At 37.8% G+C, this 144,179-nt stretch overlaps 6 protein-coding genes, 2 long non-coding RNA genes and 1 pseudogene across 12 annotated transcripts in view; 7 read left to right on the top strand and 2 right to left on the bottom strand.

The window, feature by feature from the left end:
- Positions 1–2,325: 2,325 nt before the first annotated feature.
- LOC127946908 (NACHT, LRR and PYD domains-containing protein 3-like) lies at positions 2,326–7,246 on the top strand. The gene is made up of 6 exons (XM_052543723.1): positions 2,326–2,375; positions 2,576–4,396; positions 4,568–4,741; positions 5,645–5,827; positions 6,530–6,621; positions 6,708–7,246. Exons 1-6 carry the CDS (start codon positions 2,326–2,328, stop codon positions 7,244–7,246), a joined length of 2,859 nt encoding a protein of 952 aa, XP_052399683.1.
- Positions 7,247–24,324: 17,078 nt separating this feature from the next.
- On the top strand, positions 24,325–33,473 carry LOC127946815 (mixed lineage kinase domain-like protein). 2 transcript variants are annotated; one of them, XM_052543589.1, is made up of 12 exons: positions 24,389–24,492; positions 27,513–27,691; positions 28,177–28,629; positions 28,891–29,007; positions 29,724–29,901; positions 30,036–30,136; positions 30,250–30,385; positions 30,613–30,697; positions 31,230–31,369; positions 31,450–31,499; positions 31,629–31,772; positions 32,786–33,473. In XM_052543589.1, exons 3-12 carry the CDS (start codon positions 28,182–28,184, stop codon positions 32,824–32,826), a joined length of 1,440 nt encoding a protein of 479 aa, XP_052399549.1. In that variant the 5' UTR covers positions 24,389–24,492; positions 27,513–27,691; positions 28,177–28,181; the 3' UTR covers positions 32,827–33,473. The 2 variants fall into 2 exon arrangements, with proteins under 2 accessions (XP_052399548.1, XP_052399549.1); XM_052543588.1 differs by lacking the exon at positions 27,513–27,691 and having other exon boundaries at positions 24,325–24,492; positions 32,786–33,471.
- Positions 33,474–34,022: 549 nt separating this feature from the next.
- LOC127946813 (leucine-rich repeat-containing protein 56) lies at positions 34,023–39,888 on the top strand. 2 transcript variants are annotated; one of them, XM_052543587.1, is made up of 13 exons: positions 34,023–34,193; positions 34,374–34,499; positions 34,570–34,657; positions 34,847–34,907; positions 35,273–35,369; positions 35,513–35,710; positions 35,820–36,171; positions 37,025–37,089; positions 37,180–37,322; positions 38,381–38,550; positions 38,643–38,892; positions 38,980–39,113; positions 39,211–39,888. In XM_052543587.1, exons 2-12 carry the CDS (start codon positions 34,374–34,376, stop codon positions 39,101–39,103), a joined length of 1,674 nt encoding a protein of 557 aa, XP_052399547.1. In that variant the 5' UTR covers positions 34,023–34,193; the 3' UTR covers positions 39,104–39,113; positions 39,211–39,888. The 2 variants fall into 2 exon arrangements, with proteins under 2 accessions (XP_052399547.1, XP_052399546.1); XM_052543586.1 differs by having other exon boundaries at positions 38,980–39,887.
- Positions 39,889–40,048: 160 nt separating this feature from the next.
- LOC127946812 (fibrous sheath CABYR-binding protein-like) lies at positions 40,049–43,792 on the top strand. Its single transcript, XM_052543585.1, has 3 exons — positions 40,049–43,030; positions 43,231–43,359; positions 43,585–43,792. The coding sequence occupies exons 1-3, from the start codon at positions 41,348–41,350 to the stop codon at positions 43,720–43,722; spliced, it is 1,950 nt and encodes a 649-aa protein (XP_052399545.1). The 5' UTR covers positions 40,049–41,347; the 3' UTR covers positions 43,723–43,792.
- A 38,009-nt stretch (positions 43,793–81,801) lies between these two features.
- On the top strand, positions 81,802–118,975 carry rassf7a (Ras association domain family member 7a). Of its 3 annotated transcripts, none has more exons than XM_052543592.1 (6): positions 81,802–81,952; positions 113,144–113,302; positions 113,577–114,439; positions 115,519–115,693; positions 116,531–116,617; positions 118,706–118,975. In XM_052543592.1, the coding sequence occupies exons 2-6, from the start codon at positions 113,200–113,202 to the stop codon at positions 118,735–118,737; spliced, it is 1,260 nt and encodes a 419-aa protein (XP_052399552.1). In that variant the 5' UTR covers positions 81,802–81,952; positions 113,144–113,199; the 3' UTR covers positions 118,738–118,975. The 3 variants fall into 3 exon arrangements, with proteins under 3 accessions (XP_052399552.1, XP_052399553.1, XP_052399551.1); XM_052543593.1 differs by lacking the exon at positions 81,802–81,952 and adding an exon at positions 86,042–86,148; XM_052543591.1 differs by lacking the exon at positions 81,802–81,952 and adding an exon at positions 95,576–95,761.
- Positions 118,976–120,123: 1,148 nt separating this feature from the next.
- Positions 120,124–121,372, bottom strand: LOC127946820 (uncharacterized). The gene is made up of 3 exons (XR_008151176.1): positions 121,151–121,372; positions 120,655–120,703; positions 120,124–120,560 (listed from the first exon to the last, which is right to left on the bottom strand). It is a non-coding gene; the product is annotated as an uncharacterized LOC127946820 (long non-coding RNA).
- Positions 121,373–125,381: 4,009 nt separating this feature from the next.
- On the top strand, positions 125,382–128,677 carry LOC127946822 (uncharacterized). The gene is made up of 3 exons (XR_008151178.1): positions 125,382–125,695; positions 127,386–127,491; positions 127,922–128,677. It is a non-coding gene; the product is annotated as an uncharacterized LOC127946822 (long non-coding RNA).
- Positions 128,678–129,992: 1,315 nt separating this feature from the next.
- On the top strand, positions 129,993–138,048 carry LOC127946906 (PHD and RING finger domain-containing protein 1-like; annotated as a pseudogene).
- A 148-nt stretch (positions 138,049–138,196) lies between these two features.
- The window catches only part of irf7 (interferon regulatory factor 7), a 6,026-nt gene continuing 43 nt past the window's right edge, over positions 138,197–144,179 (bottom strand). Inside the window, exons 1-9 of the mRNA XM_052543590.1 lie at positions 144,063–144,179; positions 143,424–143,583; positions 143,017–143,185; positions 142,846–142,937; positions 142,638–142,689; positions 141,652–141,786; positions 140,328–140,717; positions 138,950–139,065; positions 138,197–138,867 (exon numbers count right to left, since the gene is read on the bottom strand). The exon at positions 144,063–144,179 is cut by the window's right edge and continues 43 nt beyond it. Coding sequence (XP_052399550.1) covers positions 138,721–138,867; positions 138,950–139,065; positions 140,328–140,717; positions 141,652–141,786; positions 142,638–142,689; positions 142,846–142,937; positions 143,017–143,185; positions 143,424–143,583; positions 144,063–144,079 — 1,278 coding nt within the window. The 5' untranslated portion in view covers positions 144,080–144,179 and the 3' untranslated portion in view covers positions 138,197–138,720. The remainder of the gene's footprint in view (positions 138,868–138,949; positions 139,066–140,327; positions 140,718–141,651; positions 141,787–142,637; positions 142,690–142,845; positions 142,938–143,016; positions 143,186–143,423; positions 143,584–144,062) is intronic.

The following is a 144,179-nucleotide window of genomic DNA, read 5'->3' as shown; positions in this document are numbered from 1 at the left end:
GTTATTATTATTATTAAGATGTTATTTTTAATAAATTATCAATTAATACTTCCTCGTGACTCTAGATACAGATGGAGGAGTTTGAGTTTGAGTTCCTGGAAGAGGAGCGGACATGAGTCTAAACACTATCCACAGTGCTGACAACAAAAAAGCTCTTATCTGTCTTATGAAACAAACACCATGAGCATATCATGATAGCTAGTTCCTTTCCTGAACTTCCACTTCATTCACAGTGATATCATTGATTTAAAATGATTTCACAGATACTATTTAAACTGAACTCATCTGAATGATGACATCACTGAATTCATTAATGAACTGCCTTTAATTTAACTGCCTGTCATTTTGCATTATTGACACACTTGTTTCCTAAAAAATGTTGTTCAGTTGCTTTGACACAGTCAGTTTTGTAAAAAAAGCTATATACAGTAAATAAAGGAGACTTGACTGTAATGAGTCTAATTTTCATTTTATGATTTCACTTAAAAACAGCAACTGCTTTGAGACCGTGCTGAGGTTGTGATGATGCTCTGCACCACTAGAGGCAGAAGAAGACAAGACAAAATCAAGAGTCACCTTGACCAGCTGAGTAAATGAAAGTAAAAGAAGGGAGAATATTCCGAGGGTTTCAATCTATGCCTGGACTCTTAAGTGGCAGCATATTGTGGTAAGTACTGAACATTTTCTTATATATATATATATATATTACATGTAGATAATCATACAAAAAATACTTAGTAAAGTTGAATGTAACTGTAAGTTGTTGCGAGTCTAAAGTAATTTCACTGTCAGAACAATTGTACTAATATACTAAATATACCATCCAGTAAAAAGACTGGAAACAATATCAGTGAAGAATGTTTCACTTTATCAATATTAATAATATCTGAATCAACATTGAGAAATGATTATGAACCTTAGTATAATAAAACATTGAAAACAACTTCATATGTTTGAAATGTATGGAAAAATATTTCTTACAAATTATACAATGACAATATGCCACATATATCTACTAAATTATTAAAAATCTATTTGTACTAATATGAATAGATATTCTCTGTGGATTCACACTGTAAATTCTGTATGGTAAAGTTCCTCACACATGCTGATCTTAAGTTAGTTTTGAGTTTTAGTTCACCAGTAGTTAGGGGTTTTTAGTAAGCTTTGTCTGTGTGCAGTCTCAGAACACACTGAATGGAGTGAGTTGATTTGAGTAAAAGCTCAAAACATTTGTCATTGTGCAGAACAAAATCAATATACACAAGACTTCACTTCAAGTATGAACATGCAAAGCTGCTAATGTGTATTTAATTATTTGTATATGTCTATTTTACTTGTTTTAAACTATCTTTTCTATATTTGTGTTTCCACAAAGGTCTGAGGTCATACTTTTTGAGACACGAGAGCAGGAAGGCATTGCTTCAAACATGAGCTTTCATGAGGAAAAAGAGAATGAAGACACTATGTCTGAAATGAGATCTCCTTCTCCCAGATCAAGCTGTGCATCTTTGTCTGATAATTCAATACACAATCTGCCCCCTAACATCAGTGATGCAACAGAGACCTCCAGTGACTCCAGGTATGACATTAGCAGTTTTGTAACATTTTATCAGAGTGACTTATATCTCTGTAGTTCAAACAGTAGAGCACAACTCTCACTCACTAAACTATGTGGGTTTGATTTTTATTGGCTTTTTCACACTACATTAACAGATGTTGACCAGCACTGACGCTATTTGTTGGATTTTGTCAGATCAGTGTGTAACCAATGCCAGCGTCTGTCGTGTTCAGTCTGTATTTATTGGGTTATGGGATTTCTGAGAAGTGATAAACTGTAATCTGTTTACTGATAGTTATTTGTATTTCATCTGTATTGAGACAAAACCAAATGTGGGCAGGGCTTAAACCAGAAGTTTGTCTATACTAAATAAAAAGCCCATTTTAATTTTTTTTTTTTTTTTTTTGCCAATGTAGTTTGCACATAACAAATGTACCATGTATAATTCACAAAATTGCTTATTCTTGTTTTCTGCTAAATGTATGTAAATATCTTTAATAACTAATTACAAAAATAATTCAGCTTTTAATAACTGCCTGAATGTTTAATAAAATGGAAAAGTTATTTATTAAGAAAATATTTGTCTTTTTGACATATCATATAGTAGAAATGTGTATTATACAGTATCTTAATATACAATAATACTGTGCATGTATATGTGTGTGTATAATATACAAACTTGTTTATCTTTTGTCAGAAACAACGGGAAGAAAAGACCAAAATCTCCAGAACCCAGCGGTGTCTCTGTGAATAGTACAAGATCCATGCATTTTCCCTTTTCATTCAGTGATGGAACAGTGACTTCTGCCCCACTGTTAGTATAAATATTTAGTTGCTGATTTACTGTAATTTGCCTTGATTAAATAATGTTATAAGAAACCTAACAAACACTAAATGTTCTCCAAAATATACAACATACAGTATACAATACATAATGTTATGTTTCTTAAAATGTTAAACAAACATTGTAATTACTGTTATTGCCATTTTTGCTATTCGGTATTTTAATTCCAGCATTGAGGAGATAGATGATAAAATTGCATCCTACGATCAGACCCACATCAAGCAGAAAAGAACTGAAGCAGTCCTGCAGAGAGTCAAAGATCAGCACAAAACCAGCATGAAGAACAAGTTTGGCTTCTTATTTGAGGGAAACAAACTACAAGAGAATGAAACCCTCTTGAACAGGATCTACACACAGCTCTACATCATAGAAGGAGAGAGAGAAGGAGTGAATGAAGAACATGAGGTTTTACAGATGGAGAAAACATCCAGAACACAACACTCACAACAAAATCCAATAAACTGTAATGACATCTTCAAAGCCTTATCTAAACCAGGATATGATGAGAAAGACAAAATCAAGACTGTTCTTACTAAAGGCATCGCTGGAATTGGAAAAACTGTCTCTGTGCAGAAGTTCATTCTAGACTGGGCAGAGGGAGAAGCCAATCAGGATGTAGATTTCATGTTTGTGCTTTCATTTCGAGAGCTGAACTTGATTCAAGATCATCAGTACAGTCTTCACAGACTTTTGCTTGACTTCCATCCTGAGCTTCAAGATCTGGACTCAAAGATTTATGAGGAGTGTAAAGTTGTGTTGATTCTAGATGGTCTGGATGAAAGCAGAATGTCACTGTTTTCAGATGATGAGAAAGTTTGTGATGTGAATGAGTCTTCATCAGTGGGTGTGTTGATGTCAAACCTTATCAGAGGAGATCTGCTTCCCTCTGCTCTCATCTGGATCACCTCCAGACCAGCAGCATCCAATCAGATCCCCTCCAAATACATCAACCGTGTGACAGAAATTCAAGGTTTCAATGACCCTCAGAAAGAGGAATATTTCAGGAAAAGAATCAGTGATGAGCATCAAGCCAGCAGAATCATCTCACACATCAGAAGAGCAAGAAGCCTCCACATCATGTGCCACATCCCCGTCTTCTGCTGGATCTCATCCACTGTGATTGAGAAGCTCCTGAAAGATGATCTGAGTGCAGAAATCCCTCAAACTTTTACTGAAATGTACATCCACTTTCTGATGATTCAGATGAGCAAGTATGAAGAGAGAGATCCACAGAAACTCCTAAAGACCAAAAATGAAGAGATTGTGAAACTTGCTGAAGTGGCTTTCAAGCAGCTGATGAAGGGCAATGTGATGTTCTATGAGGAGGACCTGAGAGAGAGCGACTTAGACATCACTGATGCGTATTGTGGTATTTGTACTGAGATCTTTAAGGAAGAATCAGTGATTCATCAGAGAAAAGTCTACTGCTTCATTCATCTGAGTGTTCAGGAGTTTCTCGCTGCTTTCTATGTGTTTTACTGCTATTTAAGCAGCACCATGGAAGCCCTTAAGACCTTTGATTCAATGCACAATTTGCATAAAGGTGCAATAGATAAAGCCTTAGAAAGTAAAAATGGGCATCTGGATCTGTTCCTGCGGTTCCTGCTTGGCATCTCACTGGAGTCCAATCAGAGACTCTTACAGGATCTACTGACAAACACAGAGGACAGCTCAGAGAGCATCAGGAGAACCACACAGTATATTAAAGAGAAGATTGAAGATGAAAATGGACTCTTCACTGAAAGATCTATCAATCTGTTCCTCTGTCTGCTGGAAGTCAAAGATCAGACTCTGTCCAGAGAGATTCAGGAGTTTGTGAAATCAGAGAAACTCAAAAAAAAAAAACTCTCTCCATCTCACTGCTCAGCAATCGCCTACATGTTTCAGATATCAGAGGAGGTGCTAGATGAGCTGGATCTCAAGAAATACAACACATCAGATGAGGGCAGAAGAAGACTGGTACCAGCTGTGATCAACTGCAGAAAAGCTCTGTGAGTGTTTAATATTGATACAATGAAGAGTCTCTTCTGAATGGAATTGCACTTTCTGTTTTGCTTATCTTTACAAAGTTCTGATCTGTTTTACAAGAATGAAACAGATGTAATTGGAATGATAATTGTAAAATAAGAGTAATTAATTAATTAGTTTGTGTTTTGTTTCAGTCTTGCTGGCTGTAATCTCACTGGTCAATCCTCTGAAATTGTGTCATCAGCTTTACAATCCTCAAACTCTGTCCTGAGAGAGCTGGACCTGAGTAACAATGACCTGCAGGATTCAGGAGTGAAGCTACTCTCTGATGGGCTGAAGAGTCCAAAATGTCAGCTTAAGATATTAAGGTATTTTAAAATATTATGCATTTCTAATTTCTCAAGATGTTGTCAAGGCTGCAGATCCGTACTAATTATCAGTTGTCGCCAACTACTCTATGTCTTTCTTTCTTTTTATTAGGAGTGCAAAAGTAAAAAAATATATATTAATACTAACAATAGTGATACCAAAGACGGAGCTGAAAATAAGTTGTGTAGATGTCATTAATGATATCAATAATAATAATAGATAACATTGATAATAATATCAATAAAATTATTGATACTAATATTAAAGATGGTGATGATAATATTTTGGATGGAAATAGTAATAATAATAATAATAATAATAATAACATTTATATCAATAATAACAGTAACAGTGATAATAATAATAATTATAACAATAGTAATACTTAATATGGTAATGATGATAATATTTTGTATTGACAGCAATAGTAATATCAATAATAATATAATAACATTAATTACAACAACAATAATAATAATAACAACAATATGAATGCTAAATATGGTGATGATTTTAATATTTTGTGATGACGGCAACAGTAATATCAATAATAATAACCGTACGTATAATAATAATAATAATCATAATAATGATAAAATGAAAATAGTAATAGTAGTAATGACAGATATCTAACACTTACCACTGCTCTCCTTGCTTCTGTGTCAGTTTTGTTTCCTCCTTCTCATTCACAGTACAGTTACTATTGTATGCATGCCTAAGCTGAGGTGGTGCATTAAATGAAGGGTGTGATGCATCTTTCCCTCTTTCCGGCCAGTATGCATATTATGATTTTAAGGATATGCATAGTTGATTTTAAACTGAGATCAGCCATGATTACTCAAGTGTTTGAGAGTTGAGGGCTTCACAGATGATGTAATCTTCACTGTTGTGTGTGTCTGTAGGTTGTCTGGCTGTATGGTGACAGAGGAAGGCTGTCATTATCTGTCTTCAGCTCTGAGTTCAAACCCCTCACACCTGAGAGAGCTGGATCTGAGCTACAATCACGTAGGACAAGCAGGAGTCCAGCTGCTTTCTGACAAACTGAAGGATCAAAACTGCTCACTAAAAATACTCAAGTATGTTGGGTACAATTTAAGAAATATTAATGTCTGTAACACTAAACAAAACACTGCTTACAAATCAAAATCATAATTAATTAATAGATCCCTATGATAATAGATTAATAGATCCCTATGCTATCTCAGAAATGTAGTTCTGTCATGACAGCTCTCAGAGGGATGGTAATGTACTTGATAATGTCAATGTATTTGGTCTTGGTGGAATAGTTCTGCTACGCTGTTGCTGCTAGTGCTGTGGCAGAGAAAGTATAGAGACTTGCTACTGCCATTCCAATACATCCACAACATGCTGCTGTGAGCATGTAAGAAATACAGCTGCTGCAAATATAACATACCTGAAACAACCCCACAGTATACATGTATCACCTCGTAGCAGACATATACATGTGGAGCTGTGGAAGGTGGAGGGTTTCTGAAGCAAGCTGCACTTCTTACAGCAAACTCTAGTCATATATTTAAATGCTGAGCAGCGAGCTCATTGGCTACCAATACAGGAAAGCACCAATCAGCTGTGCCGTGTGATGATGTCATTACGTCAGATTGAATTAGACCTATTAGACTCCACAATCAGAGTTTCATGCCAAATCTCTGTACTTGTACCATATTCTTTAATGTTGTGTTCATATTTAAAAAGTGTTTACTGAGATTAAAACTGTAAAAGGCAATTAATGAATAAAGAAAAAACAATGAAGATAGAGATAATGTGTGTGTGTGCGTGTGTGTGTGTGTGTGTGTGTGTGTGTGTCATTGTAGTTTGGACCATGGCGAGCATTTCAGGATCCGACCAGGTCTACAGAAATGTAGGTTCTTTATATGACACACTGTTTCACATTTATTGACAACAAACAAAAGTATACAACTGTTTTTCCTCTCTTTTTTTGTTCAGATTTCTGTGATCTCACACTGGATCCAAACACAGCAAACACTCAACTCATTCTGTCTGAGAACGGAGAGGTGAAATATGTGGAACAGCCGCAGTCGTATCCTGATCATCCAGAGAGATTTAAAGATATTCCTCAGGTTCTGTGTCGAGAGAGTCTGACTGGACGTCATTACTGGGAGGTTGAGTGGACTGGCTGGGCTCGTATAGCAGTGGCCTACAAAACAATCAGCAGAGAAGGGACTGTAGGTAAGTTTGGATACAATAACAAGTCCTGGTGTCTCTTCTGCCTTAATGATGGATTTGTTGTCTGGCACAACAATGTGAACAAAAACATTCCTGCTCCTTCACCCTTCTCTGAAAGAGTAGGAGTGTATCTGGACTGGCCGGCCGGCATTCTGTCCTTCTACAGCATCTCTGACACACACACACTCACACACTTACACACATTCAACACCACATTCACTGAACCCCTCTATGCTGGATTTAAGGTTTTTGACTCCTCACTCTCACTTTGTAAGATTACACAACAGACAAACTACTGACTTTTACTTATTTTACTTATTACTTATTTTTACTTTTATTAATCATTGTCACATGTCCGTTTATGAAAATATTTGTTTTTGAGGGATAGCATTTATGAATTTAACTGAAATAGTAAATGCATGTTGTACTTTCAAATGTAGTTAAACACAAATGTGTAACATTACAATGTATAATTAGTGCCACTTTATATTAGATGACTTTAACTACTACTTAACTACTTAACTAAAAAAAAAAAAAGATGCAACTAAGATGACTAAAATATCTACTATAAGTAACTACTATCACTTCATCTCCTGCATTCTGAACGCACCAGCCACTTCCTGCTTTTGGGCTGACAGAATAAAAAATAATAAAAAATTGCAGAGTCACTGAGATCCTTCTGTCTTCTCAGACTCGAATATGAGACAAATGTGAATGAACCGGTTTCTCCAGATGAATGATCTATTCCTGCAGTGTGTTCACTGTAAATCTGCAGTGTTTAATGTAAATCTGCAGGGTGTTTCTGTTTACTGTATATTTTATAATGAACAACTTGTCCCTTTTCTACCCACAGAGTCCAGTCTAACACAATACAGATCATGTACTTTCAGTGTGCTCATTAATTAATGAACTTTCATTTGGGTTTATTTAAACTTTGAAATTGCAAGTCAAAACAGAATGAAAAGTTTAAAATTAGGCAAAATTGTAAATCAGTAAACTGCATTAAACTGCAATTAATTAAATTATTATTCTCAGTACAATTAATCTTAGAATCACACGGGGAGAGATTGTAATAGAAATACAATGCAATACTATCACATTTTAATATTCTGTATTGGGTCTGGGCTATTTAAGACTCAGGTGTGGCTCAGTTTTGGGGCTTCTGGTTTACTCTGCTGAAAATCGATACCAATGCTAATTGCTTTGCGGTATGTGGGCCAAGGGAAAACGGTTAGTGTAGACCAGAGCTGGGACAGAAAAAAAAAATAATAATAATAATAATGCTATGTGGGCTGCACCAGAATGGAAGTTTTATGGTGATTTGGATTAGAGCCTGATCACTCTTCTATCTTTGATACACATGTAGCGCCCCCTTCTGGAAACAGAAAGCGCAATCTCTTTATTTATTTATTTAATGTCCACCATTTAGAAGTGTGAAAAGGAAACATTACAGGATTCAGAATTCAGAATAAAATATTATTTGTTTTTTTATATAATTATAATAAAATAAGTGCAGATATTGTGCATGCTAAGCATATTTTAAATATATTATTTATACAAAGTCTTACAAAACATTAGATGTTTACTTTCTACTTTAAAAGTGTAAAAAATCTGTAGATCTTTCTTTGTGAATATTAATGTATTCATGCAGTCTCTCACCCTTCTCATTTTTTATTCTCTATAACCATTTAATTCAAATTCCTAATTTATTTCATGATTCTGCAAAAAATGTACTATTATATTGAGTCTGAAGGGTGTTGTACTTGTGGTTTTCTCACTAATATCTCATGAAGCATGTCATGTTTTCTTTTCTGCTGTATGTTGATTGCCAGAAGCTGCTCTGTACCTTACCCATGATACTCTACAAAAAATATCTTTATGATTATCCACAGAAATGTATAAAAATTTATATATTTATCATGATTATGAAGATGAAATTATCAAAACAAATACCAATTAAAAAGTTTAGAATTAAATCAAATCTAGAACCAGTGGTTCTGACAGCAGACAGTAGAAGTGACTGAATGCAGTCTGTTCTGTTTGATTATCACTGATCATATATTACACCTAAAACATGATGATCATATTAAAACACTGAATCATTCTCTTCAGAAATACAAGATATTATGAACTTACATGAACATCAGATGTAGACTTTTGCTTGAGTCTGCTGCTTCTCACATGTTCCTGCTGAGACAAAAACTCTAATACTCTCACATTTATCTACTCTAAAGTTTAGAAGAAATCTCAAAAGCTTTACAAAAGTGTTCACCAATTCAAATGTCTCAATAGGAAATCAAACATGTCTTACTTCTTGTATAGGATATGTATTAATAATCTAATTAATACTCTATTCTCATAATTTAGGTAAGAATTTGTGTCTACTTGTATTTCTTCTAATGGCTTCTAGGAAAACATCTGAAATGCTGTTGATATGAGCAGCATTTCAGAGAGACATGTGAAAATCAAAACTAAGCCTTCTGAACTTAAAGGGATACTCCATCCCAAAATAATTTTTTTGTCATTATTCACTTACCCCCATGTTGTTCCAACCCGTAAAAGCTTCTATGTCAACCACGCCACAAGGATATGTTTTTTACGTGTATTTACGCTTTGGTTTCAAAGACAACAGTGCAACAGCACAGAGCGGCTGACACAGAAGAGGAATGATTTGGAGAGACACAGAGGAGAGGAATTGTTGAATAAAGTAGTTATTTTTGCTTTCTTCACAAAAAGTAATACTTTGTCACTTCATAATGTTACGGTTGAATCACTGATGGCAGATGGACCATTCCTACCTGTTTACATCCAAAAAACCTTTAATTGTATTCTGAAGATGAACAAAGCTTTTATGGGTTTGGAACGACATGGGGGTAAGTGATTAATGACCCAATTTGCATTTTGGTATGGAGAATCCCTTTAAGAGAAGCAACCACTCAGCAGTTCATTTACAGTTATTTACTATCTGTATTTTTTCAATACCTGTAACAAGTTTCCTAAACTCTTAACACAGTTAGCACAACATCTGTCTTTTAAGGCTATACAATTAACACATTTCTTTTTGCTTTGATACAAAATGCATAGAGTTAACCCAAATGTAAAAGTCTTGAACTTATTTTACACACAAGCTCAACCGAGACCAAAACAATGTAATTTTACAGTCAAATTTACAAATGCTTTCACACTGTATGTCAGAACAGATAAAATCATGTTCTAAGACTAACTTACAACTAACTTGCAAACGTAGAAGTTTGGGCAGATTAGATCACATTTATTTATTTACTTTTTATTCTACTGTGTCTTTTTCTGTTCTGTAAATTTAGTATTTTAACATTATGACATAAATTATAAATAAATCAGAGCTATATTGCATTTTTTACTTGTATTTTTGTTTTCTTTCCTTTTCTAATGTCCTGTTGCAAATAAAGTATTTACTGCAGCAATTCTGTGCCTGTATTTTTTTTTTTTTTACATAAACTGTGCATTGTATAAAGCTACTCTGAGATGGTCATTAATTTTTTGTATTGAATTTCTGCAGCAAAAGAAACAAAATGCACACATTTACTAAACCCAACAAAACAAAAATGTTGAGAGGCTTCAAAAGACAACTACAGTGCAAAACAATACAATTACAATACAATATACTGTCTACTGTATAAGGGCAGACCTGACACATAAAATAATGCAGTTTCTGTAATTTCAGCTGATGATAGTGTTTTTTTGTCATTGTGTTATGATTGACTAAATATTCCTGTTGGAAGAAAACGTGTGTTAGTGTTTTGAATAATTATTTGATTTTGAAACATGTTTGAAATGTTTTGTTAGACATAGTGTTTTGTTTTAGTTTATTATTGTATTTTGAAAATTAGTTTTGGGGTTTAGTTTACAATGTGTGATTTTGAGCATGAAATTAACCGTTTTGCCAGTTGTGTGTTTTAGGTGTGTTGGTGCAGTTTAGAGTTTAGAAAACTTGTTAAATGTATTGAGAAAACTGTCATAGCGATTGTAAAAAACTGTAGTGAGGGGGGCACTTTTCCACACAAGATTTTCCACACAAGATCAGGCCAAATAGGTCCTCTTTTACTGTATACCGTATGATTATGCGAGAATCTTAACACCTGAGTATTTTTCCTAGATGGGAATCAGCTTATATATTTTCAAAACTTTAATCAGCTGTTTATCATTACAGTTTTTTACAATCACTATAACAGTTTTTTCAGCATTTGTCTAAAATCTTATAATGTCTTGTTTTGTCTTTAACATACTGTTCATATCCAGAGAGAGCAGACTCCATTTTACAATGATTGAAATCGCCGGGAATAAAAACAGGTGTATGTTGAAGATGGATATCTCTTATGATGCTCACTGCGTTTCCTGCTTTGCCCGACGGAAGGACATACACAACACAGATCAAAATATTCCCAAACTCTCTAGGTAGATAGAAAGGTCTCAAACTTAAACATAAAAGTTAAATGTCCGAACTACATACTGTGGATTCGTATGGCTACAGTGGTCATTTACGAACAAACAGAGGCATCCGCCGCCTCTGCTCTTCCCCGAGGTGACAGATCTATCTGCCCGAATAAGAGAAAAACTTTTGTACCTCTATCAACGAGCTGAGCATCTCAGGGCGAGGCCAGGTTTCAGTTAGCACCAGAAGATCTGCATCCAGGTGTTGTACCCAATTTCGTCCCCCCTGCCGAAATATTACATAATTGGGCACAACATCAAAACTCAAAATAAGCTTTAGATTTATTGTTAAGTTCTTCTATCTTCTGTTGTAAAGATCTAAAGTTGCTCAAGATTATTGCTGGTAATGGCGGTTTGCTCCTCCTGGACGCCATCATGTGCGAATAATTGACTGATATCTGGTGAGCAATAATCAACCCAGTAAAGAGCCATATAAGTATCGCCATTTCGACAACTTACTTAAAAAAATTAACCAAACTTAAAAAAAGAAAAAACATAAACATAAAACTGAACATAAAAAGTTCAGACTTTATCAGATTTGTGAGATAAATTCACAATTGCAAGAAATAAATGTCAGAACTGTGAGATAAAAAAAAAAGTCATAATTTCCAATTACCTTTTATATTCGAGGACAGAAATAAGCTTTTATAGGATCCACATGTGTAAGAGGGAAAATAAACAAAAAAAAACATAAAAATGCACAGTACAAGCACACATTTTTAACCCTCGCTTACATCTCCCTTTTTGTGATCCAACTACTCCTCTCCCTCTCCCAGGCTTTATTTTTCTCTCTCTGATTCTTGGTGTTGTTTTGCATCCACTAAACCATTTTACATTTTACTCTATGTTGATGTTATGGAAAGAGCATCAACACCTGACTATTCCTCGAATAAATAGGCTGGAATCAGCTGTTTCTAAATATTTTAGAGATCTTTTTCTTAAAAATGCTTATTAGTTGTTAAAATATTTTATATAGAGCAATTTTTTTCAATAATTTTGAGTTGCTGTTGTTGCAGAAGTAGAGGCTTTACACTATATTTAAAGTTTGGAACATTAGGTCATTTCTGTCATGCTGTGTTTAAAAGGTTACTTCACCGCAAAATGAAAATTCACTTACCCCCATGTCTCTCCAAGCCTGTAAAAGCTTGTTTGTCTTCGAAACACAATTTAAGATATTTTGGTTGAAAACTGGTAGGCTTGAGACTGTCCCATTGACTGCCAAATAAATAACACTGTAAAGGTCAGTGTTGGTCATCTTACTTAAGTAATTAGTTGCAGTTACAAATTACTTCTCCCAAAATGTAATTGAGTTAGTAACTCAGTTACCACATTGTAAAAGTAATTAGTTACTCAGCAAAGTAACTGTGACGTTATTTTTTATGTTCTATAACGCTATTATGTCCTTTAACATCTTAAATATATAAGATGTTTATATTAACTTGAAGAATAAAAACACTAAGTATTTTAGAAAATGCTGTATTTATTTGAACTCAATAGATTGCAGCCTACCATATGATATGCATAGAAATAAAAACATATAAAAAATATATTGAAAATAAAATTCAAATGCAAAATTAAGACAAACCAATTTAAACGTGGGTAAAAAGAAACAAAGGGAAACCTGGCCATAAGTGCAAATCTCTGTAACTGTATATTAGGCCCAAGTTACTGCTAGTGATGGGAAGTTCGGATCATTTTACCGACTCTGACTTTTGAGTCACGTTCAGCAAAATGAACAAATCTTTTTTCGATTCATTTGGTTCATTTCGTTCATTTTAGCAAAATGAAATTAAAATGTTATGTGTTACTTCCCCAACAGATCTCTAGTACTTATGCAAATGTTGATCACACTACAAACAATACAAAATTAAAATGCTATAAGATACAGAAAATGTTAATTCATTGTTTACCTGGGTCTTCAGTCTGTGATTAGCTCACCTCACCTCTAATCTGACAAGTCTTCGGGTTCAAGTCATTCCTTAATAACGTGACAGACCCATACGCTACCAACGCAGTCTTGAGTCAGAAAGAGAATTGATTAGTTCATCTCATGAATCTTTGGGTCGAGTCAATCCTTAATCAAGTGACAAACCCATACGCTATTTCTGACATTTCTATCACTGTGTTTTGTTACCATTTCTTCAGGATCTGTGGTGTGTTATTATTTAATAAATAAATAAAACCCTGTTATAAATAAAATATTGATTACTTTGTCTTTTTGACTGTCTATCAGTAAATAAACAGTAGGTTAAATAATAATATATTAATACAAGCCTACAATACAAAGTATTTATAGCCTAGTTTGTTCATTTTTAATCAAATTTTGAGTTTGCTGGTATAATAATTGCTTTTCCTAGGCAAACTTGACATTTTGGTCTAATATATGTACAAGAAGATTGCTCAAAAAGGACATAATGACATAAATAAAAAGCAAATATCAACAAAAATATCATACAACAAGGTAATTTTTGAAGATTAGAATCCACTGTAAAAAAGGGATTTCGCCATCATATGGACAACATTTAAAGCATAATTATTATAAAAAGAATAATAAGTACTATGCTCCCATTTGTAAGGAAGGTTGTAAATTAACTAATTACTCTAGCCAATGATGTCACGTCACGTGACAAAAGAACGAACAACCTGAAGACCCGAAAGATTAACTAATCAATTCTCTTTCAGGCTCAATACTGCATTCTTTTGCTGTCTATGGTTTTAGCGTATGGGTCTGTCACGTGATTGAGGTATGATTCGACCCGAAGACTCATGAGATTAACTAATCAATTCTGTTTCCGGCTCAGATTGCATTGGGTTTAGCCTATGGGTCTGTCATGTGATTAAGGAACGAGTCAAAAACCTGATAGACCCGAACTATGAACTAATCCATTCTCTTTCCGGCTCAAGACTGCATTGACTGACACAGGTGAATTACTCATAGACAGTAAAAGAAATGGACACAGCGACCCCATTGGATTCAACGGAGATAAGTGAAGTCAATTAGAAGCACGGACTTCCTGGGGATCGAGCGTACTGCGCAGACACAAACTGAGGTTGATGACGTAGATGTCACGTGAGCAACCTGTAATTCTTCTAATCGCTGTGCCAAGAGAAATCTGAATCACCCACCGAATCTTGCAGAGAAGGCGAGCGTGAACAGCAGCAAATTTTGGTAAGTATTTTAATGAATTATCTCCATTGACTTTATGCCTCCACGTCCCACCGAAAGCCTCATAGACAGTAAAAGATTGCCTGCGAGCTTCTCCTCCTGTCCATACAGTAATTTCTCTACTGTGCGACAGAGAGTTGCTGGTTATGACGCAATCGTTAACCTATTTTTTACAAAAACTGATTCTACGGGACCATAACGTAAAATACAAGGTAATGGAGCCATTTACATTTTTGTGTTTCTTTAGAAATAATTAATGGAAAAATGTAGTCTTTAAACACCTCAGATGTAAAGTTTTTCGCTGTCAAAGTGACGCAATAATGAATGGGAGTCAATGGAATGCTAACAGCAGGTGGGGGTCCGCAAGCCAAATGCTTCAAAAAAATATGAAACCCTGCCCTCCTGGAAATACTACTAGCAGAACAGAACCGATAGAATATTGCACATGCGCGACTGAATGAATCATCCCCTGAGACGACTGGTTCTTCCCGAGTCACATTAAAGATTCGCTCAAAATGAACGAATCGTTCAAGAATGACACATCACTAGTTACTTTACATTATGAACTGAACACTATCCAACTCTTATGGTGCACGAATAGAGCATCTGGCACGAGTGATTTCAATGTTAAGTCAATGCAATGACGCGAATAGACAACCTCCAAAAATCACCGAAAAACATTTTTAAATAGATGCTGTCTTTATAAATAAATAAAGGTCAGTTAATTCTCAGCACATAGAGACTCTTTCACCTAGATACCACACTATAGAGACTGTGTCTGTTCCCCGAACTAGAAAATACAAAAAACGTCCAAACCAAGTTAAGGCTAACAATTTAATTGAGGTTCAACAAATAAAAAACAAATGCAATATGGATAAACAAATGATAAAGATTGGCTTATTGAATATCAGATCCATTTCTACGAAAACACTTTTTGTAAATAATATGATAACTGATCATAATATAGATGTGCTCTGTTTGACAGAAACCTGGCTAAAACCTGATGATTACATTATTTTAAATGAGTCCACCCCCCAAGATTATTGTTATAAACATGAGCCGCGTCTAAAAGGCAAAGGGGGAGGAGTTGCTTCAATTTATAATAACGTTTTCAGGATTTCTCAGAGGGCAGGCTTCAAGTATAACTCGTTTGAAGTAATGGTGCTTCATATAACATTATCCAGAGAAACAAATGTTAATGATAAATCCCCTGTTATGTTTGTACTGACCAGGGCACCATACAGACTTTATTAAAGAGTTTGGTGATTTTACATCTGAGTTAGTTCTGGCTGCAGATAAAGTCTTAATAGTTGGTGATTTTAATATCCATGTCGATAATGAAAAAGATGCATTGGGATCAGCATTTATAGACATTCTGAACTCTATTGGTGTTAGACAACACGTTTCAGGACCTACTCATTGTCGAAATCATACTCTAGATTTAATACTGTCCCATGGAATTGATGTTGATAGTGTTGAAATCATTCAGCCAAGTGATGATATCTCAGATCATTATTTAGTTCTGTGTAAACTTCATATAGCCAAAATTGTAAATTCTACTTCTTGTTACAAGTATCGAAGAACCATCACTTCTACCACAAAAGACTGCTTTTTAAGTTATCTTCCTGATGTATCCAAATTCCTTAGCATATACAAAACCTCAGAACAACTTGATGATGTAACAGAAACTATGGACTCTCTCTTTTCTAGCACTTTAAATACAGTTGCTCCTTTACACTTAAGAAAGGTTAAGGAAAACTGTTTGACACCATGGTATAATGAGCATACTCGCACCCTAAAGAGAGCAGCCCGAAAAATGGAGCGCAGCTGGAGGAAAACAAAACTAGAGGTATTTCGTATTGCTTGGCGGGAAAGTAGCATATCCTACAGAAAAGCATTAAAAACTGCTAGATCTGATTACTTTTCTTCTCTTTTAGAAGAAAACAAACATAACCCCAGGTATTTATTCAATACAGTGGCTAAATTAACGAAAAATAAAGCCTCAACAAGTGTTGACATTTCCCAACACCACAGCAGTAATGACTTTATGAACTACTTTACTTCTAAAATCGATACTATTAGAGATAAAATTGCAACCATTCAGCCGTCAGCTACAGTATCAAAGTCAGTGCACTATAGACCCCCTGAGGAACAGTTCCACTCATTCTCTACTATAGGAGAGGAAGAATTTTATAAACTTGTTAAATCATCTAAATTTTACAACATGTATGTTAGACCCTATACCATCTAAGCTCTTAAAAAAGGTGCTTCCAGAAGTCATAGGTCCTCTTCTGACTATTATTAATTCCTCATTGTCATTAGGATATGTCCCCAAAACCTTCAAACTGGCTGTTATTAAGCCTCTCATAAAAAAGCCACAACTTGACCCCAGAAAACTAGTTAATTGTAGACCAATCTCGAATCTCCCTTTTCTGTCCAAGATACTAGAAAAGGTGGTATCCTCACAATTATATTCCTTATTAGAGAATAATGGTATATGTGAGGATTTCCAGTCAGGATTTAGACCGTATCATAGTACTGAGACTGCTCTCCTTCGAGTTACAAATGATCTGCTCTTATCATCTGATCGTGGGTGTATCTCTCTATTAGTTTTATTGGATCTTAGTGCTGCATTTGACACAATTTACCACAACATTCTTTTGCATAGACTTGAACACTTTGTTGGCATCAGTGGAAGTGCATTAGCATGGTTTAAATCGTACTTATATGACCGCCATCAGTTCGTAGCAGTGAATGAAGATGTATCATATCGATCACAAGTGCAGTATGGAGTACCTCAAGGCTCAGTTCTAGGGCCGCTACTCTTCACGCTTTATATGTTACCCTTGGGAGATATCATCAGGAAACATGGTGTTAGCTTTCACTGTTATGCTGATGATACGCAGCTCTATATTTCCTCGCAGCCCGGTGAAACACACCAATTTGAAAAACTAATGGAATGCATAGTCGATATAAAAAATTGGATGACGAGTAATTTCTTACTACTAAATTCAGAAAAAACAGAGGTGTTAATCATAGGGCCTAAAAATTCTACTTGTAATAACCTAGAACACTGTCTAAGACTAGATGGTTGCTCTTTCAATTCTTCGTCATCAGTTAGGAACCTAGGTGTGCTACTTGATCGCAATCTTTCCTTAGAAAGCCACGTTTCTAGCATTTGTAAAACTGCATTTTTCCATCTAAAAAATATATCTAAATTACGGCCTATGCTCTCAATGTCAAATGCAGAAATGTTAATCCATGCATTTATGACTTCAAGGTTAGACTATTGTAATGCTTTATTGGGTGGTTGTTCTGCACGCTTGGTAAACAAACTACAGCTTGTCCAAAATGCAGCAGCAAGAGTTCTTACTAGAACCAGGAAGTATGACCATATTAGCCCGGTCCTGTCCACACTGCACTGGCTCCCTATCAAACATCGTATAGATTTTAAAATATTGCTTATTACTTATAAAGCCCTGAATGGTTTAGCACCTCAGTATTTGAATGAGCTCCTTTTACATTATACTCCTCTACGTCCGCTACGTTCTCAAAACTCAGGCAATTTGATAATACCTAGAATATCAAAATCAACTACGGGCGGCAGATCCTTTTCCTATTTGGCGCCTAAACTCTGGAATGACCTACCTAACATTGTTCGGGAGGCAGACACACTCTTGCAGTTTAAATCTAGATTAAAGACCCATCTCTTTAACCTGGCATACACATAACATACTAATATGCTTTTAATATCCAAATCCTTTAAAGGATTTTTAGGCTGCATTAATTAGGTAAACTGGAACCGGAACACTTCACATAACACCGTACTTTCTACATCATTAGAAGAATGGCATCTACGCTAATATTTGTCTGTTTCTCTCTTGTTCCGAGGTCACCGTGGCCACCAGATCCAGTCTGTGTCCAGATCAGAGGGTCACTGCAGTCACCCGGATCCAGTACGTATCCAGACCAGATGGTGGATCAGCACCTAGAAAGGACCTCTACTGCCCTGAAAGACAGCGGAGACCAGGACAACTATAGCCCAGATACAGATCCCCTGTAAAGACCTTGTCTCAGAGGAGCACCAGGACAAGACCACAGGAAACAGATGATTCTTCTGCACAATCTGACTTTGCTGCATTCTGGAATTGAACTACTGGTTTCGTCTGGTCAGAGGAGAACTGACCCCCCAACTGAGCCTGGTTTCTCCCAAGGTTTTTTCTCCAATCTGTCACCGATGGAGTTTCGGTTCCTTGCTATTTCAACTGAACAGAGATGACATAACTGAATTCAATGATGAACTGCCTTTAACTATCATTTTACATTATTGAGACACTGTTTTCCAAATGAATGTTGTTCAGTGCTTTGGCGCAATGTATTTTGTTTAAAGCACTATATAAATAAAGGTGATTGAAACCGCATATTTGAGTTTAAGACAACTTTATTCTAGTATGAAATACTTTTAAAACTACATTTCATGACACGATAACAGTAATATTTAGCCCCCCCATGACGCATTTGTTGTGAAGTTAATTTCACGCGCGAATGAAGCGAATGATCTCAAAATATTCAAGCGTCCAACTACGCATGAATATCGCAATTTATTCATGAAAGTCGCATCTGATGTGAACACAGCATTAAATATTCAGTACAGTAACCTTTTAGCATTTGTTGATGTGAGGTTGTTCATAAGATTTGAGTTGCTTGAGGCAGATGTGGATAAGGCATTCTCAGTAAAGATAACGACGTTGCAACAATGGGAAAAGTAATTAATTAGATTACTCCGTTACTGAAAATTAAACTCCGTTAGTAACACCATTATACTCCCAACACTGGTGAAGGTCACTGTCAAAATATGAAAAGCATCTTCAGAATAGTCCATCTGCCATCAGTGGTTCAACCGTAACATTATGAAGCTTTTTTTACATGAAGAAAACGCCTCTAGCTTACTGTGTAACCCTAGTTCCTCAAAGGAACGAGACGCTTCAGCTTCGAGTAGGGAAGCAAGCGCCAGCAGAGGTGCCGAGAGTATGGCGATGCGACGCAGTGTCTTGTTCCTTGGAGGAACTAGGGTTACATTCATAACCTAGAGCTGTTCCTCTTCAGGAACTCGAGCTGCATCAAACGCATTGGGGAACGATGTGCGTGGACCATCCCGCAGCATTGCAGATGTCCAAGAGGGACACACCTGCTAAGAAGGCCTTAGAGGCCGCCATACCCTGTGTAAAGCGAGCCTTGGCTCCCAACGGCAGGGGAAGACCAGAGGATCCATAGGTAATGTTGATAGTTTCAACTACGCAACGACACCAGACACCAGAAGGGACGTGGTAAGCTACAATGGCCGCCACGTAAACCTTTAGGTGAAGTGGGTTAACCATGCAGAGAGCCTGGCTTGTAGAAACTACAGAACTATACCAACTGGGCAGTTAACAGGGTCAAGCTAGCGATCTCTGCACCATGAGGTGAAGAGTTTCTACCTCAGGGCGTACAGTTTCCTCGTTGACGGGAGCTCTGGATTGGAGAAAGGTCTCAACAACCTCGGTTGAGAGACCAGATGCTGTGAGTTGTGCCCCCTCAAGGGCCACACCCACAGTTTACACAACTCCGGGGCAAGGGTGAATTAATTTGCCCTGCGCCTGAGAGAGTAGATCTGTCCTGATCGGAATCTCCCACGGAGAGCCGTCAAGAATAGAAATCAGATCTGCGAGCCATACTGGGCCCGGTCAGTGACTTGCCTTTTCTGACTCTCTTGACTGAGGTAAGGATTGACTCGATCCGAGCTTGAGACAGATTTGCATGCATCGTGATCGAATCCCACACTACGCCTAGATAGTTGGTTCTTTGAACTGGAGAAAGTACACTCTTCTTGGCATTCAGTCTCAATCCCAGCTCCCCCATATGTGCGAGAACAACATCTCGATGTCGAACCACCATCTGCTCTGATTGAGCTAAAAATCAACCAATCATCGATATAGTTCAGAATGCGGATGCCCTGCATACGGAGGGCACAGCCGCATCTACACATTTTGTGAACGTGCGGGGTGAGAGTGCAAGGCCGAAGGGAAGTACTCGATATTGGTAGGCTTTGCCCCCGAAAGCGAACCCCAGAAACTTCCTGTGTTGTGGAAGGATGGATATATAGAAGTATGCATCTTCGAGATCTATTGTGACAAACCAGTCCTCGGATCTGATTTGAGCTACAACCTGTTTGACGGAGAGCATTTTGAACTTCAGTGACATTACTGAGAGGTTTAGATGACGTAAGTCTAAGATCGGATGCAACCCCCCATCCTACTCCCTGTCTTGAGGAGGGACCACCTCGATGGCCTCCTTCCTTAATAGGGTATTCACTTCTTGTTCCATCACCAGAGCCTGCTCGGTGCCGACTAATGTCGGTGTAACCCCATTGAATGTCGGTGGTGGATGGCCGAACTGAATGCAATAGCCTCTTTCTATTGTGTGCAGGACCTATTGAGATACATTTGGCAGTAGTTTCCACGCTGCTAAATAATGTACTAAGGGAATCAGTCTCTCGAGACTGACCTCTGGTGTAAGAGGTCCTCGAAGGGGCGGCGAGGGTCCCAGCTCCGCTACGCTCGCGGGCGGAAATAACTGGGAGTAGCGCTCGCTGGAGACAGCTGTGCCCTGAAACTCTGGCAGGGTTTGGCAGACCGGCCTCCAGAGGGCACTGAAGTTTGTGCATTTTTGACCTTTGGGTTTCCATAGACCAACCATGATTGAGGGTGTACTCACACTAGGCACGGTTGCCATGAACCGGGCCCGAGTACGATTGTCCCCCCTCCCCACTCCCCCTCTGGCCTGCACTCACATATAGCGTTTCAGCATTCGTGCCGGAGCACGCTTACGTCATTATGGTGCGACGGTTTCGGGATAAACAGGAAGAGCGGCGCTCTCTGAACGCAATGGAGTACATCGCTCTGTTTTCTTTGTGGATAATTTTGTGTCGTTTGGTCCACAGCCCTCTCACAGCCTGTTGTTAAACAGATGTGTCGCCCTAGTTGCGCGAAAATTTTCACATAATCGCGCTGCTTGTATGAGGATGTTTGCAATGTACCAGCTGAAGTGCAGCAAGGACTTTGCAGACTTTGCAGGACAACGCGTCCTTTTCGGTGCTCCGGCACGGTTAGCGCTCACACTGCATGCGAACCGCGCCCGAGTCCAACTGAACCGTGCCCTGGCCCACCTCTTCCAAGCGGGCCAGGACCGGCCAATCGAGCCGCGCCCGGGCACGATTCGGATTACTCACACTAGTCAAACGAACCGCGCTTTGGTGGTCAAACGCACCCGGGCACGGTTCAAACTGGCTAGTGTGAGTACACCCTGAGACACTAGGCTGGTTTGAAATCTGCGCAGAACCGATCACCATTGATCCAAAATGCATGCTGGTTAGAAATTTCAGAGGGCTGTCTGCCTTACTCTGATATCATGCTGACATGAGCCAAATATCTCTCACAACAGCGAGTCAGCCGTGTAGTCAAGCGCAGTTGGCAGATGTTGTAAACTGAATTCAGTGACTTCTCTGGCAAATTTTCCATTTTACTTTTTCCAATACATTTGTGCAACGTTTGGTGCAAAATAAAAAATAAAATAAAATTACATAATTTTAATTTGCCATTTCATACACTAGTTTTAATATGTAAAATAAATACTAATTTTAACACTTTATAAGTTGCAAAATTAAAATTAAAATGTATTACAGAAATGATTAGATATGTGTAACATGATCAAGTAAAAACTTATAATTCAAATGGTATTTTTCTTAATTGCATTAACACTTACGACTGCATTTTCATTCAATGTCCCACAATGAATGTAGCAAAATTCAATGTGCACATTGAAAATGCATTCCGAGCCGATCACGTCTCCGCCTCCTCGCGCCACGTCAATCACTGCGTGAACAAGGCGGGGCTTGCAGAAGCTCAAGAGACTGAAGACTTAAGAAGATTCAAGTGAGAGAACATGGACAAGACAGTTGGTCCGTCTACGTTTTAATCATTTTGGTTTATGGCTTCAATATTTCATTCCGCTTGTGGGCGGAGATGAAACGTTGCTTTCATCTGATTGGTTGAATCACTCCGCCTTCAGCTCGGTCTTTTCATTCTTTCAGGCAGAATAAGAGTCAGTGCGAGTGAAGCACTGTAATGTCTGAAACCACCGCTCACTGTTAATTAGCATAATATTTGAATCAGATGTGGCTGGACACATAATTTGTGCTGCTGAGACCTGCAAATTATTTCTATGTTGTAGTATTGTATGAATATTGTCCCACTGATAAAAACAGTGCAACTTTTCAATGTGCACATTGAATTTTGCTACATTCATTGTGGGACATTGAATGAAAATGCAATCGTCTTGACAGTGAGTGTTAATGCAATTAAGAAAAAAAGCATTTGAAAGATAATTTTGCCACAGTTTTTGCTTGAACATGTTATACATATATAGTCATTTCTGTAATACATTTTCAAATTATGTATTTAATTTTAATTTTAATTTTGCACCAAACGTTGCACAAATGTATTTGAAAATGTAAATGTAAATGCAGAAATGCATTGCCATTTTACATATTGCATTGTCATTTTGCATATTTAATTCCAAATTGAATATTGCTACCCATAAGCTTCCATAAAAACGTGTGTAAACTCAAAAAATAGTTCAAACCAAAAGTATTGTATAGTGTAAAACGTGTTGAAGATTATCCGATAGGCTGTCAATTCATTCAATTATAATCTTTTTCCTCTAAAAAGCTGTTTATTCAGTATAGTGAAACTCCTCCTCCATTAAAATCCATTTAAAAAAATATATCAGTCATTGTCTTTTTGTGGTTATTAAGGCACACGTGATCCAAGATCCGTTATGCTTTCTCCAATAGTAAGTAATACCAACATCCCCTTAAGGCAAATCACGTAACTTGGTGGTCATCTTGGGAATGCAAGTGCAGCTCTTATCTCTTTGAATGGGGAAACTTCTCCAAAATGGTTAAGCTTAAGATTAAATTTCATGTTTAAAATCACCAATGGAATCTAAAAAACAAATGTAATAAATGTTGTTTCATATTGATTATTGCATTTTGCCCATTCAAGACTATAAGAGTGACTTGTCTTGGGTATTCTATAGTATTTGGTTATACAGAACCTCATATCTCCCAATAGCAGGAGACCTTTTCATATTACATCAAAGTACCATGAGAGTGAATCAAAAGGGGTCATTGCATGCTACAGTACTTGAACTTTTACAAGTTATTGAGGTGTTCTGTTGCTGGATGTTATAATGAACACAGCAGTTGTCATTTACTCCCAACATCTGAGCCACTGAAAACGCAGTGGATTAGGTTTTTTTTTTTTTCTTGAAGGGAATGTGCCACAAGTCTACCTAAATGCATATATGTTCGTGTGAACAATTTGTGTTCCAGCTTTACCCACAGGAGAAGTGAGTATAAGCTTTTTTAATGAATCTTTTCGAATCGCCTTTCATAATAATGTGCTACTTAGCAAGTTTCATGATGAATGCTGCTGATGTAAACAGTCCCTCGGAGAGCAGCTAGGAAAAAGGAGTGGGGTCAGCAGAGCCAACTGTTTTTTTGAAGGTAAAAAAGTGTTTTTTACAGTACCATTGAGAAATTTCAATCAAACTATGTTACAGACTTTTCATTAAGACCCTAAGGAATCATAACAACTTGTGGAAAATGGGCATCCGATGACCCTTTTAAAGATTCTGCTCTCATCTCGCTCTTAGAAGGGAGCTGACTCATTCGAGTTTCAAAAAGGAAGCTGCACATAAAGCTAGTGAAGAAGTAGAAGGAGGAGCCATCAGTCACTCAGACCTGCTGTTTTCACATTTCCATGTCAGACTTCGCCAATTCAGAAAGGATAAAGTAATAAATTAACAGAAGTAAGTACTATCAGTTATGTCGTTACATATAGTGCATCTTGATTCAGAATTATGTCATATGCCATAACCATAATTAATTTACTTCTATATTCATTTACTTCTGTAATAATTATGTTTGCTATAATTATATGTCAATAATTATGTAATCTTTAAAATATCTGTGATGTCTGATTTGACTGGACGTTTCAAACTGACAATATTTTGCAGTATTTGTGAGAAAAGTTGGGTTTTACTATAGTATTGCAAGTAGTAGCAGTTCTATGAGCTTGCGAAAGATTACCAGGTCAAAGTAAACCTTTTTAAGACAATTACTTCATTAAAATGTTTAATTACAAAGGAGACATGATTTTTAGCTTATAATGTGTTGTAAACACAGCAGCAAGCTCAAGATGGAAGGAGATTTCACAATGAATTTCCTGTTTATAGTTTCCGATTAAGCTGATTGTGAAAGTAACTTTGGGTGACTTGGAATTCTTCCAGAGAGGAAGTCTAAAATTAACATGTCATAATAATATTTAATTTTCTGCAATTATTTGTGGTATCCTTTTCGTCAGAATATTTTATTATTATTATTAACATTATAATTTTGTTATTATTATTTAGCATTTTAAATCATGTTCCAACCAGAACATTGGTTTTAGCAGGAATGAGGAAATGCTTGCTTTGGTTTGATGGCATAACTTTCAGTTCCACTTTTTATTTTTATTTTGCACTACTGACACATTGTTCTCCTAATTAATATTGTTCAATCTTATAAATAATATAATATATATAAATATACATATAAAGGTGACTTGACTTTTATTATAATGCAGGCTATGTGTGAGGAATACATGCCATAAAACTTTTTACAATTTCAACATGACTTATTGCCAGTATTTCAGCTGATCTGTTTTTCCATTATTGCATTCAGAAGTTTCTACACACACACACCACACACACACACCACACACACCACACACACACACACACACACACATACAGTTATGAAATTTAAGTCATTGTATTACCTTGCATTGACATATTTCTGCTAATCTCTACATTTTTTATGACATCCATAATTTTGAGAGATAAAATGCAATACAGGAAACCATTTCAATTATGTTTTTTTAATAGATTTAAATAATCAAATAATGTTAACCAACGTACACCTTGAACCCTGAGAGGAGGGAATGAGACATTTTATATAATACTTTTACAGATGCTGAAGCCTGATTGAATCAGAATCACTCTATTGTACCGCAGTAGTAATGGCGTTCAAGCATTCACCTGATTGGCGATGTCAGGCACAAATTCATCTTTTTCACGTGATGTCACACTCTTACAGGAGCGCCCACGTTTTTCCCTTCACTGACCGCCATTTATTTTTACAAGGTTTGCATTAAGTAGTAATGTATTAAGACAATCAATTAGGCAATCAGATGAACCCAGAATATATAGACAATGTGCAAAGTTTCACATTAAATGTTTTCCCATAGCAAACTGTTATAAAGAAAACGTTTAACCATTTAGTGCATTGCATTCATTTCCCAAGCTGCGTTCCTGCAGGAAGGTCCAAATAGTGGGGATATAACAACTCACCAGGTCCTCTTGTCTGCTAACACACCAGTTCGCAAACACTTTCCATCTCAAACCGTATAGATGCCTCCCTCAAAGGGGCTTCAGGTTAGATTACCATGTACAGTACTCGCTGTGCATCAATAAGCTGGTTTACCTTACACTGACTTGCCGCACATGCAGGTCCCACAGCTCCGGCTTGAGAAGCCAGATGGTGTGACACTATTTTGACCATAGGAAATGCTTATTCCCACCCCTTGGGCCAGTGGCTCAACAACATGTGCACTTCCAAGGGCACCTTTGTTGGCGAGAAAAATAATGGGCAGTGGGCTTTCTCCTCTGAAGTGAAGAGGTCGATCTTCTTTGCCAAAGAGGCTCCAGATCATCTTTACTGTCTGAGGATTTAGTCTCCACTCTCCGTATAGAAATACCTTGAGTGCTAAGTGAACAGCTTCCATTGCCAGCCAGTTTATATGCCGCTGAGTCTCAGGGGGCAAAAGCGCTGGATTCATGTACATCTTGACCAGAGCCAGCCTTATCGGTAACACTTTGAATTGATATGATATTGGTATGCACTAAGGAATTAGTGGCTTTATAGCCTGTATAGCACGACCTCTGCTCCTCAGGTACTCTACTGCCTGTCTGGCTAAGAGAGAGGAGATTTCTGCTCATAACAGTGGAGCACTCTGTTCTGACACTTCTGACCTAATCTGTGAGTGAAACGAAGTGTATAGCTGTACTTTACAGTGTTCTCCCAATCTGACACTACAGGGAGTGCTGCCTATATGCACTGCCTAAGTGAAAGACAGGTGATGGGTCTGCGGTTAGCTGTATGGGGACACATGAGCGCCTCACTGAGACAGGAGGCTGCTTGTGCCACATGAGTTAAAGAGTAGCCAAAGTGCATCTGTAGACTGTGCACAGCTGACCACTGCTCCAAGGCAGGGGCTACTTATAAGACGTGAACAATCGAGTGACTGGAACTTCTCTGTTTTCTATACGAGGTTGGCCACTGTTCAGAGGAAAGGGGCTACTGATATCCTGTGAATTAGTGAGCAATTGGAACTCCTCTATGCTCTGCACACAGATGGCCACTGCTTTGAGGCAAGGGGTTGCTAATATTGAAATTGTCTCTGAATGAGCAACCGAGCAACTGGAACATCTCCGTGCTCAGCACATGGCGGGCCACTGCCATTTTCCCACAAATGAGTGAGTGCCTGGAACTTTTCTGTGCTCTGCACACATCTGGAAGCTGTTTTGAGGCAAGGGGCTGCTGGTATTGTGCGAATGAGTGATCAAGTGACTTGAACTTCTCTGTGCTCTGTACATGTCAGGCCACGTCAGGCCACTGCTCTGAGGTAGGGGGGTGCTTGAATCATGCAAATGAGGGTCTTTGATCCCTTGTAAACCTTCTCTCATAGACAGCATTGTCAGTGACATGGCTATTTTTCTGGCAACTTCAGGTCCTGACTTAGGGAGGAAGGATGAAAACGTGGGGACTGGGCCCATGTGGCTCTTTACAAAAGTCCTTAGGGCCTCCTTTACTGGAGCATAGACAAACTCAGGGTGCACTGCATCAAAAATAGGGGCCGCCCTGCTATGTATGGCAATCAGGGCACCTTCCACTGAAAAGCATATAATGGTGAGTGATAAGAGACTTCTTGGAAACAGCATTGTTAAGTGAAAGAGAAAGATTCTGAGGTAAATTGGATCCCAGCATCATATAGCAGCTGAGCCTCCCAATCAGGTAATTGCTTGAATATTAATAGCTATTGCAGATCAGATTAAATCAGGCTTCAGCATCTCGGAGGGAAAGGGTATCTCCATACATGTCAAGACACCAACTTGAGTTTTATCACTGAGGTGCCATATACATTTATTTTTACAGATATCCACATGAGAAACAATTACAGTCTAAATAAGGATGAGATTAATATTGATATTTTTTCATTTTGCCTTTTCCATTTGTTTCACAAATTGGTTTGTATTTATGTTTTAAAAACAGTGCATTTTATGTTTCAGAATCAGATCATTTTTTGAAAATCATCAAAAGATCATAATGCTTCAGTCATTCAGGATAATGAATCTGAGAAATATTTTTTTTTTTTTTATTGTTTTCATTCTCAGCTGCAATGGATATCATAGAACCAATCCTAGCCATTGCAGAAAAGCTGTACAGCCTATGTGAGGAAGTGAAGGCCAACAAGAAGCGCTGCAGACGTTTGGCTCACCGCGTGTCTACTCTGGCTGAGCTGGTGAAAACCGTGAAGGTTCATGGCTTTGGGACTGAGCCTCAACAGGTTATAAATGGACTTGAAAATCTTAAACTCACTCTGGAGTCAGCAGAGAAGATAGTGAAGAAATACACTTGCTTCAGCTATTTGAGACGCGTCGCCAAAGCGTATGACCTCGGCGAGGAGTTCAGCTGCCTAAATGAGAGGCTAAACGATGCAGCTCAGCTGCTTTCTCTAGCACTTCATTTCGAGCACAGAGTGTGTATCGATAAAGTGTTTCAAGAAGCAACGAGGCGGCGGGAAGATGAAGAGGACAGGCAGAGTGACTCTTTGGAACTTCGAGAATGTAAGATGTATGGATTAGAATTGGAATAAACTGGCTACTTCCAGGAAACCACTGAAGGCTTTAGACCAGGGCTGTCCAAACCTGTTCCTGAAGGGCTCCAACCCTTATTAAACACACCTGAACCAAAAAAATCATTACATCAGACTCTCTAGAAACTTTCAAGGAAAGTGAATGTCAGCTGGTTGGAGCTAAACTCCAGGAGCAGGATTGGACACCCTTGCTTTAGACGAAGTATTCACACAGTATAAATTTATCTCCTAGTGCTCCAGTCTTTAGCTCAGGAGAGCAAAGGAACGAACACGATGGTTGACGCCGTGCAAAAGACAGTTGACCAAACTCAAAAAGATGTGCAGGACATTAAAGAGATCCTGGAATCAAGTAAGTACAAATAAATGAAGAAAAAAAAGTATAATAATACAATATAATAATAATAATAATAATAATAATATTAATAATAATATAAAAATATTTATATATATAAAGTTACCAATGCATTATAACACAGGCTCAATAAAAATCATAATCAGATCAGATCAGTTAATAATTGCAAACAAGAGAAACTGAGAGTCAAGATCTGAGCGATTGCGAAAGGGTATAAATATGAAGAAGATCAGTAAGGTATGGAGGAATGAGATTATTAATAGCCTTGAATGAAAGAAGGAGATTATTAAAACCAATAAACGATACTTCACCAGAAGCCAGTGCAGTCGCAGAAGAACTGGGGAAATTTGCTCGATAATTAAGATTCTGAACCAACTTAATTTTTTTAAAGAAGTTTAAAGGTGAGACCAGAGAGGAGAGCATTACAGTAATCAATGTGTGTAGTAACCAGTGCATGTATAAGGACTGCAATATTCACTGAGACAACTGATATTACATTGATGGAAGTATAAAGTACTCATGATATTATTAGCATGACCTTCAAAAGATAGAGTGCTTTTAGTAAATAAGTGTATATTTAAATAGATACTGTAATAATAAAGGGTCCCCGTTTGTCACGAATTTCATTATTATAGTGAGGCTTTTATGAAGTAACGTTTAGTTTAGCATTGTTGAAGTAATGTTTTAAATGTTGTCTCAACTTTGGTTGGCAGTGAAAAAGCCCCGTCTTCATCTTCAAGACATTAGAGAGATTAAACCAGAGGAACTGACCTACAGTTTCCCTGGCAAAGCCTTCATGAAGTGCAGCCATTCTGAGATTTACAAAGGAACGTACAACAAGTTCACTGTGGCTATCAAGAGATACTTATGCCCGCTCAGCACCAGCCCCAGGTAGATGATAAAAATAATTGTGGTCAAATGTTAGCTTTTAGTCTGAGTGAAATCAGTCCGTCCCAAAGCAATGATTTTCTTGACTGATTTAAAAAACTAAACTTTTCCTTGTTGCATTTATTCATTCTCTCCAGTCAGCTGAGGAGTGTTTTTAACAAGGAGGTTGAGACCATGAAGCGCTTTGAGTCACCCAGTATCTTAAGAATGTTTGGGATCTGTGTCGAGGATGAGAATGGTGTGCTAATCTTTAATCAATCTCTAACCAAAGAATAATCTCAGTTTGAGAAAATCAGCATATCTGATCTTGTTTAACATGCATCTGGTTGTCATTGTGTCCTTCTCATACAGGACCAAATCCAAGACACCTTATAGTCATGGAGTACTGTGAGAAGGGGAGTCTTCGACAAGTCCTGGACAGTAACTGCAATCTGCCCTGGGAGAGAAAGACTCAGATGTGTCTGGATGCGGCGCAGGGACTCTACAGGTCCAACCAACAACATACTGTTATTCTATTTATTAATGACTTATTCTTCCTCTGTGACAAAAGATTCGGACTTTAACTCCACCTAGACTCCTCCTAGAGCAAGCATAAAGCATGTCTCGTCAAACTTTTTTATCTAGTTCATTTATTCACATACAGGCAATGTTTGCATATAAACTATACTGAAGGTATATTTGTCATCTTGATCTCATTGTTTTTGCACAGTACAGGCTGCATCAGTCGGAGGAGAAGTTTAAAGTGCATGGCTCCATCAGAAGCTGCATTTTTCTAGTGGCTGCTGGCTACAGAGTAAAGGTAATAGATATTCACTTTCACAATATCAGCATCGTTTCAGCACCAAAACAGCCACAACATGTTTTTGTAGTTCCAAAATCTCAAACATCCCAATTTAACAGATGGAGGTACCTTTTTTTTCACAAAATGCCTTTTCTTTCTAAAGACTGTTTAGTGATCTGTTTTGAATAGCTAGATATTACAATAATAATATTAATATTTTAAAGATTTATAATTATAGAAAAAAGATTTGCCAACATTACAGAAAATAAAGTTTGCAGACAATACTTTTTTTAATTTGCTAACAGTTTGGAATTATTGAATTTAATAAAGTATAAAAACAAAATGTTAAACATTAAATATATTTTCTTTTCTGTATACATAAGAAATTGCTTGCTTTATATTTTATAAGTATATATTACTGTTACTAAACCAATTTTGTCTAAGAAAGAAGGAAATGTGCTGGACACTAATTAAACCCAGGAAATGTTACTTGTTGGGGTTTGATCTTAATTTTTATGTTGTGTATTTGTTCATTTGTATGTTCTGAAAGTTGGGAGGCTTTGAGTTGGCAAAAACCGAAACTTCTCTTCAGAAGAATAAATCCAAAATGAACAGTGTTTTACATTACAACTCTCCACAACAGCTTCAGAATGTCAACTATACTTATGACAAGGCATGTGAGATCTACAGGTACGGCAGTCAAAATCTATATCATACACACATATCTTAATCAAATAAAGGATGGTCACTGACTGTACATGCTCTTTTAGTTTTGGCATTGTCTTGTGGGAAATTGCCACACGAGATGTTCCTTTTAAAGGTGTGTATCACCACCACAATCAGTTTTCACAGACTGTTGTTAATCTCTTACATATATTTGTGTTTGCGCTGAATATTACTTACATTTGAACTAAATACACGCCACACTCTTTCTGTGCCATGCTTTTAGACTGTACGACCCCCCGTCAGATCTACCAAAAAGTGTGTGTAGAGAAGATCATGGAGGCACTTCCAGAAGACTGTCCTAAACAACTAAAACAGCTCATCAATGCCTGTCGATCATTTGAGCCCTTCCTACGACCAACAGCAGGAGGTAAGACTCTGACACTCAGGTGAAGTTACAGTACACAAGCGGGTAGTCAAGTTTTCTTCTGTGATTAGTAATGCGTTTCAGGTTACATTATAAACAGATTGCTTTTTGGAAGTAGTGACAAAGCAACCTCTCTTTATACGTTTGTCACATAATCACATGGTCCAACACAAGCATAGCTGAGGTGTGCACAAAAGTAACACAAATGTATTCATTACATACCATAAAAAAAGTTAAAATGTAATTTTTATCAAGTGAAATATCATGAACTTTAAAAATATGGGATATTTTCATTTCATTGAGACTTCCGATGCTATTCTGTGGTCCTCGTTTTCTGTGCAGCTACACAAATAATCTTTTACTTTACTTTTCTCTGTACCATTGCAATAAGTTAAATCAACAGTGATGTCAAGGTTCTTGCCTTTATGTCGGAGTAAGATGGTTGTGATTGTTGCAAATAGAGAATAAAAGTGGGCCGAATACAGAGCCTTGTGGAACACAAGTGGTATCACCTCTGCCTCCTTTACTTATATATGATATATAAATATATATTAATCATGTGTTTATTTATTTATTTGAGTTACAAAACTTTTAACAAAAAAAAAATATTGCTTAACCAAAGATAGGGCAAACATACTGGCTATGAATAATTGCTAACTGATAAATAATGAAACTGAAAAAAAAAAAAAAAAAAAACTGGTAGGGTAAATGATGATGAGAGACTTTCCAAAATAAAATGCATGATTAACCTGAACTGATAAAAATTAAATGAACAAATGTTTTATACTTGCACAAATTTTGGTCAGATAATTCAAGAAATGACAGGCTTGGATGGACCCAAATAAGGCACAATGTTACAGCTAATCTTTGCTCTTATTAACAAAACACCAAACTGACTTTAATTATAAATGAGATTTCACAAACAGATTATGTGACACATGAACTTGTCATGAATTGATATATTTTTAAGTATCAGTTATTGTCTTTTTTTTTTTTTTTTTTTTTTTTTTTTTTAGTATTGGTCGACAGGCTCTTCAACATGGTGGAAGACGACTGATTCCTGCATCTCTAACCAATGCTGCTGGCAATCCATGTCCATATCTGATTCTGATGATGTAGGATACAGGAAAGAAAGCAGGACAAACTTGCATCACATAAACCCTGGACTCTCAGTTTATTAACCCAAACCTTGATAAATTTAGGTACATGTTGCATATACATAGTGCATAATATTATTTATCTTATTGGGAATGATGATCCATCCATTCACATTGTTTAGACATTTTGCATTCACATTTCTGATAAGATGCAACACGTATGTATATGAGTTTCAAAGTTTTTTTTATTATTATTATTATTTTTTCTAAGTTGTATAGCAAACATCCTGTTTCATAAAAGACTTCGGATTGTAGATCAGTGATGTGTGAGATGAGAAAATGTTGCTTTTAATATTTGTAAGGTAAAATAAACATTTATTTGATATAATGCTTTATAATTATATAACTTTATAATACAATATTGTGTAATCTGTGTCATCAAAAATAAAAACTCACAGCTGCATAGTAAATGTCTGTCTGTCTTTTTGCTAAACATTACATTAAAAGTTATTGTTGGTACTGTTTTTGTTGTTGTTGTTATGTAACTAACTAAATTTACTGACAGTTAAAAAGACAGAAAAAAGGAGTAAAGATAAATTTAAGTGATGTGATGTCAGAGTTTAAATAAAGTGATATAAGATATTTCGTCAGGTGATGATCATGTGAAAGTGGTACGCTATCCAATAGGATAAATATGGTTACATTTATTATTGCTTCATAATTTTACATATTTATAGGTATGGTTATACATTTATTTACATATACAGTCAAAAGATTAAAAAAAAAAAAACATTTCCTTGTTGGTGGTTGTTTTTATTATAGGTTTTTCTCTCTTTTTTTTTTTTTTTTTTTTTTTTTGTAATTGCTAATTAATAATGTTTGTACAGACAAATAATATATAAAATGTTGTATTACATAAAAGTAGTTTCATTGCTTTCCTACCGAGTCCATTCAGAACAACAAGCTCTTATGGGACTAATGTAGGACTTAAAAAACATTCAGAGATGGGGATTTTCCCCCAGTATTCTCATTACATCGTTTAATGTTTTCCTGTCAATTATTATGATTAGGACAAAATTCATAATTAATACTCAGACAAAAAGTTTAAGCTTAGTCCATTTCGAATTACATTACATTAATAAAACTGGCAAATTAATCAATAATTATTGTTTGGGTAGGGACATTCACCAGTCGTGTATCTTGATGGACTACAAATCCCACTTAGCCCCGTATCCAGGAAGTAGTCGCGTTGCTAAGCAAACTCACCCGCTGTGAGGCAGAAGAGAAACGCTGGATCCTGAGTGATATTGTTTATAAAACTCAGAAGGTAAGACGAGTAATTATACCGGTCAGAGAATAAAACTTGAATAAGATACAAAACATATAATAAAGTTTAACAAATTAGAAAATAAATAAACTTTTTTTCCCACTAAGGTGTCGTAAGCATTGCTGTAAAACATAATACATACATATTAATTTGAGGGCAGAGTGAACAATTATTTTGCAGATGTCGGGTGAGTCCTCGCTGAAGAAGAGAGCGGGCTCAGCTGAGTTCAGTGGATCTGCTTTATTAAACCCCAAACCTGCTGCTGAAGAGCTGCTGCTCGATCAGAGTCTGTCTCCGGAGAAACTGGTACGAGACCCGGACACATCCACATCTTCACACACATCTCAGATAAACAGTGTTTCTCTTTCTTCTGCAGAAAATCATCTCAGGAGCAGAGGATCTTCACGAGGTGACGTCACTAGAGATGTGTGTGGACACCCGAGAGGAGACTCTGGACAACTTCGGTCAGATTTAATACAGTTACTCTTTATTCACTTCATATTAGTTTGAGAGAACCAAATGTTTGCGTGTCATTAAACCTCGACTTTCAGATTGTGAGGAACAGTGATGTGATTTAAAGTGGTTTGGATTATGACTGAGATATCTCCATCAGAAAGATGATGAATCTGAGTGTTTTCTGTCTCGTCTCACAGGAATCTACTTGCCCAAACTCACACAGCTGAAGATGAACAACAGTCTGCTCTCATCTGTGCGGTACGAGCTCCTTTACCTTTATTACATCCATAAAGAGATAATAGTTCACCCGAAAATGAACAGGTGTGATCATTCACTCGCTCCAAACCCTCTTCTGTGGACCACGACAGAAGATATTTAGTGTTATATTAATGCTGCTCTTTTCTGTTCAATGATAGTGGATGGGGACTTTTATCTCATGATTAAAAAAAACAAACATAATTATTGTCAATCCAAAGTCATAAAATTCAAGTCAATCAAATTACGAAGGTGCCAGCATGAACAGCTTGTGTTGCAGACCTCAGGAACAAACAGAATCGATTACTGAACACATTTGACAGAAGATGCTTTGAATCTAATAACAGATGATCTCCGTGTGTCCTCAGGGATCTGGGAACCAGTCTCTCTCTCCTGCAGGTCTTATGTGTGGCTCGATGTGGTCTGACCGACCTGGAGGGCATCTCTGCTCTTTCCTCCTTAAAGGTGTCCAACAACATTTCGACTGAACCGATCAAACTCTGGTGTTTTCCTGATGTCAAAGTGTTTTCAGATCAAACTGATTTCTCTATCACTCCTCATGAACTACAGTGTGTCTAAATAAAGCGAATGAGTGTTTTCTTCCTCAGGAGCTGTATGCGGCGTTCAACAGCGTCTCGGACCTGAGTCCAGTCAGTTTGCTGGAGGATCTGGAGCTGCTGGATCTGGAGGAGAACGAGGTTGAAGATCCGGCTCAGTTGTGGTATTTGGGCCGCTGTGTGAAGCTCAGGACACTTTCACTGGAAGGAAACCCTGTGTGCACCCGCCGCGCTCCAGGAGCCTCTGAGGTACATGAAGATCACCATCTTTCTTCTGTTTTTCTTCTTTAATGATGAGTTTGGTTTGTTACACACAGTCATACTCAGATGGATTCCTCACGTGTGGTTTGTGCTGCAGGACTCGGGCTCCAGCTTCAGGGCCGCGGTGCGAGAGCTGATCCCGCAGCTGATCTTCCTCGATGATGTTCCTGTTGAAGAGGACACAGCTCCACGCTGCAGAGCCTCACTGCAGGACTGGACTCTTCTCAGAGAATCCATCAGAGACGCTTCGCTCACAGATGCAGACAGACAGCAGCGTCTGGAGACGGACTCAGCAGCACTCGAGGTGTTTCAGAAGCAGAGACCTGGAGATCTGAGGGTCTCCTCCACGAGTCTCTCCAGACCTCTCACTTCCTGCAGCGGATCAAGACCAGCATCGACCCGCTCCGACATCGCCGTCCTGAACCACGAGGCCAGTGATCTGACGAACGGTAAACTCCTGCCCTCCACTGATCGAGACGCACTTCTGTTCTGACACTTCCACACTATATATATATATATATATATATATATATATATATATATATAATTACTACTAATAATAATACTTTTATAATATTATAATCGTAATACTAATTGTTTTTTCCATATTTTTATTTAGTAACAATAAAATAATATGTATTGTTATTATCAATGAATTGATCATATTATCATAGTAATAGTTCTCTTTTTTATGTTTTAATAATAAAAAAATATATATTTTAATGTTTTATTCAATAATAATAATACAATTAATACAATAATTATTATTAAATGAATAGTATTACACTTCTTTTTTGTTCAGTGTTTTTAGTAGTAATAATACTAATATTACTTTTAATAAAATATCTATATTTATTTTTGTCTTTTAATACAATTATTGTTATTATATTATTATAGTCATACTGATATAGAATAAACAATTATTAGTAATATTTCTTATTTGTTTTTTCTTAATAATATATCATCATCATCATCATTATCATTGATATTGTTATTATTATATTTTAAATGAGTAATCATGACAGTTATCATTATAAGTAATAATACATAAATATATATATTACTACTACTACTACTAGTTTATTATAATTTATTAGAATTAATTTTTAAATAGCAGTAATTTAGTTTTTCAGTTAGTGTAATTTTCATCAGAAAAATCTAATTAGATTGTGAAGCTCTATTGGCTGACGTAAACTGTTATAGATGTGATGTTTATGCTACAGTAACTACAGTATTAAGAGTAATATCAGATCTTTAGTGGTTTGTGTGTGTGTCGGGGAGTAATGTGTGACGTCTGCTCAGGTGTCGGTCGAGTTCTCTGTGGGAATCCACTACAAGCTGCTCGAGCTCGAAGACAGAAGATAAAGGTGAATCTCATCAAACTGATCCGAATCACCAATATCACTATATTATATTATATATCACCCCATGAAAACAAAATCTTTCCATCTGTCCAGCTCCAAAACTCTGTGTCTCAAACTCGTCCCAGCACACGGAGCAGCTTCACTCCTGAACACACGCTTGAGCTTGAAGAGAGCAGCAGCCGCGAGCACAGAGATGTTTTTACTCAACTCAGAAGCTGGAGGATTGAGCACAACAAGTACTGAACCCCCTCTCATATATCACACACACACACACACTCTCAAACACACACACACTCACACAAACAAACACAGACGCTCACACACACACACACACACACACACAAACACACACACACACACACACACACGCACATGTTTGTTTTTGTGAAAAGTGGGTTCATCCCATAGGCGTAATGTTTTTTATACTGTACAAACTCTGTATTCTATCGCCATTCACCAACCCTACACCTAACCCTAACCCTAACCCTCACAGGAAACTTTGTGCATTTTTACTTTCTCAAAAAAACTCATTCTGTATGATTTCTAAGTGTTTTGAAAAATGGGGACATGGGTTATGTCCTCATAAGTCACCCTCTCCTTGTAATACCTGTGTCATACCCATGTCATTATACACAGTTGTGTCCTGATATGTCACAAAAACATGAGCACACTCTCTCTCACACACACACAAACACACACACTCGAACACACACACACACACAAACTCACACTCACACACACACACAGTCTCTCAAACACAAACACACACACACACACAAACAAACACAGACGCTCACACACACACACACTCAAACATTCACACACACACACTCACACACACACACACACACACACACACACACTCTCAAACACACATACACTCACACAAACAAACACAGACACACTCAAACAAACACACACACACACACAGACACACACACACACACTCTCAAACACACAGACACTCACACAAACAAACACAGACACAGACACACTCAAACAAACACACACACACACACACAATCTCTCAAACACAAACACACACACACACACACACACACACGCACTCAACACACACACACAGTCTCTCAAACACAAACACACACACACACACACACACACACAAACAAACACATACACTCACATACACACACACTCACATAAAACACTCACACACACACACACAGACACTCTCAATCACACAAACACTCACATATTCTCTATCTCAAACACACACACACACACGCACACACACACACACACTTCCGGTTAACACATGCTTTTCTTCTGACAGACGTCTGCTGGTTATTGAGGAGCAGCAGCCGCAGGTGATGAAGATCCACCACAGTGATGATGATGATGATGAAGATGATGATGAAGGCAGTCACAGCCAAAGTTTCAGCAGCGATGACATCACTAGAGACACGAGCTCTCCTGATTGGTCCGTTCAGTGTCCCTCCACAGGTGCGTCAGGTTCTTTCTCTCGTCTATAAATGATGCTCGTGAGTGTCTTCATGATTGAATCTTGTGCTTCTCTCTGTCTGAATCTCTATCAGAGACGCTGAGACTCAGCTCTTCATCAGGCTGTTCGATGTCTCCCTCTCCTCCACCCAGAGCCGCAGCAGCGCCCCCTGCTGGCCGGAGGATCACACAGATCCGCTCTCGGAGACTCAGAGCTCATAATGCCAGAGCATCAGAGGAGACTCATGGGACTGAGAGCATCATGACTGTAAGATCTCAGACTGCGTGTCCTCAAATCATCCACAAACCTCACAGACCCTCCAGCAGTCCTCTTAGAGCACAATGGTGCGTCCTGTCCTTCCTGTCAAAGCTGATTTGGGGTCAATTATTACTTAAACACATTTCTAACTACAGAATATTCTCCTAATTCAGGTCAGAAGCCTCTGAGGATCCTCAGCACTCAGACACCCAACATAAACCAGTAATAGTCTCTGAAAAACTGACGCCCAGATGTCCACAAACAGCCAGAGCTGCACTCCAGAGACTTCTGAAGTGATGCATTGTGGGTCAGAATAGATCATACATCTTCACTGCAGGTCCACACACTTTCAGAAACACTTTAAAGTTGTCACTGAATCACTGTTTGTCTCGGCTTTATTTCAGAAGTAGTTCAGGTTTGATTGACAGGAGAGTCTCAGCACAGATGTGATCATGTGATCACTGACACAGACTGATGATAATGTCAGGTGACTGTGAACTCTGTTCTCCTGCGGTGGATCTCCAGCAGCACAGCTTCATCTGTGACGGATCATGTCTGCTCTCACAGGTTCAGTGTTTGCAGACGCAGGTGCAGGACTGTTATTCCACACGTCTCTGAAAGATCTTCCACAGATGAGAGTCAGATAACAGTGTTGTTCTGACAAACACCACATCATTGAGTCTTTTAACCTTTCTGTGCATATCCAGATTTATGTTGTTAATATTTGGAAAATGGAGGATGGAAAATTATTAATAAAGTCAAGTGGAGAATGAAAAACATTTTATTATTTTTTATTTTTTTTTTACAATATTTAATCTTAAACTTCATCAACAAGTAATATTTACAAATTATGTAATCTGGAATATTTTTTGTATCATAATAAAGAACACATTTACACTATATTTAAAAGTTTGAAGCCATTAATATTAAAACAAAATAATAATAATAATAATAATAATTCTTTTATCATGCAAGGATGCATTAAATTGCAGCCTTAACATAAAAGAGTTAGTTAAAAAAAATGCAATTCAGACCCCAACTTTTGAACATTACATTAGTTTTGATTTATAAAGTATTTTATATATAATTAAATTACAGATATTTGATTGGACATATTATAAGTTCCTCAGTCTTAAAATCACTCTGTGTGTGTGTGTGTGTGTGTGTGTGTGTGTGTGTGTGTGTGTGTGTGTGTGTGTGTGTGTGTGTGTGTGTGTGTGTGTTAACTTTTGCAAAAAAAACACCCTTTGATAATTCTGAATATACTGTGTATAAAAATGCAAAACCTAATAAAAGTCAGTAGTCACACAGTCCTGTATATGTTCAAACAGGCATCAGTCTGTACAGGCAGCTAGTGGCTACATTACATATGATTTTATAATCTGCTCCATATCAGTGGATTTTAAGTACTTTTGCTCAATTAACTGCTGCAATAATTCAAAAAAAGTATAAAACACGTTTGTGTTTGTATAATTGTTTGCTTTTTTATATACAAAAAATATATGAATATTTTTAGTAACATGAAATGTTTTTTGAAGTACCAAATATTAAAGAAATAACATTTAGATAAAATATGGTACGTGCCCCAAATTAAAAAAATATGGTGAATGTGTTAATGACAGCGAGTTATTTTATTTAAAAAAATCTAAATCTGAACACAATCTATGGTTCTGCTTGTAAAATGCACACAAATGAGTGAGAACTGAAATCTGATAATGTTTTGTACAAATAAACATTATTTAGTACATATTTCTTTCAGAGGGATTTAGCGGGCCATCTAAATGGTTGCTATGACAACTTAACGCTCTGGCTGCTGCTCTCGGTCTTTGCTGTCATAAGTATGAATATTATATTTATATTTAAATTCATTTGATAATTCTAGCTACTATTTTAAATTGTATCTTTTGTGTGTGTGTGTTTGTGGTAATTGTAATATTTAAAGCAGATGTGTTGTTTTAAGACAATTTTCCACCAATGAGATCAGTGGATGGTCCATTGTTTACGTCATAATGATCGCTGCATTCCATTAGAACGTTCGGTGAGTCCTCTATAAATATGAGTGCAGACGAATCAGGCATTCTGTAGCGAGTTGTGGCGAGTGATGTGAGTATCCTCTTTATAATTTGGACATCAAAAGTTATCAATATTTTCAAAACTTGGAGAAAAGTCACTGAGATAAATAAACGGGAATGTTACACAGAGGAGGACCGTGTGGAAAGTTTCAGATATGTAAATTAGTAATGATCAAAGTAATAACTTTTTATACATTTACTATTAAATACAGCCTCCTTCCACCACTCTTTGATTTAAGATTCATTCTGAAAAGCTGATACTGAAAGCTTTGATAGTTTAATATTGCCTTTTACATTGATTAGATATTAATGTAAAAAGAGTAGGCTATATACTTTTCCATTATAAGCATATGAGTTATGCACATTAGTTGGAAAACTGATAAAAACTGAGCTGATAGATCTCCTCTAGGCATTCATAAAAATAAAAAAAACACTTAAGACACCAGCTTGCAGGCTCTTATATGTTTATATGTTTACTCAACTCAAAGAACTGTTTCATTTCTGTTTTCTGTCACATATTTTACAGATAGAAAGACAAAGTCAGTGTATTGTTCACATATTTGGATCTTCTTTTACCTTCACATCGAACATCAACATGAGTTTGTCAACCATCCTCCCCAGTTTTTCCGAGAGCGCAGTGCAGTCCTCATCTCCTGAACTCTCAGATGAGCTCACCGCTGCCCTCGCCGCAGGCCGCTGGTGGGCAATAATGGAGGTTTCTTCTCCTATATCTGAAGAGCCTGAGTATGGAGACCTCACCTCAGTGCAGTGGCGGGGAACAATGGAGGCAGGAGAAACTTTGTGCCCCAAGTCTGTGGTCTTCAGTGATGAATGTGAGAAGACTGAGTCCCTGAACTCAAGCTTCCCAGCTGCAACACTGAAGACCAAAGAGCTGTGGAGGAAGAAGAAGACACAGGGTGCACCGGTGCCTCCCAGGTCCCAACACGGTTCATCTGTGCCTACAAATACCAAGAAGAGGGACCACAACTCATCCCTGGTCTTCAACTATGAATCTAAGAAGGCTGAGTCTCCGCGCTCAGGCTTTACAGATGCAACACTGAAGACCAAGGAGCTGTGGAGGCAGAAGAAGCCTCAGGGAGCACCTGTGTTTGCTGGATCTGAGTTCACTAATGAAATACTGAAGACCACTAAGCAGGGGAAGCAACAGCAAAGAAAGTGGACCGAGATGAAGCCTCAGGTAGCACCTGAACCTGCTGGGTCCCCGCAAAGACCACCTGTGACCACTGGCTCTCAGCGAAGAGGAAAGCTCATGATCCCCGAGAATCTGAGGCAACATCTGCTAAAGGCTGCTTCTGAACTGGAATCACTTGTGTCTGCTAGATCCCCACAGAGAGCACCAGTGACCACAGTGTCTCCTCAAAACACAGCCATGCACACCAAGTCTCTACAGAGAGAAGCTATGCCTGCCCCAGAGGTGCCAAAACCAAAGATACCTGAGCAGCTGAGACAGGAGCTGCTGCAGCAGAAGCCCAACAAGATCCAAGAGAAGCAAAGGCTGAAGATACCTGAGCCGCTGAGACAGGAGCTGCTGCAGCTGTCGGCTCGAGCCTCTTCTGTTAAAGGAGCACCTGCACCCAACAAGATGCTGCAGGTTTCATCTTGGGCCTCTTCTGAGAAGGGAGCACCTGGACCCAGCAAGACCCCAGAGAGACAAAAGCTCAAGATACCTGAGCGTCTGAGGAAGGAGTTTCTGCAGCAGAAGCCTCAAGCCTGTCCTGTACAGGGTGATCCCATGCCTTTCAAGTCCCCTCAGGAAGCACCTTTACCTGACAGGAGTCCTGTGTATGTTGGGACCCCACAGGGAGCAGGAGTGTTTGCCAGGTCTCCACCGGCAGAGGCAGTGCCCGCTGAGCCTCCGAAAGTAGAGACAGTTCCCTCCAGAACCACGAAGACAAGAAAACGGAGACTTGCTGAGCATCAGAGCATTCCTGTCTCTGCCACCCAGGCATTACCCATGTCCTCCAGGACCTCAAGCGTGGTGCCTGTGCATTCTGGGACCCTACAGGGAGCACTTGTGACCAAAAGTTCCCCACAACAGGGATCAAATCCCAGAATGACTGAGCAGCAGAAGAAGAAGCGCAGGGAGCAGTGGAGACAGCAGCAGAGACAGCGGAGGCAGCAGAAAGCAGCAGTAAGTCCCTTCCATCTCTCGTTTTTACTTATTCTCAGATTTATTCTAAAATATAAACTCTTCCTTCACCTAAAATACTATGTTGTCAATGTCTTCTATCTGAACTTGTATTACATTATATTTCAAAATGATAAAAAGATTTAAGAAAGTACTCCTCAAACCTGTCCAGCTTTACATTATTATGTCTGTTCCTTCAACAGAACAACGGCGAAGTGTGTGAGCCGCCTCCACAAAAAAAGCTGGGTGTGGAAATGGAAAAGGTGCAGCTGAAGCTCAAACTGGGGAACCATCAAGCCCCAAAGCCCAGGTCCCAGCTCACCCTGATGATGGTTAGTCCCTTCTCTCTCTCTTTTACTTAGACATATTTAAAAACTGAACGTAACATATATAAACTAAACATATATTTCAATATGTAAGTTAATCTGGGATGAGTATTATATATTTTCCATTCATAAACCCCGCTCATGACAGAAACAATATATCTTTAGACTTTCTCTAAGAATGGCTCATTAAATCTGCTCAGGGTTTCATCATCATGTCTGTTTCTTCAACAGGATCATGCAGCTGTGGGTCGGCAGTCACCTCCAGAAAAAAAGCAGCGCATGGCAAACGAAATCAAAGGCCAGCAGTTGGGACTAAGCCGCTTAAAGCATTTATGTAGCATATTCATATGTTTAATGGAATATTTGTAAATATGTATTATTTGAATATATTATGTTTGTGCATACTGTATTTAATATGATTGTATGCATAATAAAAAGTAAAATATAAACTATCCATCTATCTATCAAAGACAGCACACATCTAACACCATAAGCTAATATAAATCACATGTTTGGGTGTAGGTCATACATCACTGCTGATTTAGAGTGTTTCAGACAGTTAAAGAGGAGTGTTTCTTAAACCGTACATATGAGAACAGGGGTTGAACATTTTTATATTTTTGGATGGTGCAAAGAGAGACCATCCATATATATATATATATACATGTGTGTATATATATATATATATATATATATATATATATATATATATATATATATATATATATATATACACACACACACTCACCTAAAAGATTATAAGGAACAGCTGTTCAATTTCTCATTAATGCAATTATCTAATCAACCAATCAGAAAACAGTTGCTTCAATGCATTTAGGAGTGTGGTCTTGGTCAAGACAATCTCCTGAACTAGAAAATACAAAAAAACTCCAAACCAAGTTAAGATTAACAATTTAATTGAGGTTCAACAGATAAAAAAAAACAGATGCAATATGGATAAACAAATGATAAAGCTTGGCTTATTGAATATCAGATCCCTTTCTACGAAAACACTTTTTGTAAATAATATGTATAATATGTAATAATATCACTGATCATAATATAGATGTGCTCTGTTTGACAGAAACCTGGCTAAAACCTGATGATTACATTATTTTAAATGAGTCCACCCCCCAAGATTACTGTTATAAACATGAGCCACGTCTAAAAGACAAAGGGGGAGGTGTTGCTTCAATTTATAACAACGTTTTCAGGATTTCTCAGAGGGCAGGCTTCAAGTATAACTAGTTTGAAGTAATGGTGCTTCATATAACATTATCCAGAGAAACAAATGTTAATGATAAACCCCCTGTTATGTTTGTACTGGCTACTGTATACAGGCCACCAGGCCACCATACAGACTTTATTAAAGAGTTTGGTGATTTTTAAAGTTTTAATAGTTGGTGATTTTAATATCCATGTTGATAATGAAAAAGATGCATTGTAATCAGCATTTATAGACATTCTGAACTCTATTGGGGTTAGACAACACGTTTCAGGACCTACTCATTGTCGAAATAATACTCTAGATTTAATACTGTCTCATGGAAATGATGTTGATAGTGTTGAAATTATTCAGCCAAGTGATGATATCTCAGATCATTTAGTTTTGTGCAAACTTTTATCATTCATCTAAACCAACAACATGTATGTTAGAACCTATACCATCTAAGCTCCTAAAAGAGGTGCTTCAAGAAGTCATAGATCCTCTTCTGACTATTATTAATTCCTCATTGTCATTAGGATATGGCCCCAAAACCTTCAAACTTGCTGTTATTAAGCCTCTCGTCAAAAAAACACAACTTGACCACAAAGAACTAGTTAATTATAGACCAATCTCTAGTCTCCCTTTTCTGTCCAAGATACTAGAAAAGGAGGTATCCTCACAATTACATTACTTCTTAGAGAAAAATGGTACATGTGAGGATTTCCAGTCAGGACCGTATAGACCGTATCATAGTACTGAGACTGCTCTCCTCAGAGTTACAAATGTAACAGATATGCAGGTCATCGATTGATGGGTTGAATTCAGGCATATAAAATGAAAATTTTTACACTAAATGCCTGGCGCCAGCCTGGCTGGATTTAAATTAATTACGACAAGAAATTCCAGAGTCACGTGAGCAACCTCGAAGGAGACACAACACCCCCACATTCCTAAACACACACACACAAACTTTTATTTAAGCTCTTTATGTAAGTCCTTAATAATATGTATTTTGAATATGTTTGTGCGTTGCACAAAATGGTTAATCCTTGTTATGTGAGGAGTATAAGTTGCTAACTTATTAATTGGAAGTGTTTATCCTAATATTAATGTTCTCAAATAAGAGTCATGATTCTGTAACCCTACCCCTGACCAGCTCATAAAGCTTTATGATCCCACTGTGAAAAAGGACAGGAAAAAGCCAGTACACCAGTACCTTTTTCTCAATGTATACTAAACTATTACTTTTTCAATGTATTCTTAAGGTATTAAGTATTGCTTTTTGGTGCATTAGATGTTCCCCATATAAATTGGAGTATCTGCAGTTTTATCATGTGTTAATCAAACTTTAAATATGTTTAATTCTGCATTGGAATGTAACTTCATGTTTTGATCATTTATATATGTTATTTTTGGTATCGGTTTAATCGTCATGCTTTGACGGACTCACTTATATAAAGGAAATTAATGAAAAATTATTAATCTGGAATTACGAACTGGCTGGAATATCACTACTGAAATGCTATGAGCCAGAGTGGGTGTTTCCCCAGAGACAAAGGAACTTTTTCCCGCTTCAGATCGGGACGTTCATTGGTTGTTCACGCGAACAGAGGCGTTAACCATTTCAAGCCATAAGATCTGACCCAGGAAGTTCCTCCCCTCTCTTGCTCTTGACCCTCTTGCTCTTGCCCCTTCTTCTCTTCTGCTCGTCCCTCTGCGCGGCCTTGGTCCGCTCTCCTATCGCTGTCCCTCTCAGCATGGTGGCTGAGAGGACAGCCGTTCTCAGGGCTCCTTCGGGAGCTTCCATTTCCGTTGTTTTTGTTTCTTTACTAAGTTTATTCGCCTCTCCACACGAGGAAGACGAATTGTGAAACATTGCTTTGTTGTACCTTTCAAATACCGCGCGATTCTGCAGCAGCCCCAGAAGCCACGAGAGAACCTGCCTAGCCACAGAGACCACGCTCACGCTGCTCAAGCACACAAAGCATCACAAGAGACACGTGCAAGTATCATTCTCTATGGAGATTTAAATGCTGCTTAAATTTTGTCTATGATTTGATTTGTTGTTGTCTTTCAGGGGTTACTGTCTGTGAGATTGCATAACTCAAGGCTCAGTACTAGGGCCGCTACTCTTCATGCTTTATATGTTACCCTTGGGAGATATCAGGAAACATGGTGTTAGCTTTCACTGTTATGCTGATGATACTCAGCTCTATATTTCTTCATGGCCCGGTGAAACACACCAATTTGAAAAACTAATGGAATGCATAGTCGATATAAAAAACTGGATGACAAGTAATTTCTTACTGCTAAATTCTGAAAAAACAGAGGTGTTAATTATAGGACCTAAAAACTCTGCTTGTAATAACCTAGAACACTGTATAAGACTTGCGGATGGTTTGGGATATAATGATGCGCCCCTAAAGGATATGTTCAACACCGGGCTGGATGACCTGGTTCCTAGACTTGAAATGGAGCTGTTGGAAGCCCATCATTTCGGTCTCCGTGGAATACCCCAGCCACATCTGTCTCTCCCGGGTGGGATGGCCAATTCTAGACCGGGGTCTACAGACAGGAGGACTGCCAGCCCAGCGCCATGATGCAAGATGGCCATCAGCCCAGCGCCACAGCACAAGATGGTCGCCAGCCCAGTGCCACAACACAAGATGGTCGCCAGCCCAGTGCCACAACACAAGATGACCTTCCAGGGTCGAGTCAGGTTCCCGTTGACCCTCCAGAGTCGAGTCAGGTTCCCGTTGACCCTCCAGAGTCGAGTCAGGTTCCCGTGGACCCGCCAGAGTTGAGTCAGGTTCCCGTGGACCCGCCAGAGTCGAGTCAGGTGCTCAGTGACCCTCCAGAGTCAGGGCTAGTCACAGTTGACCTTCCAGAGTCAGGGCTAGTGACCATTGACCTTCCAGAGTCAGGGCTAGTCACCGTTGACCTTCCAAAGTCAAGTCAAGTCACCGGTGATATTCATGGACAAAGGCAAGTCACCTATGATCTTCATGGGCAAAGTCCAGTCACCAGTGTTCTTCATGGGCAAAGGCAAGTCACCATTGATCTTCATGAGAAGCATCAGGCCAACAATGATCTTCATGAGCAGTGTCAAGTCAGCATTGATCTTCTTGAATCCAGTCTAAACACAATGGAATTACCAGAGTCTCCCCACGTCTCTGCTTAACTACCAGAGCCTCTCCACATCTCTGCTGAACTACCAGAGCCTCTCCACATCTCTGCTGAACTACTAGAGCCTCTTCTCGTCTTGGCTGAACTACCAGAGTCTCTCCTCACCTCTGCGGAACTTCCAGAGCCTCGTCACATCTCAGCCGAACTCTCTGAGCCCTCGACTGATCCTGTTGTGGCCACGGAGGCCACCCTTAACTTGTTCATGTTCTCTGTTTCAGACTTGCCTAACCAGACTTGCTCTTCTGTGTCATCGATCCCACTGTTGTGGTCTTCTGCGCCGCCTTGGTGGGCTTCTGTCTCGACCGCATGGATGTGGTGGTCTTCTGCACCACCCGGGTGGGCTTTTGTCTCGACCGCATGGATGTGGTGGTCTTCTGCGTGCCCTAGTGGGCTTTTGTCTTTTTTTGTGCTTCATGACTTGCTTGAGGGAATTGTTCCATTTGAATTGGCGCTTTGCTTGGATGTATTGATCAGGAAAAAATATTTCACTCTTGTTGAGCTAAACCATCAAATCAAAACATTCCCATATAAATGGAGTGACAGAACAAACTCACCTCAAGTTGTTGCACCAAACTTTGCTTCTAAATCCAGCATCGGTGGCAACGCCCATGAAAACTGGTGTTTATTGAGGTTGCTGTCACTAATGGTTGGACATAAAATACCAGAGGATGAGAAAGCATGGCAGTTAATAATGTGTCTTAAAGATGTTGTCGATCTTGCTCTGTCTCCTGTCTTTTCTGATGCAAGCATCGGTTTTCTTGACAGCAAGATATCCGAACATCGACACCGGTTCCTTGAACTTTTTCCATAACGGAGGCTGCTCCCTAAACATCACTTTGTGGAGCACTATCCGCAGCATATTAACCCCTTTACGTGCAAACATCGCAGACGGCCCCAGTTTATTATTGTTTCACTTTCACAGCACATTAAACATCACTCTCTTACTTAATCTGGACAAACTGTGCATCAATTGAAAGTTTAAAGACTCTAGCTTCGATATTTGACCAATATTTTGATACAACATAGTTGCAGTGACAGATATTTAGTGATTTATGTCAGGAGTGCAAAATAATAAATCCGTATTATGTGTGTGAAGTTAATGTGTGAAAGAGTAACTGTTTAGAATTAAACCGGTAAACATACCCTTTCTTTAATTTTGTTTCTTTTAGATTGTGACACATCAACAATGTCCTCACCTTGCCCAGCTGTACTACGAATAATTTTACAAGACCATGACATAAGAAAATTGTTCCTTCCATCTGGGATTCCGAACACAGTCGATGATCTTCTGACAACTGTAAAAGACACTTTTCAGTTAGATGGTGATTTCAGTCTCATGTACATGGACACAGATTTTGCTCCGTTTTTTACTCTGACCTCTACTGACGACATTAAGAACAAGGACTCAATCAAAATTGTTAAAAAGGTGGAAGATCCATCAGTCATTCTGACACTGACACCTGTTTGTGACTCTGACGTCTTATCAGGTTCAAATGATTTGGACCAACATTCTATAGATGACCAAGCCTCAACCAGTTCTAGGGAAACATCTAAGGTTCGCTTAGAAAGGCGGCCAGAAAAATTTGAACTTCCAGTTTTCCTTCAATATTGACAGAATTCTACAAGATGGAAATCAAACATACTTTGAAAATGGAACTCTCTTTCAGAGTGCTACTGTAAAAGGTGACATCCTACAAAAGCTTGCAGAATCAATATTTAAATACACGGCATATCCCACAACTGTCCAGATACAGTCTGTCATAGAGGCTCTGCTACAAAAGTATCCATGCTTGAAGGAACCGGGATGTTTTTCAGGGATGCATGGCTGGAAACAAAGCCTCAAAGTACAAAATGGGCAACTATCGTTCAAAGTTAAGAAAACGAGAAAATGACCGACAAGCTTTGCTGGATGAACTTAAAAAGAAAGATAATCAAAGAGTGGTTGAAGGGAAAATGTCTAAAACATTTTCTTACAGGCACGACAAAGTTGTTCATCTCAGCCCACCAATTAAAGATTTCCAGGTGAGATGGCCTGCCTTATTCTCAGAAGCTCAGGTAAGTTAAGCCAGTTACATTATAATAGATATCATATTTTGATTGTTTGCTGTTTACATAAAGATACTTTTGTCTGTGTATTATTTAACTTATTACAAATAAAGGAGGAATTCCGAAGAAGCTAAGGGAGGTGCTGCAGGAGTCAGGATACAGTCAACACTCAGTGCGTTGACTCCGGTATGAAACCAGTACCTGTATAAACCAGTTAAGCATTCTGTAATGTTAATTTGTGTATCGGCTGCTGTAGCAGAAATGAGTCGAACCAGAACCAGTCTATCAGAGCTGTATGCATTGAAACACGAGAGCCGAATTCCTCAGGAAGTCATAAATCAGTTCTGGTGCCACAAGAACCAAGCAAGATGACCAACCAACTTGTTCACACAACAGCTTCAACATTAACACCACTGGAACAATTATTGACAATTTCAATTCAAAGAAGAGAAATTTGGTGCCATATGTGTTGTTCGTTATGGAAATGCAATGCTGGACATCACATGAAAACCCATGAGAGTACTGCACAAGTCCCATTGACCCCAAGCACCCCCCACCCTAGCAGAACCAGACTGAAATTCCAAAGGGGGAAGGGCTTTAAACCTCTGTCTTCACAGAAAAGTCCTTTGCCAGAGAATGGCAAAGAAACTTCTTTTGTACATATATATGGACCAGAATGAACTCAAAAAGATTATAAATGAATCATTCCATTGCTTAACTCCATATTCATTTATGTGTAACCCACACATTTGACTATCATGTATAATCACTTATTGTGTATGTCTTTTGATAACTATAGGATACATAGTCATGTCTAGTATTGATATAATAAAATTTTCTTGCTTGATATTGCCATGACAATCATTTATTTGTAAAATATATCATAATCGTGTTATAGGAATCATGTCCAAAATTAGACCCTGCCAGAGCAGGAACATTCGGACCACATGCTTGGTAAGATAAACATATGATTTATGATACCCCCCCCCCCCCCCCGGGGCCAAGACAATATCTGATTGGTCCACACAACATTTGAGGTGTGGCCAACAAGCCAGTTTAAATACCTAGGACATCGTAAAATCTTTGCTTTTAGTCTGCTTTTAGTCCCTAGCTGCTGCTATTAGCCATGTCGGCTTTTAGTTCCAGCCTTGCTCGGGCTATCAGTCATGCTATTAGTCATGCCTGCTCTTAGCTTTTAGCTTGTAGCTTTGCTACCTAGCTTTAGCTTGTAGCATCTAGCCATGTGGTTAGTCATCATTGTTCTTTGAGCGCGGTTCCAGTGTGCCTGCCTGCTGCTACTATGCCACGATGAGAAGGAACACAACCTAGTCTCGTCAAACTTTATTTCTTTTCTTTTCCATTTGAGAGTTTCGTGTTCTGAGTTAAGTTTTGTAACGTCGAGTCTCTGAAGCCTGACCTCGGATGCCCGTTCAACTTCGACCAGCGCACACGACTCTGCACTTTCAGCCAACGCCCAACAACCACTGGCTTCCCAAGACGTCACTTCACTACTGAACTTCCAGCCAATCAGCGACACCGGGATACCCCTTTCAACGGGAGTCCCTTTTACAGGAAACGAAGGCAACGTATCCCCAGATATTTGTTGTGCTGGTGTATCTAATATAATTTTAGTCACATTGAGGAACTCAATGCAAGGGCTAATTACGTGATTGATGGTTGTTCATGTCTATGCAATTTAACGTATTGCTGTAAACTTGGAATTCCATATTTCCATTCTCTTAAACTCATCTTTTCCTAACTTTCGATCGTCCTGCAACTTGTGTGAATGTGTGAGTGCGTGCGTTTATATGTTAGATTAGTTTATATGTCTTAGATTTATCTAATAAAGCCTTATTCATATTGAAAAGAGAAGTATCTTGTGTTTTGTGCTTACAAGTTAATGTCTTAAACTGCCAATCTTGTTACTGTGCTAATTGATAGTGTTTTCACTATAGTTTGGATATTAGTATCCAGTGCAGATTTGATGTTAAACGGCTTGTCCAGTGAATCGCAGGGCGTCTCAGTGATCAGCCGTGAAACAGTGATTCTGTTCAAATTCCCTTTAAAATCTTAAATGATTCCCTTTGAGCTAAACTGACCTGTTTCCGTTACACTGCCATAATTTTGTATGTCATCATTCACAAATGCTGCTTCTGTCTGTTTTACTTATTGAAACAATTGAAACATTTTTATAAAGTTAAACATTTGAATACTTTTTAGAAGTATTCTAGAAATTGGATATCTTTTGATCAGTATTGATTATTAGAAATACATCTCTTCACAGTGCAATACCATTGAAAAATGACGAGATGGTGTGATTCGCAGTCTCATTGAATATCTTGGGGAGGGGGCAGAGAATCTTTTCAAAGATGGCAATGTAAGTCCGAGACATGTTACGCTAAACATTTTTATCTAGTCTATTAAATTATCCTGACCATTTTTGAACTGTTTATACAACAGTATAGCTTATGATGTTATTAACACTTGAAATTGTTTTTCCCCATCATCCTCCTGGATCACATAAGGATGGCACTCACAGAAGATGTCATGATGATTCTTGTCCATGGAAATCGAAATGGAGAGCCAGTGGTTTCCATTGTTCTTGAAGGAAGCAAGGTTCTAAGTAAATGTGAAAATACTGCTAAAGCTTGTGCTCTCCTGATGGGACTGATTTATGCCTTAAATCTACAGTATCCCTCAAAGCTCAAGTACACTTTTGAGGTCTTTCAGAAGCTGTTTCTGGATCTGGATGGACTTAAGCTCTCTACTAAAGTTTGGTCTTTTGTAAAACAAGCTGCTTATTTGACATGTTTCTGTACTCTGGATGTACTTAGGCGTTTAACTGCCTTGTTGACTCACTTATTTTGGTTTAACATTTGAATTTGAGAACTGTACCCTCAATAAACACACCAAATGTTAATTGTATTTCCATTTCCATTAACATTTGTATTAGTTGCATGCACTATTCTTACGTTGTATTACAACAACAGAGTTGGTAATGTGGGTTACCCTCATTTGATAAAACTGTTTTGAAAAAATAATTTCTTGAATTTCTGTTTCAGGTTTTTTATTAGTTTAAAAACTTTTCCAAATTCCTTTGGCCAAGGAGTTTTCTTGTTTGTGGGGTGGGGTCAGGGGCTTAGTTAACAGGTTTTATTTAACTGCAATCTGTTAGTTATGTTTTGATACAGAGATTAAGAAGCTGTCATATCTATGCATAGAACTGCTAATGTAGGAGTTGAAATGTGTTTAATATGCCATTAAAGATGGATGTTTACTGTTGCTTAAGCTTTTTAAAGTGATCTTAAGCATCATATATTTATTTGTGCTGGCTATTTCTTGCATTATTTGTTCCTAATAAAAGACTCTTAACTACATTTTGTCATGGTATTATTTTGTGACATTATAACAGTAAAATAAAATTTTAAGTAATTACCAACACTGCATAAAACAAGTAAAATGTATTTAAAAGAACAACTGATTTTACTTAATTATATCAGATTTGTAAGTGAAACTTACTCAATAAAAGTTACATGTACTTATTCAGTTTTTTTTTTTTTTTTTTTTTTTTTTTTACTTAACTTAGTGAAGTAGATTTACTTAATTTCCAAATGATTTAAATTTACTAGAAAAATGCTCGTGCAAAAACTTGCCAAATAAAAATTAAGTAAATTTACTTATTGTTTTTTTCAGTGTAGAACTGTATTTATGTACTCTATATTTGTTTATAGTTGTTACATCATACATTATAGTTATTTTAGTAACACTTCAAAACATTTTATGTAGTCTCCAAAAAACGGCAATAAACATTAAAATGTAAGTAATTATTGAATTTAAAGAGCCAGTAAGATGAAAATTCTAAGCTTCCTATCACTGTTTATAAGTCCTGTACACTAGGTTTAAATCCATCCAAGGTTAAAAAACATTGTCATTTTGTCAAAATACCATTTTAAAATTACCTCAATTCTCAGAGATCCCCAAACGGTTCGCGCAAAACTGTTCAAAAGATTCAGTTTCCTTAAACCCCACCTTTCGGTAGCATACTGTGTTCTGATTGGTCAACTGACATAGTCAGGTTTGATTGGTTGTTCCGCACACAACTTCATGGTAAACAATGCGTTAGCATCTGTTTGGGGTGAATTATGTCTTATTCCTCTCATCGAGAAGCAAACGGTAAAATAAAAAACTAGAACAGTCTCGCTGCTTTTTCTTCTGTGTGGGTGTATTCAAACCGCGTGCTTCAGTTTGAATCTGAATAGCGAGTTCAGCGCGGGGCCGTGGTCACATTAGATATAATGAAGGGAGATGTGAGACATCGCGTTGTTTTCATATGGATTACTTTACCACAGAATATCTGTTTTCGGCAGCACTTGTTTAGTTTTAAAGTAGACATGTCAAGCTTTCTATAGATATCCCTCTCATGTCTCTTCGTTGAGTATTCTCGGAGTTACACTTCATTTTAATGACGTGTTTGTACATGACGATCAGCACAAACAAAGCCTGCACACAGCACACATACTGATAAGACGCTCGGGAGAAAACAAACACATAACTTCATAATCATACTTTGCGTTGTGATTCGGAGATGCTCGTTGGTCTAAATTAAGTTGGTAATGAACCCTCTTTTATGACCAAACGCTTTGAAAATCCGCCTTGTACTCACCGAGATTAGAAAAGCAGTCATCAGTGAAATGTTGTGAACACAACAAAAGGGATTTGTCGTACTGCTCTGGTATTGTGGTGAAAATTAATTTTAGCCATTGGTTCTTCTGATCTTCAATCTTTGGCAGTGAAAAAAAAAAAAAACTTGCCTTTACAATCAAAAACACACGGTCTCCTCGACATGATGCTCTCACACCAACCAGAGCGTCTGTGTGTGTGTGTGGGGGGGGGGGGGGGCAGGGCAGAGTTCCGTTTCTCCCAACACGGTAGGCGGAGATTATTATGCAAAGTGTTCCTAGTGACGTACATAGAGATGGGCAAAAGATTTGAAATCTATAACGACTCGTTTCAGCGATTCAGAGTAGACTCCTTACTTTAGAAGCCAATAACTTTATAAATCGTGTACTTTTTGGTTTAATTACTTTCCACATTGTTTACACTGATGGACAGCTACATCATACACTGTAATACAGGTCATTTCTGATTTCCCATTTGTGTGGCTCTTTAAAATCATCAAAACTGGTAAAAAAAAAGAATGAAAAGTATGTTAACAAACTTTATCTAATTGCTTTAATAGCTTCTTAAGGAGGTATTTTCCTATTGTTTGACATCTGTGTCTTACGGTATGACAGGCCAAAGTGTCACACCAAAGGACCAGGGCCGGATTAACCATATGGGCAACTGGGCAATTGCCCAGGGGGCCCAAGACCTCTAAAGGGCCCAGGGCATCAAGGGCACGAGCAAAATACTGTATCTGGTAATCTCCCGCTTTATATTAAACGAACTGTCAACCAGTGTTGCCAACTTCTTTCAATAGAAAGTAGCTAAACCCTGCCTGAAAAGTCGCTAAATGTCGCTAAATGACGTCATATGCTAATTAGCATATTCATGACGTAAGTGCGTCATATTATCTTGCCCTTTCTATGCTCATGTACTGCGTTTTAAGGCAGCCAAAATAATCAATAAAAGTTTTTTGTTATTATATTTTAATCTTTCTGTTGTCCGACAACGGAATTAATATTATAATGACTGAAACGCGGTCCATTAAGAACACATAACCAGCTCTCAAAGATGTTAATCTCTGCACTAAAATCCAATTCACGACATTGTCTAATGAAATCACATACACATAAGATTAAGATAATGATTGTACTGTGATCTCGGCTATACTTTTATGTAAAATAGCGTTAGAAGCAACAGAATATATTTTTTAACTGAAAGTGCTGCTCCTCTCTGCTCGCTGAACAGATCAGTTGCAGAGAGAGAGAGGCGTGTGCGCACGCTGGGAGGGAGAGAGAGAGAGAGAGAGAGAGAGAGAGAGAGAGAGAGCTCGTGCGGCAGTACCGGAGAGTCTCGGAGATTAAATAAGGTCTGTCAAAAAAAGTCGCCAGATTTGTCGCTAGTCGCTTTTTTGGAAAAAAGTCGCTATGGGGGTCTGAAAAGTCGCTAAATCTAGCGACAAAGTCGCTAAGTTGGCAACACTGCTGTCAACACGGCTTTTGCGCTGCACAGAGACACGCTGGGCTGCCTATGACTTTGAACGTGAGTTGAGAGCGTTTGAGAGTCACTCTCATGCGGACTGACCAATGAAGAGAGGGCCTCAAGTTAAGGCCTTCTCCTCATTGGTCAGTCCGCATGAGGCGGGTCAAATGTTATGCCGAGCGGATTACGTCAGGCGTTGCTACAACAGAAAAAAATCTGACACGGAGAAGTTGAGTGGAAGCGCGAAGCAGAAATTAAAAAAGGAAAAGGACATCAGAAACGCAGAAAATTTTAACTATATACCTAAAATAGGTAATTCCTTCACTCCTGTTAATGTTGCCGACAGTTCTGTTAAGTCAGCTTCCGTCAACGACGAGGACAACTCAGCTAGCCAGGACTTTTCTACACCGCCAGCTTACGTTTACAGACCGGAGAGCGAAGAGCGTTTCAAATTCAAACATGCACTTCATCATTATTTAGGACTAAAAATGTGTGTTTTGCCAGATTATCTAGCATTTATTTATGTCTTGTCTTCTTCAGAGAAATTGACAGATTTCTAAATGTTTATGTAGCACTAAAATGTTTAACTGGTTAATTGTGCTGTGAAATGTTGTTGTTCTATTTTAAAACAAGTTAAAATGAGCAAAGGATTAAAAAAAATTATGAGCAGATAATAGTGATACTGCATTTTATTTATTTATTTTTTGGTGGAGGTGCCAGCTTCATTAAAATGCTGTAAATTGTTGTGGAGGGATAACTGGCAGATTTCAAATTGTTTGTGTTGGACTCATAACTTGATTGCCTTGTTGAATTCTGGGGAAACAGGGTCACCTTGTCAGGGTGATTTCTGCTTAAAATGAGCTGAGGACCAAAATGTTTCTTGATGTGTTGTCTGTGGTCTTCTGTTAAAGCTCTATCAATTCAATACATTTCTTTTGGGAATAAATGTTGTTAAATAAACAATGGTTTGAAAGTGGTTGCTTATTTATTCATTTTTGTTAAAATGGAGGATATTTCCCTCCCTCTCAATGTAGTGGTCAATTTTACCAGATTATACAGATGCTGATGTGTTTTGTTTTCATAGCATCATGTGAGTGAATGTCTTTGATAGGGGACATAGTAGTGCATTTGTAGTTCTATGAACATTTAAATATTTGTAAATCAAAGTACACCTGATGACAGTTAGAATTTGAAGTATTGAGTATATTTACTGTATATTACAGTAATATATTCTGTATATGACCATATTATGGTGATCCTGGGGTTGTGATGATGGGGCCCTTGAATATTGTTGCCCAGGGTACAACAAAGTGTTAATCTGGCCCTGCAAAAGGACATTTGAGCTCTTGAGCATTTGAGAAATACTCATGTGCACTGCTCAAGGCCTTCATAGGGGTCTTCAGTCACATGAACTTGAAAGGGGGCTTTCAACTAAATGAAGTTGTCCATGATATTGCACTTAACTTAATATCAGTTTTTTGCATAACACCAAAGGACATTTTTTTTCTTTGACAAATGTAATGAAATTCCTACACTTTTAGAAATTTATGTATAGGAAAAGTGATGGCCACTTAGTGAAATAGACACTTGCACAATTATGCCAGGAGTGTTCATTAAGATTTTTCAACACTATTTTCTTTATTTATAAAAGTTAATATTTATGAAATAATGTTGTCTACTGTCACACCATAGGACGATTTTGAGATTTGGCTCAAAGTTGAAAAATAAATTAAATATAACTGGTAACAAAACGACAAATTAATGTAAAACATGAAAATGTTTAACCATTTACAGTATTCTAAATGAAAATGTGAAATTAATTATATTTATCTCCTCATGGAAATCAACAAAATTCTGGATCTTCAACTTCAACAGGTTAGTAATTTCCTTAGCATTTAAAAAAAAAATGTTATACTTTCTTTAATCTGTTATTGTTTATACTCTTACATTTGAAATGTTGTGTACTCACTTTAAAAGTGTAAAAGTAAACTTAGAAAACGAGCAACATAAGCTTCAGAAGGGGGAAAAGCCAAAACAAATAACAAAACAGAGCCAACTCATTTTAAAGATACTAACCTAGAATTAAAATAAAAAGAAAACACAAAAGCTTCCCTCCCTTATTATCATAACCAGGAGGAAACGAATAATAAACAAAAGTCACCCACCTCCCTACCATACTCCAATTAGATAAGAATTTAACAAAAAGAATCCTAACTTAGCAAAAGACATTGGTTTACCTCAAAGGTCTCATAGCAATCATTTCACAAACACTATGGGCATCATGCTTCATAAACACCACATCTGTCTTTAAATCAAGGAAGCCATGAGAGCTTGGAGCCATAGATCCATGGTTCAGGAGACTTAAATACAGCGCCAGTCACTCCAGTCACCAATCAGGTCACTCGTTACTCGTTACAGCTCCACCTGTGAGTCATTACAGTGAGAGCAGCAAAAGAGAAAGAAAGAACACGCCAGGGAAAACTGGTCCACGAATACACATCTTCCCCATGAACCACACAAAATACCACACGCACGTAACATTGATATTAATGATATTTCCCTATAATAAATAATGTTCTTTCCTAATAAGGCAGAAAAAGGTTCAATTGGTTCGGAGCCTTGCCTGTGGCCCAATGTTATCTATGTCAAGAGTAGCAGAGATTTAGGGTGTACTCACATTAGGCACGGTTGCCATGAACCTGGCCCGAGTACAATTGTCCCCACTCCCCCTCTGGCCTGCACTCACATATAGGGTTTCAGCATTCGTGCCGGAGCACGCTTACGTCATTATGGTGCGACGGTTTCGGGATAAACAGGAAGAGCGGCGCTCTCTGAACACAATGGAGTGCATCGCTCTGTTTTATTTGTGGATAATTTTGTGTCGTTTGGTCCACAGTCCTCTCACAGCCTGTTGTTAAACAGATGTGTCGCCTTAGTGGCGCGAAAATTTTCACGTAATCGCGCTGCTCGTATGAGGATGTTTGCAAGGTACCAGCTGAAGTGCAGCAAGGACTTTGCAGTTTTTAGTTTTTATGCGTTTTGCACCTCTGAAGTAGACCAAAGCGACCCTTTCCCTGCCATGTTGGTTTTGGAGCGTTGCAAAACCGTGACGCAACGCGTCCTTTTCCGTGCTCTGGCACGGTTAGCGCTCACACTGCATGCGAACCGCGCCCGAGTCCAACTGAACCGTGGCCTGGCCCACCTCTTCCAAGCCCGGGCACGATTCGGAGCACTCACACTTGTCAAACGAACCGCGCTTTGGTGGTCAAACGCACTTGGGCACGGTTCAAACTGGCTAGTGTGAGTACACCCATAAAGAGATCGAGATCCTCCCACATTCTCTTGACTGACTGTGCGACTGTGAGCCTTTCTTGCAAGAAAAAAAAACATTATAATCATTGATTGAAAATTTGTCTCTTATTCAGAATTGTTTGTTTGTTTATTTGCCACAATACAGTCTACTTATCTTTTCATATTTTATGGATTTGTGCAATGATTACAGGCTGTATCTTGCAGCAATGCACTATAATAAAAAAGAAAACCGTGAGCAGGCAACAACAACTGAAGGACAAGCTGTGTATAAGGTCATTTTCCCAAATGCGGAAGAGCTGCACGCAGTTCCCCATTCCACCTTCTCTGTCATCACAGTTTAAGAAACCCTCCAAACAAGAGGTGATTGCCCACCGTGTGTCACGATTGAGTCGAGGGATGGCCAGAACCCAACATACTGTCCCGCTGGATCAGGAAACTGTAGGTGGATCCGGCTAACAACACATGATGGGATGACGACCCTCACACTACGTCCTAGGTAGCCCCAGCACCAGCTGACAAAGCTGCGATAGGCCAGATAACGGAAACGCCTATGGCAGGAATAGAAAACTTCAATATTGTAAATAAAACCAGTGGTATATTGGAAACATGTATATGTGATGTAAAATGTAAAAATGTAAATGTGATGTGTAAATATGTTTGATAAAAATTGATATATTGATAGTTTTTGTCTTTGAATAACACGTCTTACGTGTGTGTGTGTGTGTATATATATATATATATATATATATATATATATATATATATATATATGTGTGTGTGTGTGTGTGTGTGTTTGTGTATATATATATATATATATATATATATATATATATATGTGTGTGTGTGTGTGTGTGTGTGTGTGTGTGTGTGTGTGTGTGTGTGTGTGTGTGTGTGTGTGTATGTGTATGTACAGTACAGACCAAAAGTTTGGACACACCTTCTCATTCAAATAGTTTTCTTTATTTTCTTGACTATGAAAATTGTAGAGTCACACTGAAGGAATCAAGGGCTATTTGACCAAGAAGGAGAGTGATGGGGTGACCAGATGACCTGGCCTCCACAGTCACCGGACCTGAACCCAATCCAGATGGTTTAGGGGTGAGCTGGACCACAGGCAGAAGGCAAAAGGGCCAACAAGTGCTAAGCATCTCTCGGGGAACTCCTTCAAGACTGTTGGAAGACCATTTCAGGTGACTACCTCTTGAAGCTCATCAAGAGAATGCCAAAAGTGTGCAAAGCAGTAATCAAAGCAAAAGCTGGCTACTTTGAAGAACCTACAATATGACATATTTTCAGTTGTTTCACTCTTTTTTGTTATGTATAGAATTCCATATATAATTCCACATGTGTTAATTCATAGTTTTGATGCCTTCAGTGTGAATGTACAATTTTCATAGTGATGAAAATAAAGAAAACTCCAAAGTTTGTATCCAAACTTAAAAATACAATTCCTGATATCAAGAATGATCATTTTTAGTTGAAATATAATTCCTGAAAACAAAAATTAACATTTTAACTAGTGAAAATTGAAGTGTTGATATCAAGAATTAATATCTGCAAATGAATAAAAGTCAATTTGGCTTGCCATAGCCATTCTTGAACATGTTCTGCTCGATCATCTTCACTAAAATTTTCTGGGTCTGATGTGGCTCAAATTGGTATGGTTTTATTGACGGCATTGTTTCTAATAAAAAGGAAAGGGATGTGACATTTCTGATAAACGTGCTAACCAATCTGATCCCATTGAGTATTTTTGAGGGACTGGCTTCATACCCAGAAACCATCAAACCGTTTTTACAGGGATGGACAGAGCAGTGTAGAATATAAAGATAAAATATATTGAAAATAATGCAATTTATTTTCAAACAAAGCATGAGCACATGTTACAGTGCACCCCACAAACACAATCAAGCCTTCGAAAAAACGTTTAATCTTTACCAACAAGTAATATTTACAAATTATGTAATCTGGAATATTCTATGTCATAATAAAGAATAAAACATTTAAAAGTTTGAAGCCATTAATATTAAAACAAAATAAAAAATAATGCTTTTATTCTACAAGGATGCATTCAATTGTATTAAATGGCAGCATAAACATAAAAGAGTTAGTAAAAAAAATTCAGCACACAACTTGTGAACATTAGTTACATTTTATATCTACTTTGATTTATATAGTGTTTTATGTATAATTAAATTACAGATATTAGATTGAAGATATTACCAGATTTAAATCTTAACCCAAATCTATGGTTCTGAACGCAATGATTGTGAAATGCACACAAATGAGTGAGGACTGAATCTGATAATGTTTTGTACAAATAAACATTATTTTGTACATATTTCTTTCAAAAGGATTTAGCGGGCCATCTAAATGGTTGCCATGACAACTTCACGCTATGGCTGCTGCTCTAGGTCTTTGCTGTCATAAAGGTGCATGAATATTATATTTGTTTTAAAATTCAGTTAATAATTTTAGCTAATATTTTAGATTGTATCTTTTGTGTGTGTGTGTGTGTGGTAATTATAATATTTAAAAGAAGATGTGTTGTTTTAAGACAATTTTCCACCAATGAGATCAGTGGATGGTCCATTGTTTACGTCATAATGATCGCTGCATTCCGTTAGAACGTTCGGTGATCCTCTATAAATATGAGTGCAGACGAATCAGGCATTCTGTAGCGAGTTGTGGCGAGTGATGTGAGTATACTCTTTATAATTTAGACATCAAAAGTTATCAATATTTTCAAAACTTGGAGAAAAATCACTGAGATAAATAAAACAGGAATGCTACACAGAGGAGGAGCGTGTGTAAAGTTTCAGATATGTAAATTAGTAATGATCAAAGCAATAATTGATTTCACAATTTTTTAATGTATAATTTAATTGTTGATAATTATACACAGATAATATTCTTCAATATTCTTGATTTACTATTAAATATAGAGTATCCTACCACCACTCTTTGATTATGTTGTATAAATTATGTTGATATTAATACTAAAAGTTTTGATAGTTTAATATTACCTCTTATAATGATTAGATATGCATGTAAAAGGAAATATACTTTTACATTATAAGCACTTGAGTTATGCACATTAGTTGGTAAATTGATAAAAACTCAGCTGATGGACATACACTTAAAAAAAAAACACTTAAGACACCAGCTTGCAGGCTCTTATATGTTTTCTCAACTCAACTGTTTCCTTTCTGTTTTTCTGTCACATACAGTATTGTTCAAAATAATAGCAGTACAATGTGACTAACCAGAATAATCAAGGTTTTTAGTATATTTTTTATTGCTACGTGGCAAACAAGTTACCAGTAGGTTCAGTAGATTGTCAGAAAACAAACAAGACCCAGCATTCATGGTATGCACGCTCTTAAGGCTGTGCAATTGGGCAATTAGTTGAAAGGGGTGTGTTCAAAAAAATAGCAGTGTCTACCTTTGACTGTACAAACTCAAAACTATTTTGTACAAACATTTTTTTTTTCTGGGATTTAGCAATCCTGTGAATCACTAAACTAATATTTAGTTGTATGACCACAGTTTTTTAAAACTGCTTGACATCTGGGTGGCATGGAGTCAACCAACTTGTGGCACCTCTCAGCTGTTATTCCACTCCATGATTCTTTAACAACATTCCACAATTCATTCACATTTCTTGGTTTTGCTTCAGAAACAGCATTTTTGATATCACCCCACAAGTTCTCAATTGGATTAAGGTCTGGAGATTGGGCTGGCCACTCCATAACATTAATTTTGTTGGTTTGGAACCAAGACTTTGCCCGTTTACTAGTGTGTTTTGGGTCATTGTCTTGTTGAAACAACCATTTCAAGGGCATGTCCTCTTCAGCATAGGGCAACATGACCTCTTCAAGTATTTTAACATATGCAAACTGATCCATGATCCCTGGTATGCGATAAATAGGCCCAACACCATAGTAGGAGAAACATGCCCATATCATGATGCTTGCACCTCCATGCTTCACTGTCTTCACTGTGTACTGTGGCTTGAATTCAGAGTTTGGGGGTCGTCTCACAAACTGCCTGTGGCCCTTGGACCCAAAAAGAACAATTTTACTCTCATCAGTCCACAAAATGTTCCTCCATTTCTCTTTAGGCCAGTTGATGTGTTCTTTGGCAAATTGTAACCTCTTCTGCACATGCCTTTTTTTTAACAGAGGGACTTTGCGGGGGATTCTTGAAAATAGATTAGCTTCACACAGACGTCTTCTAACTGTCACAGTACTTACAGGTAACTCCAGACTGTCTTTGATCATCCTGGAGCTGATCATTGGCTAAGCCTTTGCCATTCTGGTTATTCTTCTATCCATTTTGATGGTTGTCTTCCGTTTTCTTCCACGTCTCTCTGGTTTTGCTCTCCATTTTAAGGCATTGGAGATCATTTTAGCTGAACAGCCTATCATTTTTTGCACCTCTTTATAGGTTTTCCCCTCTCTAATCAACTTTTTAATCAAAGTACGCTGTTCTTCTGAACAATGTCTTGAACGACCCATTTTCCTCAGCTTTCAAATGCATGTTCAACAAGTGTTGGCTTCATCCTTAAATAGGGGCCACCTGATTCACACCTGTTTCTTCACAAAATTGATGACCTCAGTGATTGAATGCCACACTGCTATTTTTTTGAACACATCCCTTTCAACTAATTCAACTAATTGCCCAATTGCACAGCCTTAAGAGCGTGCATATCATGAATGCTGGGTCTCATTTGTTTTCTGAGAATCTACTGAACCTACTGGTAACTTGTTTGCCACGTAGCAATAAAAAAATATACGAAAAACCTTGATTATTCTGGTTAGTCACATTGTACTGCTATTATTTTGAACAATACTGTATTTTACAGATAGAAAGACAAAGTCAGTGTATTGTTCACATATTTGGATCTTCTTTTACCTTCACATCGAACATCAACATGAGTTTGTCAACCATCCTCCCCAGTTTTTCGGAGAGCGCAGTGCAGTCCTCATCTCCTGAACTCTCAGATGAGCTCACCGCTGCCCTCGCCGCAGGCCGCTGGTGGGCAATAATGGAGGTTTCTTCTCCTATATCTGAAGAGCCTGAGTATGGAGACCTCACCTCAGTGCAGTGGCGGGGAACAATGGAGGCAGGAGAAACTTTGTGCCCCAAGTCTGTGGTCTTCAGTGATGAATGTGAGAAGACTGAGTCCCTGCACTCAAGCTTCCCAGCTGCAACACTGAAGACCAAAGAGCTGTGGAGGAAGAAGAAGACACAGGGTGCACCGATGCCTCCCAGGTCCCAACACTGTGCATCTGTCCCTACAAATACCAAGAAGAGGGACCACAACTCATCCCTGTTCTTCAACTATGAATCTAAGAAGGCTGAGTCTCCGCGCTCAGGCTTTACAGATGCAGCACTGAAGACCAAGGAGCTGTGGAGGCAGAAGAAGCCTCAGGGAGCACCTGTGTTTGCTGGATCTGAGTTCACTAATGAAATACTGAAGACCACTAAGCAGGGGAGGCAACAGCAAAGAAAGTGGAACGAGATGAAGCCTCAGGTAGCACCTGAACCTGCTGGGTCCCCGCAAAGACCACCTGTGACCACTGGCTCTCAGCGAAGAGGAAAGCTCATGATCCCCGAGAATCTGAGGCAGCATCTGCTAAAGGCTGCTTCTGAACTGGAATCACCTGTGTCTGCTAGATCCCCACAGAGATCACCAGTGCCCACAGTGTCTCCTCAAAACACAGCCATGCACACCAAGTCTCTACAGAGAGAAGCTATGCCTGCCCCAGAGGTGCCAAAACCAAAGATACCTGAGCCGCTGAGACAGGAGCTGCTGCAGCAGAAGCCCAACAAGATCCAAGAGAAGCAAAGGCTGAAGATACCTGAGCCGCTGAGACAGGAGCTGCTGCAGCTGTCGGCTCGAGCCTCTTCTGTTCAAGGAGCACCTGCACCCAACAAGACCCCAGAGAGACAAAACCTTAAACTCCCTCAGTCGCTGAGACAGTCGCTGCTGCAGCTGAAGCCCAACAAGATCCAAGAGAAGCAAAGGCTGAAGATACCTGAGCCGCTGAGACAAGAGCTGCTGCAGCTGTCGGCTCGAGCATCTTCTGTTAAAGGAGCACCTGTGCCTCAAAAGACCCCAGAGAGGCAAAACCTTAAAATCCCTCAGTCGCTGAGACAGGAGCTGCTGCAGGTTTCATCTTGTGCCTCTTCTGAGAAGGGAGCACCTGGACCCAACAAGACCCCAGAGAGACAAAAGCTCAAGATACCTGAGCGTCTGAGGAAGGAGTTTCTGCAGCAGAAGCCTCAAGCCTGTCCTGTACAGGGTGATCCCATGCCTTTCAAGTCCCCACAGGAAGCACCTTTACCTGAGAGGAGCCCTGTGTATGTTGGGACCCCACAGGGAGCAGGAGTGTTTGCCAGGTCTCCACCGGCAGAGGCAGTGCCCGCTGAGCCTCCGAAAGTAGAAACACTTCCCTCCAGAACCACAAAGACAAGAAAACGGAGACTTGCTGAGCATCAGAGCATTCCTGTCTCTGCCACCCAGGCATTACCCATGTCCTCCAGGACCTCAAGCGTGCCTGTGCATTCTGGGACCCTACAGGGAGCACTTGTCACCAAAAGTTCCCCACAACAGGGATCAAATCCCAGAATGACTGAGCAGCAGAAGAAGAAGCGCAGGGAGCAGTGGAGACAGCAGCAGAGACAGCGGAGGCAGCAGAAAGCAGCAGTAAGTCCCTTCCATCTCTCGTTTTTACTTATTTTCAGATTTATTCTAAAATATAAACTCTTCCTTCACCTAAGATACTATGTTGTCAATGTCTTCTATCTGAACTTGTATTACATTATATTTCAAAATGATAAAAAGATTTAAGAAAGTACTCCTCAAACCTGTCCAGCTTTACATGATTATGTCTGTTCCTTCAACAGAACAACGTTGAAGTGTGTGAGCCGCCTCCACAAAAAAAGCTGGGTGTGGAAATGGAAAAGGTGCAGCTGAAGCTCAAACTGGGGAACCATCAAGCCCCAAAGCCCAGGTCCCAGCTCACCCTGATGATGGTTAGTCCCTTCTCTCTCTCTTTTACTTAGACATATTTAAAAACTGAAACGCTAAAGATAAAGTTTTCTAAACATATATATTCAATATGGGGTGAGTATCATATCTTTTCGATTCATAAACCCCCCTCATGACGGAAGCAATATATCTTTAGACTTTCTCTAAGAATGGCTCATTAAATCTGCTCAGGGTTTCATCATCATGTCTGTTTCTTCAACAGGATCATGCAGCTGTGGGTCGGCAGTCACCTCCAGAAAAAAAGCAGCGCATGGCAAACGAAATCAAAGGCCAGCAGTTGGGACCAAGCCGCTTAAAGCATTTATGTAGCATATTCATATGTTTAATGGAATATTTGTAAATATGTATTATTTGAATATATTATGTTTGTGCATACTGTATTTAATATGATTGTATGCATAATAAAAAATAAAATATAAACTATCCATCTATCTATCAAAGACAGCACACGTCTAACACCATAAGCTAATATAAATCACATGTTTGGGTGTAGGTCATACATCACTGCTGATTTAGAGTGTTTCAGACAGTTAAAGAGGTGTCTTTCTTAAACCGTACATATGAGAACACGGGTTGAACATTTTTATGTTTTTGGACGGTGCAAAAAGAGACCATCCATATATATATATATATATATATATATATATATATATATATATATATATATATATATATATATAGACACACACACACACACACACACACACTCACCTAAAAGATTATAAGGAACACCTGTTCAATTTCTCAGTAATGCAATTATCTAATCAATCAATCACATGGCAGTTGCTTCAATGCATTTAGGGGTGTGCTCCTGGTCAAGACAATCTCCTGAACTCCAAAATGAATGTCAGAATGGGAAAGAAAGGTGATTTAAGCAATTTGGAGTGTGGCATGGTTGTTGGGGGCTGGTCTGAGCATTTCACAATCTGCTCAGTTACTGGGATTTTCACGCACAACCATTTCTAGGGTTTATAAAGAATGGGGTGAAAAGTGAAAAACATCCAGTATGCAGCAGTCCTGTGGGAGAAAATGCCTTGTTGATACTAGAGGTCAGAGGAGAATGGGCCGACTGATTCAAGCTGATAGAAGAGCAACTTTGACTGAAATAACCACTCGTTACAACCGAGGTATGCAGCAGAGCATTTGTGAAGCCACCACACGCACAACCTTGAGGTGGATGGGCTACAACCGCAGAAGACCCCAACGGTACCACTCATCTCCACTACAAATAGGAAAAAGAGGCTACAATTTGCACAAGCTCACCAAAATTGGACAGTTGAAGATTGGAAAAATGTTGCCTGGTCTGATGAGTCTCGATTTCTGTTGAGACATTCAGATGGTAGAGTCAGAGTTTGGCGTAAACAGAATGAGAACATGGATCCATCATGCCTTGTTACCACTGTGCAGGCTGCTGGTGGTGGTGTAATGATGTGGGGGATGTTTTCTTGGCACACTTTAGGCCTCTTAGTGCCAATTGGGGATCGTTTAAATGTTACGGCCTACCTGAGCATTGTTTCTGACCAGTGTTTGGTGTAATGCATCACAAAGTAACTGTAAGTAAAATACTTATCCACTGAAAAGGTGAAGTAAGGTATTCCTTTTCATTTTTAGATAATTTAATTACAGTTACTTATAATGTACTTGCGTTACATACTGTAAATTAATTTGGTTTGCGTAAATCGATATTGAATTTTAAATCTAAATGTTCAGCCAAAGGTAAAAGTGAACGCTGCCTCTTTAAAATCTTTAGCTTCTAAAATCAGTAACACTTCCAGGTTTCACATTACACCGTGCCGAGAGATCACCCAAACTATCGCACAAGTCTAAAGGCGGTGGTATTTGCATAATGATCAATGAACGCTGGTGTACAAATTCTACAGAACTAACCCATGTATGCTCACCTCACCTGGAATACCTAACTGTTAAATGCAGACCATCATTTCTCCCACGGGAGTTCATGTCAGTAATCTTGATCTGCGTGTACATTCCACCTGAGGCTAACGCTATCACCACAATAGCCGAGTTAGCTAACTACGTCTCCTCAGTGGAAAATGTACACTCGGACGCAGCAGTCATTGTCCTCTGGGACTTTAACCAGACTAATTTGTCGTCTGAGCTCCCCGGCTACCATCAGCAGGTAGCCTACCCTAGCAGTGGGACCAACACGCTGGACCACTGCTATATTACCATCAAAGAGGCTTACCGTGCTTTCCCAAGGGCTCCGCTGGACAGGTCCGACCACGCAATGCTGCTGCTAATTCCACAATACAGACAAAAAGTTAAATCCTCCAAGTCTCCATCAAAATTTGTCCGGTGCTGGTCCCCAGAGGCCATCGACAAACTTGTGGTTGTTTCGCGTGCACAGACTGGGAAGTTTTCTATGCTGCAGGCGATCTCCATGACGTCACCGACGTAATAACGTCAGGTTTGAGCAGGTACCGGCTACACCACCATCTCCTCCCAGCTTGGCTGTGTGGTCATTAAATTAAAATCAAATCAAAAATAAAAAAAGCTGTGGTGCAGTTGCGCGTGACGAGTTAGCGGCGTGCTAACGTTAGTTGGTTACGTTGTCTGAAGTGGAAGATGGCGGCAGAAGCGAGTGGCTGTTTTAGTAAATGGAAATATTCCAATTATTCATATTTTTTGACACAGGTAGACAAGAACATTTACGATACAATGTAAGCTACAGTATGTCCTGGGGAGGAAAAACTATCGGCCACTCTCAATAGCATAAGTAATCTACTGAAGCACCTGACAAGGCAGCATCGATGAACACTTTTGAGTGATCCATGTTCGTCGACAGATAACGCTAGGGGCCATTCACATATCGCGTCTTTTGCGCGCGCAAGTTAGTTATTTCCAATGTAGGCACGCGGTATGCACGCTCAATGGAAGCGACCCGTTTTTTCCAGGCGCGTCCACACCGCATCGAGTTAAAAACATCTAAACTTTTCAGAATGCCGCTAGCGCACCGCGGGTCACGTGACAAGAACTAACCAATCAGCTTCATCCTTTCCCGTAACAATGCTGAAAGCTCAGCCAAGATGAAGGAATAGCTAACCATAGCTATATATGGATTGCCATTTTTAAATAAATTTAGTAGCAGAGCCACTGCAAGAGATTTTTAGTGCTGCAAATCCATTTTTCCTTTGCTGAAATTTCTGCGTCTTCACGGAGAGAGCGGGTCATGGTTGCTTAGCAACAGACAGACGCCTCAGGGGCGCAACTGCCCCAGTGCTTGGAAAGAAGGGGAAAGCGCCGTTTTTAGGCGCGATATGTGAACGGCTCATTAAGCTGCCAAAACGTGATTTTACACAGGTGGTACATAAAGTGTCTGAAGGTGAGCTTTAAAAAAATTATTGCAGGCTATGTGGTGGAACAGATGCTACCTCTGCGTACTGTAGAATCTCCGTCTTTTAGGCGCATACTAAACAAAATACCTGTGTGTGGCAAAAAAAGCAGTCCTGCCGATCGAAAAACGTTTTCATCTTACTTAGATAAGTGTTACACTGACATGGAAATTTAGCTAAAAATGACATTAAAGAGTTTGGAATATATTTCAATGACTGCCGACATTTGACAACTGTGACAGACACCGGATCCAATTTTGTCAAAGCATTTAGAATATTCGAGCAATCAGATTCTGATGAGGAGTCAGAGGAAGATGAAGAAGTGACATTTACTGATGTTGCACAGACTCTGATGGACAGTTTTTTCTCCCTCCACACTTAAGGTGTGCATCACACACACTGAACTTAATTTTTTATGATGTTGAGAAATGGCTAACAGCAAATAAGTCCAAAGTCATCTACAGAAGTGCTATTTCAAACTGTTCTGCACTGTAGACAAAGCGAATCGTTCTTCTGTGGCTTCAGAGTTAGTAGATACTTTTTTCAAGAAAAAAACTCATAGTGCCTTCTTCAACACGATGGGATTTATTTCACAATGCCCTGTCCAGGATCAATGACATTCCAGTTGCTGAGTTAAATACTGTTTGCGCTCAGTTTGGAATAAATTGCTTCAATGTTCGGGAGTATCTGTTCCTAAAGGAATATTGTATTGTGTTGAAGCCACTCACTGTAGCGCTAGGCATACTGCGAGGAGAAGATAACTGATATTTTGGAACCCTTCTTCCAACTCTCGAGACTCCAGGACACTGGCACTGCATGATGAGTTTAGGATGACAGCATCTCTCCCTGATGTCATTGTTCAGGTAATCTGATATTCATACAATTACTAGATTTTTGGTTTTAAATCCATTTGAATATTATCTGTCATACTCTTGTATAATGTGGAGTGTCTGATGTATTTATTTATTTATTTATTTTTGGAAATTAGACAAATATTTTAAATACAATATTGATTATGTAATTAATAACCTTTTTGAAGTAACTTACCCAACACTGAGACGTGGGGTGCATTCTTGTGATTGGCTAAAACAAGGGAGATATCTGATTGGTTGCAGATCATTCCCTGTTTAAAAAAAGGCATTTGTGTGTCGAGCCAAGTCAGGGGAGTCTCAAAATTCACACACAAATGCAGTGAAGTTCACAGACCGCAAGCAGTTTTTAAATCAAGATATATGTGTGTGTGCATCAGAAATACATTTGGGAATCTTGTCCTGTGCATTTGGGAATCTTGAGTGCATTTGTAAATGTTGTTTGCATTTCTGAATTGTGTATTTCTATATGTTGTATGCATTTGTGAATCTTCTGTGCTTTTTAAATGTTGTGTGTGCATTTGTGAATTTTGTGCGCATTTGTGTATCCTGTGTGTGTATTTATGAATGATGTGTGTGCATTTATCTTTATTGAGACTCTTTTGGCTCCATATATGACCACCATGTACCCATCCTCTGATGGCTACTTCCAGCATGATAATGCACCATGTCACAAAGCTCGAATCATTTCAAATTGGTTTCTTGAACATGACAATGAGTTCACTGTACTTAAATGGCCTTCACAGACACCAGATCCCAACCCAATAGAGCATCTTTGGGATGTGGTGGAACGGGAGCTTCGTGCCCTGGATGTGCATCCCACAAATCTCCATCAACTGCACATGTGTATATATATATATATATATATATATATATAGGTAGTTGACAAATGGCCAAGAAAAAGTGCTTTTTTTGGAAAACATAAAACTGTTTGAAATATGTATATATTTCTGTTGTTTTATGTTTGTCACACCATAGGACAAAATGTCACACCAAAGGACAAAGATAGTCATTGAAGTGAAGTGAAGTGAAAGCGACATACAGCCAAGTATGGTGACCCATACTCAGAATTCGTGCTCTGCATTTAACCCATCCAAAGTGCACACACACAGAGCAGTGAAAACACACACACACTGTGAACACACACCCGGAGCAGTGGGCAGCCATTTATGCTGCGGCATCCAGGGAGCAGTTTTGGGGTTCAGTACCTTGCTCAAGGGCACCTAAGACCCTAAAAACATTGCATAACATTCATGAACACCATTCCATCTAAAACATATTCTTTTTTGTTTTATTAATACGTTTGTCTCTTCCTTTCTAGTGCTTTAAAGTTGAATGTATCCAATTCCCCAAGAACCTTTGTGTCATGATATCTGTTTGAAATAATTATAGAATATAGATGAAAATAACAAACTGTAATAACAAGCTTATTGTGTAACTATTGCTGAACCTGAACCTCACACAGGTCTATTCTGATCCTGAATAATAAGCAGTAATTCAGTCACGCAGTAATTTTGAGATTTGGCTCAAAGTTGTAAAAATTTTTTAAAAATAACTCTGGTATTAAAACTACAAATTAATGTAAAACACGAAAATGTTTAACCATTTACAGCATTCTAAATGATGAAAATGTGAAATAAATTATTTTTATCTCCTCATGGAAATCAACAAAATCCTGGATCTTCAACTAGTTCTGGTTAGTAATTCTGAAGCATTTTTTAAAAATTGTTACACTTTCTTTAATCTGTTATTGTTTATACTCTTACATTTGAAATGTTGTGTAAGCAACAACAGAGCAATGAGGTTGGTGGCAGTTATCATATGGAAGAGGAGGGACTGAAGCTCTGTCTCAATAAGCTGGAGTCTAATGGTTTAGCTGTTGACTACATAGTCACCGATCGCCATCCACAGATTCAGAAGTACCTGAGGGACCACAATATCACTCAGTTCTATGATGGTTGGCACTTTGAGAAAGGTAATTATTTATCTTTGTGTTTTTAATCAAATACAAAGTTGATTTTTGTTCAATTAATTGTTCAACCTAACTTATTAATTTTTATTTTTGGCGTAATTTGATTATCTTTAAATATTGATTGTATTGAAGTATTGATTGAAAATGGTTTCAACCAGGTATGACTGCATAGAGACTAAATAAAATCCCAGTAAACTGCAAAAAAAAATTCCTTCATATTTTTTGTATCTGTTTGGTTACAGAAGGAATAGCCCTCCATAAAGTGGGAAAGCTATTATTCAAGAGTTCTCAAGGATATAGAAAAGCTCAGCCACCACTTTCAGACGTCATCACTGGAGGCATTCCACAGTCTGATTTGGCATTTTACCCCAAAGAACGTGATTCTTCCCTTTCATAGGAATGTTGTGCAGATAATAATCTTTGACATATTCGGTAATATTTCTAAACATTGTTTCTAACGGTTATGGAATTTTTTATTCATTATTTTATCAATGGTTATGAATGAAGGTCAAATCTCTATCAAAGAGTATTTCACAGAAAACCCATTCATAACAATAAACAGGGAGCCAATCAACAGACTCCCTGGAGTCCCCGCTCTCATTCCCAAGGCTTCAAAACACCAAAAACTAGTAATATATATATATATATATATATATATATATATATATATATATATATATATATATATATATATATATATATATATATATAAAAGGCACCCACCTCCCTACCATGCAATTAGATAAGGATTTAACAAAAAGAATCCTAACCAAGCAAAATACATTGGTTTACCTCAAAGGTCTCATAGCAATCATTTCACAAACACTATGGGCATCATGCTACATAAACACCACATCTGTCTTTAAATCAAGGAAGCCATGAGAGCTTGGAGCCATAGATCCATGGTTCAGGAGACTTAAATACAGCGCCAGTCACTCCAGTCACCAATCAGGTCACTCGTTACTCGTTACAGCTCCACCTGTGAGTCATTACAGTGAGAGCAGCAAAAGAGAAAGAAAGAACACGCCAGGGAAAACTGGTCCACGAATACACATCTTCCCCATGAACCACACAAAATACCACAAGCACGTAACATTGATATTAATGATCTTTCCCTATAATAAATAATGATCTTTCCTAATAAGGCAGAAAAAGGTTCAATTGGTTAGGAGCCTTGCCTGTGGCCCAATGTTATCTATGTCAAGAGTAGCAGAGATATAAAGAGATCGAGATCCTCCCACATTCTCTTGACTGACTGTGCGACTATGAGCCTTGCTTTCCTCTAGGAGGGTCTGGAACCTCCATCTTTCGTTTTACAACCTAAACAGTAATGTAAGACAATGAGAACATACTGTACAATTAACCTATGTTCGTCTTTTAAATATGAAAAAAGGATTATACATAACTATTAACACATTATGCATAATTTTGGTACTAGCTTATTACACTACCTTCTGTTTTTCTTTACAGCAGATGTTTTCCACTAAAGTTGGCATTTTTGCACAATTATTACATGTACACCTAATAAAATTGTATATATTTTTTAAATAAATACACTTTTGTTAATAGATAAACACTTCTTATTGTTATAAATTAAACAAACTATTATAATTAGTACAATTAAATAACAACGTATCTAAAAAGTATGAGACAACAGCAACAACAAAAAACACACCATTCTTAAACGTCGTTTAATGTGATTACTGATATCAAAAGTTAAGGTCTTTACTAGTAAGAATTGTATTTCTGATATATGAAAACAGAATTTCAACTAGTAAGAAAGCAATTCTTGATATCAAAAATTACATTTGAATGGCAGCCTATGGTGACATTTAACTAGTGAAAATACAATTACAGATATCAAGAATGATCATACCACTCCATAACAGTCCTCTTTTATCAAGATTTTTGTAATCGCTGTCGCGTTTGTCATATAGTTCTTTGTGTTCCGACACCAACGAGACCAGCAACTCTACATTCATCTTGCCTTGCATCTTCTTCGTCTTATTTCTTCAAGGCAGTGTAGATATACGCTACTTGGCGTATATCTTCTTCGCCGTTACGTATGCTCACAGCAAGACAGTTTTGTGTTTGAGCGCCCCCAAGTTGTGTTTTAGTGTAACTTCAGAAGCTCCAGACACGTGTGCAAAAGCGCCATTCTCATTGGTCGTATAGTTTTTGATGCGGTGCGTCAAACCAAAAAAACGAACCCGAGGCGTTTTTTAAAAAATGACTATTTTACGCGTGGCGTTTTTCGCGTCGGTGTGCACTCTCACATTGGCGCCCTTTGTTTAGTCACGAGGCGTTAAACGTCGGCCCGGTGTGAACAGGCCTTAAGAAAGCAATTCTTGATATCAACAATTAAATTTGAATGGCAGCCAATGGTGACCGTTCTTGAACAGGTTCTGGTCGATCATCTTCGCTAAAATTTTCTGGGTCTGATTTGTGCTCAAATTGGTAAGGATTTTATTGACGGCATTGTTTCTATTACCACAAAACACAGATTACCGCTAAAGGAAAGGGACGTGACGTTTCCGATAATCGTGCACTAGGCAGTTAGCGAATCACAACACACTGGGCCAGCTAACCAATCGGATTCCATTGAGTATTTTTGAAGGACTGGCTTAATAGTACCCAGAAATAGGACCGTTTTTACAAGGAGGAACAGAGCAGTGTAGAATAAAGGTAAAATATATTGAAAATAATGCAATTTATTTTCAAGCAAAGCATGAACACATGTTACAGTGCACCCCACAAACACAATCAAGCCTTCAAAAAAACGTGTTTTACCACCCCTTTAATCTTCACCAACAAGTAATATTTACAAATTATGTAATCTGGAATATTCTATGTCATTATAAAGAATAATAAATTTAAAAGTTTGAAGCTATTAATATTAAAACAAAATAATAATAATGCTTTTATTCTGCAAGGATGCATTCAATTGTATTAAATGGCAGCATAAACATAAAAGAGAAAAAAAAAATTCAGTACACAACTTTTGAACATTAGTTACATTTTATATCTACTTTGATTTATATAGTACTTTATGTATGATTAAATTACAGATATGAACCCAAATCTATGGTTCTGAACACAATGATTGTGAAATGCACACAAATGAGTGAGAACTGAAATCTGATAATGTTTTGTACAAATAAACATTATTTCGTACATATTTCTTTCAGAGGGATTTAGCGGGCCATCAAAATGGTTGCTATGACAACTTAACGCTCTGCCTGCTGCTCTAGGTCTTTGCTGTCATAAAGGTGCATGAATATTATTTTTTTTTTTAAATTCAGTTTATAATTTTAGCTACTATTTTAAATTGTATCTTTTGTGTGTGTGTGTTTGTGGTAATTGTAATATTTAAAGCAGATGTGTTGTTTTAAGACAATTTTCCACCAATGAGATCAGTGGATTGTCCATTGTTTACGTCATAATGATCGCTGCATTCCATTAGAACGTTCGGTGAGTCCTCTATAAATATGAGTGCAGACGAATCAGGCATTCTGTAGCGAGTTGTGGCGAGTGATGTGAGTATCCTCTTTATAATTTGGACATCAAAAGTTTTATAAATATTTTCAAAACTTGGAGAAAAATCACTGAGAAATAAACGGGAATGCTACACAGAGGAGGACCGTGTGGAAAGTTCCAGATATGCAAATTAGGCATGATCAAAGGAATAACAGATTTCAGCATTTTTAAATGTATAATTTAATTGTTGATAATTATACACAGATTATATTCTTCAATATTCTTGATTTACTATTAAATATAGAGTCTCCTTCCGCCACTCTTTGATTACGATTATTTCTGAAAACTGATACTGAAAGCTTTGATTTTTGAAATTACCTCTTACAATGATTAGATATGCATGTAAAAAAAGGTATATACTTTTACATTATAAGCACTTGAGTTATGCACATTAGTTGTTAAATTGATAAAAACTCAGCTGATGGACATACACTTAAAAAAAAAACTCTCAAGACAACCAGCTTGCAGGCTCTTATATGTTTACTCAACTCAGCTGTGTCCTTGCTGTTTTTCTGTCACATATTTTACAGATAGAAAGACAAAGTCAGTGTATTGTTCACATATTTGGATCTTTTACCTTCACATCGAACATCAACATGAGTTTGTCAACCATCCTCCCCAGTTTTTCCGAGAGCGCAGTGCAGTCCTCATCTCCTGAACTCTCAGATGAGCTCACCGCTGCCCTCGCCGCAGGCCGCTGGTGGGCAATAATGGAGGTTTCTTCTCCTATATCTGAAGAGCCTGAGTATGGAGACCTCACCTCAGTGCAGTGGCGGGGAACAATGGAGGCAGGAGAAACTTTGTGCCCCAAGTCTGTGGTCTTCAGTGATGAATGTGAGAAGACTGAGTCCCTGCACTCAAGCTTCCCAGCTGCAACACTGAAGACCAAAGAGCTGTGGAGGAAGAAGAAGACACAGGGTGCACCGGTGCCTCCCAGGTCCCAACACGGTTCATCTGTGCCTACAAATACCAAGAAGAGGGACCACAACTCATCCCTGGTCTTCAACTATGAATCTAAGAAGGCTGAGTCTCCGCACTCAGGCTTTACAGATGCAGCACTGAAGACCAAGGAGCTGTGGAAGCAGAAGAAGCCTCAGGGAGCACCTGTGTTTGCTGGATCTGAGTTCACTAATGAAATACTGAAGACCACTAAGCAGGGGAGGCAACAGCAAAGAAAGTGGACCGAGATGAAGCCTCAGGTAGCACCTGAACCTGTTGGATCCCCGCAAAGACCACCTGTGACCACTGGCTCTCAGCGAAGAGGAAAGCTCATGATCCCCGAGAATCTAAGGCAACATCTGCTAAAGGCTGCTTCTGAACTGGAATCACCTGTGTCTGCTAGATCCCCACAGAGAGCACCAGTGACCACAGTGTCTCCTCAAAACACAGCCATGCACACCAAGTCTCTACAGAGAGAAGATATGCCTGCCCCAAAGGTGCCAAAACCAAAGATACCTGAGCCGCTGAGACAGGAGCTGCTGCAGCTGTCGACTCGAGCCTCTTCTGTTAAAGGAGCACCTGCACACAACAAGACCCCAGAGAGACAAAACCTTAAACTCCCTCAGTCGCTGAGACAGGAGCTGCTGCAGGTTTCGTCTTGTGCTTCTTCTGAGAAGGGAGCACCTGGACCCAACAAGACCCCAGAGAGACAAAAGCTCAAGATACCTGAGCGTCTGAGGAAGGAGTTTCTGCAGCAGAAGCCTCAAGCCTGTCCTGTACAGGGTGATCCCATGCCTTTCAAGTCCCCACAGGAAGCACCTTTACCTGACAGGAGCCCTGTGTATGTTGGTACCCCACAGGGAGCAGGAGTGTTTGCCAGGTCTCCACCGGCAGAGGCAGTGCCCGCTGAGCCTCCGAAAGTAGAGACAGTTCCCTCCAGAACCACAAAGACAAGAAAACGGAGACTTGCTGAGCATCAGAGCATTCCTGTCTCTGCCACCCAGGCACTACCCATGTCCTCCAGGACCTCAAGCGTGGTGCCTGTGCATTCTGGGACCCTACAGGGAGCACTTGTGACCAAAAGTTCCCCACAACAGGGATCAAATCCAAGAATGACTGAGCAGCAGAAGAAGAAGCGCAGGGAGCAGTGGAGACAGCAGCAGAGACAGCGGAGGCAGCAGAAAGCAGCAGTAAGTCCCTTCCATCTCTCGTTTTTACTTATTTTCAGATTTATTCTAAAATATAAACCCTTCCTTCACCTAAAATACTATGTTGTAAAAAGATTTAGTTATAGTTATATTTAAGAAGTATTCCTCAAACCTGCCCAGCTTTACTTGATTATGTCTGTTCCTTCAACAGAACAACGTCGAAGTGTGTGAGCCGCCTCCACAAAAAAAGCTGGGTGTGGAAATGGAAAAGGGGCAGCTGAAGCTCAAACTGGGGAACCATCAAGCCCCAAAGTCCAGGTCCCAGCTCACCCTGATGATGGTTAGTCCCTTCTCTCTCTCTTTTACTTAGACATATTTAAAAACTGAACGTAACATATATAAACTAAACATATATTTCAATATGTAAGTTAATCTGGAATGAGTATTATATATTTTCCATTCATAAACCCCGCTCATGACAGAAGCAATATATCTTTAGACTTTCTCTAAGAATGGCTCATTAAATCTGCTCAGGGTTTCATCATCATGTCTGTTTCTTCAACAGGATCATGCAGCTGTGGGTCGGCAGTCACCTCCAGAAAAAAAGCAGCGCATGGCAAACGAAATCAAAGGCCAGCAGTTGGGACCAAGCCGCTTAAAGCATTTATGTAGCATATTCATATGTTTAATGGAATATTTGTAATTATTTATTATTTGAATATATTGTGTTTGTGCATATTTAATATGATTGTATGCATAATTAAATAATAAAATATAAACTTTGTATTATTGATTGATTGATTGATTTAGACAGCACATATATTAACACTTGAAGCCAATGGGCCCTATCTTGCACCCAGCGCAATTGACTTTGTACACCGACGCATGTGTCATTCCTATTTTGCACCCGCGCAAAGCGCGCTTTTCCCTCCACAGAAGCACGTCGCTAAACTAGTGAATGAACTTGCGCTCCCTGGGCGGTTCAGCGCAAAAAAGGAGGCGTGTTCCGGCGCAAACAATCCCTGGTGCTATTTTGCTGTTCCATTAATCAATTGCGCCACTGACCAGAAAAAACCTAGTCTAAAGTCAGTGGCGCGTTGCGCGTTGTTCATTTTGCTATTTTAAGGGCGCATGCTTGACCATAATGTATAGCGTGCACAACGCGCATATACTTTGCTCATGTAATCTACACAGATGCAACAGTTATTTTTGCAAATCATAAATTGTTACACTAAAAAAATATAGATGACGGAAATCATTGTGAAATCTTGCTTACAAATTATTCAGGCTAATTGTAGTAATTAAGGATCAGACCTGTTTGCCCGATAGTGGCAAGACATTATATAAGGACATCTGACAAATTTGTTTGTCCGTCAAGAACCAGGAAAAAAAAAAATCGATGAAACAATTGTGGCTATTTCCTCCCACGCCTGTTTAACCGACGCTATTTTGGGTGGGTTTCTCCCATCCCCATACAACACAACTTCTCTGTCTTTCACTGCTCTTACAAGAACATCAGTCTCCTCGGCTGTGAACCGCTCCTGGCGTGCGCCTGGTAAATACGCCATAATAATAGCAATCCATAATGGAACTTGCGCACCTGCTTTTAAAGGGAATGTTGGATGACGCTCTGATTGGTTTATTTCACGTTACGCCCAAACCACACCTATGAATAATGAAGCTACTTCAAACCAACCCATTTTAGATTTGCGCCGGGCGCAAGAGCCATTTATCCCGCCGGGAAAATAGCAACAGCGCCGAGACCCGCCCACAAACTTACTTGCGCTTCGCGCTTTGACACTTGCGTTTCAGATCGTTAAAATAGGGCCCAATATGTCTCAAAATATGTATTTATTATTATATTTTTTTTTATAGATTACACTATAAAATAAACTTACAATCTGTTTGTTCAATCAGCAAACTGTATGCACAAAATAGCACAGGAACATTTGTAAAATCTCCTCTTTTGAGTTTGTCTGTTCAAAGCTGCTTGATTTAGAGCTGTTTGCTCTTAGAGCTTCTCTCTTGAAAGGATGTTGAACTTTGACCCGGATCCTTCATTTGTTCGGCTTCAGGTTTTTTGGTTTCTGCTGCTTGATGCTGACAGAGACCTCTTTCATCTGATTTACAATAGGCCCAGTCTAATTTTTATGTTAATATTTTGAGCATATGACAGTAATGTTTTTAACATAATCTTATATGCAAAAAAAAATATTGATATTTTGTCCTGAAGAGTAGAGCACAGGGTTTGATTGTTGGTAGCTGTAAGGTAAATACTACATACTTATTTGTTTATTTAATTTACATGCATGTTACATTTAGTATGTGCTATTTTAGCTGTTTATTATAACTGAAAAAAACTTTGTTTTGAAACAACATAATTGGTTCCAAAGCCGCACATCAAATTATGTTTTTGAGTAATAAAAATAAAGTCCTCAGTGTAGTTAATTTTTTGTTGTTGTCATTGTTGTTGACCCAACTCATTATTTTTTAATTTGCATGCTGCTCATTGTCTGTGTTTTTACCACAGAAGTGTACAGATTAATAATTAAAGTGCCTGCTGAATAATGTGCACTAATGTAAATTAAACATCTTAATCTCTAACCACAGAATCTTTTAAACAGTTTCCAAAGGGTTTCAAAAGATTGGGATCAGCAAGAAATGCCACTGTTATGTTCTAATATTAAAATGATCATATACATGTCACAGCAGGAGCTGTGTATAAAGGCTCTTACTAAAAAATATAAAATGATTGCTGTTGTTTGCAAAGTTATAAAGGAATCATGTCATAAGCCAATTTTTGTGTGTGTGTGTGTGTGTGTGTGTGTGCCTGTGTATATATATTATCCTTCCTTTTATAGTTTTTACTACAATAAAAAAAAACTATAAAAGGTATAAAATATCCAATGAGTTAAGAAATAAATTATATGTTGTTGTAATTTTTATTTATTGATAACAGATTCAAATTTCACCTTAATAAGCAGCAGTTATAGAAAATGAATTAATTAAACTTCTATATTTTAAATTTACACCAAACAGAAAAAAACGATTTATTATAATGATTGACACATTTAGCTTGGGAACAGATAATGCTTCTTCATTTGCACACCTTGACTTTCCCACAGTTTAAACAACACAAATGCAGACATGGTTTTATGTTTACGCAGCGCGAAACGCAACACAACACCCAAAAGGACAGTATAAGTCATTAAAATCAGATGTCCCCACTGGATGCAACAAAGGGTTTTATTGGTTTTGTCGCGTCCTGGACACAGCCTCACAGTAGGGGCGAAACATTTCCGTCACACGCTTGAGGTACTCCTTAAATCACAACGCACTGCTGGCCAATCAGAACACACCCTGCGCTCTTCAGAACGATGAGCTTTGTAAAAATCGACACATTTCAGGAAGGCGGGGCATAGAGGAGCAACAATAATGTAAATTATGTGGAATATATATATATATATATATATATATATATATATATATATATATATATATATATATATATATATATATATATATATATATATATATATATATACACCTTAAACCGCATAAACACATTGCATTACACCAAATACACAAAATATTGTTCTTTTTTTAGCAACGTCATATGACCCCTTTAAGATGAATTATAGCAACTCACGCGACACCGATATCGACGCGACGCACGCGCAAGCTAAGTCTATGATTGGTCAACTGGTGTCGACGTCACTCGGGCGTCTCGTTCATTCTCAGCGCAGGCTGGTTGCGTGTCGCTTGTTTAGAGTACATATACGGACGGAATTGCGTGCCAAAAAGTGCGAAGAAATGAAGTGCGTTAGTGGTAAGTGTGAATACTCATTCTTAATTTGGTAAAATATATGGTTTATGTTTGTACGTCTTACAAATGTACAGCTAAACGCTTCTTCGCACGCTTAGTGTGAACACTTGCCAGGAAACTGAATATCCACTTCATACAGCCACTAAATTCTACTTGACATCAGTTGGGTAAAAAAATACAAAAAAAAAAAATATTGGCTCAGAAAGGTGCAAATCCAGTTCTGAGAAAAGCTGCGGTATTTGTTTGATTTTATATTTTGTTATAATGCAGTGGCAATCATTATTATTATTATTATTATTATTATTATTAGTAGTAGTAGTAGTAGTAGTAGTAGTAGTAGTAGTAGTAGTAGTAGTATGTATGTATGTATGTATTAATTGTTTAGGAAATGAAACCCATATGTTAATAGATTGATCTGTGCTAAACCATCTTCTGCTCACCATCCTGTTAATGCATTTTAGTTTTATACAGCAGACTAAGTGTAGTGACTTGTATCCAGTTGCTGAGGTGAGCAAGAAGTTCATATGTCTGTTATGTGCTCACAGATGACCATCACTGTCATTCAGCTCATGTGTGCAAATGATAACAGTGCCATGCTGGAGTTGTGATCTGATGTTTTGTGTCATTTCAGATGCGCAGTCATTATTTGCATATGTGGCAAGTGATTGATGCAGAAATGACATCTTTGAAAGACTGACGGAATAGTAATTTTGACAGATATGTTTGAAATGATGTACACTGTATATACATATATATATATATATATATATATATATATATATATATATATATATATATATATATATATATATATATATAATTGGGGTTCTTTTATATAAAGTTTTACTTCTAATTGGCTGTGCAAATCCTAATTTGGTCTTGGCAAAAAAAAAAAAGATATAACCAGTTTAAAAATCTCATTATGCTTTATCACCAAATCCCAAGTTGGCACAGGAGTATACAGGAAATTCACACAGTGTGTGCTCCTATATACTGCAGAAATACTACAATCAATATGCTATTCCAAACTTAGCCTCAAGGTGTGGTCATATTTACCATTGTTTGGTGAAGTTTTGCAGACAAAACCAGTTGTTTCCATAAGAATACACATGAAAAGGAATTTCGAGTGATGGCAAAAACATTTGCCCATGAAGATTTTGCAATGGGTTCATTTAGGCATGCGATTTCTGTGTGAGCTGGGCTTCATACATCGCTATACTAGCTTTTTTTGCCCTAGAAATTTTGCTGAATTTATGCAAATTTGACATTACCATGAGTGCATCTTTAAATAAATAATTAACCCAAAAATGTATGTACACATGTACACATCCTCAGTCATCCAAGATATAGATTCATTTTTTTATTTGGAGAAATGTAGCATTGCATGACTGTCTCACCAATGGATGCTCTACAGTGAATGGGTGCCATCAGAATGAGAGTCTAAACAGCTGACAAAAACTATCCAAATAACCACACCACTCTAGTCCATCAGTTAACATCTTGTGATGTGAAAAGCTGTGTGACGGCACCCATTCACTGCAGAGGATACATAGCTGAGACAGTGATGCAATGCTGCATTTCTCTAAATCTGATGAAGAAACAAACTCAACTACATCATGTCCTGAGAGGGAGTCATATTTTATTTTTTGGCGGACTATTAAGTAATTTTGCAGTATTTCTTCACAATTCCATTCATAACATAGTGTTTCGCGATCCCCATGATGAATTCCTTGATTTACTGTGTTCTCTCTGGATGACATGGGGCTAGTTTTTGGCTTTGGTGGGAATCAAATGGTTTCGGTCTCTCCCTCCTCCCAAAGCTCTTCACAGTGACTCATCTGTCCAGCTGCAGGACGGATCGAGAACAAAAAGCGCTTCTGTACCAGCTGGAGACAGCGCATACTTCTTCACGGGCACCAGCTTCACATCACATACACACGCATGAGTTATGCTTCCGCTTTACATTTCCCATGAGAGAAATATGTTGGGAATTTCCTCATTAAGATTCCTGAAACGCAATCTTTGGTTACTGCTTTGATTCATATGTTCTGGACAGTTCAGAAGAAATAACAAGCATTGCAAAATAATTTGAAGTGGTATTCTGTCCTTATCAAATCAGTTTCGGTTTACAGAGCTTCATATAAGGGAGTCTTTGGTATTTCTACGATTTAAAAAAAGAAAAGAAAAAGAAAACCAACACCATTAAAGGAATAATTCACCAAAAAGAACAAGTCTTTCATAATTTACCCTCATGTCATTCCTAACTGAGGTGACTTTTCTTCCATGGAAAGCATACTTATAACCTCTTCTACAAATATATTTTGCTATTTTTTAGGAGTATAAAATAAAAATGGCAGAGTGATGAATGATATAATAATGAAGAACAGTTGTTTCATTAAAAGGATGAGTTTCATGTGCAAAAAAACTCACTTTTGTGTTCCACCGCATAACAAGATTTACTGAACCATTGCGCACGTATCACATATTTAGCATTGTATTTGCTCCGCATCTTGCTTTTTAACCACAAAAACACATTCTGTGTGAACGGCCCTTAAGAGGTTTTTGAATTCCACGATGCTGCTTTTCCAATTGTTTCTATGTAAACCCTATTAGACGGACGTCTTGGACTGTTGCATTTGCAGCGCTCCGGTTAAAAGATCATCCTTTTTTTTTTTTTTGGTGTCCTGCATTATTTTTATGCCAGAATGTTCTGTGTGAAAGACCCCCAAGTAATTTAGGATATATAATAATTTAGGAAAATAAGCAGTGAAGCCGTTTTGTTGTTGTTTAGTTTGTCAAATTACGGTCATGTGGTGCAACAAATGTGTAGAACTAGGGGTTGGAAAAAAACACCACCAACAGGAAATGATGTCATAGAAAGCTCACCTACAGACCCTCGTGACTATGTATTGTGTTAAATACCTGTATGATACTTTCAGCTGTTCATTATAGAGCACTTCAGAAGATTTGGATTTGGACAATTCATGTAGTTTACTTTTATGATGTCTTTTTGTACTTTTTAATGCATGAAAGTTGTGTGCGCAAATTAAAAAATATCTTCAAGGGTGAGGGTTGGTAAATGATGACAGAAATTTTATATTTGGGGAAACTATCCCTTTACAAATGTTTTAATACCCTGGTCATTGTCTACTTTTGTTGTATAGAACAGAGCAGCATGGACATTTTTCTAATTTTCTTCTTTAGTTTTTTCCTCTTAAGAAAGGCATACAGGTTTGAAACGAAGTGAGATTTGGTAAATAATCAGAGAATATTTCAGCTTAAGTGAACTAATAATTGCCTTATTTAATTGTAATAGAGCTTCGCCCTTTGCTTTTGCTTCTTGTTAATCTCCATGGTTTTAATCAGTATTGCCAGTCTGAATCTTTCTGTCCTGTTCTGCTTGAAATCTTCACGGTTGCATGTTTTGTGTCCGAGCCATTAGCATTCCAGTCACAGACAGATCAATCAAGAAAAAAATAGTCCATTTCAATGGATCAAACTGACAAGTTAGCTCCCAGATGAACTGTTGTTCAGTTGCACGGAGCGTCTTATTGCTTCATAAATACATCAGAGTCAGTGCAGTGTTTGTAGGGCACTTAAAAGATGACGAACCTGATGAAAAACACGAACTCATTCGAAACAAGATCTGTTTAATATTTGGAGGGAATGTTGGTTCAGCTTTATGATCCGATCCCAAAGTGCATTTTTAACCCTTTTCCTAGAGTCTGGTTTGGAAAGTAACCGCATTCAATAGAAAAGGAATGTGCTTTTTCAGATTCTCAGAGATGGTTAAAGGTCACTGGACTCGTTTGGGTGAACGAGCGGCCCCCAAACAAGCATAAAGTTGGTGCCTCTCCACGGTGGGATCGCTTGCCGTTTGATTTCTTTTGTGACTCTTCCAAGCGTCCATTCCTCCCCCAAACACCCCGACAACTCCTGCCCACCCCAGCCCCATGCACTCTTCAGTTTTTGTGTGCTGCTCAAACCCTGGTCATGTGACTTCTGTCCCAGCACAATCGAGGCTCCTCGCCATTGGTCGGTTGCTTTGAAAGAGCATCGGTTTCCCAGGTAACGGAATGGCGGCTCCACTTCAGATCGTCTCCTAACGTTTCACAGGGACTCTCACAGACAGGATCAGGTGCCTGCGACGGTCTCTCGCGCTCAGACCAGTCTCGCGCTTTCTAAAGACAGCGTTAAAGGTAAGTAACCTGTTTTATCGGCATACAGGGCTTCGTTTTTTAGTCTTGGAGTTCATGCAAACTTGTAGGGTGTAAAAATGTTCGATTTGCAAGACAGTTTGAACAAATAAGCTGGATTTTTAGCTGTTCTTTGTGATGCCGCGGTAATGTGATTCAGGGAGAATAGGTGAATTTAAGAAATGTGCAGGAACACTCCGGAGAGTTTTTGTGTTCATTGAAGCTTTGAATGAGGAATGATGATAGTTTAGCGAGTTTTTTCTTCTTTCCTTTTTCAGTGCAGGTTCAATTGTTGCCTCCAAAATGCATTACATAAAGAATATCAAACCATCTGAAAATAAATTCAATCTCTCTACAGTTTGTACTTCTACCCCCCTTATGTTTTCATACAGTTGGAAACTGAATGTTTTTGCATGAGCTTTTTCATAGAAATGTTACTCTTTTTATTTTTAATCACATTTTATGGATTTCTATGGACTTATAAAATAACATTTTCTTGTTATATCATTCAGAATTAACTAATAACTATTTTTAGTAGACATTTGAGGGTATTTAAATACAAAATCGGTAACACTTTATAATAACTGCATGCTATTAATCATTAGTTAAGCATTAGGAAACAGTTAATTCATCATTTATAAAGCATTAATAGACATTTATAAGCAGTTTATAAATACGGATATAAATGCTTTATACCTGATTTAAAAGCATATCTATAATGTATTTAATGATTGTTTTTTCATACTTTATTAATGATCAATTTATCATTTCTAAATTAAGTATAGCATTATTTACACACCAGTTATTAAGGAGTTGTCAGTGGTTCATAAGATCACTTAGAAATTGTAAGTAAATGATTAATAAACTTTTTAAATGTGCATTCATACATCTTTTTATTCAGACATATAGTAATAGTTACTTGAGAGCAGAGATGTATAAAGTACTAGAGAACCATACTTGAGTAAAAGTACAAGTGCTTTATCAAAAAAGTGACTTGAGTAGAAGTTGAAGTGCTCTTTAAGCACCACACTTAAGTAGAAGTACTAAAGTATTCAACATTTTTTGTACTTAAGTATTGCAAGTAGTCTATTTTAAAATTTACTACTCAAGTACTGAAAGTAAAAGTAGAAGTATTGTTATGTAGCTATTAAAGAAAGTAGTCAAAAGTTTGAACATATTGTTTGTACTATTTCAAATGATTAACCTAAAGGACAATCACAATTCCTTTGACTGTAACTTCTTGTAAACAAAAAAACGGTTACTAGGGTTAGTTAGCCCAATTTGCAAAATGATGTCATTAATAACTTACCCTCATGTTGTTTCAAACCCATAAGACCTCAGAGGGTCATTTAGAATTTTTTGAAGCATCGAAAATACATTTTGGTCCAAAAATAGCAAAAACTATGACTTTATTCAGCATTGTCTTCTCTTCCGTGTCTGTTTTAAGACAGTTAAAAACAAAGCAGTTTGTGATATCTGGTTCGCGAACGAATCATTCGATGTAACCGGATCTTTTTGAAACAGTCCACCAAATCGAACTGAATCGTTTTAAACAGTTTGCGTCTCCAATACGCATTAATCCACAGATGAATTAAGACGTTAACTTGTTTAATGTGTCTGACACTCCCTCGGAGTTAAAACAAACCAATATCCCGGAGTAATTCATTGACTCAAACAGTACACTGACTGAACTGCTGTGAAGAGAGAACTGAAGATGAACACCGAGCCGAGCCAGATAATGACTCGTTCACGAGTCAAGAACCGTTTGTGTCAGACGCGTCCGATTCGTGAACCGAGGAGCTGATGATACTGCGCATGTGTGATTTAGCGTGAAGCAAACCGACACACAGAGCATCTGAACCGAACTGATTCTTTTGGTGATTGATTCTGAACTGATTCTGTGTTAATGTTATGAGCCCATGTGCAGTCAACGCCAATGACGCCATTGCATCGAGCGCAAAAGAATCGGTGAACTGTTTTCTTCAACTGGTTTATTGAATCGAACTGTCAGAAAGAACTAACGTTACTGGTCATCCGAGAACCGATGCAACCGGTTCTTGACTCGTGAACGACTCATTATCTGGCTCGGCTCGGTGTTCATCTCACTCTTCACAGCAGTTCAGTCAGCACGCGCAGTCTCGCTTGATTCGCTCAGTGCCAGCTTCATCAAACCTGCCATCTACAGTTCTGGCAGTGGTTTGTAATGGAATTATTCGTAACATTATTATAATTGTAACGAGTAACGATGCAGCACATAAAAAAAATATCGGAGTAAAAGTATTAAACTCAGCGAAAATATGTACCGAAGTAAAAGTGGAAGTAGGAGAAAAAAATAATACTCTAGAAAAGTACAGATACCGCCTTTTAGTACTTAAGTACAGTAGCGAAGTAGTTCTACTTCGTTACTATACATCTCTGCTTGAGAGTGTTAATAAGAGTGTTAATAAATGGTTTATTAACATGTATTTCTACTGTAATTCAGGATTAATTCAGGTAGTTATAAAAAATGCAGTTGTTAACTATTTTTGTGAGCTCATCTAAAGTGAGGACTATTTATGCCTTGTAAAGCTTTTACAAATGAGATTTAAAGGCTGTTAATATTTCAGTTTGTTTGTTTCTGTTTTTTGTTTAGAAGATAACTGAGCCTTTAAATATCCTTTATAAATGCTTTACAAGGCATAACTAGTCCTCACTTTAGATGAGCTCACATAAATAGTTAACTGACCACTACTAAATGCTTTATAACTACCTGAATTTACTACATTTCTTGTGATCTTATGAATCACTGGAAAATAACACTCATAAATAACTGGTTTGTAAATAATACTATACTTCATTGAGAAATGCTAAATTGATCATGAATAAAGTATGAAAATACAATTATTAAACACATTATAGATATGCTTTTAAATCAAGAATAAACCATTTATATCTCTATTTATAAACTGCTTATTACTGTCTATTAATGCTTTATAAATTATGAATTATCTGTTTACTAATGCTTAATTAATGATTAATAGTGTGCAGTTATTATAAAGTGTTACCACAAAATCAAATGTATGTGTATGTACGTATATATATATATATATATATATATATATATATATATATATATATATATATATATATATATATATATATATATATATATATAGTGTGTGTGTATGTATGTATATGTGATTCAAGTGTCAGTTTCTGGGCCCAATGTACAGTACATAAGCTCTTTTGTACACTGCTGAAGATGTAATGCTTGTTGAATGACAGTGTGTCGTTAGTTGTTGCTTCAACAATCCTGAAATTCGTCTTGCCCTGTTGCCCTCGGGAATGATTCCCTGTCTGGAATCCACCCATGTACTGTCATTTACACAAACCTGCTTTATTATCCTCATCTCCTGAAGCCGAACAAAGCCTCATTCATACTGAAGATCTGCTGGCTCAGATTCAGTAACATCTGTTGGATATGTTCTGAAACTGTAGTGACATTTGGTTATCGGGCTCAGATGGATCAACAAGACTAATTCCTGTGAAATGGAGGAAGACTCTCTTTCTGTGCGTTTGCTGCGCTGTCTGAAGCTCTTTGATGGCGATGAAGGATGGAAGTGAAATGTTTTGAAAGCGTCTTTGTTCTCTGTGTTTGGATGTCTGTCAGTCGGCAGTGCCGGGGGCCTTTGAAGGATGAGTTCACATGGCTTTTGTTTCTCGTGCCCCATGACCCTCAGGCACATGACAGGTGATTTTGTTCATACCCCTCTTCCTGAGCTTTTGAAAGCCTTTCTGACGGAAAGAAAAACAACGGTCCAACCCAAAACCACCCCTCTGACTCTTCCACCTGTCTCTGGAGATGAGATCTTGAAATGCTCACAGTCTCACAGATCTCCAGGTGCACAGTTAGTTGTGTTTGGCACAGCAGGCATCACTATCATCATCTCTTTTACTTATCTTTGGGGATTTAGTGGTCTGAGCTGGTGTAGTTGGTCTCCCAGTTTGGCCGAGCTGGTGTTTATCTGGTTTCTCTGGAAAGCAGCTGGTCTCCCAACGTGACAAATACCCAAAGGCTCTCTAAAACCAACAAACAGCACAGCTTGACCAAGATTGACCCCCTGCTAACCATCTTAAGATAGAGATGTGCAGAACTACACATTCTCATAACTGACTTGTTAATGTGTAGATGATCTTTATCAATTTTTTTAGAGGTACAATACACTAGTGTTTAAAGGTTTGGGCTTAGGGTTTGTGTGAGTGTGTGAGTGAGTGAGTGTGTGTGTGATAGAGAGAGAGAGAGTGTGTGTGAGAGAGAGAGAGAGAGCGAGAGAGAGAGAGTGAGTGTGCGTGTGTGTGTGTGTGTGTGTGTGAGAGAGAGAGAGAGAGAGAGAGTGAGTGTGTGTGTGTGTGTGAGAGGGAGAGAGAGAGTGTGTGTGTGTGTGTGTGTGTGTGTGTGTGTGTGAGCGAGAGAGAGAGAGAGTGTGTGAGTGTGTGTGTGTGTGTTTTAAAGACTCATTGCTGCTCAAGGCTGAATTTGTTTGAGGAAAAATACATATAAAAACAGTAATATTTTGAAATAGTATTTCCATTTTAAATAGCTGTTTCCTGATTTAATATACTTTAACCTTTAACATGTAATTTATTAATGTAATGAAAAGCTGAATTTTCAGCATCATATTCAGAAACTTTTCTGATCATCAATGTTGAAAACATTTCTGCTGCTTACACACAAACACACCTTATTTGTATTTTTTTATTTTTTTTATTTAATAGAAAGTCCACCTTTTTATATTATAAATATTTTTAATAACTTAATGCATTTTTTTATTAATTTTTAATTTTTAATAACTTAATGCATCCTTGCTAAATATTTTTTTCTCAAAAAAAAAAAAAAAATAAATCAAAGAAAAAACTCTGACCTCAAACCTTTGAAAAACATATTGTATATGAACACTTAGTGCAGTAAAGGATATATACAGCTGATGCTAATCTGAAAAGCTAATGCTAATCTGATAAAAGCTTACAGATATTCAACAAATACATAATAATTAAAAAAAAATTACTAATAATTATTTTTGTTATGGTATATTAACAATTAACGAACAATAATAACATTTTACTACTATTGTTTTTATTTATTGTTTTCTACATAAAACAATACAAACTAAAACCATTCATTTTATGTGCTACAAGTAAATAATAAAAAAAAAACATTTAGCAGTGGTATTAAAATTGTGTTTTTAAATATTATCTTTAAGTGATGGCAAATGTCATTTAAATGTCAAAAATACGGGACTTAAGCATCTGTAAATTATAAAATTTATTCGAAAAAGATTGACCAATGTGGTACAGATGCATCCTCAACTTTCAAAGGTAGGTTCGAGGTTCATTTAGAAACAAACAAACATTGATCTTTCAGGTGCATCTTTATTCATCACATATTAAATATACTATAAGATCATTTAAGAGAAAAATGCAATTGAATGAGCTGAGCTGCACATAATCAAAAACCTCTGCCCATTTGTTCCTTTGCAGAGACAATGAGTCTACATTTTCTCATTCTGAATGGACACTTTTCTCAGAAAATCATCAGAATTATAATTAATGTCTAACAGCAGTGTTGTCAACTTTGCTTTGATGAAATGATCTAAACAGAGGCATGAAAGATCAGGTTCTTTCTCTGGCTATTATAGCTGGGTGTTTTTAGTGCAAGCTCATCTTCTATTGAAGGATGAACGTTTCTTTAAAATCTCAGATGCTTCAGGACTGTGTTTAAAATAGACCTGGAACTCAAGCCGTTCTGAATTGTCTCGAGTCTGAGGAGAAAGGAGAAAGCTTTCATTGTTGACACTGTGATTTGGGGCTGTGCTTTATTGAGTTATGGGAGTTGAACTACAGAATGAGGAGTGTAAGTTGCACTGCACACAAATCCCAGCGAACGACAAAGAGCTCTGTCATCATGTGGCGACCGTAATGACAGAGTCGGGCTATATTTAACCACGCCGCCTATAAACAACAATCAAGCAGCGCTACCTTGTTTTGTTCCTGCTTTCACTTCATCCTGCACTTGACCCCGAAGCTACTCATCTTATTGAGAAGCTTGATGTGTGTATAAATCAATCTGTTACTACCTACATAGAATGCATTTTTTAAAGCATAATGTGTGCTCTTGTGACACAAAGGTTTTGCATTGTAAAATGTGATAATGCAAAAAGACAACAACCAAAAAACAACTTGAGAGTTTGATGTTAAAAACTAAATCAGTTGTTGGTCCCCACTGACTTCTGTGGGGGGGAAATACTGTGGAAGTCCATGGCTTCAATCAACTCATTGCTCAACTAACATTCTTCAAAACATCATCTTTTGTGCTCAAAAAAAACAACAACAACAACTTGTAAGGTCAACTTGGTCAACTCTGGAACAACTTGGAGCGAGGTCAAATTGTTTTATCAAGCAAAAATGTTTCACTTCCCTCTTGAAGAAGCATTTTGCTGGTTATCTGTAACAAGAAAGGTTCATAGCCTTGACAAAAACAGTCATCCGAGGTCACTAGATGTGTAACCCTACTCTAACCCTAACCCTCACCATCATGTTGTTCAGTGATTCTTCTGTGAACTGTGAAGGGAGTTTGAGTGTTTCGATGATCCAGTTAATCGTAGTGAAGTGCTGGTGTGTAATGTTGCGTCAGTGTTGTGTGTTGTTAATGAAGTCTGCATCTTTGGCATTGCTCTGTTTTGAGCACCTGTCCATGACTCCAGTGTCTCCGGATGCTTTAAAGTGCACCTGCGCTTTGAAAACATGAGGAAATCTGTTTGGGGGAAATGAATGGATGGCATCTGTTCACGTTTAATGTTAAAACAAGTTTAACTGCTGGGTGGCCTTTCTTTATTGGAGCATTTATTATTTTACAATGCACGGAGCGGCATTGTTTGCCAGTAGAAATACAGTGACGAAAGGTAAGGAAGCAGTCATGTTCATATTCAGGCCAATTCTTTCACGGATTTCTACATTAGTTAGCTACAATGCATTGTTCTGTGGTAGCTAATGTGTTATGTTGTCATTTGGGAAGCACCCCCCAGTGCGACGCTACATCCACACCAGTAGGTGGCAATATAAACTCCAGGATCGCTGAAGTAATGCCCAGCATTTATATACACACACAAAAAATTTTTTTAAATGAAATCCACACATTTTGAAAGAGGATTGTAACCTGATACTGAGGGAATGTAGACTCGCCCCGGGCCCCGGGACGGCTGTAGAGAGTGTGGGGGGTCTGAGGTCCCGCGGGGGAAGGGCTGAGATTACAGGTTTAGGGAGTTTCCCTCAGGAATGCCCGTGTCAATGGGACGTAAAACAGACAAAAGCAAGGTGTATAATCACCTTAATCCCTTAATGTTGGCCTCATTCACACCTCACTAGATTACGGTGAACTGACCGTGTCGATCATGGACCGCTGCTGTTGTTATGAAGCACTGGTGCAGAAGCTGATGGTTTTGATGGAGTATGAAGTAAGAGGACGCATTAATAATTGACTGCTGGTTTTGTTGTGTGTACATGTTTGTGTGTGTCGTGTGGACAAACATGCAGACAGACTGTGTTCATCCTGACTGTGTTGTAGACACCAGAAGCTTACGTTGACAGTATATAGCTGTTGCTTCCATGTATGTACGCTTGAATTACACAAACGTCTATATAGGCCACGTTTCCCAAATTCAAAAGACATACAATAGGATTACATTGTATTATGCGTGAATAAAATGATGTCCATGTATTTATTTACATGGTGATTATTATTATTATTATTTTTTTTTTACAATAAATCACTTTACCACATTCTTATTACCACAATGTATTAAAAAAAATGTATATTATGTGGAAGTTTTATATATCATGCTAGTATTTGAACTGCATTTAATTTGATAAATAATTAAATATGTAAATACATACATTAAAATTTATATATTTGTCCCTATCTTTATTTCTTTGATTCATTTTACATATATGAAGAAAGAAATGATTAAATGTAAACAAACAAAGATATATATATATATATATATATATATATATGTGTGTGTGTGTGTGTGTGTGTGTGTGTGTGTGTGTGTGTGTGCGTGCATAAATAACCCGATAGGAATCATTTTTTGTATTGTTCACACATTTATTATTTAATGACAGTAATTTTTTTTTCTGTAACCATAAATTATTTTAAAAACATGTTTGTTTATTCATTCCTTTAAAAATCGAATTGTGATATTGACAAGATCATTATGAATAATGTGAATCCTAAACTCGTGAGTAAAAAATATTGACACGTTAAGGAAATTAGCTTAAGTGTCAAAGATAAATCAATAAATACAAATCTTTCTGCGTGTAGGCAGGGTGTTCTTTATGGAAAATGTAATTGATTTCTTTGAGTTGTTTGTGTGCTGTTATATGACACAGACATCTTTCACCACATGACCATCATCTTCTGTGATGGAGCTGTTGGTCTATTTGAGTTCTGCTGGGTGTTGGTTTCTATGGGTCCGCTTTCAGTGTTCGACAACAGAAAACAAGCGAGATGAGATCTCAACTGATTCTCCCAGACACCAGCCAGATTAAATCCAGATCAAATGTGTTTTATTTAGTGAAAAAATCTGAGACAAAACTGAGACCTTCATTTAATCTCCCCGTCTGTGAGCAATGCACCTTTCTTCTGAGGTCTTGAAGGGATTTTGTATGTAATACTAATATATATGTTTTTTTTTTCAATGAGAACAGCATTTATTTGACTCATAACCTAGGAAATAAATATTTCATTTTAAAAATGTGATATGCCTCACATCAGTGCAGAGACTCAAGTCAATGCAATGCAATACAATAGAGTAATTGAAAAAATATTTGTATAATATTTTATGTATAATATTTTGTATAGTGAATGAACTAATGTAGAATAAATATTGCATAGTCACATTACTGTATGCATGAAGTCAGGATATTAAACTTAATTTAGAGAAAAAGATACAGTAAATAAATGAACTATAAAAAGAACATTTAGAACGTTGAAATGTTAATTTTAGAAGTATTTGATGAGTTTGTAATATGTTTAATTGCAAACCAGTGTCTTGGAAAATCTGAGCACAATTTGACACGCTGAGACTCATTTGAGATTATATGTAATTAATTATTTAGTAGGTTGTCTTTATTTAAAAAAATATGTAATGCATTTAATGTACTTTTAATAGTAGATCCCCCCCCCCCCCACATCTTAAAACTGCTCTAAGTACTGTACTCTATTCCCATCTGCATATGGATGGGCGTCGATAGAGAGGGACAGAAACTGAAGCAAACAAAACAAGACACTCCTCCTACCTGGAGATGTGGGCGGAGCTTTGCCATGTCAGCAGATTAGAGAGAGAGAGCGAGAGAGAGAGAGAGAGAGATGTAGCTGTGAGTGGGAAGTGCTGTCAGATGCCAGAGCGTTCAAGAGCAGAACACACACACACACACACACTCTCTCTCTCACACACACTCACTGCGCTACAAGATTTGCACATCTGTCTCATGCTCACTGAAGAGCTGTGTGCGTCTCTGAGGAGCTACAGGAGATTTCTGCTTCTGTGTGAAAGCCAGGAGAAGCTGTGTGTTTAATGAGGTAAGAGAGCGGTGTTCTCTGTGTGTTCAGTCGCAGCTGAAAATCAACCTGTGGCTTCAGATCAATCTGTGAGGGTCAGGAAAACTGCTGCTCTTTAACAGTTCACGAGACGCAATAGAGGTTATAGTTATATTTCAAAATACGAGATATGAAATAAATATGAAACAAATATGAGATGAGAATGAGAATCATACATGACGGAGTAATTTCTTCTAAAAAATAATCCGAGCAGAACACTTGAGCAAAACTACTTGGCTCTCCATTGAATCTAATTTTGGTCTAGAGAAAACATTGATTTGTGAACTTCTTTGGGGAAATAAAAAGGCAGCATGTAAAGGAGCCATAAAAGGAAATAAGATTTATGCATTTACAGACTTTAAAATGCAACCTCTGCTATCTTCATAATCAGAGCACAGTTTGAGACATAGTTGTGATTTCTTCTGAAACTCCAGACGGGTTTTTCTCAGACTTTAGTCTCCATTTGATCTCCATTTAGTCCCACCGTGATGTAGTTTTGATTATTTGAAGGTGTAATTCTTTAAAAATAAAATGTCTTCAAGAAATCATTTAATAACATTTTTAGTGAACACACTCATGTGGCCTGAAATGTGATGGCTAATGGATGATAGCATGGAGCTTGGATTTGATGATGTGTCCGTCTGTTTAGATCTACATTAATCATGTTTCTTTAACAGGCCGCTTCTCACTAAGTCCTGTTTGCTTTTAATCAAACCAGATTCTTCTGTCAGTCTGTGTTTAACCACAGTCGGCCTGCTAATGACCAGACTGCATGCTTGAAAGTCCAGCACAGCCACCAAATCTGTTTAATACATCATTAGGAGTCCTGTGATATCATTATCTTATTCCAAACACAAAACCTTCCCAAGCATTTATGACTCCAGGCGAATACTGCAAATGCAGCACTTGTGGAATAAGGGTCACGTGACGTTTACTCATGACTAATCAAAGCAAATCTGGTGACGTCAAGTCACAGGCAGCAGGTCATCTGGTGAAGCGCTCAGCTCGGCTCTGGTTAAAGTGACCGTTCAGCACTTGTTAAGATGATCAGGGCGATGCTGATGTGATGTACTGTCAGGCTGTTACTGTTGAGAAGCAGCAGGTCTGAGAACACAGCTGGCTTTAGAGATGCGGTGCTAAAACATTGATCGAGAGAGAGTGACTGTGGCTGCGCTGGAAATTATTGCATTGTACTGGAGAGTGGTGCTTGGAGTCCAGACTCTAAGGGTATGTCTGCACGACAACAAAGTGCTAAAATAGATTTTTTTTTCTTTGCATTAATCCAAAAAAGTTTAGCGTTCACACAGATCCGCAAAAATGGCTCAAAGCGCTGTGTTTTGCATGCCAGGCCAGTAGATGGCGATGCCACTTGTGCATGAATTAGTGTTTTTGTAGTTTACACTGAGATGATAACGATATTGTTTTGAGGCCCTCTAAAATACTGTTGACATAAAAGAACGGCCAAAACGCATGCAGTTTTTAGTTGAAAACTTGTCGCTTAAATGCTGACGACTGTTGCTATATGTAATACAATATGTGTTGTAAAGGTTCAATATTTGTGTTTATTACACTGCTCTGTGGAATACTTGATTCTGATTGGTCAGCTGCGACACTTATCCCTCGATAACAGCCGGAAAAAAATAAAAACACAGACTCATCCGGGTAACTGTACTCTTCTGTTTTTTCTTGGTGGTAGCTTTACGTTTGTTTAACTAACAAAATTTAAAAATTCGATTTAAAATGGTGTACAATTATTTAATTGTATCATCATGGTATCTCGTACTCGCTCTCTTGTTTCATACAAACGCAGCTGCTGCCGTTTTGCGACGATTGTTTTGTACGCTGTAATGGATTATAAGAGAACTAACAAACTGGTAAGATTTTAAAACATTTTAGGCTTAAATCAAATATATTTATTGCTTAAATTTATTTTGTGGTGAAATGTCTTAAATGTCGTCTAGTTTAAATTCGCTGCTTGCTGGAAACTGATGTGTTCACAGAAGCTTTGCGTTCAAATATTTCAACTCAAATCAATAATTTGTGTCTAATTATTCACTTATGTGGAAAGTAGCCGTGTAATAAGTGAGATAATGTACATCCAGCCGCTTTCCCCAGAAAGAATATTCCCAGTCGGGGAATATTCTTCGATAACCGTCGGCTGGATGTAAATTATCGCTTACTTAAAATGTCAGTCTTCTGTGTTTGTTTTGTTTCTGGTCATTCCGAAGTCACCCCAAAAATAAAGAATAGAAATAAATGAATGGCTAATATTTTATTGTAATTTTTGTGCATTGTAACATAATTTTTTTGCCCAAAGTTGAGATATTAGGTTATCTCCTTTGTGACTTTTTTGTCAAAAAAAATAAAAAATACTGTATGCATATTGATATTGAGCTATTAAAGCAATGTGAAAAGCATAGAAAAAAAAACTCTAATAATTTGTTGAGAAATATTTGAGTTTATAATGAGATGTTGGACTTATAATTACAAACTTGTATTTTGGAAAATCTGAGCACAGTTTAAGACACTGTTGAGATCAAAATACAGTAATACATAAATGTAATGTGGATTTTAGAAGAATCTGAATTATCTAGAGAAGCAGTTAAGATATTAAGCATCTCCTTTGTGTTTGTTCAAAACTTGTACTTAAAATCGATTGGAAAGACATCACGGTGGAAAGTGGGGTTCATTGACTCTTGTGCTGACCACTAAAGCTTCACTGAGTTCTCTGGATCAATGTGCAGAAACACAAACTTTCTTTAGGGTTTGTGAACGCTCCTTTGCTTTAGATGGACAGTTTCACCTTGCATGCAAATACTTCACTAGCTTTGTAAGTATTCGATAAAACCTCTCTGTTTCTCTGTCGTTATCTGTGGATCCTTCTATAGTTCTCTGCATCTCTGTAGTCTCTCATGACGTGTGAGCTTCTGTCTTTCACACCCCGTTGACAAAACTCAGAAAGGTGTAAAATGTGTTAGAAAGCGTGAAGATTCCCGGATAACACAATAAAAAGCATTTGATTTGAGGTCAGAGTTTCTAGACAAATCAAACCCACATCCATTTACTGTGTATGTGTTTAAATGTAAAAAGTTTTCTTAATACAAGTAGAATTTTGGTATAGCGTTTCTTGAAATGTCTCCTTAGTTTTTTTTTTTCTTACTTTAAAATATTAAATAGAGAGTTTTTGAATATGTACACAACAAAGGGCTTAACCATCTACGATAAAGTTTACAGACATTTATCGTGGGAACTATGCAAAAGCTTTTTTACTGTATTTAGGTGGTTGTTTCTGAGACAATTTCTTAACGTAATTTGTTTTAACATCTTCAAAACACTGATTTATAATTATCCCAAAATATAAAATCTATACAAATAGAAATACTCTAAAATTGTCATTTTGAATATTTATCAAATAAACCCAACAAAGGAACCATTTTTGGTTTTCCAAAGAACATTTCAGTGAACGGTTCTTAAAATAAAAACGTTTTTCTTAGTGTGAACAATGTTAATGTTCTGACTAATATTTTTCCACTATAAAGAACCTCTTGTGAAGTGAAAAGGTTCCATGGATTTTAAAGGTTCTTCATGGAACCATCAAAGCCATTTTTGAAGAGTGTTCTAATTTTAGACCAGTAATTGTGTGATTAGTGTGTCATTTAATGTATTAAGGCTGGCAAAATGTTCCTAAAATACAAAGATTTGTATTAACATTCTTGGAGAATAGATTTTTAATGCTCCAGTATTATCAGTTTCAATATTTTTTAAATTCTATCTCATTTAAGCAGTTTACCATCCACATTTTTTCAACATGTGACCCTGGATCACAAAATCAGTCTTAAATCAATTTGTTTATAAATGTAGATATATACATTGCGATTTATGAAAGCTGAATAAATACACTTTCCACTGATGTATGGTTTGTTAGGATCAGACAATATTTGGCCGAGATAAAATTACTTGGGTGCACAGAAATAAAAATACGGAGAAAATCGCATTTGAAGCTGTCCAAATGAATACATATTATTAATGAAAAATTAAGTTTTTATATATTTATGGTAGAAAATTTACAAAATATCTTCAAGGAACATGATTTTTACTTAATATCTTGATGATTTTTGGCATAAAAGAAACATATATAATTTTGACCGATACAATGTTTTTTTTTTTTTTGCTATTGCAACAAATAAACCCCAGCGACTCGGTTTTGTGCTCCAGGGTCACATATAGGATCCATTGTTGTTGGAGAAAAAATTCTAATGCATTTCCCATAGCCGGTTTTTGTTATTTATCTTGATGTAACATTACAAAATGTAATGTTTCAAAAGTGTATTGCTGAATATATCCTCTGGCAGGAACAGAGATCTTTACCTACGAGAGCAGGTGCAGTTATTCTCCTGCTGCTTTAGTGATTATTGAACAGCACATAGGAAAGATGAACCAAAACCAAAAAGTGTCTGTATGTGGACCTTCCCTTGGCTTTGTGTGTTTGAGCAATCCTAGAAAGAATTAACATAAAATTTAAATGCTTGTTAGATATGCATCATCTCCCCCATACTCGATGAGGGAAGTGCTTACCATTGACTTCTACAACAGCTCCTGTCTGATGTGAGCAAGAGATGGAAAAGCATAGCAACCACTGCCTGCCTGCTTACTCAACACACAACGACCGCTGATAGCATCCTCAAAGCAATTATCATCTGTCACAGTCTGCAAGAACACGCAACATTTTGTCTTTTGAGTTGAAATATGTCAAAGACATGGCATGCTTTTTTGAATTGATTTGTAAATACATAAAATTACATTTCATACATGCACGTGTTCTATGATAAATGTGTAGGTTTATGTAATTTTTGTATGAAAATTATTATTATTATTCTTTTGGTAAGCATAAAAAATGTCAGGGTGGTACAACCATCCTGATATCATAATAAAAGAGCCTCATTGGGATTAATTGATTGATTGATTGATTGATTTTCATTTATTTGTGGGGGAGGAAGCAGCAAAGCAAAAACATTTCTGCCAAAGCGAAGTCATTTGTTGCAACCATCATGCCGAAACTTGAAGAGTCAAATCTCTTAAAATATCAGATAGTTTTCATTTTCTATGACAAAACAAGAGTAGGTTGTAAAATGTCATATTGTGCAACCTCTTCCAATACTGAATATCATAAAGTGATATTTATCATTTAATCATTTATGACATTTGTAGGAAATGGAGTACTTTTATATCTCGAAAATATATTAAAATAACTTTTTTGAATGTCATAATTAATGTTTACAATATTCAAGATGACCATGTTATTAGACTAAGATATGGGATATAAAACTCAATCTAGAATACAAAGATTACAATTTCTAAGAACTTGTCACATGCATTTCAATCTAGATTTTGAATAGATTTTAATCATCGTGAATGCTGTTTATTGTAAATGTTGGATATTCTCAGATTCAGTTGTTTGGTTCCTCACTCCAAACTGAAATATTTATTAAATCTCACAAAGTGTGAATTTGCAAGAAAGAAAATGAGGTTATTTTAGGGAAGCACAGTCTTAATGTTTTTGAAGGCGAGAGATGCTTCTATTTTCTTCCCTGTCTCAACATCTGCTGTTAATTATATTCCGCACATTCAAAGTTCAGAGAAAGGTTCAGTCTCATTTTCTCATGTTTCATCCTGACACCCTTTCCAGTTTTTCTCACAAAGCTGAGTTGTTTGATAATCTTTGATAATCTGAAAGATCTTAGATCTCAATCCTGTAGTTATAACTTTGTTTCATCCTCCGTTCCCATGTCTTGACTGAAGAATCAATCTCATATGGGACTCAGATTTGCATCCATACTAATTGAAATGCTTGTCTGTTCTGGGACACCGGCATAGACAATACCTTTCTGCAAGGAGACTCGTAATTATGTGAAAACTCTGAGTGTTGACGCTTTCCATGTCCCAAGGCTGTCTGAGTAATTATTTAGCAAAGCTCACATAATGAGAGAGTGAGTTGGCTATGCTTCGGCAGGCTTCACCCATATAAATATCCTCCCTTGGAAACCACAAGCTGTTCTCCACTGTTGCTTAGAGCCGTTGCCCCAAAGTTCCCATCTGTGCCGCTGCTTGACTGCATAAGTAGACCAGCCATTGATTGGCAGTTTAATGCATTACCAACAACGCCATGAGCAAAACCAACTCCCATTTTCTCATTGACTTTCTTAAAGACTTCTGCACAAGCGTACTATATATCATGACTTAACCTTAAAAGTCATGATAGATCTGTTTTGAAATGTTTATTTTCACATAAAAAGTACGTGCAAAGCTCATTGCGATTTATTGGATGGGAGGTGCTCAACAAATAATGTTTAGTGAAGTTTATGCATGAATTTAAAACGATCTAGACTAAAAGATTTTTGGATTTAAATTAAATGTCAATGTCAGATTCTTGGAGTCAATGATGGTTTATCCAAATGAAAATCGATTCAAATCAAGAAATCTGTATTTCTAATGCACCCTGGTTTTTACAGTATTACTAAAATTTCTAAATTATTTGATGGCGAATATGAATGGGATTTGTATGGTGACATTTTTGACCATACTCTGTATTTTTGTTTCACAACTGTTGAGTTTTGTTGGTGATAGGAACACTTTGTCGTGGCTTTTCAGCTTCATTACACTTGCTGGAATAGAGCAGATGGGGGGATGTCAAGAATGCACACACTTCTCAATGCTCCCACACCAGGAATGTGATGTTTCGTAACACATGCATACTTTGACTGTGAATCAACAGAGAGGTTTCCCGCCACTTGGACTGAATGTGGCACCTGAAATTGCACATTCCAGACCTTTTCCAAACATTTTCTGAAACTTAAAAGGGCCGAATACAGACCCCTGACCCAGGGCCGTGCACAGACCTTTTGAGGGGCATGTGCTGAAACTGAAAAAGGGCACCCCCTCCCTTTTTTATATCAATTATATAGATTCTCTTTTTTAGCTATTCTGTTTGGTTTTATAAGCTAATTTGTATTACATATCCAACATGTATCCGCCTACCTGGCAAAAATTTGATACTGTGGTGGACCAGGGATGTTGGTCTCTTGAGGGTCTCTTATTCACTACACTTTCCCTAAAATAAGCCAGCAATGAAAAAAATAAATAAAAATAGTGTGAAAAGTACAGTTGCAGTGAAAAGCATTTCTGAAGGATCACGTGACACTGAAGAGTACTGAACTGGAGCAATGATGCTGAAAATTCAGCTTTGATCACAAAAATAAATTACATTTCAAAATATATTCAAATAGAAAACAGTTATTTAAAATTGTAAAAATATTACACAATATTACTGTTTTTGCTGTATTTTGGATCAAATAGATGAAGCTTTGGAATGAATCATGAATTACATTCTGCATGATAAAATAAAATATAAAGATTTCACAGAGATCTTCTGTAATTGTTTTTTAGTTACTACTACATTGCTGTCGTAAAACCATGTTTTACTACATATTATGCATGTGAGGACGAGCGGAGAGTATACCTTAACATGATTAGCCTAAAAAACTAATTATATGTTGTTTTATTATCAATATATAGTTTTTGACCAGCGAATGTGTGCAAATGTGAATTTGCCGATTCTGTTCCCCTCGGAATGTCTGTTTCCCCTCAGTTTGCCAGGTCCGTGTAATAAACCCAACCAAATAGTTAATCAAACATTTCCCCAAAGTAGCCTAAATTCCACGGATTTGGCAACATACCCGCATGCAAATACACCAAACACACCTGGATGTAAGGAAAGCAAAAAGGGACAAATTTCTTGCTACACTGCAGCATAGTAAAATGATTCTCACACTCCCGTTTATGTTCTTTTTTTTTTATTATTATTATTCATCTTGCAGTTGTTCCGTTATTTTTGCCTTATGTTTTTATATTTCAAGTTGAAAAAACGGTATTTTGAACTATTTAACTTGCCGTACATCCATGCTTCTTGCGCACGCTAGTTCTGATCGTACGTATAGTAACTCGGCAACTACGCAAGAATTGTAGTATGTTTGCGTAAAGGGGAACAGACATTCCGAGGGGAACAGAATCAACTGCTACACCAGCATCACATTAAATTTTCATCTACAGGTTACAAACTAGTTTTTGTAATGTTAGCTATATAGACGGAGCGCTCAGTTTTTCCTGTGGTAAAATGCATTTGGCCTAAATCGCATTTTATAAAAGATGAAATGCTACTATATGCACAGGCTATTTAAGTGTTGGCTATGTATTGGCTATGACTGGATGGCAAATGCTAGCCCTCTCTCTCAAGCGACGTCCCACATGTCTCAGTCAGTGAGTCAGTCATACATCAAATAAATAAAATATGAGCCTTTATAGACATAGTGTTTAGTAGTACTTATTCAAACAACAAGATATTTATTTACCCTTCACAAAACTTTGTTCAGCTCAGCTGTTGTCTGCTGTGCGGCTGCTGTGGAACTTCAGTTGATTCAATGAATATAGAGGGGGCGGAGTTATCAGCTTACTGACAGCTTGAGGATCAAATAAGATTTACACAAGCTCGTTTTAAGAACTTTCATTTGCGAAATATTTGTAAAACAGACAAACAGACGTAAAGGGTGACCAATAGCATTGATAAAATCTTTTTAAAAAAACACCACCAAAAAAAGGGCACTTCGGAGTGTAAGGGCAAAAAGGGCATGTGCTCTGCACAGGTTGAGCCCTACCTGTGCACGTGCCTGCCCTGACCTTCACCAGTGGAGGAATGTGGAAAAGTGATGAACTGCTACATTGCTGGGGGTTGAATTCAACATGGTTTTTGAACTAATCTTACTCCTATGTAGAATGTAGATTAACTTTCGAATTAACCTCACGTACTGACTAGTTAAGTAAGAAATGTGGTGTGTAAGTTTACGGTGCTACCATTTAATCTCTCAATGTATTCACTTTAAAGCACCGTCAACTATTTATGAACTAAAATAAAACCACAGTTTCCTAATCTACCCCACTAAAGGACTGTGAAATGCATATATATATATATATATATATATATATATATATATATATATATATATATATATATATATAAGCAAATATTGATAGTTTGGAATACAAAAAAAGTAAAATAATTTAAATGACTACATGGCTAAATATAAAATATGGATTATAAACAAATTACTGGCATTTCATCTATTCATCTTTGAAGCACCACCTACATTTTAAGCTTAATAAAACTAAAAAAATAAATAAATAATTAACTCGTCAATCGACTTGTAACTGACTAGTTTGTTAACATCACATAAAAATGAAATTACATTTAGGAATAATGATAATAATTAATCTTTTAAGCACAACCCATTTTAAGATAAATAAAATTACCAAAAAATAAAAGATAAACTCTCCTCTGAGTTACTAGTTGACTAGTCCACCATCCTGACCCATCATAGTAAAATGTCATCACTTATAGATTACAAAGACAAACTTTTTATATTAAAAATAACCTGCTTCATTGAATCCTGCCCAATGAAACTATTATTTTAAAGTAAACTAGGTCAACTTTGATTTCACGCTGACTTCAAGAAGTTTCACTTCAGAAGGAATTTGATGATGGATGTACGGTTTGTGCACCTGTAAAAAAAATCCACTTCTATACAATTTGACCACAAGGGAGTTTGGTCTTGTTTTAATATAGCCACACACAGTAGGTGCATCTGTTCCCTCTTCCATTGAAAATAGGCCAATGCCTCAGGACTTCCTTTGTTGGCGATCTGTCTTTTACACCTCAGGCTTTGATATTCATCATTTCGGTAATTTTGGAACTGAATGCAACATTATAAGAAGTGCAGAACACAGTTTTAAAATATTTAGCACAGCCAGCGTGCTAAAAGAGTACTGAATAACTCATGAACCTGAAGTCTCACGCTGCATGCAAGCAAATTTGCAGAATAGAGACGGTCTGGAAGTGAAGACGACACATACATGGCCTAAAATTGGTACGGTTGTTTAGTAATGTCAGTAAACGGATACTCCTGATTTAATTTCCTCGGTGGAAAAACACATTTAGTTGGTTATGATGAACAGCAAAGCTCCACACAAGAGAAATTAATGTTTCAAAGCTCTTCTAGGGCTTGTTGTACATGGCTAATGTTATTTTCCATCTGCTTACACCTGGATGGTTCATCTAACGAGAAGTGAAAACCGCCCACCTGTCTTTAAGTCTAAGAAATTACAGCCCATGCTTTATACTCAAAGACTAACAGATTCTTGCGGTTTCTCTCAGAATTGGTTTTCCAGATGGTGTCGGACTCAAGATTGGCCTTAATTTGTGATGTTTTTGCAACGGTCATTTAGAAGCCCAAAATGCTACTTCCCATTGGAGGCTTGACAAAAATGCTTGCCCACACACTTGCAGTCTCTCTCACACTGTGTTTATCCCACTTGTTGAAGCCCAGATTGGGATTTCTGGGCAGCGAGTGGAGACAGCCTCTTTTGTTTTCCCAGGCTGCCTTTGTTTGGGTTAGGGGTGAAGCCTGGTCACTTTTGGTGCCCTCGGCATTCCTCTGTCTAAAGGCAAAGGCTCAGTGCTGAATTCATGTGGTCAGAGAAGGATATATAAGAGTTTGTGTATTGTAAAAAGTGAAAAGGAAGGCAATAATTTGAATAATTTGAGCTTAATTCTAATTGGACAGGCTACAGTTAGACTAATTAACATTTGTTTTATGATATACAAATTATTAAGAATTATAACAATGTATTAAAAAATGTATTCTACTATTTCTATTATCAACATTTTTCATAGTGAATGGGGTTTCGGACAGTGGTAAATGATAGAATGAATTTATATATTATTTATATATATATATATTTATTTTTTACACGATGAGAACAGCATTTCTCAGACTCAAAACCTAGAAAACTGAATATTGCACTTAAACAACAACAACAACAAAAAAAAAAACAATATAACTCACAGCAAAACAACTTCAGAATTGACCAAATAATTTTTTTTTAAATATAATTATCTAAATTAAAGTAATTTGGTAATTTAACTAATTTGCTCAAATGTATTGGACTCACCAACTACATTTATTAGGGAGAACCTTTACACATTTTCGTTACTATACAGTATTGTTATGTTCCACTCAAACAGATTGCAGTTCCGTTCAGTACCACTAGTAGTGCAGAAATGACACGCTTCACAATTTATAGCGTTGCTATTTTTCTTAGCTCGTTCACAAGCTGGATAGAACTGTGATGGATCAGATTTATTATAAAACTACATCTTGTTTTGGTGTCTGTGATGTTAACATTGTGTATCCTTCATGGTTTGTAGTGTTGGGATACGTGTTTAGAATTGGTCTCAAAATAATATCTGCTACATTAATGTACAGTAAAATGTTTATTTCTATGAAACATGACTGACTACGTGCAAACCTTGGAGAGCGATTGTTTGAAGGGGTTAAGAGAAACACGCAACTCTAGTTTAAAAGAGTACAAAGAAATTTATCGATCATGATGACTGGAGTGAAACAGCACAAACACTGGAAAGGATGAAATTTTCTAGTGTGCATGTGTTGAGCGCGCACATTATCAAATAAAGTATATTTTGAAAGACTATGCATTCAACTATACGCATATGCTAAGTTTTCGCGTCAAAACTCAAGTACACTTTAGTTTATACATTAAAGACCCAATCATATGGCTTGACAAGCACAGTTTTCCTTTCATCGTTGACATATTTCCCACTGAACCAAGAATTTGGGGAAGAACCACTAGCCATTCAGTTTAAATCAAGCTAATGAACCATGATTAACTGCTTGTTATTGCCAGTCAGTTACAGATGGTATTGGGGTAGTAACATTGTCACTCTTGAAAGCATTTTTATTGGTCAAAAGTTGGCACACGCCCATGAGTGCAAGGTGATGTCAACGTTTTTTTGTTTTAAGAGGAGAAAGATTCAATTTTAAATGTGTGTTTGCCTTGTTATATTTTAGGTGTACACTAATGTCTTGACCTATGTAATTCAATGAGAACAGAAAATATTCTTAATAATTACAATTACAAACCCAAAAAAAGATGATCCAAACATGGCCAGAATCAGCGTTTTTGTTTAAGGCCATGTGTTTGTGTCAGAGTAGGACACAGATGTGTTCTCATTTGGGTATTTTTTAAGAGCAGTTGTTGTGTATATATGGGGGCTGAAGATGACATGCACCATGGGATATATACACCTCAACAACTGCGACAGAAAACAGTGTCTGAACTGCATGTGATAGGCTACAAATGGCTTTTTGCGTGGGTTCATATTGTATAAATCGAGAAAAAACGATTTATATAGTGAAGAACAGACAGAACTGTCAATCACAAGCTTTTCAAAGAACATACATTTGAGGAATTTATTCCACCTTCTGAGTTTAGACATTATATTGTGGCTAATATTTGGCTGAACACCAAGCTAGGTGATTGCTAAAGTGTTGCGTGGCATTTGTTGGTTTTGCTAAGTTATGTCTTGCTTGGTCTCTCATAGCTAGACCCTCAGACTGAGCTTTGAATGGCCAAGGCCGCCCAAGAGGACATATGACTGACAGATGAAGCAACCAATCATGTTTCACTTTGTCATGTTTTGGGGTGTGGAAATGTCCCAGAATAACAAACCTGGGTTTGTGGGTAGTTGAAAGAGTGTTGTTATACAGTTTTGGGTTTCTGGTAACAAGGTTGATAGGGTGTTATGGATAGTTGCTCGGGTGGTTTGTCTTTAGCACAAGTTTAGTACTTCAGTAGATTAAGCAATAGACAAAGCTGTCGAGTGTAATGTCAGCGTTGGCTTATGAATCATTTACATTTTTGCACTTGTGTATTAAAAAGCTGAATTGCTAACAGAGAGTGTATCTCTCCTCCTCTGAAGTGCAAGATGACGTTTACATGCTACATTCTACAGATGTGTGCTCATGTGAAACTCCTCTATCTGTCACGAGACGTTCACTCCTCTTACTGTTTACTACATTTGCAATGATTTATTAACGGCAACGTTGCACAGTAGTAGTTTCAATAAAAAAAATATTTTTTAAACTGGCTAGTGCTTGCTCCACAGGACATATTCCCAACAGCCCGCAAAACACAAAGAGGATGATGAGAGAGAGGAATGGGATCATTTCAGTAATCATAGCTTTTGGAGGACGCGCTCAGAAGGGAGGAGGTCAGGGAAGTTATAGATGTGTCTGGGGTGGGTCTGCGTTTCTGAAGCGGTGGGTCTGGACATGTGCGAGTGTTTGTGAGAGATGGGAGTCAACAGATCCAAGCGTGTGACAGCGATCCACCCTAATCTCAAACGCAAGCCTGCTGTGAGTCAAGTCGCAATGCTAGAATATATCTTTTTCTGTTCTAACATGAATGCAGTGAACTTAAAGTGTTAGTTCACCCAAAAATGAAAATTATGTCATTAATAACTCACCCTCATGTCGTTCCAAACATGTAAGACCTCCTTTTATCTTCGGAACACAGTTTAAGATATTTTAGATTTAGTCCGAGAGCTCTCAGTCCCACCATTGAAGCTGTGTGTACGGTCTACTGTCCATGTCCGGAAAGGTAAGAAAAACATAATCAAAGTAGTCCATGTGACATCAGAGGGTCCGTTAGAATTTTTTGAAGCATCGAAAATACATTTTGGTCCAAAAATAGCAAAAACGACGACTTTATTCAGCATTGTCTTCTCTTCTGTGTCTGTTGTGAGAGAGAGATCAAATCAAAGTAGTTTGTGATATCCGGTTCGCGAACGAATCATTCAGTTCACCAAATCGAACTGAATCGTTTTAAACGGTTCGCATCTCTAATACGCATTAATCCACAAATGACTTAAGCTGTTAACTTTTTTAATGTGGCTGACACTCCCTCTAAGTTCAAACAAACCAATATCCCGGAGTAATTCATGTACTCAAACAGTACACTGACTGAACTGATGTGAAGAGAGAACTGAAGATGAACACCGAGACGAGTCAGATAACGAACAAAACATTGAATAGTTCACGAGTCAAGAACCGTTTCTGTCATACGTGTCCGATTCGTGAACCGAGGAGCTGATGATACTGCGCATGTGTGATTCAGCGTGAAACAGACCGACACACAGGGCGTCTGAACTGAACTGATTCTTTTGGTGATTGATTCTGAACTGATTCTGTGCTAGTGTTATGGGTGTGGGTAAACCGAAGGCTTGAATCAAGGGCAATTATCGCCAATGACGCCATTACGTTGAGCGCAAAAGAACCGGTGAACCGTTTTCTTCAACCGGTTTATTGAATCGAACTGTCCGAAAGAACCACTGGTGATCCGAACACCGATGCAACCGGTTCTTGACTCGTGAATGAGTCAGTCTATTGTTCGTTATCTGGCTCGGCTCGGTGTTCATCACAGCAGTTCAGTCAGTGTACTGTTTGAGTGCATGCATTACTCCGGGATATTGGTTTGTTTGAACCCAGAGGGAGTGTCAGCCACATTAAAAAAAAGTTAACATCTTAAGTCATTTGTGGATTAATGCGTATTAGAGATGTGAACCGTTTAAAACGATTCAGTTTGATTTGGTGAACTGAATGATTCGTTCGCGAACCAGATATCCAGACTGCTTTGATTTGAACTCTCTCACACACAGACATGGAAGAGAAGACAATGCTGAATAAAGTCGTCGTTTTTGCTATATTTGGACCAAAATGTATTTTTGATGCTTCAAAAAATTCTAACTGATCCTCTGATGTCACATGGACTACTTTGATGATGTTTTTCTTACCTTTCTGGACATGGACAGTATACCGTACACACAGCTTCAATGGAGGGACTAAGAGCTCTCGGACTAAATCTAAAATATCTTAAACGTGTCCCGAAGATAAAAGGAGCTCTTACATGTTTGGAACAGCATAAGGGTGAGTTATTAATGACATAATTTTCATTTTTGGGCGAACTTACCCTTTAAGCCAGACTAGCCCGGTGCGTCTGGCACCTGTTGATTCCTCTGCGATTCATCTTTCATGTCTAGTACTCTGTTTTCATGGCAACCGCGGGCTGCGTTGAGAAGTGTACCCTGAGGCCACGGACTCGATTTGGGGAGATCAAGCCTGGTCGAGGTACAGGAGACAAAAGAAGATTTGTTTTACTCTCCGCTCTCTACACGCAGGCCAACAAGGTAGCATTCCTCCGCTTCAGTACGAATGGGAACGGGGAGGAAGAATGCTTTCAGAGTTGGCCAGCACTGTCTGAGAGTTTTTGAAGAACAGAAAAACAGTAGATTAAGAGGCTTACAAGAGCAGGTGGAGAGAAAACGGATCTCAAACTTCAGGAGAAGGCTGGGTCTTCACTTCTTTGTGTTTTATGTCCTGTGCCACTAGGTTTTGTAATCTATGTTGTTTTTGGAAAATGTCCACATTACAAACTCTTGCAAGTAGGTGTTTTCAGGGTGGTTTGAATTATTTATTTAGACGACTCAAATGCCATGTGGCTTTTTTCAGAAACGTACATCTCACTTTACTCAGTCTCTGGGTGTTAAAAAATAGTTGTGTGTGTGAATGTTATGAAAATGTTCATTTCGCCCCTAAAATCAAAATGAAAAAGTATTCGAAATAACTAAGATGTTTTAGAAGATGTTTTACTTGCAGAAATGTATATTTGCAGTGCAATATTGACAGTTTGGGAAGCCATTGTGCATTGACCATTAGTCGTATGAAAATAACACAATTGAAATGCATACAAAACTCTCTATTTAGATTTTGATGCCGAATATGACCCTGACACGCTCCTTTCACTTTAAAGGGGTCATGAACAGTTTTTTATTGTTTTGTACTGTTCTCTGAGGTCCACTTATAATGTTATCAAGATTTTCACCTAGAAAAGCATCATTTAGAAGTAATATTTTCGGTCCTGTTTGGACCCCCTCATCAGATTGCTCTGTTTGAATAGGAGTGAAGGATTGTAGATATGCTGTGATTGGCTAACAATTGTGTATGTTTGACAGACATCCTTCATAGATCACTGCTGTGATTTAAGGTTAAAAATGTATGAATATTTAGTACATATCAAAGGATCTGTAACGACAGACAAAGCAATAGTGACCACGTAATAAAACACTTTACTCACACTTGTGTGCTGGGGCATTACTGTCAGATCCAATATATTCACAGCATCGTAGACTCAATCTTTCTGAAAATCCTGCGTTGAATTGTGCAGCTTTGTTTATAAACTAATCCGTGGGTAAAATAAAGTGAATAAAGGACCAAATCCTTACTGAAACATCTGAGGAGGCACATTCAACAAGCTGTCGCTTTGGCAGACTGGCTTTAATAAAATGTTTTGAGTTTTGAAACTTACAGGATGTTTTTATAGTACATTGACCTCTTATATGTTAAAACATCAAAGGAATTTTGATTTCTCAGTTCATGACCCCTTTAATTGTATTCATTCTCTGTTAAACTTGTCTTTAAGGCCTGGAGATGGAGCATCCATCACTGGGTATTTGGCAGCTGCTAAATGCTCTTAATGCTGCTATTAAATGTTTTCATAAGTTAATGCGGTAGACTTTACCATAGAATTTCCTCATAAAGGGTGTAATATGCAACAGTCAAAGTGCACCGAACCAACATGTCTCACTTATATTAATCTCCCAGACAGCGGTTCATTCAATATTTGCATGACTGAAGCATTTGGATACTACACCTTACCTTAGCAGCGCCATCTGTTCCTGCTGTGGGGCTTCAAAGTGGAGTCAGACACACATGCAAGCACATGCAGTCTCAGAACAACAACGTTCTGCCTGTCTGTTCCTTTAAGCATTCATCTGCTGAAATGTCTTTGAAGAGAGCCAGCAGTGCATTTAATTGGAGCAGAGCTATGAGTCTATCAACCTCCTGCTAATAATAACTCTTGAAATTTGCTTACACGCTGGACCTGATGTTCAATCACAATTTCATGTCTCATGGCTGGGTTGGAGCAATAAGGTAGAAACCATTAACGTAGAAAATAACTTGAGTTTTCTTTATGGATGTATTTTGGAGTTTAGACTCCGATGAGCCACTCAAGTTCTGAATTCCATATATGATTTTTTAACTATTTCAGTACTTAAAGTTGGGACAGGGGATTCTTGTGCACTGTTTGGTTAACTGTTCTATGCATATGTGTGTCTTCGGCCATTAATGCTTTTTAAGATGTTGTGTCAAGTAAAAAAAAATCACACACACACACACACACACATAAACAATTTAATCAAAAGTCAGACCTGCAGTGTATCACAGAAAATTAGTGGGTTTTAATTATCCTCATTCTTCGCTCTATGTTGTAATGTAGTCTCTTTCAGACTGTGAAGAAACATTGCACTAACTTGTCACTATTGCGGTTTTGTCGTTTCAGAATCCAGACGTTATCATGCATTGCTGATGTAAGCTGATCTGTGTTCATTGTCTCTGATGGAGCTGAAAGTTTGGGTGGATGGAGTTGTACGAGTGGTTTGCGGCCTGTCAGAGGAGACATCATGCCAGGACGTGGTCATTGCACTCGCCCAAGCCATTGGTAAGTACCTCTAGGTCTGGAAGGTTTAGAAGTTCCTTCTCGATCAAAAACACCTGACCTCCTGAAAAGCCTTTTAAAGATCTGGGGTAGTAACTAGTAGTTTGGAAGTTGGATGGACACAACGTGGTGGTTCACGAGCCCTTGCCAAAATGGCCTTCAGCAAGACACTTGAAGTAACCTTAGGATAGTTCCCCTAGATCCAGTGGGATTGTCCGCATAATAATACTACAGATTGTTGGACTCTAACTACTGTACCCCTGTGATGTCTCTACAGGCCAAACGGGTCGTTATGTTCTCATTCAGAGACTGAGGGACACCGAACGCCAACTTCTGGCCAATGAGCGCCCACTGGAGTCCCTGGCCAAACTGGGCCAACACAGCAGCGAGGTGCAGTTCTTCCTGCGGCGGACTGGACCCAGTAGCAATGAAGAGCAGAGTCTACACAACCGCAGCCTCCCTCACTCCAAGCCTCCCACATCAGAACCCAAACGGGGATTGCCAAAGAAATCTTACACCTTCAACTTGGGCCCCTCCAGTTCTCCCCGTGTAAAAACTAAGGACTCTCGTACAACACCGTCTCCTGAACAGAGGGCGTCCCCAGTTCCACACGCGCAGTACCTTCCGGCGCCTTCTAAAGAGGAGGTGCTCCAGCATGTTCTCCAGCAGCGGGAGCAGCTACGTGCCCTCGAGTCTCGGCTGTTGGCAGTCGACAAGGAATTCAAGACTTGGGAAGAGTCGTCTGCTGAGGAGTCATCCCTGCAGGCAGAGATGGGAGTTTTGGAGAAGACCCTGTGGAGGAACCAGCAGGAGTTGGTGGACGAGGAGTCCTGGGAGGAGGAACTAAGGATAGAGACCGAAAGGGAGCGTGGGATGAAGCTCCGTTTAGGAGAGCTGCATGCTAAACTGGATGATTGCGGGCAAAAGTTGCACGAATTCAACACTCGCGCCATGCAGCTTGAGGAGGAAATTCAGAGAGAAATGCTACAGGCGGACATCTTGCCCACCCAGTCCGATTCAAAAGACTCTTTGGGGGCAGTCGAGGCAGATCTTCAAAGTCGACAAAAGCAGGGGGAGGAATCGAAGGCGGAGCTTTTAGAGCTTGAGAAGGCTTTGGGGAGGGCGGAGACTCTGCTGAAGGTAAGCAGAGAGGGCGTGGCCCTAGAGAGAGGTTTGTAGCCATTGGCTGCAAATGCAGGAGGGTATTACGGTCCCCTCTGCGGAGGTGCATGATCAATGAACGAAAACATTTGAAAGTGAACTAAGGTACCCATCTTTTGAAATTATTCTTGGATTGGGTATGCATTCTGACTTTTCTTGTGCACAGAAACAAATGTTTTTATTCGGACACACATGCAACTGTGCATTTTATGCATTGAAAGGACAAAATAAAGGTGTACACCTATTTAATGAGTTTCTTTTCCTGCTCTGCATGCATATATTTTGAACTGTACGTAATTATGAACCAGCCTCAGTTTTATAACAGCATTTCAGTATTCCAGTGACTTAAATCAAATACTTGCAAGTCTGTGAAGATGATCTAAACTACTTCACACCACAGTGGCACTCAGAAGCCTGCCTTTGTGTGTTCTGCCAGAAAGCAATCAACCATGACGGACCGGATCTTACATAATCAGAATCTATTCCTCTTAGACAAGTCATGCATGCAAATTAGGTTGATCCTTCAACAGAACATGGTGAATTATCATAGTTTTCAAATAGCAACTCAGTCGTCACATACTTTGTGGTTACCATTGACTTGTCTGTATTTGAATTTGGCTTGTCTTGTTAAACAAATGAAAACTACAGCCGGAAAGGTGTCAGACGTACCCATAGAGAACAAATCATAAGATTACTGTAATCAGAGCCACAGGGCACATATTACTGCCTTGACTGTTATTGCTGTTAGAAAATACGCCCTCTTGTGACTACGGGTTGAATTACAATTACGGAAAAATCAAAAACAACACAAACAATGAAAAGTGCACAAGGAATTGTTTAAAGTTAATTGACTAAATTTAAAAACAAAATATAAATAAATAAAAAAAAAAACATTTAAAAATGCTAAATTAATAAAAATATATTCTAAAATGTATCTGATAGGAAGTTGTTGGCCACATACTTCAATGCAAAAAAAAGTGAGTTTTTAATAACTCGTATTCATAATTGTTATTCTAGTAAGCAGGCTGTTTGTGATTGTCTGTTCTCTCTGAGTGTAGGCTAAGCAGGAGGAAGTGGAGGAGTTGAATAAGGAGCTGAGACAGTGTAATTTACAACAGTTTATCCAGCAGGCCGGAGCCCTGCCTACTCCAACTCAACCCCGCACAGACCTCGGTGAACACCCAGAACAACTGGACCTGACTCAACAACAGCACGACACACACAAAGACAGTGGTATGGCATACACACACACACATTCAATCTACTGCAGGTGCATATACCTAACTGAACAGAGAAAATCAATTAATAATGGAATACTAGCAAACTGTTTACTGCATACTACACATTATTTACTGTATACTGCCAACTAATTGTAGTTTTGTTTTGACTGCATAATTTAATTGTAAAGTGTTAATGCACACATACAGTACTCACACATTTTTTGTATACTTTGAGTACGCAAGTGTGTTAATACATTTATTATAATGTGCACTATACAGAATACACTCAGTGGTATACTATATCCCACAATGCAATGTGCTCAACCTGAGCCTACAGTTTTGACATAACAACTGAACTGCAAACATATGATGTGTGGTTTTAAACGGTTGACTTTAAAACCGCGTGCTGTCATACTACTCTTACTGTTTCTAGTAGTATGCTACAGTATAACCTGCACATCTGACGATTTTTACAACAAAATTGCACTACAAATGAATGCTAATCACCTGATACCTGATGTTTGCTAAATTAAAAGGAAACATTTGATGGTAAGAGATAAAGTGAACCTTAGTTATGCAGCACACAATGCTCAATCTCTGCACTTTATCACTTGACCTCATTATGTTTGTTTAAGCATATTTATTCAGAACATAGCATCCAGTCTTCCTGAAGCTGTGCCGAAGTTTCAATTTAATGTAAATATGTCTTGTGGAAAATGCATTGCATTGTGGGTTACAACATTCCTTGTATTGATTTCTGGTTGTATACTGAACAAATAATACGGTCATATTGTGGTTCATGTTAATATGGACTGATGTTGTTGTATATTTTACTCCGTACTTCCCCCAGATTCGCCCCCACGTCCCACTGCTAAGCAGTTCCTGGGTCACCCGCGCAACCTGCAGCACCCCCTGGTGTCCAGCCTGAACCCTGAGGGTGTGTATGTGTGATAGACGCCCGTGGTGCAGCCCTTTCTGGGTGAAGGTGCCTGCATGGTGGCCCTCCTAACCTGCCCTCTTCTGATCAACTGGCCGGATTATTGTAGCACTTTAGCTGAAAGGCATTGCATCAACTAATTTACGCACCATAACCGTAGTTCAATCCAAAACCGATATATTTTCAGTGCTACTAATGTACAGTAAATGCTAATTCTGTCTGTAAATATAGATGTTACATATGCTGTGAAGTCAGTATGTAGTGCCTTTCAAAAAGAAGTGTTACCACAAGCTGTGCTCTTCAACACTTTAGTTTAAAGGGATAGTGGGTTGGTTTTAAATTACATCTTGACAAGCTGCTAAAAAACGTTTGTTGAAGTCGAGATATTTTTGCTTACGGAGATGTAATTTGACTTCATATCTGATGCGAACTAAAGTGTTTCTGCCATGTTCCCTTGAGCTCTACACTCTTTTTCTTCCTTACGCTCTTCTGTCCCAGTTCGGTGTCCTTACGTTTCGAGTCCTACCAGCTGTTCTGTTGATTTATCGTGCAGCTGTGTGTGTGTGTGTGTGTGTGTGTTATTAAAGGGATATTTCATCCGAAAAAGGAAAATTTCAGTCGTCATTTACTTTACTTCGGGTTCCAGACTTATATGTAAGAGATTTTAAAGAATGTTCACGTTGCTCTTTTCCAACCAGGAATGTTTTCCCAGACTTGAGCTGAACTAGCTTCGACACAATAATGTAAAACTAAGGCGACATCAATGTGAGAAGTTTAAATGCATAAGTGCGTGTAGATTATCATTTAATAATGACTTCAGCTTGGGTCTCTTTCTCACACAAGTATATCATGTGACTTCAGAAGACTTATAAACGTGAAATATAGTGCAAAACTCACATTTGACACTTTTATGATACTTTAATGGATTGTTTTTTGAGCTCGACAGCCTCAGGAAGTCTACATTTCAAAATAATCTTTTTGAGAAGAAAACGTCAGGTGATATTTTAATTATATGGTTGGATTTGTTGAACACGTTGAAAAATCAAAATCATCTCTAATAATGTATTATATGTAGCTAGCCTTATGTTGTAATGCTTAATGTTCAAATAACCCAATAAATTGATTAAACGTGCAACCTTTGTGGATTTTGGGAAGTTTTAGTCGAAGGAATTTTAAGAATATTGTTTTCAGGATTTCAAATACAGCTTCTGTTTAGTCTTTTAAAAAAAAGATAAAAACATTCTTAAGAAATGTTTGAATTTAAAAAGAAATATGTATTTTATTCATAAGAATAAAAGAGCACATTTGCATTGCTTCTGAATAGAAAAGCAGCAGCTTGAACATTCTGTTAATCATCTCCTTTTGTGTTTTATGCAATAAGGGAAGTCATATGATTTTGGACATCACGAGAGTGAGTAAATGATAAAAAATCTTCATTTTTTGGGGGGTGATCTATCCCTTTAGGATGGCTTCCGTGTGTGAGCTCTTGTCTCCTGTAAGAACAAGGATCCAAACCGTCTGAATGTTAGTGCAAAGATTGTGAACACTGTACAGAAAACAGTTGTATTTAAAGTGAACCACAAGTACTCAAACATATGAACAAACTATTTCTGTACTCGTAGACTTTGAAACAATTACAAAACGGAGACTTTTTGAAAGTCGGACTAGTTGAAATATTGTAAAGGGAAACTTTCCCATAATGACTTTGTCTTTGTATAAACAACATATAAATGACAAAACTTCATATTTGTGTAGATGTTTATCCAGTGATCGATTGTTTTTCTGCTCTGTACCTGTTCCTTTTTTGTGTATTTGCTGTTTCCAAAGAACAAATGAGGTTAAATTCATGCCTCCCTCACATTATCAATGCCTTGGGCTGTACTGCACATTCATATACGACTGAGGCAGTATGTTTCGGGTTTAGCGAGAGCTGAGACTCAGGGTTTATACACTGACGTTTCTCTGGGTCTTTCTGTTCTCTCTCGGCTGCTGTGTGCATGGGAATGTGTCTGAAAGCCCGCAGATGCCGTATTTTTCTACTTCTCATGATTGAACATCACTCAGTTTACTCTTCTATGTGTCTTACAGTCCTGACATCCAGAGATTCGTCTTGGCGGTAATAAAGCTGAAGCACAGGGCTAAGGATTTATAATGACTCTCTGCTTATATTCAACTCTCTGCTGTCGTCTCTATAACCATTCATGTTATATATTCACTGTATATATGAAATATATATTTACTACTTTTTGGTACCTTTCAAAACATGTATTTACTGTAAAATACCACCAGAGTTTATCTCGAGAACTTATACTTTTGTGTACATATTTAAGAACAATAAAGACTGTGCATTGTGTCTCAGATGATTCCCGTTTAATGGAAAGACAAGCATTTATAAAGGGATTTCTGATTGAACAGATCTGTTCTTGCTCATGTCACCACAAAGGCGTTCAGTTAACTGCGGCCATCTTTTTCTGAAAGTCTTCTTTGAATATGACTGAGCACTGTGATACAGTAAAAGCCCAGTGAGTTTAAGATGTTTGTCTGAGCTGCTCGGCTGTTGAGATCTCGTGATTAACTGTATGAGAGTGGATTGTGAGGATCAGATCAAGAGCAGAGTGAGATTAGACCCGATCCTCATCAGCACTCGCTGACAGACGCTATACGATACATCCATACTGATAAACACAAAAACAGCCGTGCCTCACGCATCTCCATTAATCATGGGAGTGACATGTTTTAATTCATTTCACTGAAGGCGATAATCACAACTGAAGGCCGTGCAGATGAGATCCAATCAGATCAGATCAGTAATCTGTGATGATTTCCTTTATGTGGGCCAGAGCCATTAACATTCGTTACACTGACTGTTATCAGCCATACATTAGAATCGATTTGCTTTTTAAATATACATATTACCCCAAATGTAACTATAAACCACTTTAAATGTCTGAAATCAGAGAGATCTATATTTTATGAAGTGGCATGTCAAAATAATATGATTGTTGACTGTTAAACATTTCTTTCACAAAATCACACCACAACTTTTAATATTTTGGTGCTGAAAGTATGTTTGTATTGTGAAACATTAGGATTTATTTGATCTATATATATATATATATATATATATATATATATATATATATATATATATATATAGGATTTTTAATAATTATGATTATGATATAATACATTTTAAACTAAAAAATTCTGATTTATTTTGTATGTGATATAATTTAATGAAAGCAGTGAAAATTATTAATAATTGTTATATATATATATATATATATATTTTTTTTTTTTTTTTTTTTTTTTTTTACCAAATGTAACCTTTCTTTATTGTTTTTTTTTATTGTTAATGCACCACCCATTTCTTTAGCGAAATCCTACAACTTTTAATATTTTATTGCTAAAAGCACATTATCATAATTAAAAATTGTTTTATTTATTTTCTATATTTTTAGATTTTATAAAATATATTTGATATAATGTACACGGAAACATTGGGATTTATTTGAATCTTTTTGATTTATTTGACTAATTTTCACAATATAATATAATTCTTTAACCAAAAGTGAAGATGCTGATCAGAATGAAAGTTGAGTTATTACTGTGATTAATTAAAGGAGAGGACAGCTAACTCAGTCCAGCTCAGACACTCCCACAGCTACTGGATTTTCATTACTGTACAAGTTCAACAGTTGGTTTAGAAAACAAGATTATTGTTAAATATAAAGTATGAGTGAGTGAAGCAGCTTCATCTAGAGATGCAAGTTAAATCAGGAGCACATGTCTGTGACACGCTGCACGTATGCACTGATGTCAGACCACATCTCCATTGATCACAGCACACGATGCGTGGGACGGGGGACCCTAAAGCGTCTCTCCACTGACCGTGTCCGCCTCGACCCCTTCAGGAGTCTCTGGTGGGACGTCCCCAAGGCTGCTGGAGTCAGGCACACATCCAAAAGCTGGTTAGCCGCTGTCACACGCACAGTGGAGTGGAGAACAGGCGCAATGTGCGTTAGTCAGTGGCTTACCTGCTTTCAGAAATCACAGGATCGGATGCCACTGGATCCCTGTAAACATCTGAATACATACAACAGAGTTTAGATGACAGGTCTGCAACTCTGCGAGATGACGAGCACGGGCAAATATCTTCTTTATAATTCATTTGCATAATTATATTAATATATGATAAGTATATGCTAATCATATGAGGTACAAAAAAAAAGAAAAGAAAAAAAATGATATATTCTTCGACAATGTGGCCTGGATGAAACACGGTGTTTAATTTAATAAAAGTAAAATTGTTTTGTTAAAATAGGTCTCAATTTTTAATTTAGCACTAATATATATATGAAATATTAATGATAGTACAATACATCCATATTTCGCTATACAAGTGTCTAATACAAGGAAAACGAAGCAGATATATTAAAGGATAAAATTATGTAAGCATATCTGCCTGTCACTTTCAAATAAAGCGATTAATATTATTTTTATTATTTTGATAGAGCAAAAAGCCACACTTACCTTAACTTCCCGATAAACCCGTTAATTACTGGATGAAGAGCAAATCCAACAGTTCTCAATGGAGATGATAAAAACACACAAGGCTACAGCAGTTTTCGTCAAATAAAATCATTTCTGAAATAAAGTATTAAACTGATAATAGTACACTACAGCAGCAGAAGTTCAGCTCACTGGCGCTATCTATCCCAACCCTGCCCACTCCCCTGCAACTGCAACCTGACCTGCTAATTCAAATCAGCACTTGATTGACGTGACCGTAAGCCAATAGCTGGCCGATCTTTCCACTGAAAGCCCGCCTATTAAATGGAACTATCGAATTACAGCGTCGCAGGGGCTTGACTGGGAGCATCATCTGTTCGGTGGATTTTCTCAGAGTTATAGCGGGGTGCGGCGCGTTCGGTTTTGCACGTCGTACTTTAGGAATGAACCATTTTCAGCGCACTAATTTCCCGCTTTTGTGGTACGTCTCTAGAAAGTTACACATCATACTTTGCGTTTTGGTTATTGCAAGCGGAATCTGGTTTCAAATTGCTCGTTCGATACAATTATGTATTGATTTTACGTGTTTTAGAAAAAAAGAGCTCCCCCCGCGTCCTGAAAGTGGTTGGACTTTGTTCGCCCGTGTATAGTAAAGCCATGAAGCTAGTGTGGATGTGCACGTACGAAGAGAAAAAGAGAGAGAGAGAGAGAGAGAGAGAGGGAGAGGGAGAATGGCGCGAAAAGTCATTTTGAAAGTTAGAACGGCTTTTGATTTACATTTTTTTATTTAAGTTAATACATACATTTTAGGATTCTGAAATAAAGATAAATAAATATATAGATATAATGATGTAGGGAGGGCATGGCGTTTAAAATAAACGTTTGATTTAGAAAAATGAAAATATGATAAATAAGGGTGACTATATTTTAATTTTCCAAAAAGAGGACAGTGTAGGCGGGGTTTCTCCTAAAGTATATGTAGCAAGGGTTGTGTGTGTGTGTGTTTGCTTGTTTTGTGTTTATAATAAATGAAAAGAAAACAAGTAGATAGAATAGAAAAAGAACAAGTAATGCTAGTGTTAGAGGGTCATTTTAAAATAAAAACATAACAAGTCAATAGAACAGAAAAATAATAGATAATTTGTTGTTGTGTTAGAAGGTCATTGCTTATAATAAAAAAAAATATATATATCAATAAGTAGAAAGAATAGAGAGTGCTAAAGTGTCAAAGGCTCTTTTTTCTTATTAAATAAAACAAGTAGAATAGAAATAGAATATGGAGTGTAAATGTTAGAGGTCAATTTTGTAATAATAAAAAACAAGCAGATAAAATTAGAATTAGCATTATAATAGAGAGTGATAGAGTTAATGAAAGAGATGTTTTCAGCTGTTTCTTGAAAATGATTAAAGTCTGCATGAAATCAAAATTGACTTTATTTACTTTACTAGCGTACATTACTATTTTTGATGTAAACAATTAATTCATGCAAGTTAAAGGGGGGGGGGGTGAGGGGGTGAAATGCTATTTCATGCATACTGAGTTTTTTTTACACTGTTAAAGAGTTGGATTCCCATGCTAAACATGGACAAAGTTTCAAAAATTAAGTTGTACGTTTGAAGGAGTATTTTTGTTCCCAAAATACTCCTTCCGGTTTGTCACAAGTTTCTGAAAGTTTTTTTCGAGTATGGCTCTGTGTGACGTTAGATGGAGCGGAATTTCCTTATATGGGTCCTGAGGCACTTCTCCCGGAAGAGTGTGCGCTCCCATAGAGCAGAGCAGAGACGAGACATTCACTGATCAGAGCGAGAGACCGAAATGTCACAAAAGAAGTGTGTTTTTGGTTGCCAGGGCAAGACAACCCTGCACAGATTACCAAAAAAAAACAGCATTAAGGGACCAGTGGATGGAGTTTATTTTTACAGAGCATCAACGGAGTTGTGCAAGTGTTTTTGTTTGTTCCCTGCATTTCGAAGATGCTTGTTTTACAAACAAGGCCCAGTTTGACGACGGATTTGCGTATCGGTTATTTTTAAAGGATGATGCAATCCCAACGAAAAAGGGTCACGATTGTGTGTTGGAACCGCAGGCGGTGAGTAAAACTGCTTAAAATATCTCTGCCTCCTTGTTAGTGCGTCCGCCTCCCATCGGAGACCCGGGTTCGAGCCCCGCTCGGAGCGAGTCGTTGCTGTGGCTGCTCTCGTTCAGTTTCAGCCTCGGGATCTGATTCTGGATCATAAATAAACGGCTGAATCTGACTGTAAGCCATGGTTTGTTTTGGATGATGGTTTTTCCCTCACGGTAATGTCACAGCTTCCAAACGCTCTCAACGCAAAAGCCTACTGGCGCTCGTGATTCTTTAGCTCCGCCCACACGTCACGCCTCCAGCCGGTCGTGTTTTTCCGGGAAAAATCGGTACAGACTATCTCTCTCTTATGAATATAATAAAACTAAAGACTTTTTGGAGTTATGAAGGATGCAGTATTACTCTATAGGTACTCAAGATTAACAGGATATTGAGTGAAAACGAGCATTTCACCCCCCCCTTTAATCAGCTAAAATTTATTTTAATCGAAATCTGAACATTTACTTCCCCTCTGAAATGGCGTTCCTTTTTTTGATGACATCAGTCAGCTTTGGCAGTATATCCTGAAAACACACTCCTCCAACCCTTAGTTATGAGTGAAAGACGAGGAGCACAAAAATAAAACCATGTCCTCTATTCAATATTCTATTTCAGATGGAAATACGTCACTAACTACTCTGAAATAAAGTTGGCAGCAACTTCTGGTTCATGCAGACTTTTATGGACTCTGCTTGGACTGAGTAGGGCAGGTCATTCCACCAGGAGGGAACAGTTAATGAAAAAGTCCTTGAAAGTTTTATCACAGGTAGAATGCAAAATGTTTCAATACAATCATTTCAGATAGATGTAATTCATGAAATATTTTTTTAACCCACTTGAGAAAATCAATCAATGGCAACAGTTTAAAAGCAGCCCAATTCTGTGGAAAAAACGCAGACTTGGCAACCCTGCATCCAAAAAGAGCTGCAGAAGTCAGATTTGACTGATCTCAGGTCAAGAATAAGGAGAGATGACTGACAAGACAATGCTGGAGTATTGGCGACCTATGGGAAGATGGGGAAAAGAAACGGAAAAAATATATTCCGTGGCTTTGGCATTCACTAGCAAAACTTTAACATTCTCTCACAGTGTTCCCCCAAGAAACTTTGCATTTACTAGCATGTGGGTGACACACACATACACACACACACACACATATATAAATATATATATATATATATATTCGCTCTAAAAAAAAACTTATTGGCTAACGTTACCTCATTATTTTCAACACAAAAGCGAATAGAAAATTTTTAGAGGAAGAATTATTGGAGGAATGTAGTTGTTTTGTGAGAAGAAGATGCAAAAGTTTTGTGATTAAATGCGGGGTTTCTCCGGGGAACTTTATTTTTGTGAGAGAACGCAAAAGTTTTAATAGTGAACACAAAGTTTCGCCGGGAAACGCAATTGTTTAGCAAGAAAATGCTAAACTTTTGCAGGCGAATGCAAAAGATTTGCGAGAAAACTGAAAATGTTTGGGGGAACGTGACTGTTTTGTGAGAGATTTAAATATACATTTTCTTCCTGTGTTATTTTCATCTCACCATGTCTCATTGGGGCCTCCATACTGACCAATCAATTTAAAACATTTTTCATGCTCACATTGCTTGTCTAAATAAATTATTAAATACCGCAACTAAAATAAATTAATAATTTAATAGGGACAGCAACCCTATCAGAATGTATAGTCAATTTTGAAAATGCATTTTGACCAGCAGGTGAAAAACAATATAGTGTAAATATATAAACAATATTTTATGAAGCGATCATGAATGCTAGTGAATTAAATGATGCGATTTAAATTTTTCCTTTCTCTTTGGAGTGTTACAAGCTCTAGATAAGAAAGAGCTGAAACTGAAGCTGACTAAAGTCTCAAACCCAAAGAGATATTCTTTATAAAAGTTAAGAGTCAACCACACCCCCCCTCAAAACGCTTCATCCTAACACGCCCCCACATGTCTACATCACTGTGTAGGAAGATTTGCATAACACTTCCCAAATGTTCACACAAAGAAAGAAGGCGTAACTTTTATTCTTGCTGTAGTATTGTTGTTGCCGCTATGTTGTGAAGATGCTGTGTGTTTTGTTGTGAAAGAGAAACTACTTTGTTTGGTCTCCCAAAAGGACGATATCTGCTTCGTCAGGCCTGGAGCTGATCCGTGCTGGTCACTGAGGAAATACATCAACTTCGTGCTGTGGATCGCAGCATTGGCTTTCACTGTGGCCGAAGCAGAGTCCAGCCTGGGGTCATCACATGTGTCCTTCGTCGAATCTGCAGGCCGTTCCTCACTCAAACCTGTGATGCTGTGTGACGCATTTTATGGAGGACTGTTTCCTGAGTTTGCAGAGTAGCCTACAATGGATCTGTGCTCAAAGGCTGGTTTAATAAAGATGGGCAGTTCAGACGTTGCCGGGACGGTCTGGCGCTTCTGACTCACAGCCTGTAAGTACATTTTTTATATTTAAAGAATTTGCCACTGATGATTCAAACCCAAGTTTTGAGCAGTGTAGAGTAGCACTTGTTTTTTGTTTCTACGATCACAAATGCAGGCATGGTTTTATGTCTATGTGGCGCAATATGCAACGCAACGCAATGCATAAAAACACAGTACAGTATAAGTCATTATGATCAGTAATTGTGTCCCTACTGGATGCAACAAATGTCTCGTTTGTAATGGGTTTTATTGGTTTTGTCTAGTCCTGGACACAGCATCACAGTATGGTGAGGGGAGTAACATTTCCGTCACATGCTTGAGGTATCCGTCCAATCACAGTGTACTGGATAGCTGGCCAATCAGAGCACACCTCGCTTTTCAGATGAATGAGCTTTATGTGTTTAGGAAAGGCGGAGTATAGAGGAGCATAATGACATAAGATACATAAAATAATTGTGTTTTTTTAAACCTTAAACTGCATAAACACATTGCATTACACCAAATACACAACATAATGTTCTTTTTAGTAACGTCATTAAGCAAAAAAAAAAAAAAACTACAATTAATAAATAAAAATGTAAACAGATTACTTGAAGACTGCTCGAAAGGGCTGTGCCTGTTGCTATGGTCTTCAACAGCTGAACGTTTAGTTCATTAATATTAATCTAGTCATGCTAAATTTACCTGGTCATCTTGCTCATTAATATTTAATATTTAAATATTTCATAATTAATATTCATGAGAAGCTCCTCGTAGGATTTGTAGTTTTTCCAGCCGGTGTTCTGAAATATTCAGTTTCTGAAATTTTTGGTGAAACTGGACAGAGCATACGTGAATATTCAAGAGTTTCCTGTTTCACGTTAAAGCGTGAAACTTAATAAAGTAAATAAAATGAAAACATGCATGTTTTAATGCTAGTGAATAAACGATCCACTCACAAGCCTCTGCTCTTCATGACAGTACCTGGATCAGTGAGCTGTGTCTCGGCCGATGATGTCACTTCCAGTGTTGTACACGCCCCTGTCCCTTGACTCCACCCCCTCGTCAAAACAGTGCCACAAAGCGAGACATGCAGAAAAGTGAAGCGCAAAGGAAAAACGGCATCGCAAGCTCAAACTAGACTGACATGCAAAATAAAAGCAGTGTTGCAAATAAATTAATAGATATGACCATGGAAAATATGTATTGCAAAATCATTGCTTTTGCAATGCTTCATTTGCTTTGTAATTCTTTATTTTTGTTTGCAACACTTCATTTTTTTCTCCCAATACTTTTTCTTTTGCAATTCTTAATTTTTTTCAATACTTTAATTTTCATTTGCAAAACTTTATTTTATTTTGCAAAACTTAATTTTTTGCATATATATATATATATATATATATATATATATATATATATATATATATATATATATATATATATATATATCGAACCATTTATTATTATTATTATAAGAAACATTTTATTATTATTATCAATGTTTAAAACAGTTGTGCTGCTTCATAAATTTGTGGAAAATGTGACCCCACCTCCCGATATTCTTTGATACATAGAAAATGCAAAGAACAGCTTTTATTTAAGTATAAATCATTTGTAAATGTCAATACTGTCACTTTTGATCAATTCAATGTGCCCACTTCTGGTTCTCTTTGTTGTTTCTGTCTGATCCGAATGGGGTTATATTACTTGTTTGTACAGTTAAAAGGAGGAAAACCGAAAGCAAATCTTCAGCCGCCTCGGGGAAGATCAAACATGGGAGCGAAGAGATGTGAAAGTGAGGAAGTCAAAATCAAGAAGAAAACTGGTGAGCACTCTGCAAATGTAAAACCACAACATTAGAACTTTTGTGTTCTTTATTGATGTTTCTCTGTAGGAATGGAACAAGCCATTATTTTGATAATCAATTAATCTACTGATGATTATAGCGATTAATCGACTGATTAATTGACTTTTGCAATTAGTAAAAATATTGAGTTAGACATATTCTAACAAATAAATAAAGGTAACCACTCCAGATTTTGAAAGTCATTATGTAATTACAATTCATTTCTACAAATATATTTGGTACACACAATGAGATGACAGAAAAACACAAACTTTAATTAGCTAAATGAGGGTGGGGAGTGAACGCTGTACATTCACTCCCCCCACTGACAATTCCTGCCTTTGGATTACGAGTCAAAATCTCTAACCCCCCCAAGCTTTGATCTCTCTAAAGTGTGAGTGTCCCACAGGTGACAGATGTTGCAGAGGAAGCCCCTGTACCAGATCTGCTGGGCAGCATCCTCAGTGGTCAAAGCATGCTCCTCATGGACAGATCAGATGTGGTCATCAACAGAGACGGTTCCCTTAAAGCAACTAAACCTGGTCTTAGTTTGGAGATTTTTGTATCAATTCTTTACTACTGGTAACTCGAGCAATGCATGTTGTTATTTATCCTTAACCCGCTGGAGTCTGGGTATTTTTGGGGCCTGGAGAAGTTTTGTCATGCCATGACATTTGTGTTTTTTTCAGTTTCTTATAAATATCTAAATGGGTAAAGTCTAGTCTCACTGTAATCATCACAAACTGGGCTATAATAATATGTGAGCATCATGTATGTACATGATTGTGTTTTTGAGAAAAAAAAAATGTTATGCGTGATTAGTGAAAAACTAAAAATGTTAAATCACTTGAATAAGGCCATAAAACACATACATAACATTGGTTCCCGGGATTTTTGAGAACTGGAGCTTGTAGCCTAGAATTTTTCTTTATAAATTATGTGAAAATCATCTTGTTTACTCACTCACAGAAAACAATATATTTATTTAAATTGTCCAAGACACTTTTTGTTGGTAAGTCATATGCGAGTAGGCGTCAACTATAATGAATATCATTGTGATTTACACCTGAGAAGACAAAGGCCTGCACAATGAGCCGCATATTGAGCTGCATAATGAATCTTTCAGTCAGGTGTGTGACTGAGAGGGAAGATTAACAAGAAAGAATGTGAGGACAAAATAAAAGTATATAATTTTATGTTTGTAGTTTATTAAGAATATATTTAATTATCCCACAAAATAATTTAATATCCACTTGCGAGTGCAGTTAAACAGTTTATTAGGGACAGTCAAAGCTCACGTTTAAAGCTGATTTTTTTTGCATCATTACTCCAGTCACACAATCCTTCAGAAATCCTTTTTAACAATCCCGATTTTCTACAAAAAACAAATATTATTATTATTATAAGTAGTATTATTATTAGTATTATTAATAATGTTAAAAGAGCTGAGAATATTTTTTTTTTCAGGATTTTGATCCTGATAAATTGAAAAGAACATCATTGCTTGTTACATTTGTTTCAGTTACATTTATATTATTTACATCAAGCTTTTGAATGGTATAGTAGTGTAAATTGTTATTGAAACTTCATAATGTTTCACTTGATTATACATTTAGTCAGGAATTTGAAATAAGTCTACTTAGTAAAATGTTAATACAAGTACAAGTTAGTACTAGTACAAGTTTGTATATTATATATATATATATATATTACCCATTTTTCTCTGCTGATAAAGCGCTTCATTCTTTTTTTTCTGAGGTAATCCAAATCACATCTTTTTGGGGTGAATTATGTCTTATTCCTCTCATTACGAAGCAAACAGTAAAATGAAAACGCGTTAATCGACTCCAGAGGGTTAAATAGTGTGAAATTATATCTTTGTTTGCTCTCGACTTTCTAAAATATTGGCTTTAGCCATCATAAAATCCATATTAGTTGACCTCACAACAATAGTTACTTATGTATGACACTATTAGGTAGTGGTTAATTGACATTTTTTATTGGCCTCATCTGTCTTCACTTTATACATATTATGTAGCGGAGACCAGGGACTGTTTCCTTTTCACATGTTGTCTGTAACGGTTTTATTTTGCACTATGAATCTCAAACTTTGATTGAAGTATTCCCATATTTATTTGCTTGTAATTAGTTTCAGTCTATTTATCCTAAAATGGTAAAAAAAACTGTCATCTTTTTAAAAAGCAAATGTTTCTTCGCTCCTTTCAGTGTCTCTGTCCTTGCCGAGAAATACTACCCCAAGATGTTCAAGCTCAGGGGAAACAGGAGACACGCCAAACTCAGAAACAAGACTCATTCAACCCTTTGGAGGGGCTGGTCCTTCCTCCAGTCTATTGAGGAGATCCCCAACAGCACCCAGTTCCCTTGGGTCCTGTTCCACACCGCAGAATTCCACATCTCCACCTATGCCCTCTCCACGTCTTCCTCACTCTCATTCATCTCCCTTATGACATCCTCATTTGCTTGTGGTAGCTCCTCAAAGGCTGATCACCCTAAACCCACCAAGACCTGGAAATAGTCACTTGAGCACCAATAGGATTAGAAGTCAACCTCATGGGCCCTCTGACTCTTCCCTTCAAGACAAGGAAGGTCCTGTCCGACAACCACCTGTCAGAAAGCCCCCTCGCAAGCCTGTATGGGTGGATGTTTCTGTATTGCCAAAGATAGTAGCAGTACTTTGCCTGGGCCTTCTGTGACCAGCTTAGCAGGTGATAGGGACTGTACCGTTGAACAGCAAGGTACGGGTGCAAGTCAGCAAAACAGGATAGTGGATGTTCAGAGGCAAAGAGAAGACAAGACTGGTACTTCATCTTCATTTTCTAGCACTTTCACTTCCACTACATCATCTTTTAGTGCCTCTTCAAACTCACGCGCTTCCTCTTCATCCATCAGTTTACATATAAACTCTATCGGAAACCCCTGGTAATCTCAGCAACTGCATCAGGAGGGACTCTGCCAGGAGTTGATGAGGAAGCAATTAAGAGGAAAAATAGAAGTAAACAGATGCTGTTGTCTTTAAGAGCAAAAGAAGAGAAGAGTGAGGTCTATGATCCCTTTAATCCTACCGGGTCTGATTCCTCTGATAATGAACCAGAAAATGAGGGTCCTGATATTAGCATCCAAAATACTGCACCTCGGGTGCCAATTGGATTCAGTGAGAATGGCTGTCATCAAATCAAATATAAGCGTCTGGATGTACACTCAGATGCAGAGAGAGGCTTGGAAATGTGTGCAGAAGTTAAAACAGAGCCAGAGTCTTCATAGGACAGACCATGCAAAGAATCACCCCATCATTCAGACACCATGCATAGTCAAGCTCCTTCAGGAGGTCCTTCTTTGGACTCTACTTGTTGCGAAGAGGGCATGGACACTGGAAGTGGTGGAAGCCCTTTTCAGAAAACTGAAGAGCACTCCAGATCAAGCTGGTCATGCAGTGAAATAAATGTTAAGGTGGAGGTAAAGTCTGAACCTGAGACGTGAACTCTACCCATCAGACCCCAATCAAAGTCGCTAGAAGAGTCTCTAGCCAATCTACAACAAGCTTCTAAAGAGAATAGAGTTTGTAAAGAGCTGTCCTCAGTCAGTTGTGCTTTTGGTGGTTTTAAAATAGCTAAGGACAAGGAGGAAAAACTTCACCAGTCCCAAAGGAAGCGATCACCATTGAACGCGCAAAGCCTTTCATCTAAAGACTCTCATAAAAAGAAACACTCAAAGTTGAAAGAAAAGAGGAGGTCAAGGTCAAGAGATCAGCAGAGATCTTATTAAAAATTGAAAGAGAGGCAGCGCTCCCGTTCAAGATCGAAAGAAAGGTGACGTCCGCGAACAAAAGACCGGAGGTGTTCCTCGAGTTCCAGCAGCAGAGAAAGGAAGACGAGTGGAAGAAGAGCAAGTCATAAGAGGAATGACACAACCGAGGGAGAGAAAGACCTAGGAAGAGGTCAAAAGAAAGAAGGTGCTCCTGATCCCGTTCATTGTCTACATCTAGAGAAAGGAGAAGAACAAAGTTTCAGGATGAGACAAAGTTAAAGAGGCAAAAGTCAAGATCAAACTCTAGAGAGCATAAATGGCGGGAAGAACTATCAGAGACTTCTCTGCATACTGAAAGGAGCTCCCATAAGTCTGCAGAGCCCATGTCCACTGAAATACATGAGCCTGCTCTTCATGCAAACAAGACTAGCACGCCTGTGAAGACAGAGCGAGATGCAAGACCACAGGAGTGTGAGACGACTCGTGCATTACCATCAGTTAAACGAGAGACCCAGTCAGTTGAGATCACAGCTCATGGACTTGGGTCATCAAGACATGATGACCTGACCAGAACTATTCAAGAAAGCGAGGATGATGTTTTTCTTGAGCTGCTGAAGCCTAATAAATTTATACAGAATGAACTTTGTCCCAATGGTTCTGGCAAAGAGTTGAAAGACATCAAAAGAGAGGAAGAAGTCAGTCTCAACTTGTGTGGAGAATTAGATGGCGTTAAAAAGATGAAGAAAGAAGACAAGACATCTTTAGGCATCTTCAGCCAGAAATCATCATATGTTAATGAAATTGAATCAGGAAGTACCGATTTAGAAAAGAGCCACACTGGCTTACAGGATGAGATAAAAGTACAAGAAATGGTGGGTGAGCCAAAAAAGATAAAAATTGAAAAAATATGGCCTGATGAGGATGATTCACAAATTTGCAGTGACAACCCTCTTGAATACGCCTGCCATAGATGGAGTGAACTTTAAAAAGGAGTCATATCAGTCGCCACCTTTAGAGGAGGACATGGAGATGTCACCTCTACAACCACCAGACCCACCAATAAAACAAGAACTTGGTATTTCCTTAGATGAAGATATCAGTGTTGATTACTTGATTGATAATTTGGACTTCGTTAAGAAGGAAATGAGTGAGAGCAATGTGGCCGACTCAACAGAAGCTGTCGACCCCAAGTCTGCCGTTCAAGAGACTCCAGCAGGGAACAAGCAAACTACGGAAACGGTTACGGCTGGTGCAAAGTCTAAATCACAGGGAAAACAAGTTACTTGGAGTTTGCAGGAACCAGCAGAACCGCAGTCTGAGAAATTAAGCAGTGAGTAAACATTTATTCACTGTGCTGCTACTTACTTTCAGTAGGTGCAGAGTTCATTACAGACCAGGGGTGTCCAATCCAGTGTCCCACAGAGTTCAGCTCCAACACACTAGGTGTTTCTCAATGTCAAGGAAGGATCCTCGGAAGCCAGTATTTCGAGGATGCTACGTCATCGAGATCCGTTGAAGGACTGTTCCAATGTCTAGGATCCTCGGAATTTCGGAAGGACTGAGTCCTTCGTTCGAAGAATATCCCATACACAGAAAAGGATGCATATGTGTATCATTCGCGCTCTACGCGCTCTCAAATCACCCACAATCCTATGCGCGCAGCTTTGCTATCTAACGCTAGTTCGAAAATGCAAAAATGTCGGAGCGTTAACGGTTTTTATTTACGTTACCAAACATTTGTTATAACAGTAGTAAATATAAGTAAAGTTTGATGTTTAAATGCCAGTACAAATTACTACCGTATTGATATTGTAAATTATACAAATACAAATGGTTAACTGAACTGGACCTGTCATTTAACAATTGGTTGCGTCATCGGCTTTTCTTTTATAAATAACAAGTTAAGTTGTCCAAAGTAATTTAATGATACCATTCACAGCGTTATTCAAACGGACCTTTTCACTGACATAATGATGCAATTACGTGCACTTGCTAGCCTCTTCCATTTACGTGTTCTCCGAATGCGAAGAGGAGTCTCACCTAGCCTCTGAAGGAAGTGACTTGGAAGGATCAGTCCTGCCAAGGAAGCATCCTTGACATTGAGAAACGCCTACTTTCTGAATGTTTCTTGTGAATCTGAGGACCTTGATTAGCTGATTCAGGTGTGTTTTATTAGGGTTGTATGATAGTGGTTCTCCAGGAGCAGGTTCGGACACCACTGGTTATGCTCCAACTTGCCCCAACACACTTGTCTGGGAATTTTAGCCTCCTGACAAGTTCAGCCTTTTAAAAGAGAGCCAGCATTTGAGGTTTAACACAAGCTCAGGTGTGTTTAATTGGGTTTAGAGCTGAACTGTGCAGGTCAGTAGCCCTTCAGGAGCAGGATTGGACATCCCTGGTTTTTAACGAATTCTGCAAGTATTGAGATGATAAATAAATTACTTAAATCACCTCAGATTTGGTGTGAAGCATTCAGGCAATATAAAGCTAAAATGATTTTGAAAACTAGTACAATGTTTTGAATGTCTTCCCGTGCCTGTTTTAGAACTTGCACTCTTCAAATTAAAACTCAAACTCAAGGGTCGCGAAGGTCTGCTACTACCCCAAAAAATCAGGTACAGACCCTTATACTTGCAATGTTTTAAAGGGATAGATAGGCCCCCCACCCAAATAAATTTGTCAATTTTCTTAATCTTGTTTTTGTTGAATTTGAGGTTCACTTGCTTGACTTTATTCTTTGGAAGAAAGCAGATCCCTTGAAGAACATTGATGTCCAATGTAAACCACATTGACTTTTCATTGTGTTTTAACAAAACGGACATTTTTACATTCATACAGACATGCAGTTTTAGGACAATTGTAGTAAATAATTGCAACTCTTTCTAACTGAAGAAACTAATGTGGGTTGCATAAATCAAGCCTCATGAACAAACATAAAAATTTTATAACACAGAAATGAATATGAGGTTGTCATTTGAAATTTCTCCACTCTTAATAAAAATGTTTTTAGATACCAGTGACCAGGGGCGTCGCTAGGCCCTTTTTAGGGGGGCTTCAGCCCCCCTAAACTTATGCCCAGCCCCCCTAAAAAATTATTTGATTAATTAATTAGTGATCGCTTCAGTCCCCTTTAAAAACTCATTTGAGACGGTGGCAAGCTGCATCAAGTTCCGGCATCTCCCCTGATCTGAGTCTGCATGGATTCAGCGCGTTTTTCAATCCACAGGGGCGCCGAGCAGAGCGAACATCAGAGAGTACAAGGTGTGTGTGTGTGTGTGTGTGTGTGTGCGCGTGTGTGTGCGTGTGGTGTGTGTGTTCTCGCATCCAATACCAGTACGTCTTCGCTGCGTTCACTTTCAGCCTTTATCACAGTGTGAGAGATGTTTTTTCTTCCAACAAAAATGAAGCGATTAACACCCATGAAAACATACTTTAGAAAACGATCATGATTTATTTTAATTTACTTTTTGAAATTGAAAACATATTATTGTGTATTTCGGCATTACATTATGCAGCCATGCAAAAAAAAAATTATTAACGACACACATCATTGTCTGAAAGTACAAAATGGCACAGAGAGAGAAACATCATGTGGAGTTATTTTGTTTTCTATTATTAAACATAATTTTGTATTAAGTAATAATTAATCATTAGTGTACCATGATACATATATTAGAGTAAGAGTAAAGGGATCTGTGATTTTTTTTTTTTTTTTTAAGTAATTGATTTATAGAAGTGGCAAATTGATAATGATATTATTTTTAATAAATATAAATAAATATAGAACAGATTAAACATATTACCAATAGACAATTACATTAATACATGTTTTGTCTATATTCTTAATGAAAATTAGCTGGCTAGTTAAATGATTTGAAATGAAATAAATTTCCAGGGGCTGACTTGATGTATAACCAACCGTATTGTTGAATATAAAGGCTAAAAAGCTAAAAATTAATAATATAATAATAATAATAATAAAATATAATAATTTATATTTCATTGTAGATGGATATACAACTTTTTTTTTTGTCGTGCGGGAGTAGGTCTGCAAATGAACAACAGTCAGGTGAGAATAGAACAGACAGCCTCACACACACACACACACAATACCACTGTGTTCCCAAGATTCATTGCAGTCATTGAACCCTTATGTTGTTTTAATTTTCTGCCAATTTCCACGTACATTTCATAAGAAAAAGCAGTGGTATCATTCCCAATTCAAAATTTTCCAGTGACTGGTCACATCTAAAAAACTGTATTAGTTTTTTTTACAGTGTTATATATGGCTCAGTCAGTACTCCTACTCCCATATATGAAATACAGGGAATACAATGGAATAGTGGATTGCAATAAGGTTAGTAGTATACAACCCTACCCTAATAGTAAAATAATATTTTTTAATCATACCCTTATTGGGGGCTGAGCCCCCCTAAAATCAAAATCTTAGAATCGCCCCTGCCAGTGACCATCATAATTATTTCCCGTCATATGTAGTTGCTTCAAACAACCAGAGGGTGTCATTATATCACTCTTTACATTCACAATTTGCAGCTCGCTTTCTCCAGGAGGTGAAAATAATGCTGATGCAATTTCTATTGTACCCATGTGATCGAAACTGAAAGCAGCCAAATAAGGCTTCACTTCAGAAGAAATGAAAGTTAGCATTACCCTTGGAAATTGCATCCTCCTTTCACAAGGAGCCTCCCTGACAAAAACAAGTTTCACAAATCACAAATAATCAGGGACACTATGTTGGGAATTTTAAGCGGCTGACACTTAATGTTTCCATGATGTTTTGCATTCATCAGCTAGAGTATAACTGCTTAAAAATAACATATAAAAATCATTTAGGTGCAGCAAATTGTTTTGCATTCCATTCGACAAAGGGAAATCCCAGAGAATGACAGGAAGTTGAGAGACCTCATAAAATCTTTTAAACATTTTATGGGAATTTTCATCGTTGTGGGCAGTCAGACTGCTGTTAATGGTGCTTCAGTACTACAAAAAAAAATGCAATATGATTTCATATTAAAGGATAAAGAATCATCTCCAGTTGAACCAAAACTCACGGCATCTCCAGAAGATGAAAGCAAACCAAAATCACAAAGAAGTTTTACAGGACCCCAATCAAAAAGACAAGGTGACTAGAGCACGATTACATCATATCATTATTTAATAACTCATGGCATTGTCTTGATGTCATGAATTTTTAAAGTGTTTTTCTTTCTGTAGTACATGAAGAAACTTTATATGCAAAAGCAAGCGATAGAGGAGGTCAAACTGGTCATAAACCCCTTTTACAAGAAGAGAGACATCACAAAGGAAGAGTACAAGGAGATTCTGAGGAAAGCTGTTCAGAAGATAATTGCTAGACGTCAGGTGTTTTCTTTTGTGGTTGTTTTTCATATCCACTTCCTTGTAATGGCATGTTAGACCCAAGGTAAACACCCGTGACCAGCACATTTGTATTTGTAAATCCACTCCAATGAGCCCTTTTCTTCAATAAATTATGAAAGTATTGTCATGTTTCTAAAATGACCCCATGCATGTCTTGTTTCCCCCCATTCACAAGGAGTGTCATAGCAAAAGCGGTGAGATTAACCCAGTGAAAGTATCCAACCTGGTCAAAGCCAATGTGGATCTGTACAAACATGCCAAAAAACAGAAGAAAGAGGAAACTGTGCAAAGCCAACACAAAGACTCCCAAACTCCAGTGTGAGGCTGGGGGTAACGGCTGCATTTCATATGGGATCTTATAGCGATCAACTCTAGATTTGATTGTTTTTTTTTAATCTGTGCATTTTTACAATGGTGTGGGGAAACTCTTAAGGGCTCATCATCTTGTCTTTAGTTGTCAAATTAACCTGTTTGTATGCTTTCTTCTGAATGTAAAGACCCTTTGAAAGTATCTGGGAGTGTCCGGATAGACAATGGGTTGAAAAATCTTTACGTTTGCCATTGTTCAAAGCAGCTCCCTCTTCGTGTTGAATGCCATGCTATTTAAGATTATGATCCAGCAGGAAGTATAAGTTGTTAAACAGGCTCTTGCATTGTCAGACTAAAAAATATGACGCACGTTTGTATGTATGCATCATATACACTCTTTAACCAGCCATTCCACCATGAATAATTGACGCTGGAGAGCACCGTACTTTTATTTTTTATTTTTTTATTTTGTGGTTAATGAGAATATAAGCATTATGCTGAGGAACATTCTCAGGGTCATAAATGAGACGTTTTGTGTCTCAGAAAACTCACAAAGAGTATTTGTGTGAATAAAAATATCGTTCTGATATCTGATATCACCCTCATTGAAATAGTTTTTATAGTCCACATGACACGTGGTCGGCGGTAATGTACCGTTTCTGTTCAGTTGAAATTACCGTTTTCATTTTAAAACCTGTCAGCTGTGAGTTTGCCCACTGCTTATCCTCATTGGCATTGTTTTTTGTTTGTTTTTATGAATGATGACATACAGCCTACAAAATAATGAATCTTTTTTTTATGCACTCCTAAAGTTGCATTTAATGAAAAGTATGCGTAAGAAATTTGGTAGCTAAAAGTGTATTTCAAAAGGTTTTTTCTGAACCCTTTTCAAGTCGATTCTGACCTCTTAACCTGAATGAACTTTATTATATGAATCCAAGCAGTCAGAGAATACATGGTTCGTCATGTGAATTTAAGCGTCCATGTTGCTTAATTGAAAACTTTATTTAATAAAAAAAGGGCTACGTTTGTTTTACAGTTAAAAATGGTTGAATATTGAATGATTCATGTACAATAAATCATATGTTCTGATAAAAGTGTTTAATACAGTAGGTATATGAAAATGTTTAGTCATGAAATGTGCTGTATAATTGTATTATTGTCTTGAAATTGAAATACAGTCACAAAAATACACATGTATATTTAAAAGTATTACCACTGTGCATTGACACAATATTTTATTATATATAGTTTATTACATTTTCTGTAACATTTTTATACATAGTCCATCTTTAGATATTGGTGTCAGCGTCATTCCATAAAACAATACACATAAAAGTCAAACAGTAGTTTTTTTAAATAATAGTACATTTAATGACGCCAAACTTTCTAGACATCACATTCATAAAGCAACAGACAAGAAGCGATACAAGTGCAGCCCTTTGGGCGAGAGGTGAGAGATTCTTCACTAGAAGACAGAATATTAACATGAGGCTTTAGCACTCATTAGAAAAGATTAACAGAAAGACCATGTTTCAGGTAATCTGATTATTTGGTTATTTGAGATTGCTTTGCATGGTAGAGTGACCGAGACCTCTCTGAACGCCCCACGGAAATCACCTCTGGAAAGTTTGCACTATAAATATAACAAATTGAAATTCTCTCTCTCTCTCTCTCTCTCTCTCTCTCTAGATTTATTTATAGGCTATATGTGGAAAGGCATGTCTTCATACTTTAGGCCACTGAAGGCAGACCCAAAGAATTTATGAGGTCAAAAAGGCTGTTGTGGGAGATCTGCAGGCTAACGTTTTCATTGAGAAGAGAGGATGCTCCCTCCATTTGAGCTCTTTCATGAAGTTCACGGCAAATCAGAGGTACAACCTGTGGAACAAAAGATAATTATAAGACTGAAACAAAAACAAAACAGCTCCAAATGCGGTTCTGTATTGTTCAAGGTATTTACTTTGACAGTAATAAGTTTCTTCTCCAGTGGTTTTCCATCTGGGAGCTTCTCTCCAAAGCACAGATAGATGGTGTAATCCGGAGAACCCCGTCTGTTCTCCTTAAAATCCATCAGATCTGGAAAAAAGTTGATATTTGAATCAAAATGGAAACGCATACCACATCACAATACAGTTGAGGTTGTTGGGCTATTTTTAACTGAACATCACGACCGCATGTAACACTTACAAGTGGACAGGTAGCTTTAAAAGCATTAATGTGATGCTTGCTAAGCATTTGATAAGTAATTTTGTCACTTTTTCCACAAGAAATTAATGGAAAGGCTTTTTTCTCCCACACATGGTAACAGGGTAGAAGGCTAAGCAGTCAATCGTGCATTTAAAAAAAAAAAAATACTTTTCTTCTAGCTATGCTAAAGGAGAACAATAGTAACAGGGTTGCAAACGCAAGGTCTTTTTCTTTATTTTTAAGCAATTTGTTTTTGAAAGGGGGTGCATCACAATTACTTTTAATTTTTAAAGTCTGGTTTTGTGGTTCCTGATAAACATGTTAGCCGCCATTTTTCCATAATAACTAGGGTAACAGGGTTGAAGGCTGAGTAGTCAATTCTGCTATTTGTGAAAAAAAAAAAGTGATATTAGATTTAGTCTGGTCTTCCAGCCATGCTGTAGAAAGGGCCCAATGATGTAACTTCCTAAAAGTCACAATTTTAGTGAATATTTTGTTTTTGCAATGAGGAACAATCATGGTAACAGAGTTGCAAATCCAAGTAATCTTTTGTTGACAATTTGTCAGCGAAAGTGGATGTTTAACAGTTGTTTTAAATGATTTCATAATTTTATAATATACAATTTCAAAATGAATGTCAAACTGAGTAACACGGTTGCATACAATGCTTTCTCATAAATAAATCGGTCACTCAGTACGTGTTGGCTAGCTTGGGACCAAACGCTTTTTAAGTTAGTGATAAATATATTTTTTCCACAAATAATTAAGAAAATTCCATATTTTTTAATAGTCTTGCTGCCATACTGTAGAAAAGGACTCAATGATGTCACTTCCTGTGTGTTGCAATTAAAAAAAAAAATGGACTTACAGTACATTCAGGCTATCAATTTTTACCTATCGTGTTTTCGGGGAATCGAACCCAAAACCTTGCGCTTGATAGAGCAATGGTCTACCAATTGAGCTAAAGGAACACTTTAATTTGATTTAAATTTAATGGGGAAAAATCATGGTAACAGTGTTATAAATGGTGAACCCAACTGAAAATTGTGTTTGTGGTAATTAAAGTAGTTGATCAAATAAATTGGATATTAATTTGATATTAATTAATAAATGATTCCTATAATATTAGAGATTATTCTCATCGTTCATACCTCTTAAGTACTTATCAAAGCTGAGCAGTTGCTCTCTGGTGTTCTGGTGCAGTTTCCTGGGCTCTGGGTTCTGGATCTCAGACGGCTCGCTGGTGCTGACGAACACTTTACACTGGTCCTGACGGAAGCCGTAGATGCCGTACTGGTTCACCTCCAGCTGCAGACCTCTCTGAATGCTGTCCAGGATGCGTTTAGTGAACTGGATCTGTTTTTGGTCAATCAGACCCTCGGTGGATGGGAAGCGTATTGGCTCCCCTCTCAGCTCCGATGGGTCGCACTGGTAGTGAAACTGAACGAGCGGCGAACACAGGCGAGTTTTCAAAACTTCTGTTTTTCTGTAGTTGATTGAGATCTCCAGGTCACAGAAAGCTGGAAGGTTACATTGCTGCCCTAGAAATAAGTGGGGGGAAAAAAGAATTGTTTTGAAGTGATGTTTAGCCAAGTATGGTGACCCATACTTATACACCAGTGTTCCCATTAATAACATTATAGGACAAAGATAGTTTTTGAACAGCACAGATAAAAATTTAACGGCACAGAGAAACTATATCATTGGAATCATACAGAGCTTGAGCATTTAAAGTGGTATACAAGAATATTTTTCCGCATGCGTAAAATAAACAATGTTATTGGGTCGACGCTAATATAGTTGTTGCTATAATTAGCATTCTTGATGTGAGAACGATATGGCCTTTAGAGATGTGATATTACAATGTTATACATACAATGTCAGTGGTTCAAATACAACCAACATCTTCGCAAGGCTATTCGTAACTATTTTATGTTTTAGGGAACTTGAGTTTATATGAAATCATATGATCTCATGTATGTTCTGCGCAATTATGGCCTTCTGATCAATAGATTATTTGTCCAGTGTCCAGGTGTGGCTCTCTCATAACCCCCTCACACAAGCGCTTGTCAATATTGTTGTTGCAGTCTCTGCCATTTTGTTGTTGTTCCCTCTTTTAAGTTTCGTTTTCGACTGTGAAACAACGGCCCGGTACGATTTTGTCACCTTGTGGAACAACTGATAAGTGCAAAACAAATACAATGCACGGGTGCGACCTACAACGTATGAGCAGTTAAAATAGGGAAAAAATGGTGTGCGTATTATGGTGACGAAATTTGCGTCATGCACAGCCAAAATGAAAGTATACTTTGAGCTTGAGGTTAAAGGGTGAACCCTAATGCTTGCTTTTTTCCTTCAAAAGTGCACATCGTACGAATAAATGCGAAAGCCAACTCGTAAAATAGTTATGATTTTTTTATGATTTTTCAGGGTTGAATAAACTGTTTCGGCATCTGCAACAGCCTGTCATGTTACCTGTGGTGTAGGGCTGCTGGTCTGGGGGAGGAGTGTTATTCGGCATGCATGGGACATCGGAGTAGAGAGTCTCATAGAAGTTGCTTGAGCTGGTCGGAATGATTTGTTGGGAACAGGTGTTCCATGCTTGGGATTCTGTGAATTTAAATTATATCGTAAATTAGTATATTGTGAATGGCATAACAAAAGCCTATCCATCTACCTCACTTCCTGCCACTGAACGAAACTTGCTAATATAATGTTGTGTGAGCTGATTGGTGTTTGCATGTGCAGAGTGTTATGGCTAGTTGCCATGGTGTTGCTTAAGTTTTCGGGTTGATTACTTTTGTTCCTGTGTGGATTTGAAAGGTGTGGCCACATTGGCGAAATTTACAATTGCAAAACTCTGATCAATGCATGAAGCGCCACTCACAAGGAAAACACTTTCTTTTTTCTTTTTTTTTAAACATAGCAACCTTCTGTTTTTATTGCTAGGATTCAAAGCGAAATGACTGGTTTTCACAAGGGCTGCACGATAAATCGCGTGTGATATTGTAATGCGCACCTTGTCAGTAAAGAGCTGTTGTTCACTGACAAGTTAGCTGCGCAAAACCACAATCATATTTTGCCCATGAACAACGGCTCTGTGTAGTAAATGCTGCTCCATGTGAAAGCGTGCAAGTGATCGTGATTTACCGCTGATTACAGAACCGGCTTTACTGACAAGATGCGCATTAAATGTTGCATGAGATTTATCGTGCAGCCCTAGTTTTTACACACAAATATTTAAATAGAACTGTAAAAGTGATGCTACAACAATAACAATACCATCACAAAGAAACAGTATTATTGGTATCACTTGACAACACATAGGATCGAGCAGATTCTTATTGAAATGACTGGATTTAACATTTGGAAATTAACAGAGCAACAGTAAATGTGATGGTTGCAAAATCATAGTTTGTTTGAATCGCTAACCCTAAATATAGCCATAATAGTGATTCTACCTGCATGTTGTTCATTTAGATCCATTGTCCCCACCTGGTTGAGCAAATCCTGCTGTATTAGACATAATTCAGATTTAAAATATATCTTTGTACATTATTTTTTAAGTAAATGAACATTTTAAAATGTTTAATATATATATAAAAAAAACATTATTTTTATGATATAATTATGATCATGTCTACAGCCAATCATAAATCTGGGCCTTACCTCCATTTCTTCAGATATGTAATTAGATGCACTGTAAAGATGAGGAATGAATGGAAGTTGAACTGGTTCTACGTTCTGGATCTCTTGGTGGTCTGAAGAACGAGATTAGCCAGGGTTTTATAAATCAATTAAATTTCCCTTGACAAGTGCAGACTGAGCAGTTTAACTCACTTTGAGGACGGATGATGCGATAGACCTTGTGTTGGTCGTCCGGATCTTTGGAGTGATCCTCTAACATCTCAAAGTTTTTGAGACTATGAAGCGCACAACGGAAATTTGTCTTCCATTTCGCTTTGTCGTTAGGGTGCTCGTTGATCTTCCCACTGACCACAGCCCATGCCTATAAAACACCAAAATTGCACAAAAGTCCAGGTATATTTTAAAGTCAGTATAATTAAAATCCATCAGGTGTAAATGGATTGCAACATCAAACACTAAAGTCAAAGGGGCGTGGCTTCCACTCAATGGTTAGACCCTCCTTTGGGAATCCCGCCCCTCTTCCAGTTCTATCCCTCATGAATCATTAATACAGAAGTGAAAAGATGCCAAAAGTGACTGTGGCATAAAGAGGAAGTTACCTTAAATATTTTAACGTCGTCGTCCCCGAGGTCTCTTCGCGAGTTGTGCTTCCAGGGGATCCGAAATATGTCATTGCCTATCATGCGCAATCCCTCATATTTCCCACTTTCCACCTGCTCTATGAGCCATGGGCCAAACTGAGGTTTGCCAATTGCACTTCTTTAGAAACAACAACAACAACAAAAAAAAAGGGGGGGGGGGGGGGGGGGTATCCACTTAATGACGTCATCACATGCTGTCACATTGCTGCTGCACTGAAAGTTTTTATTCTTATCGAAATGTAAGCTTATATTCATGTTCAATTTGTACAGTATGAAACCTTTTCTAAAATAATAAATACATTTTAATGTAACATTATATTACATCACCATATCTGCGTCTCAAAACCTAGTCTGCTGCCTAACTAGAACGCACTTAGTTATGCCGAATTAGTTCAGCTGATAGTCAAAAGCACAGACATGTCAGCTGTTGAACTATGTACACATGCAGCAAACAGACGTTTATGTTTTGTTTGTTAGTTGTACAGAGAGCCTGCGCGCGGCGCGTCAGGTTCAGACTCTTCTCGCGCTTCGCTCAGCGTCATGGTTTTGAGACACAGCCTATATTTTATAACAATGACAATCATTTCATCATCTTACCCTTGCATCGCTGCCATGATCCCAGTAGTTTAAGCTGTTCCACTGCTTGGTAGTTTCCAGCGGTCTGGAGTTTATCTACTCTTTTATACCCACGGACGCGTCACGGACGCGTCACAC

The sequence above is a fragment of the Carassius gibelio genome, chromosome A25 (genome assembly GCF_023724105.1).
Source record: "Carassius gibelio isolate Cgi1373 ecotype wild population from Czech Republic chromosome A25, carGib1.2-hapl.c, whole genome shotgun sequence".
Taxonomy (NCBI): domain Eukaryota; kingdom Metazoa; phylum Chordata; class Actinopteri; order Cypriniformes; family Cyprinidae; genus Carassius; species Carassius gibelio.
This window is presented reverse-complemented; position numbering and strand designations above follow the sequence as displayed.

What these genes read in the sequence shown, in the direction of transcription:
- LOC127946908 (XM_052543723.1), top strand. Translation starts at nt 2,326, where the DNA reads ATGCATTTTCCCTTTTCATTCAGTGATGGAACAGTGACTTCTGCCCCA. An exon ending in ACAGTGACTTCTGCCCCACT is followed by an intron (nt 2,376 to 2,575) that starts GTTAGTATAAAT and finishes TTTTAATTCCAG; the next exon opens with CATTGAGGAGATAGATGATA. An exon ending in CCGACCAGGTCTACAGAAAT is followed by an intron (nt 6,622 to 6,707) that starts GTAGGTTCTTTA and finishes TTTTTTGTTCAG; the next exon opens with ATTTCTGTGATCTCACACTG.
- LOC127946815 (XM_052543589.1), top strand. Translation starts at nt 28,182, where the DNA reads ATGGATATCATAGAACCAATCCTAGCCATTGCAGAAAAGCTGTACAGC. An exon ending in TAAAGAGATCCTGGAATCAA is followed by an intron (nt 29,008 to 29,723) that starts GTAAGTACAAAT and finishes TTTGGTTGGCAG; the next exon opens with TGAAAAAGCCCCGTCTTCAT. An exon ending in AAGGCATGTGAGATCTACAG is followed by an intron (nt 31,370 to 31,449) that starts GTACGGCAGTCA and finishes ATGCTCTTTTAG; the next exon opens with TTTTGGCATTGTCTTGTGGG.
- LOC127946813 (XM_052543587.1), top strand. Translation starts at nt 34,374, where the DNA reads ATGTCGGGTGAGTCCTCGCTGAAGAAGAGAGCGGGCTCAGCTGAGTTC. An exon ending in GGCCAGTGATCTGACGAACG is followed by an intron (nt 36,172 to 37,024) that starts GTAAACTCCTGC and finishes ACGTCTGCTCAG; the next exon opens with GTGTCGGTCGAGTTCTCTGT. An exon ending in CGTTCAGTGTCCCTCCACAG is followed by an intron (nt 38,551 to 38,642) that starts GTGCGTCAGGTT and finishes AATCTCTATCAG; the next exon opens with AGACGCTGAGACTCAGCTCT.
- LOC127946812 (XM_052543585.1), top strand. Translation starts at nt 41,348, where the DNA reads ATGTTTACTCAACTCAAAGAACTGTTTCATTTCTGTTTTCTGTCACAT. An exon ending in GGAGGCAGCAGAAAGCAGCA is followed by an intron (nt 43,031 to 43,230) that starts GTAAGTCCCTTC and finishes TTCCTTCAACAG; the next exon opens with AACAACGGCGAAGTGTGTGA. An exon ending in CCCAGCTCACCCTGATGATG is followed by an intron (nt 43,360 to 43,584) that starts GTTAGTCCCTTC and finishes TTTCTTCAACAG; the next exon opens with GATCATGCAGCTGTGGGTCG.
- rassf7a (XM_052543592.1), top strand. Translation starts at nt 113,200, where the DNA reads ATGGAGCTGAAAGTTTGGGTGGATGGAGTTGTACGAGTGGTTTGCGGC. An exon ending in TGCACTCGCCCAAGCCATTG is followed by an intron (nt 113,303 to 113,576) that starts GTAAGTACCTCT and finishes ATGTCTCTACAG; the next exon opens with GCCAAACGGGTCGTTATGTT. An exon ending in CGACACACACAAAGACAGTG is followed by an intron (nt 115,694 to 116,530) that starts GTATGGCATACA and finishes TACTTCCCCCAG; the next exon opens with ATTCGCCCCCACGTCCCACT.